The 144,179-nt window shown below is 48.3% G+C and overlaps 1 protein-coding gene across 2 annotated transcripts; it reads left to right on the plus strand.

Moving 5' to 3' along the window:
- The first annotated feature begins 2,981 nt into the window (after positions 1-2,981).
- On the plus strand, positions 2,982-106,326 carry PLPP4 (phospholipid phosphatase 4). Of its 2 annotated transcripts, XM_056120653.1 has the most exons (7): positions 2,982-3,162; positions 48,229-48,337; positions 56,099-56,189; positions 61,443-61,506; positions 63,546-63,670; positions 96,930-97,100; positions 106,096-106,326. In XM_056120653.1, the coding sequence occupies exons 1-7, from the start codon at positions 3,107-3,109 to the stop codon at positions 106,293-106,295; spliced, it is 816 nt and encodes a 271-aa protein (XP_055976628.1). In that variant the 5' UTR covers positions 2,982-3,106; the 3' UTR covers positions 106,296-106,326. The 2 variants fall into 2 exon arrangements, with proteins under 2 accessions (XP_055976628.1, XP_055976629.1); XM_056120654.1 differs by lacking the exons at positions 61,443-61,506; positions 63,546-63,670.
- Positions 106,327-144,179: the final 37,853 nt, after the last annotated feature.

Consider the following 144,179-nt stretch of genomic DNA (forward strand, 5'->3'; position numbering starts at 1 on the left):
ATTGCCAGGATGTTGGTAGGCGCTATGGCAATATATAGTACAATTTGGAGAATGAGATCTTTAGAAATTATTTTTGCAAAGTTGCTTTCTCTAAAGTTGGCTTTGGATTTTGGAAATAGCCACAAGTCCTCAGATGGGACAATAAGGTTGGGCCATTTAAAACAATCCAACAAACAGAAACACAAGTCCAGGAGGATGAAAGGGATTTGCTTCAGCAAGCCTGTAAATGCTACAGGATCGAGAGATTTCTCCCAAGTGGCACTTAGACAATCTGAGCAGCCACAAAAGCATTGGGTGAAGCCACTTTCATCCGAGTGTCCACATTCAAAGCTCTGTCCCACACTCACCAGTTACGATGCTCAAGAAACGAACAAGGGATGGATGAGGGAGAGCATTTCCGGGCTGCAGGAGGTTCTGGCCCATGCTTCTTTCAGTAGGAGGGTTTCACCTTCCATGGCTATCTTTTGGAGACCTAGCCGAAGCTGCATCCTGGGCTACCAGGACACTGCGGGAAGGCTGGGTTGAACCGGACTCTGCTTCCTCACTCTAGGCCGCACTCTGCTCTTTGCTGGAGCAGCAACAAAGCACTTGGAGAGGGCTCTGTGGTTTGTCCACACCCACAGCCCATAGCCATACAGCTGCTGGGCCAGCCCCCTCCTAACTCACCAGAGTGACTGCCTGCTCCGCAGAACTAGGGACAGAAGCATGGCCATCTCGAGTCTTCTAGTATGAGGGGAACGGAGCCCGTCTTCCTTTCAAAGGGGACTTAAATGAGAAATTTTTCTCTGACAACGAGCCCACTGGGTATTAGTGATTCCGGCTAGCATGATTAAGGGGGCTGGAGTTTTTCCTCTTCAACTGTCTCACTGAGTGGGGGAAAAAAAGAGTATAAGGCGGTAAGTTTGCAAAGGAAATGGAGGATGAAAAGTCCAGGAAGCTGAAGACCAGCCTCAGGTGACCTCACAGCTTTGAGAAAAGCAATCCTGTGAGTCTCTGTGCTTCAGATAACTTCTTCATGGCTTCCAGTGTAAGGCTGGAGAAGTTGGGGCTTGCTGGTTGACTTCAAGATGTTTGGGTGGAAGAGAGTGTTATGGTGCTGGCTAGTTTGCTTTGCATCAAGTGTTTTCTCTCTTCCTCTGCCAATTCACCTTTTCCCCATTTGGTGCTCTGGCTGGGGTGGGAGGGGGCGGGGTAGAGAAGGTGGTTCCCTCCACCGCTTAGGGAGCAGCATGAGACCCAGGTCTGAGGCGAGCTATCCATCATGATTGCCTGGACACAGAGATGCACAAGGATGCATGAACCCAAAACATCATTAGTGACACAGGTGCAGGGAGTACGGGGATCAACACAGAAGTCATCGTCGCCAGACTCGACTGAGGGAGGACACAGACTGGAATTTTCACAGCCACCTCGCAAACACTGGGACCCCCCCAAGCCCGGAGTTAGGACCAGGCAGAGCACCAGAGGAGAAAGAACGTGGTCCTGATGCCCTTGCCACTCCTGAATCCAGCAGGACCGGATGCCAAGTTGCTCCTGGACTCTCCGAGTCTTTTTTCTTCCCAATGTTTGGGACTAAAGTCTTGGCAGTGGGGTCCTCAGAGCAATGGGCAGAGATGGGCATCATCCAGACTGAGAGGTGGCCGGTCCCCTCCAGGCTGAGTCCCTCCCCCGGCAGGATATACAACATTCAAGGGTGACACTGGGTGGGCGGGGGGGGGGGGGGGGGGGGGGGGGCGCCAGCAGAATTTCAAACAGGAGGTGGGTGGTTCTTTGGCCAGTTTCTCTGCCACTTCTGAAGGACAGCAACCATGAAGTCAGGTTTCCTTTCAGACTCCCTCTGAGGTATCTCCGGCAGCCAAGAACCAATGTGATGCCAGGATCTTAATGTCACGCTCGTTCTACCATGTGCTGTGATCATGACACATACAACTGGCCTCTGTCATAGAGACCCCCCCAAAGCCAGGGTTGTTCCCTCTCTGCCCACTGCCCTCCCCTATAACCTTTCCTGGGAGTTTTGGAGGAAGATTCTGTATGCCCGTTTCTGACGCCTCCCTCCTAGGGCCTTCTCCAACCATGCCCCCTTTGGTTCAAGACCTTGACCAAATTCCTCCTTGCCGGAAACATCTTCTAAGCCCGGTTCCCTGAGGAGCATCCTAGTGGGGCTGATCAACAGGAGTTTGGCATCTTGAATCCCCACTCGGTGAAGTTCAGATTTCAAAGGAAATAGAATCTGACTGGGGGGGCGGGAAGTCAGGACCCCCGGCCCAAGGGAGGGTGTGGCCTTAGGCGACGCAGCGGGGAGCCTGCGGGTGCGGCTGCTGCTGATCCAGTCTGCGCGTGGCCGCTCCTCTCTTCTCTCCCGTTCCATAAGATGCTGGGGACGCGTGGGGAGAGAGTCAAGGCTCCGTTCCCAGCGGCTCCCCGCCTTTGCCCTTAATCTGGGCATGGGCTCTGGACCCTGGCTGGCACTTCCCAGGGCAAAGCCAAGTCAGCCAGCGAAGGATCTGGGTGGCTGGGGGAGGGGCGGTGGAGAGAGGGGTCGGAGGACTTCTTAGGGGGAAAGGAAGAAAAGAAATTTCGGGTGGCCACGGTGCAGGAAAGGCAGAGGTGCAAAGCAGCGGCCGGGGCGCAGGAGGTGGAGGGAGGAGGAGGAGGAGGAGGAAGAGGAGGAAGAGAGGGAGGAGGAGGAGCGGGTGCCTGGCCGCCTCAGCAGCCAAGACCGCCCCCGAAGCGCCCTGGCACTCGGGGCGCACGTGCGTGCGTGTGCCAGGAGCCCCGAGCCGCGCGCCCCGACGCAGAGGGGCCGCCCCGGGGGTGCGGGGGCAGCCGGGCTGGGCGCGCGGGAGGCGGCGGGGCTTCCCCGGGCTTCCCCCCGGGCTGCAGAGGCGGCTCGGGCTGCCGGGAGCCTGGGGTGGGGGTGGGGGTGGGGGCGCGATCGGCGGCGCGGCGCGAGCTCGGGGTCCGAGGCCGGGGCTGGCTGTGCCCTCCCCGCGCGCCGCCCCCGCCCCGCGCCCGCCTCCCGCCCGCGCCCGCGGCCTGGCGCGCCGCCCCCGCTGCCCGGGCTCTGGGCGCCGCCGAGCCGCCGCGGGAACGCTCCGGCCGCACCATGCGCGAGCTGCTCATCGAGATCGGGGTCCGAGCCTTGCTCTTCGGGGTCTTCGTGTAAGTAGCGGCGCGGTGCGTGCGCCCCAACTTTCTGGGTGGCCCCCTCCCGCGTGGCGCCGGGGCCTGGGTTAGGAGTGGAGGGGGGGGGTCTCTCGCGCTTCACACCCCCACCCCGGGGAGCCGCTTCCTAGGGGGGACCCCGCGGAGACCCTCCGAGTCCCCTTTGCGCAGCGCCGAAGCCGCGACGCCCCCTCGCCCGCCCGGGGGAAGTTTCTCCTCGGCGCGCGCCTTCCAGCCCCCCGCGGCCACTGCTGGCCTCGCCCGGCGTGGACACAACGCGCTCGCCGCCTCCCGTGTCCCCGACTTAGCCGGGGTCCTGGTGTTCCCGGGTGCCTCGGCGGCACCTCCCCCGGCGGAGAAACTGTTGCTGCGGAAGCCCCGGGAACCCGAGAAGGGGGAAGGGGGAAGGGGGGCGCAGAACGGGGAGCGGTGGGCGCAGTCCACCCCGAAGCCCGGGGGAGATAGAGAACCCTGTCCCCCGGCAGCGACAGGGTCGGGGGGTCGGGCGCTGTGAGGGCGGCACTTTCAAGAGCTATCCTGGAAGGAGGAGGGGGTGCTGGTGGTTCCAGGGATGTCTGCGCCCCCAGACGCCCCTCGAGGACCCCCTCACTCCCCTCTTTGCTTCTGGCGCGCCAGCCGCAGGGAGCTGCCTGGCTGCTGTCAACTCACAAACATCCGCACCCACCCCCCAGATCTGTCACCCTGGCAACCCTCCTTGGAGGGGTTGCTCTGACCCCTGGCCCTGGCCCTCGCCCGGGATGTCTCTGACACAGCTTGCATATTAAAGTTGCATGAACTTTCTGGACGCGCCCGTCCTGTCGGTTTTTTCTTGGTTTCTGCGAAATCGACTCCGGCGTTCCAGAGGTAACCCCCGTTCTGGGTGTCTGACCTGCTCCCCAGGGCCCGTGCGCCCAGCCTGGGGTGTCAGGCTGCTGCCGTTCCTGTCCCTGTCCCCGGGTGCACCCATGGAGAGCTGTGCTCTTTCTGGCATGTTTTTCGCTATTAGGTATGAAATTCATTTCGAGGATTGATTCACACCATCCGAATCGTGAGTTTCCCCAGATGCAGGCCCCTTCTCTCAACCTCTGACTAAACACTGGTGTTATTCAGTGGGAAGCAGGAACGGGAAGAACTTTCCTTGGATTCTGAAGCAGTGGGGTGGGTTGAGTGAGGGGAAGACAAAGCTTTCTCCCTTCTGCTAGCTGATTGTTCTGTGATCAGGTGGGGGGATTGGGGAGAGGCATTTCCAAAAGGCCATTTCCAACGGGCAGATAGACTAACACCTCTCTTAAATGATTATGTGCTGGAAATGATGAAATCGGGCCCCACGCACAGCAGAATGCAACATGCATGGGGGGGTGGGGGGAATGTTTGTATTAAGTAATACTGAAATAAAGTGAGGGAGGCAGACTGGCTAATTTGAAGGCTTCTGTGAATTCTCAGACCTGAAAAATGAGGGTTCAATAATTGGTAAATATCTTATCGTTTCCACATTTCCCTTCAAATACTCCTGCAAACATTGCTGAGATGTTTACAGATATACAGTGCTCTGTGCAGTGGATGTGCAAATGGGATAATTAGCGTCTTAGGTGCTCCACTTCCTCTAAGGATGTTATGTAAAAAAAAAATAGCAGACATTAATAGTCTTATCTCCAAACTTCCCCTTTGTCTGAATTATTTAATGAGAGATCATCTGTCCCTGGCCCCAAAGGGAAAGGCTTAAGCTTTTAGGACACTCCTGGACAACTCCCTGTCTTTGGGACCCAACCTGTGACCCCTTTGCCCACAAAGGCCTGCCCAGGAGTCTGTTGGAGATGCCTGGGTGGGGGGAAATATTGACAGCTCAGATGCTCTATCATTAGGCAGATAAGGACTTCCGGGAGGGAGGACCAGCTCAGAGCTGTAGATACAGATGACCCTTTGTTTGCTCAGACAGGCTTCTGGCCAGACAGAGCCTGATTTGGGGGAGGAGTTTTATTCCTCCTTTGGCTAGCACTGGCCCGCTGGCAAGAAGTACATGGTGGCACTTCTGCTCAGGGAGATAGAGCCTCAGAGACAGAATGGCACCCAGGTAGGGTGGGAAAGTCCCTGGTGGGCAAGCTGGACTTAATTTCTCTGCAGGTGGACCCAACTTAGCTAATGTAATCCATCTTCTAGTTCCAACTGGTGTTTCTACCCTATTTGTCAGAGAAGAATATTGTTTGGGGGATGTGTGAGGGATGTCTCCTCACAATTGCACCTCTGGGGGAAACAGTGCAGGTAGGTACCCGGATTCCCTGACTACATCGGCTCTAGATGAGGACAGTGGTTCCCGGGGCTGATGTCTGTAGTCACTACTGACTCCCCGTCATCAGTTTTGATTCCAGCAGCACTAGGAATGACCCAACCTCTTGTTCCTGTAAGCATCTGGGTTTAAGTGTTGAGGTTCAGTGCTCCAGAACTACAAGATGGTGCTTGCAAGCAACCCCCCAACCCCCAGGGACTCAGGATCACTCAGTGCCTTTGTGGGGTATCTGCCTAAGAACTTCAAATCGCTAGAAAGAACATGAGGAATGAGGAATGCAGATTGGAGCTGGCACATGAGGTTCGGTCTACCAGGAAATAAATGAGAGGAAACTGGTGTTTAGGAAAAGTAAAAGGCAGAATGTGGCTTGGAGGCTGCATTGATTCCCGGGACTCTGGTGCTGATCTGGGAGGAGCTGCCAGTGGCTTCACACCACTGGGTTCTGTGCAGCTTCCTGATCAGCCCCAGCATGGTGCCAGCCAGCCCAGTTCCTGAGCAAGCTCACTGGATGTTGAGTCAACAGCCCTAAAGACCAAGGGCACATTCTTCCCAGACAGGTCGTAGGATAGTGTTTCATGATCATAACATTAATGAGAAATAAACAGTCCCTGCTGACAGTTGAACCAAAGGATGTTCATTACACATCTATTTTCTAGCTCTACCCAATCTCTTTTATTTATTGAATCACTGTGAGATACAGTCACATACTTTTATGATTAAGTTTCAGTCATACAATGATCGAGCACCGATCCCTCCACCAGTGCTCATTTTCCACCACCAATGCTCCCAGCATCCCTCCTGCCATCGCCATTCCATCCCACCCCTTGCTTCTGTGGCAGGCACCTTCCTTTTTATGCTCTCTCGACTTTTGGGCATTATGGTTTGCAATACAGATACTAAGAGGCCATTGTGTTTGATCCTTAGTCTACTTTAAGCATGCATCTCCCATCCTGAGAGAACCCTCCAACCATCATTTACTTAGTGGTCCCTTCTCTATCCCAACAGCCTTTTCTCTCACCACATGAGGCCGGCTGCCAAACCGTGGATCCTCCTGGCCCTTGTCTCTACTGTCCTTAGGTGTTAGTCTCATATTATGTTAGTTTACATCCCACAAATGGGTGCAGTGATTCTATGTCTGTCCCTCTCTCTCTGACTCATTTCACTTAGCATGGTACTCTCCATGTCCACTCACTTAAAAGCAAATTTCATGACTTCATCTTTTCTCATAGCTGCATAGTATTCCATTGTGTAAATGTACGAAAGTTTCTTTAACCAGTCATCTGTACTCGGGCGGTCATCTACCCAGTCTCCTAAAGAAAGAACCCATCCATGACAGGACATGGGCTTCAGGTATTAGCCTGCTGTTCCCACTTTTATGACCGTGGATTGTCAAGTACCTAGTATTTAACGAACAATTCCTATGTACCAGGCACAGCCATAGGTCAGCCTGAGACCATCTCACTCCGAAGTGAGTCTGGTGGAGACTGTGCCTTGGTGTTTCTGTCCCTGACTGATGAGACAGAAATTCACAACAGATTCAGGTACCGCCCCCGTCAAAGAACGAAGACGTGCATCCTAAGGCCGAAACTGCGGCAGTATGTCAGCCGTGTGGGTGGATGGCGCACTGGGACCAAAAGTCTCCCAAGCCCTTCATCTCTATACCCAGGGAACGTAAGGCCGATCCTCTTCACGCTCCCACTTCACACAGAAACCCAGGCTAGAAAGAGTCAGTACTTGCCTGAAGATGCTCAGCCCTGCCTCTTGAATCCCCTGCCCTAAGCTAGAGCCAGTGAAAGGTGTCTGCCCAGGTTTTCGAACTGGAGGGAAGGGGATGCCCCTTGTGTGGGGGTGTCCTGTGACCCATCACTCACCTTCTGAAGGGCAGAGTGGGAAGGGAGGGGAAGCTAGTTTTCAGATCAGACTCCAGGGGCCCTTTAGAAAGTGGAGGGTGGCCTTGGGGCCTTTCTTGGGTCTTTGGAAAGCAGAGGACAAGGTGTCAGGGGGTGAGCTGGGGAGGTCTTGAGAGACTTGACCTGCTCTGTCCTCTCACCCCGCTGCCTGTAGCCTTCCAGGACACCAGCCTGGAAAAGCTTTACTTATAGCACAGCTCACAGACCCTGGAGGCTGAGGGAAGGGGGGATTGCTAGTCGACAGGGGGAATCTGAAGATTTCCCTGGGACGTCTCTTTCTGCCACCTGTCTCACCTCCTGCCAGCTCCTGGAGGCTCCCTGTCCTCCATATCCACCAGCTGGGCTCTAACTCCTCCGTGGAGCACCTTCCTGCCTGTACTAGATGCCGGGTGTGAGGACCAGCAGGCGAGGACAAGGGACGCTGACTTGCTGATAGCCAAGCATATCTGGTCGCTTGCTCTTTCCCGAGTAATTGCTTCTTTGTGAGTTTATTTTACTTGGCTCCAGTCAAGAGAGATGCTCTGGGCATTCATTCCTCCAGGTACCTGGTCCAGGTGACTGGCTTGAGGTACTGACCCTCAGGTGGATGTAGACATGTGGAGCTGATTTTTCATGAACCTGAAGAGGCCATCCTAGGACTTGGGGAGGTGTTTAATGCCTAGAGCTGAGTTTTTTCCGAAAGGATCAGCTGGTTCTGGGAGGAGGAAGGAATAGGAAGAGGAGGAAGAGGAGAAGGAAGAGGAGGAGATTTGAGGCAAGGCAGGCTGGGCAAAGTCAACAACTGCCCTGGACCTTGAGCACTGGGTGGAGAGCAGAGGCCTACAGGCCCATTTGGATGGGGAGGGGTGGGATGGAATGTCTCTGGTCTCCTCATGTGGCCTCCACACAGGGTGGGCCTTGATGGAGAACAAGAATGGCATGAAGTGATCTGGGAACAAGAAAGTGGACGGCCACAGTGCTCTGCCAGCCTCAGAGGGACCTGCGTTTATGGGGACTAACGACAGAGCTGCAGGAGGTTGGAAATGGCAGTGACAGTGCCCTGGGGCTCATCGGACATGAGTGATAGCGTGGGGCTTCCTCAACTTCTCTCCCACCTTGCTCCCGCCGTGGGATCCTGGGGGCTCTGACCGTGTCTTCACCGTGCTCCCAGCTGACAGGTGGGACTTCAAAGGGCTCCCCAGATGCACGTTATTTTGAGGATCATTTTCAAGATTCCTGAGTGATCTGCCTACGTCAGGGAGAGGCTTTGCAAAGGGCATCAGAATGACCTCAGGGGCTTGATGCAGCACAGCTGAACCCCCAGTTGGAGCGCAGTCCCCGGAACATGCATTTTCAATGGGTGATGCTCCACCTGCTGAATCGGGTAGCACAGACCTGCCATCTAGGGCTGTTTGAGGGGCCCCCACACCGTGGTGGAGGGAGTGTTCTTCTTCTAGGCCAAATAGGAGAACCCCCTCACCTCCTGCTTTTGGGTAGGGGCCTTGGGAGGGACTCTGGCAAAGGAAAGTGGGTACAGTGACATGTTCGTTCAGGTTGGGGGGTTCCCGAATCCTCTCAGTGTCCTGTCATTGATCATGTCTGGGGGTGACGAGTGTGGGTGTCATCTTGAGAGGATAGGCTCTCCTCCAGTTACCCAGGTGTGCCTTGGTGTAGGAAGAAGCCTTCTGTGTGGACCCAGGATTTGGGACTTGGTGACCTCCTGGAGTGTGGTTCTGTGCCTGATGACTAATCCACCATTGTGGTGATGGTGCTTACCTTCTAGAGACAGAACTACAAGAGGCAAAATGATTTCTCGCAAGGCCGTGGTGCTTGGTAGTTTTCTGTGTGGAGCCTGGTTTGGCTGCCTGTTGCCTGAAATCTCCACAGCTCCACTTCTTCACGTATGAAATGGGAGGGAGCCTTCTGCGAATCAGATGCTTGGGTGCCTTTGATGTCATTAAAACGGGGGGCTCCCTGCCTGTTATGTGGAATGTCTAAGAGTTACAGGGTGTTCACACATCACACTGTGGTCCTGGCCTTGGGTGTCTGGGCTGGATGCTAGCTTTCACCCTGAGCCCTGGTACCTGTCGACCACGTCCTCCTCCTCCTGCTTCTGTCCTTGCTTCTCCATCCGTTCCCCAGGGGGCCAAGCAGTATCCATGAATACAGGCTGCATGCACATTGACCAGGTCACTCCTGGGCTGCTGGTGGGCGCTCGGCATGTGGGGACGCTGTTATTGGGATGGTCTTTCATGAAGACAAGCCTGGGCTGCACATTGAGAAACTGCCTCGTGCATTGAGAAACTGCCTCGTGCTAGCAGTCTCTCATTGCCATTGAGTTACGATGGGGTCTTGACCCCACAGTGTTCTCCGGAACTGCCCCTGATGAGTCCTTTCAGCTCCCAAGTCGAGGTGAGATTCTTGCCTTGAGTTCATTCAGGTGGGTCCCCTCGAGTGACTGAGCAATGGTGGAGGGGAGGGCTTGATGTCTGGTGAAGGGATGCTCGCAGCCCTGCCGTTTCCCATGGGCTATTCATCGCAGTGATTTTAGAACATAGAGCTAAAGTGAAGGCAGCATATCACTGTGAGCGAGAGACAGGAAGCAGGGGGGCTCAGAGCACTGCTTCCGAGACTGTCTCTGGCTTTTGAGTTCCGGTCAAAGGCAGGAACAGGGACCTCATGCATTGATGACCAGCTTGCCCCGGAGGGAATAGTCTGGATCTGCGGACAGGGCTGCTAGCCTCCCTGTGAAGGCGCTGGCAAGCCCCCTGATAAATGCAGTGTTATTCTACAGTAAACTTTATTTGCCACTGTCCAGTGGGTTGGTGGGATAGGGCCATGGAGAACTAGTGCTGTTTTTCCCATAGGGAGAAAAATGCTTTTTGCCTGACAAAGAGAAATCATTAGTTTCATAACCGATGGGTGAAGTTATCTCAATTAGTTATAAAGATGATACCTTTTAGGACCCACTCAAGGCTCATAAAGATGCCAGTATTTCGATTTTTCTTAGAGAGTGTTTTTAAATATGAACATCGACTTAGGAATATCGCTGCTTTGGAAAGAATCTCACAGTTCAGATGATGAATTGGGAACACTGGCTGTCAGGATCCAGCCTGCAGCGGCCTCAGCTGCGAGCCCGGACGTGTGTGGAGCAGGGAGAGTGAGGACCGGGGACAGCCACCTTGCTGCAGTCTTTCCAGAGGGGACTGTGGAAAGTGCCCTGCGGAGGTGAGGGACAGTGTGATTTTATCTGCACTGAAGACAAAAGAGCAAGAAATGGGGAGACCGCAGGGGCCAGGGCCGGTTTGCAGGAAAGCCTGTCAATCAAACCTCTGCCTCCTTCACTGGAAGGTTTCCCAAGCCTTGTTTCACTTCATGGGAACCATCTAGATGCTGATATTTGATTGCTTTGACCTAAGACAGCAGAAATTTTGTGGAGCCCAACCAGACATAACATGCACAAAGAAAAGTCCTTCCCCACCAGACCCCCTTCCATGGCCCAGGGGCCTGTACCGACCTGAACTCCAGTAAACAGAATCATCCAGTGCACCTGCCTGTGCGTACTCCTTTTGGGCAAGATCCTGAGATTCTTCCGCTTGTGCCCAGCTGCAGCTGTGTCAACTTGTAGCTTGTGCCTAGCTCTAACCTGTATCTCCCTGTCGTTTGTGTCAGTCTGCATCTGCCTGTCATTCATGTCTATCTGTCCTTGGTGTCTCCTCATCATCACCATCTCCCGTATTTCTTTCACTTGTTGTGACTGTGGAGGGCTGGAGCTATAGCACAACGGTAGGGCGTTTGCCTTGCACGCAGCCAACCTGGCCGACCCAAGTTCAATTCCTCCACCCCTCTTGGAGAGCCCAGCAAACTACCAAGAGTATCTCGCCTGCATGGCAAAGCCTCGCAAGCTACCCGTGACATATTCAATATGCCAAATACAATAACAAGTCTCACAATGTTACTGGGCCCGCTCAAGCAAATCGACAAACAATGGGGGGACAGTGACAGTGATGCAGGGCCAGGCCCGCATGGGCTCACGTTCTCTTATGGAAATCTAGCTTGGGGTGGTCTTTGATGGCAAGGAGACAAATGCTGCTGTTTGCTGTTGGTCTTTTCTGTTGAGTGTCCAATTCGGAGTGAGCATACAGGTGACTCATCTGAGCATTTTTGAAGGAATATTTTGCTTTTCTGTGTCCAGGGGCACAGAATTAGCTCTTGAGCTAATTCGCCAGCGTGGTTTGGCGCATGCCTCAGGCAACCGCAAGCTAACGTCCGAGCTTGCAAAGCAGTGCAGAGATGCGATCAAGGAAGACCTCAAAGAGAGAAGAGCAGAAGTACTGGTAGATGCGGCAGAAGCCGGGAAAAGTATTCGTAACGCCCGCCTGTCCTTCGCCAACTATAAGACCAAGATGACTGCCCTCCGACGTCCTGATGGATCCATCACATCCTCCAGAACGGCAATGGAGAAGATTATCCATGACTTCTACTCAAATCTCTTCGATAGCCATGTCCACTTGCCGACATACCAAATTCCACAGGATGGGTATGTCGTTCCCAACGTTCTCCCTTCCGAAATCCGACACGCCATTTCGTCAGTAAAGAAGCAAACAGCACCCGGCCCAGATAAGGTCAGACCTGAACACCTGAAGAACCTGCCGTCAGTACTCATCAATACAATGGCTCGGCTCTTCACTCGCTACCTGTCTGAATGCAAGGTTCCATCTCAATGGAAAACCAGCAGGACCGTACTACTGTTCAAGAAGGGAGACATCCATGACATTGGCAACTATCGCCTGATCTGCCTATTGTCTGTCATCTACAAGTTGTTCACTCGAGTCATCCTGAATAGGATTGGCAGAACACTAGATGAAGGACAACCATGTGAGCAAGCAGGGTTCCGCAAAGGATTCAGCACCATCGACCATATCCACACGATAACCAAACTCATTGAGGTTTCTCAGGAGTTCAAGATGCCGCTCTGCTTAACGTTCATTGATTTAAAGAAGGCCTTTGATTCTGTTGAGACGGAAGCGGTCATTGAAGTCCTAGCCAATCAGGGCACTCAAGCCCAATACATCAGGATCCTCCGTGAGCTGTATTGCGGATTCACTACCAGGATCTCACCATTCTACAAAGAAGTGATCGTTGATGTCAAGAGAGGGGTGCGGCAGGGTGATACCATTTCACCAAAACTCTTCAATGCCACCCTCGAGAACATCATGCGACGACTGGAATGGGAAGGAATGGGAGTGAAGATAGATGGTCGGCAACTACACCACCTCCGCTTTGCTGATGACATTGTTTTAATAACACCAAACATCAGCCAAGCGGCACAAATGCTGGCCGACTTTGACCGTGAGTGTGGAAAGGTAGGACTATAGCTGAATCTTACGAAGACAATGTTTATGAGAAACAGCCTTGTTCCTGACGCCCCATTCGCTCTCAATGGAACGACCATCTCCGAATGCAACAGCTATGTGTACCTAGGTCGAGAGGTCAACATGACAAATGACCTGGCACCCGAGCTGCGCAGGAGGAAGAGAGCGGCTTGGAACGCCTTCAAGAACGTCGAAGAAATAGCTAAGAGGACGAAGAACCTCCGGCTCCGGGCACATCTCTTTGATTCCACTGTTCTTCCTGCATTAACATATGCCTCAGAGACCTGGGCCCTACGCAAACAAGATGAGAACGCCATTCAGGTCTCCCAAAGAAGAATAGAAAGAGCTATGCTTGGAATATCACGTTTCACTCAAATGAGAGAACGAATCCGGAGTTCTGACATCCGTCGACGATCAAGGATCAGGGACGCTGTCTCATTTGCCAAGGTGTCGAAAATCAGATGGGCTGGTCACGTAATGAGATTTAAAGACGACCGTTGGACTAGAGCTGTTACTGATTGGATTCCACGGGATGTCAAGAGACCGCGTGGCCGCCCACCTACCAGATGGTCAGACTTCTTTGTCAAGGTCATGAACGATCGGTTTGAGGCCCTCCATGTTCCCGGAGCGAAGAGATGCCATTGGGCTACACTAGCACGCGACAGGGACAAATGGAGACGTTACTGGCGCCCGCTCGAGCAAATCGACGACTAACGGGAAGTTAAGTGATTTAAGTGATTAAGTGTCCAGGGGCAATTCAGAAGGTGAGTTCTTGACTGCAGAAGGTCACCCCACCACCTTGGAACAGCTACTCTGTGTGAAGTATACCCCAGGCTGGGTTTCCTCTTAAGAGGCGGGTAGAAGTGGCAGTGTGGCACAGTAGCATGGCTCGGGCTGTGGCCTCAAGGTGCGCCCTAGTGCCCTAGTGCCCTCATCTGTGATAGAAAGACACTGGTCACCTCAAGGGAGCCTGCTGGGATGAAGAGCTGGGCTGGAGGATAGCACAGGGTTGAGGTAGATGCCTGGCCGGCTCCTGACCTGGGTTCCATTCCTGGGACCACGTGTCCTCCTGAGCATTGCTTTGAGGACCCCAGATTTGGTGGGCCCTGCCGGTCTACAGCCCTGCACAGCTGGATCAGGGACTTAGCATTGCCCATGAGCAAGACTTGAGCAGAACTCACAGCTTTGGGTCAGAGCATTGAGCCTCTGGCCTGGTTTGTTGAGGCCCCCCGAGCACTGTTTGGGAGCCCCCCAAATAAAGTGCTGTGTGAGGCAGTAGAGCTCGTGGTCAGCAAGGAAACCGAATACCTCAATGTGTCATAGCAGCAGTGGTCGAAGTGGCAGCGGTAAAATTAAGTTCAGCTCTTAGCCCCATAGGGTGACTGAATCTAACTAGAACTTAAGTTTCGGGGATGCTCTGAAGAAATGTTCCAGGAGTCATGGGGGAAAGAACCACGCAGTGGGTATGTGTGTGCAGGTGTCTTGATTCTGTCTGTGCCCGGATGGAGGAGGAGGAGATGGGGAGGAAGGAAGGGCAACTGCCCTAAAGCTCTGAGCCAGCTCATAAGGGCACTGGTTCCCCTTAAGAGGTATAAGCTGTGACACCCCCAGGAGGGGCTGCTGGAGGGTGACTCACGCTCTCAGTGGTGCTGTTGCTCCCGTCCAGAGCACTCAGAAGAGATTTTCATGACAATCTGCAGATAAGAACAGGGATGTAAGAACTGCACTCTTTTTTAAAAAAATTTTTATTAGTGAAACACCATGAGGTACAGTTGTAGACTTACAAATTGTTGTGCTTGGGTGTCAGTTATACAATGATCAAGTATCCATCCATCCCTCCACCAGTGCCCATTTTCTACCACCACGGATCCCAGTATCCCTCCCACCCCCCACCCCTCATCCTACCCTGCCTCTGTGGCAGGGCATTCCCTTTTGTTCTCTCTCTCGTTTTGGGTGCTGTGGTTTGCAAAAGAGGCATTGAGTGGCAATCATAGAACTGCACTCTTAATGAATCTGGGATGGCCACAACCAGGCAAGATAGGAATCTCCATAAAAAGCAAGATGCATTGCAACATTGCAGATAGATTAGCACACGCTTCTCCCGTGCGCCGATGCTCTGTAGCTGTGCTCTGTGGCCATTAAAATCAGTTTTGTAGATAACTGTGTGTTGACACAGGAAGATACTCATAAGCTGTTGTGAAGCGCTACAAAGCACACAGACGTGTACATAATCTACTTTAATGTGGGAAGAGAATCGAATCAATTTGTGTCTGTGTCGGTAAGAAAAGCAGCTCTAAAGAGAGACACCAAAATCTTAATGGTGGCTATTTGGGACTGATGGGAATATAGAGTGTTTGTTTATTCTTTTATGGTGTTTATTGCTGAAATTATTTCACAGTGAGCACTTGTAGCTTTCATACATAGTCAGAAGAATCAATATGGCTATTCCCTGTTATGGGGGAAAATACAAATTAATAAAATATCCTTAAACAGGGCACAGGGTGATTCTTCTGTAATGGCTTGAGAAATAGCTACCATGGGAACATCTCAGAAATCCGCATTTCTCTATTTTATGGTGACTGGAATATTTGCAGAAAAAAATCACAAAGAATTAAGACTGGGATATGTGGAATGGTGATGACAGAGGCGTGATAAGGGGCTTTGGGGTGGGAACCCCCCAGAGAGAACCAGGCAGCTAACTCAGCAATTCTGCCCTCTGGCTTTGGTTTTCTAGGAAGCAGAGGCAGAAATTTGAGAAGCACAAAAGTCCTTTTCTATGAAGATGTTCATTACGGTATTTTCTATTTTCCCTAGCACCCCCCTCCCAAGTGAGTGAATGAGTAAGAGAAATACTTGTAAAATAAAAAAAATTAAAAGAAATCAAAATTCAAATGGTCCACATTTAAAGAATGGTTCCAAAAATTGTGGACACAGAATATTATGCAGTGATTAAAAATCAACTTTGAAATTTAAGAAAAATACACAGGGGACATAGGGATGTAATTATTCAATCCTGTGCAGAAGCATTTCTCAGTGGCAACAATGTAAAATGAGTCTGACTTGGGGCAGAATGTAGTGGAAATGAATGTGCTTGCCCTCTTAAATATAATTAAACACTGTCACTGTCCTCCCATTGTTCCATCAATTTTCTCGAGCAGGCCCAGTAACATCTCCATTTTGAGACTTGTTGTTACTGTGTTTGGCAACGTCTCCATTTTGACACTTGTTGTTACGTCTCAGTAGCTTGCCGGCTCTCGAGAGGGGTGGAGGAATTGAACCTGGCTCGGCCAGGCTGGCTGTGCACAAGGCAAATGCCCTTCCGCTGTGCTATATTGACAGTTGTCAAAATTGAAGCGGTACAAAAGTATAGGGCTCCCTGAACTCCATTACTTCTTTCAAAAATTCCATTCCTTCACCTTTGGCCCCTGAGCACAGAGTTAGGAGTAGTCCTTGATTTCTGCTGGGTATGGCCAATAGTCCCCACCCTCCAAATTAAACAATAATCAATCTCTTTGCTGTTTCATGCTGAGCTTTTGTGAACATTAAATGAAATATATATAAAACACTGAGAGAATATTTTGTTGTAGTTTTAGGTTTTTTGAGGGTGTTTTGGAGACTTAAAAGACTTTTAGGCTGCATTGGGTTCTCTTTGCTGATCTGTGGTATTCCAGCGTGTTGGTTCAGGGTCGCCTTTAGGGTGCGTGCTCTCTGCATTGCTGTGGTGAACAACTCTGCAATGATGCCAGCATTTCGTGCACGGGTCAAAGTATTGTTGGCGTCAACTTTGCAAATGAAATGTCGGGATTGAAGGACACACACACACACATACACACACACACACATGCATGCTGGCAAGTACCACCGGCACTTCACTCTGTAATATCATTCGATGAACCCAGATTGCAGCCCCAGAGCCAGAGAGTTAAATTCTGATGACCGTGCAGAGTTGACCATCTAACGGGTTGTGTGTATCCACTTTTGGTGTGCGAGGGTGTGTTTCCACATCCTGCCAATGCTGGGTGTTACTTATGTTTATATTTATCCAAAATACATGGGGGATGGAATATAGCATGTACATCCTTTTGCTTGTGCATTGGCATTTGATTTTCTTCAGTGAAATAACTGTTCATACAATGTTCCAACACCCATCCCTCCACCAGTGTACATTTCCTACCACTAATACCCCCCATATCCCTCCTGCCGCAACCCCCATCACCAGCCTGTGTCTGTGGCAGGCAATTTTCTTCTTTGCCCCCCTCCCCTCTCTTTCTCTCTCCTTCCTCCCTTTTAGACATTATGATTTTCAACACAGATACTGAGAGGCCATCAAGTTTGGTCCTTTACCGTTTTCAGCACTCATCTCCCACCCAGATCGATCCCTTCCAACCATCATTCTCACGATGGTCCCTTCTCTATCCTAACTGCCCTCTCCCTGGACCAATTCTCCTGGCCCTTATTTCTACTGTCCATGGATATTAGTTTCATACTATGTTTTTTTTATATACCACAAATGAGTGTAGTCATTCTATGTCTGTCTCACTCCTTCTGACTTATTTCACTCAGCATGTTACTCTCCATGCCCTTCCATTTGAAAGAAAATTTTGTGACTTCATTTTTTCTTTTTTTATTGAAACACTGTGAGAGACAGTTACAAAGCTTTCATGTTTGAGTTTCAATCATACAATGATCAAACGCCCATCCCTCCACCTGTGCACATTCCCTACCACCAGTGTCCCCAGTATACAGCTCCCCTTTCCAACCTTCCCCCTGCCTCAGTGGCAGACAGTTTCCCCGATACTGTCTCTCTAATATTGGGCATTATGGTTTACAAATACAGATACTGAGAGGTTATCACGTTTGGCCCTTCATCTGCTTTCAGCACACATCTCCCATCCCAAACGATCCTTCTAACCATCACTGTCTTAGTGATCCTTTCTCTATTCCAGCTGCCTTCTCCCCCAACTCATGAGACAGGCTTCCAGTTGTTGGCCAGTATTCATGGCTCTGGTATCCACTGTCCTTGGGTGTCCATCTCATACTATGTTATTTTATATTCCACAAATGAGTGCAGTCCTTCTATGTCTCTCTCTTTCTGACTCATTTCACTTAGCATGATACTCTCCATGGCCATCCACTTATAAGCAAATATGACTCCATCTCTCCTAACAGCTGCATAGTATTCCATTGTGTAGATGTACCAAAGTTTCTTTAACCAGTCATCTATTCTCAGGCACTCGGGTTTTTTCCAGATTCTGGCTATAGTTAAAAGTGCTGCAATGAACATACAGGTGTAGATGTTATTTCTACTGTGCTTTTTTTGCACTCTCGGGATATATTCCCAGAAGTAGTATTGTGGGGTCATATAAAAACTCAGTTTCTAGTTTTTGAAGGATTACCCATATTGTCTTCCAAAAAGACTGGATCAGTGACTCCAGTATTTCTAAAACTTGTATAGTATTCCATGTGTAGACATACCATAGTTTCTTTAACCAGTAATCTGCTCTTGGGCACTCAGGTTGTTTCTAGATTCTGGCCATAGTGAACAGTGCTGCAATGAACATAGAAGTGCAGATGTCATTTCTGCTGTATGTTTTTGCATCCCAGGAGTATATTCCCAGAAGTGGTATTGCTGGGTCATATGGAAGTTCAGCTTCTAGTTTCTTGAGGAATGACCATATTGTTTTTTAAGAAAGGTCAGACCAATCGGCATTCCCACCAACAATGAATGAGAGACCCTTTCTCCTTACATCTGCACCAGTAGTGATTGTTCTTGTTCTTTTTAATGTGTGCCAGTCTTTGTGGTGTAAGATGTAGCTGTCCAATTTTCTCAGCAATACTTGTTGAAGAGGGTTGGAGCAATAGCACAGCAGTAGGGCGTTTGCCTTGCATGCAGCCAGCATGGCCGAGCTGAGTTTGATTCCTCCACCCCTCTCGGAGAGCCCAGCAAGCTACTGAGAGTATCTCGCCCGCACGGCAAAGCCTTGCAAACTCCCCATGACGTATTCGATATGCCAAACACAGTAACAACAAGTCCCGCAAAGGAGATGTTACTGGGCTCGCTCGAGCAAATCGATGAACCATTAATGGGAGGACAGTGACAGTGACAGTGACTTGTTGAGGAGAATTTCCTTGCTCCACATTGTGTGACTGAAACCCAATCATGAACGCTTTGTAGCTGTATTTTATGGTGATTGGATAAAAAAATGTGTGTGTGTGTGTGTGTGTGTGTGTGTGTGTGTGTGTGTGTGTGGTAAAATGGTAAGCTACCGTGACAGGGACAAGAGAGAGAAAATACGGTGGGGAACACGTTTGCCTCGCATTCCACTGATCTGAGTTTGATCCCCAGAACCACATATGGTTCCCCAAGCACCATTAGGACTGATCCCTGAGCACAACCAAGTGTGCCATCACTATACTCCACCTTACACACACACACACACACACACACACACACACACACACACAGACATGATGCTATAAGAACATAATTAGATGGTACCGTAATAAAATACAAGAATGGAATCAGTCCTGACTTTGCTGGAGAGAATTAACTCAATCAAGGATCAATGCCTTTTGGTCAAGGACAAAGTTTATATTGTCCAACAGCTAAAACAATGTCAGGTATACGGAACATCTTCAGTAAATGATTTTTTTTCTTTGTTTTTCCGAATGCTTTGGTGGTACAGGGAATCAAATCCAGGGCCTTATACCTGTATAGCAATGCTCCACCCCTGAGCTACATCCCTGATCCAGTAAATATGCCCTAAATGAATGAATAAACAAATACTAAAATATATCCTGAGATTCTTTTAGAATCCAGCTACAAATTTACAATAAAGTAAACCATGATTAATAAAAAATAACTGTTGTTTCCCTTTGTATTTCTAGTGGATCTTAGAATTGATCTTATGTGAGAGTCCACGATGCCCTATAAATGTTAGTCCTTTCCTTCATCTGTTGCAGTTCTCTCTATGTCCATGGTTGGCTTTTAATTTTCATTGTGATTTCTATTATTGTACACACTTTAATTCTATGAAGTTAAAGATAACAATATTTTCTTTTATGATTTCAAGGTTTCTGATTCCTATTTAGAGAGCACCAAAGTTGAAATACTCTTGTAGATTGTCAAGTATCTTAGACTTAGGTTCTCTAAATTTAATTCTTAAATGTGTTGCAAATGTATTTTGTATTTATGGACTTGGGTAGAAGATTTAACTTTTGTCTTACCTGTGTTTTATCAGTTGTGAAATAGGTATTGATTTCTCTGTGTCACCCTTGTTCAATACAAATTTCTGTACGACCACAAGATTGGAAGTGAATTCTATCTTCATAAGCCATTTGCCTGGTCCTAGATAAACATTTTGATTATTATATTTTGTGACCTTTAGATAATTGGGAGAACATTGCCCTTCCTCCCATAGATATAGCATGATTGACATTTCAGACTGAGATTTAAGACTTAGATTATGGATTCTAGAGTTAGACTGAGATTCTAGATGGATGTTTAGACATATTTCAGACTGAGATTCTGTAGTTAGAGTTCCTGAGTTCAAACTATTCTTTTTACTCTCCTACTAAGCAAGAAGAGGTGGTTTTCTCTCTCTCTACTTCAGTTACCTGTTCTTAAATATGGGAATAATTATAGTAAGTGCTAAAATGGTTTCATTGTCTTGATTGATTAGAGTGATTTATCTATTTCATGATATTTTATGATTGCTTTATATACTCCTAGTCAACTTAAAACATTTATTTAGATTGCACATAATTAACAGTTTCTCTTTACTATTCAAATCTTCTGTTTAAATCCACTCTTTTAAATGTGTTCTTGTAATTTGATCTTTTCAATGTGGAGATGTGTGGCCTCTATCAAACTAGAGTAATTAAAATATCCATTTTTCTTGAGATAACTAATAGTGACTCCTGTTGCTGCCAATTTAATATGTTTTGTTTTACAGTACTTCATTTGTATATATTCTCTTCTTGTTTCTTGATTTTTAGCTGAATATTTGAAGGTTTTTTGGCTATCCTCAATATTTTTCCCTTTTAGTAATTTGGAAGTCTAAATTTCTTTGTCCCCATTTCTAGTTAGTGTTCTGAAAATTTTAACTCCTTAGACTAAATTGAACCTTTTGTCATTATGAAGTTTACATCTTTGTATTCATAGTTTCTGATATCACCATTTACATTTCATTTTTTTATTATTTTGGGGTTACACTTAACTCTGCTCAGGGCATTCTTCTGGCTCTGAGCTCAAAGATAACTCCTGGAAGGGTTTGAGTGATGTTATAGGATTGAATTATATTGAACTGGGTTTGGCCATGTGCAGGGCAAGTGTCTTACCCACTGCCCTATCTCTCCAGTCCCACCATTTACATTTTTAATATGATAGCTAAATTATCTTTCTTCAAATTAGTGTCTGCATACTAATTTATCCATTCTGAAACTTTTAACCTAGAGATGTGTTTTCAGCTTAAGATATGTCTTCTTTGGGGGTGGGAGGGATACTGGGATCCATGGTGGTGGGAAATGGGCACTGGTGGAGGGATGGGTATTTGATCATTGTATAATTGAAACCCAAGCAAAAAATTTGTAAGTCTACAACTGTACCTCATGGTGTCTCACTAATAAAAAAATAACAAATATTTGGTGAATCTGAAAAATAAAAGATATGTCTTCTTTTAATTATATGGTTATTGTTATTTTACCCAGTCTGGCCAATCTTTGCCACTTAGATGGAATGGTTAAGCCATTTACAGTTAATACAATTATTGATGTTTTCCTGCCACAGTATTTGTTTTTGATATCCCTCTCTTTTTTTCACTTATCAAATGCTGCTTAAGTTCCATTTTATATCCTTTGCTGTATGTTTGAATACATCACTTTTTTTTTCACTTTTTTTTTTATTAGTGAAACACCATGAGGTACAGTTGTAGAATTACAATTTTTTTGTGCTTGGGTTTGAGTATACAATGATCAGATACCCATCCCTCCACCAATGCCCATTTTCCACCACCATGGATCATATCCACCCCACCCCCATCCCCCCATCCCCCCTGCCTCTGTGGCAGGGCAATCCCCTGTGTTCTCTCTCTCCTTTTGGGTGTTGTGGTCTGCAAAAGAGCTTTGAGTGGCAAACATGTTCAGTCCATAGTCCACTTTCGACATGCATCTCCCCTCCTGGGAGGATCCTCCAAACACCCTTTATTTGGTGTTCCCTTCTCTATCTGAGCTGCCCTTTCCTCTAGAATGCCCGACTGGCCACTAAGCTATGGAGTAATCCTCCTGGTGCTGATCTCAGTTATTCTTGGGTATTAATCTCATATTTTGTTACTTTATGTCCCCCAGATGAATGCAATCTTTCTATGTCTTTCCCTCTCTTTCTGACTCATTTCGCTTAGCACGATACCTTCCATGTTGTACCACTTGTATGTAAATTTCATGACTTCATCTTTTCTAAGAGCTACATAGTACTCCATTGTGTAGATGTACCAAAGTTTCTTTAACCAGTCATCTGTTCTCGGGCACTCGGGTTTCTTCCAGTTTCTGGCTACTATAAAGAGTGCTGCAATGAACAAACAAGTGCAGATGTCACTTCGACTATACATTTTTGCCTCTCTGGGATATATTCCCAGGAGTGGTATTGCTGGGTCAAATGGGAGCTCAATTTCTAATTTTTTGAGAATCGTCCATACTGTTTTCCAGAAGGGCTGAACCAGTGGACATTCCCACCAACAGTGAAGGAGTGTCCCTTTCTCGCCACATCCACGCCAGCATCGGTTGCTTTTGTTCTTTTGAATGTGGGCCAGTCTCTGAATACATCACTTTTTTAACTTGTCAGTGTTCCAACATTTCACGTGAAATAAAAAGCTTTTTGGGGGCTGGAGCAATAGCACAGTGGATAAGGCCTTTGCCTTGCTCACAGCCAACCTGGGTTTGATTCCCAGCATCCCATATGGTCCCCTGAGAACGCCAGGAGTGATTCCTGAGTGCAGAGCCAGGAGTAACCCCTGTGCATCGCTGGGTGCAACCCAAAAAGCAAAATAAATGAATTAATTTATTAAAAAAATTTCTCAGCTGCATACTTTCACTTCCCTCCTTATGCCTTTGGTGCAGTATCAGAGGTTTTTCTCTTCAGTGAATAAGTCCCATAAAACATTTGAGTATTTTTTGGCCTTACACAATTAACATGCCTTTACAGAAATTAAAGACATTTGTTTACCACTTAAAGGCATATGTTTACCACTGTCAGTACTCAGTTTTAGTGCTCCCAGATTTGGTTTTCCATTTAAGATGATAATCCTTTAGCCTGAATAACTTCTTTCTAACTTGTAGTGAAGATTTATTGCAAATGTATTTTTAACTTTTGTCCTCTTGAAATGATCTTTTCTTTAAAACTGAACACTATTATTGCTGAATATAGGATTCTAGATTGACCATTTTCTTTCAGCGCTTTAAAGAGGGCTATGAACTGCTTGGTGGATTTCATTATTTCCAGAGTATGATAGGGTTTTGTTCTTGTATGCAGTAACTTTACCATTGAGACACCATAATCTTTGGAACCTTGAACAAAGGCTGTGGTTTTGTAAATTGGTTTTGCTGTTGCCTTCATGTCCTTTAGTCCTAGGAAGCATTCCCCCCTCCCCCTCCCCATCATATGGTTTTAGCGGTCTTAGGTTTCCATAGAAAGTCTCACTGGGAGACACTTAACTTCAAGTCCTGTTGTCCATCACTCTGCTTCCACTGGAGTCTTTTCATACACACTCCAATATCTTTCTTTCTCTTTCCCAATGAGTTGCCGTGCTCATGTGCCTATATGTGGTGCTCGCACACTTGGTGGTGGTGTGCAGGAAATCACGCTTTCTGTTTTTGCACCAAGGATTCCAAACTGTAGAGCCACCAGGATCACACTCAGTGATCCTGGGGCAGGCACTCCTGTGGGGGGTCAGACATTCAGTCTCATGCCTGTAAAGTTCACACTGCACCATCTTCATGGCTCTATAAAAATGGTTTTGTGTTTTTCCTGGACATGTTTACATTTTTTTAAATGTATTTGATTATCTTTTTTAAATAAACACCATGAGAGATGGGAAAAATAAAATATCCATTACGTTCACTCATGAATATTTTATGGTACTCAAAATCATTATTCATGTAACCTGTTCTTTATCTCTTTAAGCCCCTACTATTTTTTAGAACTTAGCCCGAATTTACTTTTCCAGGATATCTTGTCAAAAGCATCTCCACCTTGAAGAAATACAATGTGTAACACTAATATCAGAGTTAATAACACTAATACAGAGTCTCCTGCCCCTCGCATCTGGCTGTCCTCACTGGGGCCCCTTGGAGGGGAGCGGGTTGAGTTTCCCTCCTGGCCCCAGACCAGGGCTCCAGCAGCCGAAGACCTCCAGAACCAGCCACCACCATGCTGAGACCAATCTCCACATTCCAATCTCTGCATTCACAGCCATGTGACATCTTATTATCTGATTCTTATTTTGGACAAAATGGCAGGCTACCAAATGTAACCTGCCCACACAGCAGAGTCTGGCAAACTCCCCGTGGTTTACCCAATATGCCAAATACCAGTAACAGTGATGGGTCTCATTTTCCTAACCCTAAAAGAGCCTTTAATATGTTAGTTTTTAAAAAATCTCAGGGCTAGGACGAAGGAGACGTTACTGGGGCCTGCTCGAGGCAATCGACAAACAACAGGATGGTCGTGATCATGAATATCAGTTATATTGAAGTCCCATTATGTTTAATTATGGAAATATGAAGATACTGGAAGTACATTATGCTTTAATTCAGTCCTGTGAAGCAATGAAAAGCTCTTCAGTTATGCATTGAGGACATGTTAGACTCCTAAAAATGTGTTTACCTTATTTATGAAAGCTCTCACAAGGCAGAGATATTTTGCCTTAATTTTCTCCAACCCCTCCCCCCCTGCGCCCCCAACACAAAGATCTTTTGTTTGTTATCAAAAGTAGAAACTTGGGCCAGTTGCAGGAGCAGTAATATTGGTGGTGAATGTTGATGGTCACAATAATATTTACTGAGCACTTAACTACATGCCTTAAATTCTTAAATCTGAAATAAAGCAAAACAAAACAAGAAATCCTGATGAGTTTGTAATCTTAAAATGCTCCATCTTTTTGGATGAAGCTCCTGCGATTTCATGAGGTTGAAGAACTCGCCCAGGGCCACAGTTAGTAGATGAACTAGAAGTGCTTTTCATGGACAGTTTGGATTGGGTACTTAATTAGACATTAGAGTGGTCCACATCAGCCTTTGGGTGGGGGGTGGGGTGGGGGTGGGGGAGGAGGTCTGAGGTGTGGTTTGCTAACTCTGACAGCCTCAGACATCCATCATGCATATTCGAGGACTGATCTCCCCTGAGCCAAGAGAAAGCTGATCTCTGACCAGTTAGAAAGGGATCATATTAACCCCGTCATCATCCTTGGTTTGGTGTTATCCAGCCTCCTCTCCTGTTTCTTCCTTTTTCTTTTTGATTTTTGAGCCATACCTGGTAGGGCTCAAGGGCTTATTCCTGGCTCTGTTGGGCACGAAGGGTCAGCCATGTGCAAGGCAAGTGCTGGTCTTGCATCTCTTTCCCTGTCCCCTCTCCCCTTTCTTATTAACAGAGAGCCTTTCTCTGACCCTCCTTGTGGCTTGGCCACTGTGAGGAGCCTCCAGCCCCAGCCCCCTGAGTCCTGTTCCCTCCAGCCAGCTTCTAAGGCTCCTTCTGTTCCCAGGGAACGGTGGCCCCACCCACTGGGGGAGGGTCCTTTCTCAGCCCCTGGGGATTATTTGCATGCAGCTGTGTTTCCACACAGCCTCTGTCGGGCAGTGAGTAGGAAGCACTGCTTTTTGTCAAAACAGACATTTGAGCCAAGGCAGTCCATGCACCAGCATCTCCTGTTTCCCTCCTGCTTTTGGTTAGAGGAGGAATCTCTTCCCTGGAGGGCGTGCAACCTGGTGATTCTAGTTCGCTGGGCTCTTTGGAGGTTGCTGCTGTGGGAGAGAAAGGAGTGGGATTAGAGAGCTGGTGGGGTTGGAAACCTGACTTCGATGGCTTGTTAACTAGCTCTATCAGAAAAGTCGGCTCACCCGGAAGAAACCTAATGTGTTGGACCCATCGACTGTGAATCGTGCTGGAACATGGACATCACGGTGGTTCCCTTCGCATCTGCCTTCTGTGTGCGAGACACGTTGTCTATAGCTCTGAGACCCCAGGAGGGATGAATGAAGCAGCGTTTGGGGGGCGGGCGGCCTCTCCCCCTTTGGGTCAGCCAGGCTTGAGCTTCCCTGTGGACCTTGTTCTAAGTGTCACCATAGGGGGCAGAGCCAAATTATCAGGAGTGTGGGGTGGGCAGGAGGGGTGTTTGTTCTCTAATGACCTGCTCTCACTCCTGCAGGGCTCCTTCATGCCAGACTCACCCCTGCATCTAGGAACGGTGGTCCCTCACTCTCTGTGTCCACCTCCCCGGGGGCGGACGGGGCCAGCGAGTCCATGCCCAGTAAAAGTGGAAATCCCCTCCTTGCCTGCACCCTAATCGTGTCCTGCTTGACCACAATCATATTGCCTGTGGATAGTAGGGGCTCCTGGGACACAGTCCCAGCCTGGCCAGTCTTTGGGGGACAGGACAGTGTAGTCAGGGAGAAGAGTTTTCGTGGAACAAAGGCTGTCAGACAGCAGGTGTTTGTTTTTTGTTCTTGTTTCCACTATGAGCATCCAACTCAGGGTCTCACAGCTGTGTATGCAGGGAGGGCTTTGCCTGGTGGCCATTTGCTTCTTTGGGAGGAAGCATCTGGGTCCTTCAGCTTCGAAGCTTGCCCCTCAGGCTGCTTTTGCAGATCTGACAAGAGCTTTCTTTCTTCCTGTCACTGAGTATTTGTTTGTGTACTTTGTTAAGGGTCAGGAACTGAGGGATGTGGACCACACTCAGTGGTGCTTGGAGCCCACTTCTGGCTCAGTGCTCAGGGATTACTCCTGGAGGTATTCTAGGGGATTTATGTGGTGCTGGTAATGATGCCAGCATCAGATGCATGCAAGGCAAGTGCTATTTCTCCAGCTCTGTTCTTTTGTTGTTCAGTTTTTATATCAGCACCTTCATTTATCGGGCTGTCGATACTGGAGTTTCAGACACACAGATTTTTTTGCATGCTTCCTCTATACACATTGACTTGCTTGGGCGTTGTGAGCAACTATGCAGTCAGACTCTCACCTTGCCAACCCCAGAGGCATTTTGTTCCATTTTACTGGTAGGTAAGTGGAGGCTGGGAGTGGTGGCACTACCTGGGATCGTGTGCCAGTAGGTAGCAGAGGTGGTGTTGATTATAGGTTCTGAACCCTCTTTATGACCGTTGTTCTCTAGTCAGGGCTGGTGGGGGTATCTTTATCCTGAGCACCCCACATCCTGGAGACCTCCTGACCCCGTTGCCCAGCGTGAACTTGGTGTTAATAAATGGCTGGACCAGACACCAAGGATCCTCAGATCTGGGGCTTCTCTGCTGGGAATCTACAGAAGCCTCCACCTCCACTTTACCTGTCCTTCTTTAGCTTTTCAGTCTGCAAAGTGGGGGTAAAAATGACCCTGACTGGCACTGGAGTGGGGAGAGCGTTTGCCTTGCACCTGGCTGACCTGGCTTCAATCCCCGGCGTTCCATATGGTCCCCCATTCATCTCTAGGAGTGATTCCTGAGTGCAGAGCCAGGAGCAACCCCCGAGCACTGCTGGGTGTGACCCAAAAAGCAAAAAAGATAAATAAATGAAACTTCTATTTTAAAAAAATGACCCAGATCTGAAGTGGCAGGGCCCACAGAACGTGGACTGTTGCAGGGAGCATGCACGGGCCAGGCTCTAGAACTCTCCCCTCCCTGCATTCTGTTCTGTCTGTAGCCTGAATACCTTTGCCCTGGACCCTGCTCCCTGGACACTTTCCCTTGCTCCCCTCTGAAGAGGAGCTGCCTTTCACAGTGGCTACCCACCTTAGCTTAAGCAGCATCTTGCTTTCTTTGGGACTCTCGGGACATCTGCAGATGGCTGGCAAACAACACCTGCTTCCTTTTCACAGAAAAGTTTGCAGAGCCTGGGACAGAGCTTGATGAATTATTCTGGAATTTCAGGCACAATCGGGGTTTTTGCTTTCCTCTCCAGGGCCTGAGTGGCCTGACTCAATCCAGGAGATGTCTCCACACTTTCTCTCCTGCTGTGTGGCCCCAATTTCCACCCAAGGACCACGTGCTCCTTCTTAGGGCCCCAAGGTGCGTGGAATTGCTTTGGGATGAAATCCATGTATTTCCAGTTGGAGATGCTAAACTGAGCTGAGATCTCCCCAAAGAACTCACACGAAGTTGTGATGCAATAAGCAAAGGGTCTTTATTGGCTAGCTTGGCTAGCTCGAGCTAGGCCCCTCATCCTGCTCACCCACACAGTGGCAGCCTTCTCGGAACGAGTGGTTCCAATTCTCAAAAGTGAGGGGCTTTTATACCATAACGTTATATAACAGGGACCTTCCATGGACCACCCTTTTGGCCACAGTCTGAGGGGTTTTCCACGACTTGTACTGAGCTGATTGGTTCTAAGTTGGAGTTACACATTGCAGGCTTCCCTACCTGCATCTGATTGGTAACCCTTAGTTGACCTCACCATAGCTCCCTCACTTTGGGGCAATCATGGCTCAATTCCAGGAATTCTGGAACTGAAACCTAGGCCTAGCTTCTTCTGGCTTCTTTATGAGCCTGTCATGGTGCTGCCTTTGCTTCTCTATCTCTCAGAGAAATGGGAGAGTAAGGACCATGACGGCCATGCACAGGGACGGGCTCGTTAAGGGCTGTTTGTTTCTCCAGGTTTGGGGAGAGCTCTGGGATTTTTCTGTTGGAGGCTTTCCCCCCCCCCAATAGGGATCAGAAAGTGGGGGCTCCTTCTGACTGAGTAGATCCCCACTGAGCAGAGCCAGGGAGCAAGTAGGTTCCCGCTGAGAATCAGGAAGTGCAGGGTTAGTCTCCTGAGAACAGGGTGGTTGGGTGAGCATCTAAGCCTCAGTGCACTGGATAAGCTCTTGAGAACAGCCCCCTGAGCCTTTGTGTCCCCAACAGTGGGCCGGGCAGGGTGAGGATGCTCAGGAAATGCTCATCCCGCTGGAGGTTCTGGGGTCTCCACCCAGCTCCCTGGGAAGTGGAGCCCCTGGCCTGGTCTCCCTGCCCTGTTTTAATATTTGGAGGAATGGGAGCAAGTAGAGAGCTGATGAGGGTTAGGGCGGGCAGGCACGGGGTCAAGGGTCCACCTGAATTCTCTGGGCCAGAATCTTTTCCTTTGATTTTAAAATAAGTGATTTTTTCCCCTTCTGATTATGGAGAAAATAAAGGCTGGATGCAGACAGCTGACATGAGCTAGAGAGCAGAGTGGGGAGAAATACATTTATTTATGATTGCATCGCCCCGGGAAAAGCACAGTTCACAATTTGCTTTGTTTTTGTGGCCTCTTGACTTTTTTTTCCCGCCCTCCCTCTGCTGTAATAGATGAGGTCTTTTCTGCACGCAAGTTATGTCTCATCGGAAATACAACAGTGCCAGCTGCCTTTTCCACTTGGTGCTGTGCCTTCTGCACCTCCCTGTGCTGGTCATGGTTCTTCCCTGACTTGCTTTATCAAAAGGCCATGAAGAGTGGCAGAATCTGCCCCCCAAGGATGCCATGTTGGTCGACAAGTGATCTTGAGTAGAGGGTAATTGAGAAGGGGTACACACAGGAAACTTTGCTTCAAAGGGGGGATCATGCATTTTTCAGGTTTCCCTTCCTCCCCCTCCCCGAATAGGCATGGAGGATTGTAGGATGACATTGCTTTGTCCTTTCTCCCTTGCCACAAGGAGCTTAGGTTTATCAGGTTACACTCATCACGGTGCTCCGGAGTCACTCACTCCCATTCCTTCCTTTATCTGTAACCACTTCTCTATGCTCTCTTCCCCAACCAGTTAAACAGCTTTTCCCCCTAATCAGTATCTGTTCATTCGTAAGGTCAGATCCTTCTAGGACACTGAAATTGTATTGTAAGTTAATATTGCCTTTCTCCTCTCCTTATATCTTTTGAATAGTTTACTTTAAAGCAATGTCCTTTTTGTATAGATACAGGAAGACCATTAATATTATGCTTTGTAACTTAGGATTTAATTGACTTTGAATATTATTCACTCCCAGGCATCTGCTTTCTTGACTTAAGCCTCAGTTGCCCTTGGTTCCTAGCACCCCAAAAGTAGGGTCCTGACGAAGAATTGAATGGACCCAGGGCAAGCGGTGAGCTACCCTGGCATTGAAATGGTCCAGGCCAAAGTGCCACGATTCTTAACTATAAGTTAAGAGCTTGATCATAGACAAATGCTGTCATGATCCAAAAGTAACGACGAGACTAGGACCCTGCTAAGGATAGGAAAGACTATCTGGCATGAGCACAGTAATCTGAGATTGAGATGGCCCTAGGAGAGCAATTCTATAAGTTTAAGGCATTTCTTACTGTATCCATACAAAATGATTTATATTATGTATGCTTATATGTTTGTTGGACAAGGAGAGGAGAAACACACCCAGGGGATTCTGCTCTAGGGTAGGTCGTCCTGCTGAGAGAGTATCTGTCCTAGAAGCGACCTTCCCCAAGGAATAGAACATTACCCCTATTGATTGTGACCACACCTATGTGTAATTGTTACCCCAACCCCTCATGCTTTGGGATTTAACTGTACTGTAAGAGTGGGCTGGGGGATCAGAATTAAGACTCCAGAGAAGGAGGAGAAAGGGGTTCAGGATCCAGACTCCAGAAGAAGAAGGAGAAAGGGGATCCAGATTCCGAGCAAGGAGAATGAAGGGGAATCAAGGAGGAGAATGAAGTAGCATGGGGGAGGAAGAAGCAGGAGGAGAATCAGAGGAGAATGGAGATTGGAATGAAATAAATTGCAACTAAGACCAACCAGCCTGGCCTTCATTTCCTTCCTTCACCTGCGCATCACCATCGACCTCCCCAGGGTGGGGGAACCAGCATAGGACTACCGAACACAGGCAGCGGGAGAGATAAACTGCTGTTGCAGTCTTTTTGAGTTGACACAGAGGATGGTTACTGAGAAGACCTTCGGTCACGGTCACGGTCCTCCCGTTGTTCATCGATTTGCTCGAGCGGGCCCAGTAACGTCTCCATCATGAGACTTATTGTTACTGTGTTTGGCATATCGAGTACCTCACGGGTAGCTTGCCAGGCTCTCCCATGCGGGCAATAGCACAGCAGTAGGGCGTTTGCCTTGCACGCAGCCAACATGGCCGACCCGAGTTCGATTCCTCCGCCCCTCTTGGAGAGACCGGCAAGCTACCGAGAGTATCTCGCCCGCACGGAAGAGCCTGGCAAGCTCCCCCTGACGTATTTGATATGCCAGACACAGTAACAACAAAGTCTCCAATGGAGACGTTACTGGGCCCGCTCGAGCAAATCGAGAAGATCTTAGACACTGCGAAAAGCACAGTGAAATGGACACTCCTAAACAACTTTCCAAGCAACCTCTAGTGCATCCGCTTTCTCCCAAAGATCCCCTCCCCTTGGCCATCCAGCGTGGCTTCTCTGATCCTGTGCTTTCCCTGTGGGTATCACTCTCGAGGGGCTAAGAAGCTCGAAATCAGAGTTCCCTCTTGAGTTACTCACTTTCCCCTGGGTAGTTCCTAGAAGCAGGAGGAATATACGCCAATACACTTCTGTTTGTTTTCCTCCTGTTAATTTGTTTTTTGTTAGAGAGCCAAGAACTCAGAAGGGTAGAGGGAAAATGTTGTTTTCCTCCCTGACAGTTTAACTGCAGGCAAACAGTTTCAGACTTCAACCTGTTGGTATTGGCCGTCCAGAGCCTCCAGCGGGTGTGGGCGATGCTGTGTTGAACGTCCCGACCCATAGCTGCTGTGAACATTTCTGATTCTATGATCATTTGACTTCCCTTTAATCATCGATTTGCTCAAGCGGGCACTAGTAACATCTCCATTTGTCCCTGTCGCGTGCTAGTGTAGCCCAATGGCGTCTGTTCGTTCTAGGAACACGAAGAGCCTCAAACCAATTGTTCATGATCTTGATGAAGAAGTCTGATCATCTGGTAGGTGGGCGGCCACACGGTCTTTTGACATCCTGTGGAATCCAGTTGGTAACAGCTCTAGTCCAGCAGTCGTCTCTAAATCTCATTAAGTGGCCAGCCCATCTGATTTTTGATGCCTTGGCAAACGAGACAGCATCCCTGATTCTTGATCGTCGATGGAGGTCAAAACTCCAGATTCTTTCTCTCATTTGAGTGAAACGTGATACTCCAAGCATAGCTCTTTCAGTTCCTCTTTGGGAGACCCGAATAGTGTTCTCATCCTAATTCTATGCCTAGGCACAATTCTTGGATGACAGATGTCATGATCTAAACCTTTCCCCTCCCTGATTCTACCACATGGCTCTCCAGCAAACCTGTCCCAACTTCCTTTCCACAGAACTAACCTGGCTGGTCTCATCATTCCTACTCAAACGTTTCCTGCCAGAGACTCTGCCACTCTCTGTCCCCTTCAGTGTCTTATTCTCCTGCATTGCCACATCTGGCCGCTGTATCGCTGGCAGCATCTAGGTGCATCTGAGACACAGGTACCTGTTATGACTGTCCAGGTGCCCAGTTCCTGCTCCGGAAGGCTCAGAGTGGTGAGCACAGGGAGGTCACTGTTAGGGTCTCCCCTCTACTGTGGTCACCATCTGTGCACCACTGAGCATGCTGGCATGCTTGATGAGTACTTGTTCACTCCCTGTAGTTTCACTCAGATGATCGTGCATTTCAAAAAGAGCTGTTACCTTGATTCTAAAATAATCTCTGCTTACCCGCGTGGAAGGGGGTGGCCCTCCATTGCTTCCTTTTGTTTAGGGTCACTCCTGGCTGTGCTCAGGGCTTACTCCTAGCTCTGTGCTCAGGGATGACTCCTGGTGGAGCTGGGTATTGAACCTGGGTCATGGGAGGCCAGCGGCGACCCCATTGTACTATCTCATTGGCCCCTGTGATTTCTTCTGTGTTCCGTGGCACAAGACCCTTTGTCCTAGCAGTCACTGGGAATTTTATTTTATTTATTTATTTATTTTGCTTTTTGGGTCACACCCGGCGATGCACAGGGATTACTCCTGGCTCTGCACTCAGGAGTGACTCCTGGCGGTGCTCAGGGGACCATTTGGGATGCTGGGAATCGAACCTGGGTCGTCCGTGTGCAAGGTAAACGCCCTACCCACTGTGCTATCTCTCCAGCCCCGTCACTGGGAATTTTAACTATTATAGAGGTTTCTGTTTGTTTTGTTTGGAAGCCACATTCAGTGATTCTCAGGATCCATTACTCCTGGCTTTGTGCTCAGGGATTTTTCCTGGCAGGGCATTTGCAAGGCAAATGCTTTTAACTGTACTATCACTCTGGCCTCCTGCAATAGGGTTCTTGTAGTTATTCCCCACCCACTTTATTCTGAAAGGATAGAGACCTTTCTTGCTTACCTAGAGCAAGTAATGTCTCCACCTCTGATTTGGCAGCTTGAATGGAGGTGACTTACTCAAACTGTACGTGTAAAAAGTGACAAGGTTTAGTTCTAGGGTGGGATTGTGATTCATTGCCCAGGATTCTGACCACGAGGAATTTTGACTGCATGCAGGTTTTCTTGCAGAAGGAGGGATCATTGATCACAGCATGAAAAACGAGGCATCATGGTTCTTTTTCAATGATTTTGCGTCCCACTGAAGTACAACAGAACGTTGTCTGGCTGCTCTCATAGCCAGGCTGATGTAGTGATGTCGGCTGCAGTGAAGTAGCTGGTGCCTGGTTGGTGGGGGCGCTGTCAGGACCAAGCCTCGGGACTCTGAATCCAACCTCCTCCATCCCAGGCTTTTATCAGTCACTGGGATAGAGACGTAGGAAGCTGACTTATCAGATTTACGAGTGACACAAAACTGGGATGGAAGGCTAAGACGTAGGATAATTGAATCAAGATTCATAAAAATCTGGACAGGAATGATGACTCTGAGACTAACAAGGTAAGGCCTAACAGGATTACTTGTGAAGACTCGCAGCTCACGTGGGCAGGCTCACGGCAGTGCCTGTGGAGGGGGAGGTGGGCTTTAAGCTGCTGGTGTGCAGAAGACAGGCTATGACCTCAGGTCTCATCATGCCACTGAACACCAAACGAGGCATCCTGTGGATCGAAAGGATGCTCTACTGTCTTCACACTTCCTGGAGCCACGTTCCCACCTGTCCCATCTCCCCCCTCCCTTAGTTGTATTTCCAGGTGCCTAAAGCACTTTTCTTCCCCTCCCCAACCCACCCCCATCCTGCCCCCATCCCCTCCAGGAAACTCTTGGAGCCTGTATGGTGGAGGAAGTTATGTTCTCCTCCAACCATTCCATCCCTCCCTCCCTCTGCCCCTCCCTCCCTCCCTCTCCCTCCCTCCCTTCCCTCCCTCTTCTCTCTCTCCCTCCCTCCCTCCTTCCCTCCCTGTCTCCCTCCCTCCATCCCTCTGTCTCCCTTTCTCTCTTCCTCCCTTCCTTCCTCCCCCCTCCCTCCTCCCTCCCTCTCCCTTTCTCCCTCCCTCTCCCTCCTTCCCTCCCTCCATCCTTCTTTCTCCCTTTCTCCCTCCCTCTCTTTTTTCCTTCCTTCCTTCCTTCCTTCCTTCCTTCCTTCCTTCCTTCCCTCCTTCCCTCTCTCCCTCCCTCTCTCTCCTTCCCTCCCTCCATCCCTCTCCCTTTCTCCCTCCCTCTCTCTCCTTCCCTCCCTCCATCCCTCTCCCTTTCTCCCTCCCTCTCTCTCCTTCCCTCCCTCCATCCCTCTCTCCCTTTCTCCCTCCCTCTCCCTCCCTCCCTCCCTCCCTCCCTCCCTCCTTCCTTCCTTCCCTCCCTCCCTCTCTCCCTCCCTCTCTCTCCTTCCCTCCCTCCATCCCTCTCTCTCCCTTTCTCCCTCCCTCTCCCTCCCTCCTTCTTTCCTTCCTTCCTTCCTTCCTTCCTTCCTTCCTTCCTTCCTTCCCTCCCTCCCTCCCTCCCTCCCTCCCTCCCTCCCTCCCTCCCTCCCTCCCTCACACTCTCTCCCTCCCTCCTTCCTCTCTCTCTCCCTCCCTCCTTCCTTCCCTCTCTCCCTCCCTCTCTTCCTCTCCCCTTCCCTCTCCCTTCATCTTCCCACACTGTTGGGGAGAGGGGATGGTTCATCCCTGAATGAACCATCAGTGACCAGCATCTAACCTGCAGGCACCTGACGCTAGAATGTCCGCCCTCTGTAGGGGGTGAGAGGCTGGACCCCACACCAGGGGTTCTTGCCCCGAGGGTAGTGACAGCTTCACAGATCTGTCCTCTGGGAGAACAGGTGATGCAAAGTCAGAAACTTCACTGACTCTGCCAGGTGAGGGTTTCCTGGGAAGAGGTGGCCCTACCTGGGTGTCCTAGAGGACGTGGACACTTTGGCACATCAGAACTGTCCTGTTCTATGAGACAGATAGATTGAGGCTCAGAGGGGCCCCCTAGGAGGAGGCGGGTTTCTGGATCTTTCTTCTGGTGCAGGATCACAGCTGCCTCAGGGATTCACCCCTCCCAGCCCTTCTCGGGCTCCGAGCACCTCGAAGCTCTGAGTCCCCCCGCCGGGTTGCTGGCAGGTAGCTGCCCTTCTCTCCTCCACCTGGGGGTCTTCCAGCTTGGGGCGAGCCTGCGAGGCTCTGGGCGCCTTGTGGAGTCCCTTTCTGCCGCCTCTATCCACCTTTCCTGCTCGGCCGGCCTGCTCCTCCCTTCCTCTGCCCCCCACTCTCACCCCATGTCCAGCCCTGTGGCTCTCCCCTCATACTTAGGAGGGTACCCCATGTGGTGAGTGCAGACAGCTGCCTTCTGGGGAACCCTAGTGGAGGGGATCCACTCTGGGCCCCGGCTGTGGGACTCCCACCGTGTCCTCTTGGCTCCTCTGAATGAGCCCCCCGTTCCACAGTGACCCTGACAGTGCATACCCACATTGGCGGGGTCTGTGCCATGCTCATATGGAGCTGAAGCCCCACAGACACTTGGCAAACCCTTGTGCCAGCCTGGACGCGGCCGACCACCTGTGCTGGGGTGGGGTGGTCTCAGGTCCTCCTGCTTCCCCTGACCCCAAATCCGAGCCTCCTGGTCATCAAGCATTGGCAGCTGTCTCCAGGGACTCCAAGGCCGGGGACCTGCAGCCAGCCCAACCCGTGACAGGGACCTGGTCCTGCTGATACAGCCCTTGGCTGGGGAGGTGGGGTGGGGATGCCACAGTGGTGGGGGGCTCTCCTCTGGGGAATCCCCAGAGAAGAGCGTTCCTGGCAGAGTTCAGACTTGCTCAAGTGTTTGGATGTGGGACTGTGGCCTCCTTGTCCCATTTCGACAAGGTCCTTTATTATTCACTCTGCAGGGAAGTAGCGGAGAAAAAGGCAGAATCAAAGAGAAACTCTCCCCCACCCCAAACCCAGGACAGAATAAGACACGTGAGACTAGCAGCCGGGTCCCCAGACTTCAGAGCAGCCTCCAGCCCATCTCTCTCACTCAGGGTCCCCCCAGGGAGGCCTTAGGGACCCCAATCACGTTGGGTGGGACTCCACCAGGGAGGAGGCATCTCTCAGACTCACAGGGAGGCAAGCCGGCACAGCGCCTCCAGTCCCCCTTTCCAGGAATTCTCTCTCATCCCTCCTCCCAGCAGAAGTGCTGCCCTGCCCTGGACAGGAGTCCTTGGTTCTTCCAGAGCCTTCTAGCTTCTTCCACGTGGAGGATTAGAGTTGCAGGTGCCTCTGCAAGGCTCTTCGATGCTTGGTGATGCAGAGGCCCCTCTGTTTGTCAGCCTGGCATGTCCCTGACCTCCTGCCCCCTCCCCCTCACATCCTGTGTCCCAAACTTCTACCTGTGAAAAGCTTTCTTTGGGCTTCTTTATTTTATTTATTTATTTATTTATTTAATTTTTATTAGTGAGACATCATGAGGTACAGTTGTAGACTTACAAATTTTTGTGCTTGGGTTTCAATTATACAATGATCAAATACCCATCCCTCCACCAGTGCCCATTTTCCACCACCACGGATCCCAGTATCCCTCCTACCCCCCATCCCCTCCCATCCCATCCTGCCTCTGTGGTAGGGCATTCCCTTTTGTTCTTTCTCTCTCTTGTTGGGTGTTGTGGTTTGCAAAAGAGGCAATGGGTGACAATCATGTTTGGTCTATAGTCTACTTTCAGCATGCTTCTCCTATCCTGGGAGGATCCTCCCAACACCCTTTATTTGGTGTTCCCTTCTCTATCTGAGCTCCCTTTTCCCCTAGCATGTGTGGCTGGCCTTCAAGCCATGGAGTAAAATTCCTGGTACTAATCTTAGCCATTCTTGGGTGTTAGTCTTCTATTTTATTACTTTGTGTTCCCCAGATGAATGCAATCTTTCTATGTCTATTCTTTGGGCTTCTTTAAAGGGCTTTTGCTCCTTCTCAAATGCTCCTTTAAAAAAAAGTCAGCTGGAGCCGGAGCAATAATATAGTGGGTAGGGCATTTGCCTTGCATGTGGCCGACCTGGGTTCTATTCCTGGCGTCCCATCTGGTTTCCCGAGCACTGCCAGGAGTAATTCTTAAGTGCAGAGCCATGAGTAACCTCTGAGCATTGCCGGGTGTGACCCAAAAAGAAAAAACAAATTTAAAAATAATAAAACATTTAAAAAATCAGCTGATATTTGGCTGTGACCATGGACCCCTCTGTGTCCAGCTTTCTCTGGGTGGGGTAGGGCCACTTCTAGAGTAAGAGCTTGTCCTGGAGCTGTTCTCTCAAGCCTCTGAAATCTGGCTGCCTGGTGACCTCAGTTGGACTATCTGTAAAATGGGGCTGATACCAGCAACTCCATGGGTGAGGTCAGAAAGACCGAGGGTGCATTTGAAGTGGCTAGGTTAGCCTGTGGACCATGGATGCCAGGCGTTCCCAGTAATGTGGTTTGAATGACTGTTGATAGAGGGCAGGGAATGGGTGTGTAAGAGTCAGGGCCTGTGGTGAGCTTTGGCGAGCATCTGCTTTTCACCTCAGCTCTGCAGTTGGCTCTCAGATACGGTACCTGGTGCTGCTGTGTCCACTGGGTGGGAGAGGAGATGCGAGTCCTCTGCTGGAGAGCCAGTGCTGGGTTCCAAGCGGGCTTGGCTGTGGGCATCTGTCTGCTTTGGAGCAGGGGCTCTGGGTCCCTTCCAGGTCCAGCCTGCCTGTCTTGTGCTCTTGGACCGAGCGGAGCGCTTGTTCCCAGCCAGACTCCAGAGAGCTCCGCTGCCTTCCCTGCATTTCTCCGTTACATAAAAGTCTTCCATGCACGTAATTGCAGAGTGGGGTAACAAGGAGGATAATAGGGGGAGATAATTGTGGATAAATCAGCTTGATTACACTCTTCCCCAAACTTGATTAGCCAGATTTGCAGCGCGTGCACAATCATGAGAGCTGGCTAGGAACTTGCAGCCACCACCCCAGACCTGGGGATGCCTGCTCGGGAGCTGGGGAGCAGACAAGACAGGCTGAGACCGAGAACTCTGCTGCCTGGCGGGTTTTCCTTTTTCTTATATATTTCAAGCCAGCAGGGAGTCTGATGATTGTCTTTAGCGGAAGCAATTAGACCTGCTTGGGGGAAGGAACTGGTTCACGGTGAGATGGTTTAGGTGCACCTTGGTGGGCTACAAAAGTGACCCTTGGCTCATGAAAGCACCCGCTACCACTTAAAGGGAAATGAAAGGACTTGGGGTGAGGCAGACAAGGTGGGGTGCTTTGGTTGGACGCACACTTTATTACTTGGTCTTCATTATATCTTACTTAATTTCACAGTATCACGGTATCATGGTCCTCCTGTTGTTCATCGATTTGCTCGAGCGGGCCCAGTAACGTCTCCATCGTGAGACTTGTTACTGTGTTTGGCATATCGAATACATAATGGGTAGCTTGCCAGGCTTTGCTGTGCGGGCGAGATACTCTCGGTAGCTTGCCGGGCTCTCCGAGAGGGGTGGAGGAATCGAACTCGGGTCGGCCATGTTGGCCGCTTGCAAGGCAAACGCCCTACCGCTGTGCTATTGCTCCAGCCCCTTACTTAATTTATATATATATATATATATATATATATATATATATTTTTATCTCGAGCACTGTGATTGGCAGCATTATTATGATGCACTCCTCCTCCCAGTCGTGCCGACCCTGCTTTGCAAGGGGCAGTTTCCACATCTCTGTGTACAGTGCCACTAGATCGCCAGAACATCATTCTCCTCCACCTCAGTCCACTGAACCCTCCCCTGTGCTCCCATCGCCCAACCTTCTGTTATCTGACCTCTTTTGGTTCAGGGACCACACCTGTCCATGCACAGGGAGCCATGTAAAGTCAGGGATGGACCCCTGCCCTCCTGCATGCAAAGCCTCCACTCAGCCCATGGAGCTCTCTGGGCCTTTGAGTTCATCTTTGGGCTTTCTTTCTTTATTTTTTAATCTTTTTAAGTCATACCCAGCAATGCACAGGGGTTACTCCTGGCATTGCACTCAGGAATTATTCCTGGTGGTGCTCAGGGATGCTGAGAATTGAACCCAGGTCGGCTGCATGCAAGGCAAATGCCCTACCTGCTGTGCTATCGTTCCATCCCCTGAGTTCATCTTTGGGCCCAGTTTCTTTCAGGAACTTTCCCCTGCCCTACAGGGACATAAGAAATGGCCTAAGTGGGCTCAGGGGTGCCAGAGTTGGTGTGAGTCACTCGCGTGTTCTGACATTCTGTTAGCTCACACCGCATCCCGTGGCATCATTCCTATCTTTGGTGTGGTGAGAATAGATAGGATCCCTCCTCCAGCACATTTCAGATATGGCACAGGCAGGGACACCAGCGTCATTTCCCAGCCATGGCCCTGCTCATCTGCCTGCTGTCAGTTTATTCCCCGACCGAGTCTCCTGCTCCCATGTCCTCCAGTGCCTGGAAACCTCCATCCTACTTGCTGTCCCAATATACAGCTTTATTAGGTATTTGAGGGGCTCCAAGTGGTAGTCAAAAGATTCAGGGGCCCTGCTCAATTCTTAACTAGTTGGGTCCGTGGTTCAGTGCAAGGGCTGGAGGATGCAATCTATGTGGACCTTTTGGTGTTGGGGATATGCAGGTCACCATAGTAGTGCTGAGGATCTCCGGACTACACTGGGCAATGCTCGAGGAACCCTGTGGTGCCGTAAATACAACCTGGCTCAAGCACACATGGACATGCACTCCAATCGCTGCCCTGTCTCCTGGCCCCACTATGTTCAACTCTTTTTTTCCTTTTTGGGTCACACCTGGCAGTGCACAGGGGTTTCTCCTGACTCTGTGCTCAGAAATTACTCCTGGAGGTACTCAGGGGACCATATCGAATGCTGGGAATTGAACCTGGGTTGGCCGCATGCAAGGCAAATGCCCTACCCACTGTGCTATCGCTCCATCCCCTATGTTCAACTTTTTAAGGTTCCATGTGTAAGGGGCATGAGGCAGTTTGCCTTTCTTTGACCAACTTACTTCACTTGGTTTAATGACTTGGGGGTCCACCCATGCTGTCCTGAATGCAATATGCTCTTCTCTCTCACAGCTGAATAATAGCCAGGAGATGGAATATTACAGAATATGCATAAAATGTCACAGCATATAGACTACTATTTCCTTGTCTTGGCTTCCCTTTACAGTGCTGCAGGGAATTTAGCTTTTTACCTTCATCTCTACCTTTCCTTTGCACACATAACTGGAGAAGGGGCTGCAGGATTCTACGTGGCTTCCTGGATGATGTTTTTGGGGGTCCCTCAGTGCTTTTCCATGGAGGCTGTCCCAGCTTGCGTTTCTGCCAACAGGACTTGTTCATCACATCCTGCCAGTACTTCCCACCTCTCTTCCTTTTGATGGTGGTTGTGGGGTGAGGGTGCATGCTGGGTTAGCTTTACCCCTAAATTTTGCTTCTTCTCTGGTTAATGTCACCTTGCAGAGTGTTGGGGTGTCTGGAGGAAGCCTCTGCCTGATACATGGCGGGGGGGGGGAGGGGAGTTGGAACCTGAAAGTGCTTCCACCCTGCTGATTGTCCATTATTTGCAGGAAGAATGAATCCCAGCCTCCAAAAAGGGAAAAAGACTCTGAAGCTCCTTGTTCTGTTCAAAAATGGGGTGGAGAGCGAGTAAATGAGTCCTTGCACTAGGTTAGCACTGAGCCAAGGGGAGGTCGCAGGTATTCTGATCCCCAGGTTCACCCAGTAGGGACTTGCTTTCTTCCTGGTGCCCACAAAACACCGCAGCCATCAGCCAACCCCAGGTGGGTTGTGATCACTTGGGTACAGAGTTGGGATTTGGAAAAGCAGAAATCAACTGTGGTCTGGGAAGATCTCACATGGCCTTCTGGGGCTGTGTGTCATATAAAGGGAGTGTGTATTTGGGGGGGGGGGAAGGGGGGACAGAGAGAATAGGTGAAGCATACAAAACAGTGTCCCTGCAGCCAGAGGCACCCTGGTACCCGTGGGACAGGTCACCCAGCGCCTCCTTGGGGCTGTGCTGTTGGTGCCCGATGAATGGAAAGTGAATGAATGAGTGAATGAACTGGGTGAAAGAGGGATGAGTAACCGCTAGTTGTAGGGGCTGCGCGCCATGTACCAGCAGTGACCTCCTGTGATGCCAGAATCATGTGTTTTGGCCAAGGTCACACCCAGGAAAGCCGGTATCACATCTGCTGTGTGTGGCACCCTCTTGTCTCACTGCAAGTGAAGGACGGAGAAGGTGAGTGAATTTCCATCTTACCCGCAAAGCGGGGGCAACCCTGCAGAAGCAGCGGCCTGTGTGTGTGTGTGTATGTGTGTGTTGGTGGGGGTCAGGCTAATTTATTAGCACATGGATTCCTGGTCCACCCCAGTGCCAGCAGTGTCATGGGTTCCACTAGACCCAGTGGGCTCTGAGCCCTTTTGTCGTGACTGAATTGTCTGTGGCCCAGCTCTGGCCTCTTCCACACCTCACTGGGTTGGTACCTGGTGTTTCAGGACCCAGGATAGGGTCTTTACTCCCCCAGCACAGTGGTCAGGAGACCTGAGTGGGACCCCCAGTCTCTCTGCTTCTTCACTAGTGACCTTGGGAAGGTCACGGAACCTTTGTGGAGACCAGAGAGATAACTCAGAGCTAGGGCACATGTCTTCCTCACAGCCAACCCTAGTTGGGGTTTTGGTACCCCAGAAGCTCTCATGAGCCCCACTGGGCATCATGCCTGAGCGCGGAACCAGGAGTAAGTCCTGAGTACCGCTGGGTGTGGCTGGAGTCTCTACCCCATAGAAGCCTTTCTGTACCTCAGTGTATTTCCCTGGAGAGTGGGCTTCACAGTGGCTGCTTGTGTCTTGTGACCCAGATGTGTGGGAGCAGCATCAGGCAGGTGCCCGGGAGGTAGGCAAACGCCATGAGTGACCATCTTGTGTCCCTCCCCCTTCTCTCCCTCCCCTCCTTCCTCCCACCCTCTGCCTTCTGGATGTTTCTGAAGACTCAGTCTCACCACCTGCACAGCTCAGGGGCCATTCAGGCCAGCTGCTGTGTCCTCAGGTGCTGCGGCCAGGGTGGCCCTGTCTGCGAGTCAAGATGAGGAAAGAACAAGGTCCCCAGAATGAGCCTTTGCAGGGTGCTGAGGGAGGGTGTGGCTGAGCCCACACCCCCGTGGCTGATTGGTGCTCGGCTCACAGGCACGGATGCTAACTGTCACCTACCCTAGGAAGCCCTAGGCATGTCCTGTCCTGCGCAAGAGGAAACCTAGAAGACCCACACCCAGTGGGTGCAGCACAGCTTGGACCGGCAGGACCCTGGACAGCTCCCTGCGTGGGCTGAAGGGACAATAGGCTTTAGTTTTTCTTGGGTGAAGGCCACAGAGAGGCAGGTCCAAGGTTCAAAGATGTTTGCAAGTGCTCCTGACGTTTCAGCGTGGGCTGTGATCTATCTGGGACCCGGGATGATGGGCATGTGGAGAAATACCCTCTGGGAGCAGGTGATGGCTGGTCACTTTATTGCCAGATACACACATATTTTATAGAGGGTCTTGGCATTACAGGAAGGTCCAGTCACATAAAGTTAAGCATGATTGGCCTGTCACCTTTCCACCTCTGCTTTGCCCCAGTCCAATCCCAATCTAGGCTAGATGCTGCACTTAGGATGACTTGCTAAGCGTACGTGACAGTTTCTGTGTCTTGGGCTCATGTGACTAGGAGGTTGAGTGAGACTCAAGGCTGGATACCTGGTGCTGATACCCTGTTTATGCCAACTTTGCCCAGATACTCTCTTCTGTGGAGCCTCCCTTGTGGCCGCTTTGCAAGGTCAGGTCTTATCTGTTGCCAGGGCTCGAGTGTAGCATCTTGACTTTGTCTGAGGGGTGTGGGCTTTGCAGGGGCAGGAAGCAGTACAGCGGGTAGGGCACATGCCCAGCATTTGTGGTTGTCCCAGTGCATGCATCACCCCTCTGGCCAGTCCTCCCTGCGGCAGACTGTTCTGGAACTTCTCGGTCTTCCCTCTCTTGGGGGAAAGAACTGGAAGAGAGAGAGAGAGAGAGAGAGAGAGAGAGAGAGAGAGAGAGAGAGAGAGAGAGAGAGAGAGAGAGATCAAGGCTGAATTTTAGGGTGGCGAGGTCAGCTGTGACCTGAGGATGCTGAGGGACACAGGGGAGCTCAGAGGAGGCTGGGAGGGAGGCAGGCTCAGACACCTCACGGGTCAGGAGCGAGTGCTCTGATGGGAGCACTCTCATGACAATGACAGCCTAGAAGCCCTGCAAATTTAGTTCTGTCTTCCTGATGTTTGGCTCCGTGTTGAGTGCCACTCCTGGCTGAGATCCCCCAGATCTCTGCTCCATGGTTGAGAATTGGCTGAGCCTGCTCCAGCTCGGGGCTATAGAATGTTCTGGAGTGCTTTCAGCACTGCCTGAATTCCCCCGAACCCTTGAATTCAGGGATCCATCCCAGCTCAGGTAGAGACTGAGTCTCGTAACAAAGCACTCGCCCTTTCCCCTCCTGCATCCTGTCATCCTTCTGTGGCTCCAAGGTCCCTGTCCCTGCACCCCTGGGGCAATATGCTGCTGGGGACCCGGGGAGGGGCTTCAGCCTGGTTGAGGTGGGGAAGAAGCCTGGCAGCCTGTGGGGAGCAGGTTCCACACGGGTCCCTGAGCCCCACAATCAGGGACCTGGTTGTTCCCCTGTCACTGCCATGGTGGGACTCACAGTCACCCACCCCCACCATGGGTGTCAGATGCAGACCAGAGAGAGGCCTCCTGGCTGCCAGGTCTTGCTCCTCCAGCCCAGGGAGGGCTTAAGAGGCAGCTTGGTTTGCATGAGGATGTGTGTGTGTCTGTATGTGTGTGTCTATGTGTATCTATATCTATGTATGTGTCTGTGTGCAGTCTGTATACGTCTGTGTATGTCTCTGTGTGTGTCTCTGTATGTGTGTGTATGTCTGTGTGCCTCTGTGTGTCTGTGTGTATCTCTGTGTGTGTATCTATATGTGTATATCTGTGTGTCTGTGTGTCTCTGTGTGTGTCTCTATGTGTGTTTCTGTGTGTGTGTCTGTGTGTTGTGTGTCTGTGTATGTATCTGTGTGTCTCTTCTCTGTATGTGTCTCTATGTGTGTGTCTGTATGTGTATGTCTGTGTGTCTGTGTGTCTCTGTGTGTGTGTCTGTGTGTTGGGGGGAAGTGATGGACTATTCTCTCCTTTTGTTTGAGTTTACCCTGCGTTTCTTACCTTCTGAGTTTTCTTATTATTTTTCCTCTTGTCACACTTCACTGAAATCCTGCAGAAGCTAATATTACTTTCCCAGAGTATCAGTGGCTGTGGCCTATCAAACACTTAATACTGTGGCATCTTTCTGGCCAATGAGCAAAATCACCTTAAAACTGCTTTGTGGGGGAAAGATTCCAGCCCCCTCCAGTGGTCCTCCCCCCGCCCCCCGTGTCTTTCACCCCCTTTCATGGTGGAGTTTTTGTTGTTTTGGTTTTGGGCCACACCCATTGGCGCTCAGGGCATACTCCTGGCTCTGTGCTCAGTCAGTGCTCGTCAGACTGAGGTGCTGGAAATTAAACTCGGGTTGGCTGTGTTCAAGGCAAGTGCCCACCCACTTTTCTGCCACTCTGGCACCTGTAATGGGGTCTTTCCAAGCAAATCTCATGCCTAAAAAGGAAACAAGTGAAGAGGAAAAGTGTCTGCCAAGAGGCAGGGGAGCAGGAAGGAGACTGAGCACATTGGTGGAGGGATGTGAACACCGGTGAAGAGAGGGTACGCGGATATTGTGTGACTGAAATTCAATCATGAACAACTTTGTGGCTTTGTGTCTCATGGTGATGTAATAAAACAATTAACAACAACGGAAAAGCAAATTTCAGAGGTGCCTTCCTCTTGTAAGTAAATACTTGAAAAAAATACCTTTGCTGGGAGAGAATTCCAGAAGTCTCAACCTGGGCCCTGCACACCTCCTCACATCACCCCCTAAAGTGAACAATGGAGTCTCTGAGTCAATATTAAAATAAGATGGACACACAGATTGATTTCACAGGAGTACCGGATTGGGGTATAAGAGTGCTGGGAGCCCAGGAACACGCTGGCAGACCTTGGCCTGCTGGTACCAGGTGTGGGACTTGGGTCTCACATATGCAAAAACAGTGGTTAGGGCATAGACCCAGCATGTCCGCGACCCAAGTGTATGTACAGAAGAGGGTGTGGAATATTGGACAGTCCATCAGGGTGCATGGAACTGTGTGTACTTTGTCTTCTGAGCCTTGGTGTCCCGATGTGTACAGTGGGGACAGTCTTTTCTACCAGGTCGATTCTGGAAGAAATGTTGGAAAGCACCAATACGATGCTCAGGTGGATGGTTAGAAACATGAAGACTAATGAAGCATCATTTTTGTCATTACCTGGGCTCGGGTCACTCGGGTCACTGGCTTGCCTCTGTCATCTGTCTGTCCTGACAGTGGCCTCTGCAGCCACCAGCCTTGCTGCTCTCACTGCAGTGTCTATGCTTCGGGCGCAGCTGGAGCGTGTCTGTCCTGCCCAATGATGGTCCATGGGGAGGGCACCCTGGGGCTTCTGTCGAACCCTCTGCTCTAGCCTCACACTGTGTCCTGGCAGGCCATAGTGTTCTCAGAATTGCTGTTGTCTGCAGGGACGGTGGCTGCTGGGGTGGAGGCCTTGGGGCCCCAGGCTCTGACCTGACATTTCTCCCTGTCTTCACTGCCCTGCGTCCAGGGCCGGCTGGCATGGGGAGGGCTGGGAGCTCCCTGGGCCCTCAAGCCGATCACCCAGCAAATGGCCAAGCAGGGTCCTGAGCCAAGAGGAAGGGTTGGGTTGAGATGACCATTCAGTGTTTGGGACCGGGTGAGGGTCTGTGTCTGTAAGGACACGTATCAGCTTGTCTTGTGTGGGATTGATGTGTTGGACCATGGTGAGGACTTGACTGGGGGGAGTTGGGGGAGGGGGTGTCTGGGTGGCCTGTTCCTGCATGTGCACACTGGGACCGGCTGTTCCTGGGCTTGCACCTTCAGGGGTCTTTGTGCTCTTGACCTGAGACTTGCAGACTCTGGGCTGGCTCCTGGTGATCCCGGTTGCCATCACCACAGTAGACCATGCTAAATGCTTCCGGCTCTTGAATCCCCCTCATGGCTTCAGAGTCCCTTGACTGTCACCATCCCGGGAGTGAGGATCATGTGGGTTTTGTTCATGAGGGTCCTTGGGCCATCCCTGGCATGCCCGAGGCCCTCAGTCAGTGAACACGGCTGAAGAAAGGAAAGATGAGTAGAGGGGACAGTCCACTGTGCCCCCCCCCACTCTGCTTCCTGGAGACACCCCCGGGGGGGGGCAGGAAAATAGAGCAGCCAGTTCAAGGAGGGCAGGGTGGGAAGGGAGTGTGTGTGTGTATGTGTGTGTGTGTGTGTGTCTGAGAATGTGTGAATGTGTATGCTCATGAGTCAACATGAGAGTGTGTGAGGTGTATGTGTGCATGACATGTGTGGTGTGTGAGAGATGTATGTGTGTGTAATGTGTGTGAGTTTTATGTGTGCTCTGTGTGTGATGTGGTGGTGGTGTGTGAGATGTATACGGTATATGTGGTATATGAGAGTTATATGTGTGTGATGTGTGTGAGATGTATGCGGTGTGTGTCATGTATGAGGGAGGTGTGTGTTTGTGATGTGTGTGAGGTTTGTAGTGTGTGTGAAAGGTATATGGTGTGTGTGGTATATGAGAGAGGTATGTGTGAGTGATGTGTGTAGGGTGTATGTGTATGATGTATGTGGTGTGTGAAAGGTATATGTGTGTATGATGTGTGCGAGATGTATACAGTATGTGTGGTGTATGAGAGAGGTGTGTGTGATGTGTGTGAGTTGTGTCGTGTGTGTGAGATGTACACGGTGTGTGGGGTGTATGAGGGAGGTGTGTGTGAGGTGTGTGTTCTGTGTGAAAGGTATATGGAGTGTGTGGTGTATGAGAGAGGTGTGTGTGAGTGATGTGTGTAGGTGCATGTTTTTGATGTATGTGGTGTGTGGTGTGTGTGAGATGTATATTATGTATGGGGTGTGTGGAAGGTATATGTGTGTGTGTGATGTTTGTGAGAGATGTATATGGTATGTGCTGTATAAGGGAGGTGTGTGTGTGTGTGATGTGTGTGATATGTGTGGTGTGTGTGAAAGGTATACGGTGTGTGTGGTGTAAGAGGGGTGTGTTGTGTGTGAGATGTAAATGATGTGTGTGGTGTGTGAGAGGTCATGTGAGTGATGTGTGTAGGGTGTATGTGTGTGGTGTGTGAGGTATATGTGTGTGTGAGGTGTCCGGGCACTGAGGGCTTTACCTGGAGGCAGGACAGTGCCCGGCTGGCCTGCTCCCTTCAGCAGCATCTCTGAAGCCAGTGTGAGCCAGACCCCAGTGAGGTCACCCCGGAGAGAGGGATGGGCTGGTCCCCACTGTCTTTCTCCTTCCCTGACCCATTTTCTGCGCCTACCTGCCCACTGGTGTGTGTTTTCTGGGGTGAGGGGCTGGGAAGGGGGGTGTGGAAGTGAGTGCTTGATGCCATCTCCTTCCTTGGCAGCTACCCTCGCCCCTCCCCCTCTCCCTGCTCAGCCTGGCCAGCCTTAGGGCTTCTCATTCTCACTCTGCCCCCTAGTGATAGCCGTGGTGGAATGGCGCTGACAGGGTAACCCTGTGGGAGCAGAACCTGCCACTTCGTCTACTGCTCCCCACTTTACTCCAACCTCCCGCCCTGAGACCACACTGCTGGCTGGCTTGGCCTGTTCTGAGCCCCGTGCCATGCCACCACACCCGGTTGCTTTTGGACCCCAAGATCTCTGCGCCTCTGTGTGGCTTCTCGCCTGGACTCTGGCCCAGCTTCCGTCCTTGTTGGCAGGTGATGGTGGAAGAAGCTCAGTTGCAACAGCTGACGACCCACCACCCCAAGGGTGGGCACAGGCCCCTCTTGGGAAGGCCTGGAAATAGCCCCACGGCCCCCCTCACACGTCTGTCTTTGCTTTATTGCAGTTTTACCGAGTTCTTGGACCCTTTCCAGAGAGTCATCCAGCCGGAAGAGATCTGGCTGTACAAGAACCCGCTGGTGCAGTCCGACAACATCCCCACCCGCCTCATGTTTGTAAGTACCGCAGCCTCCTGCCCGCTAGCTCGCTCCTGAGTGTGAGTCGGGACTTCTCTCTCTGCTCTCTAGGCCCATGGGAGAGAGGGTCAGCTACCCTCTACTGTGATCTCCTGCTTCAGGGAGGAAGGTGGCCTCCCTGGCAGGTTGGGCAGAGAAGGGACGGTTGGCAGGGGCTGTTGGGTGCTTTTCAGCTGCTCACAGCGATAGAGGACTCAGAACTCCTCCTTGAACTTCATTTAGCATAAACCTGGCTATATCCCACTCGGGGAAATAACTGTTAATCCATTTCTGACTCTCTGTGACTCCTGATTGATGCCTGGACCATTACTCTCAGGCCTTGGCATAGCAGAAGAAATACTGATGCTCTCCTCTTGATCTAGAACAAGAACATCTAGATTCTAGGACAAGGATCTCCCTTTTTCAGGGGCAGTCTTAGAGCCTGAACTCCATTCTTATTGACTAGCCTTGTCACATACCTCTGGCAACAGAAACGACCATTTCAGGGGTTTCTTAGAACACATGAGGAATGTTTTTGCACTTTGAAAGAAATCCTTGTCCTCTTAGGGAGGAAACCTTCTTAATTCGGGGTGACTGAAAAGATCCTTCTGTTTATAACCCCCTCCCTCAAAGCCCAGAGACTCTATTAACATGAAAACGTATTATTTCACTTGCATTTTAAGAATTGTTTTCCTGCTTGGAAGTAAATGGAATTTAGCAAACCATGGGGGAGTTAAATGATTTCAGGGTGTTATCTAACACTTTGAGTATGAAAATCAGGGTTTTCTTTTTCTGCTCGCACTTAGATCTTCTCTGAGCTCTCAAAATAAAGGAACCAGTGTGTCTCTAACTAATTTGCTTAGAGACTTTCATAGGAGAATCCCTTTATTTATTGCTTATCTTATTTTTCAAAGATTTTACATTTCACAGGCTCTAAAACCCAATGGTAAGGGAGGATATTGGGAGAAAGTTTGTGCTGCAGTTTAGAGTTGCAAACAATGAATTGTTTTAAAGTCGAGATAGAAATCCACAGATATTCTGGCTCTGGACACAAATGGGATGAAGCCCATTTGCATGTTGGCAGCAATGGAAAAGAGACAAGCAGAGGGTTATTCAGTGCTGATTCTCGGAGAATAGAAGGTTATTCAGCTACAGCTACTGATTCATCCCCTCTAATCTCTCTAATGAGACACGCTCAGCCTTTTGTTTCCTTTATAGTCGTAGTTGATGAATTTCATCTCATCACACAATTTAGTGTAATTTCATAAAAGCATAATGAAGACAGCCAATGCATTTACAGTACCTGCAAGGATGGAAATACTTTGTCATTGTGTAAGTTAGACTTGATCTTCTGGGTTTTTATGAGGAGTTTAGTGTATCATTCCCCTGCTTCCTACTTCAGGTATTTATAAAAGAATTAGTAACAGAAAATATTCTCATTGTGGAAAAAATAGCTTGGTTTCCTTCAAAGGCTCAAAATTCCTTGTTTGAAACCTCAAGGTCTTTGCCTTTGGGTTGGAATGTTTTCATCTAAAGGGGAACTGTTTAACTTTTTAGCCAGAATATGTGTGTGTGTGTGTGTGTGTGTGTGTGTGTGTGCGCGCGCGCGCGCATGTGTGAGTTTATCATTGTATTCATCCACATCTTTCTTGACGGGAAATCAATGTTTCTAGTTTGTATATGCACATATGTTTGTGTATCTGCCCCTGCACATATATGAGGGAAAGAGTATGTGTTTTGGTAGGGTCAATTTGTTAAAAGTCACAAAACCAGTGTCAGAATCCTGGTTAGGGGGTTGAGTGGAGGACAGAGTCAGTGTTGAGGTCACCACAGGAAACCCTCCCTCCTCACACTTCCATTTCAGAATCACTGCGATGCTGTAGTTGGTCTCTTGATTCCCCGATCTTGCCTTTCTGGAATGACTCCAGGCTCCTGTTGACCAGAGAGGCTGACTGGATGCTCTTCAGAGCCCTGAGTCCTGCTTGGTGTTTCCTGGCTATGCCTGGATCACTGGTGGCTTTATAGCAGGTGGCTCCTTCCCAGGAAGAGGCTGTGCTTTCCTCCTGAGCATCTGGGGGTTTGCAGAGCATCTTTGAGTAGATGAGCCACAGTAGTTACTGTCATTTAGTGGCATGAGCTTGGGCACTGTCTCTAGGGTTTGTGTCTTTGTGCATCCAGGAAACACTTCTAGGAGTCTGCTGTGGGTAAGGGAACTCCAAGGGGCTGCAGGTGGCAGGGAGTCAAAACAGGGTCGGGTGCTCCCTCACGGACTCTGCAGGCACTGGGGGACATGGTTGGCTAAAACAAAATGGGAATATGGAAGAGGACAGAGAAAAACTGCATAACCACCACCAGCACAACCACCACCATTACCACCACCACCACTACTACCATTGCCACCACTACCATGACCACCACCACCACCATCACCACAATGACCACTACCATAATCATCACCACCATCATCATCACCACCATCACCATGACCACAACCACCACCATGTCTACCACCACCACCATCAACCTCGTTATCACTCACCACCACTATCATCATCACCACTATCACGAGACCACGATGACCACCACCATCACTGGCACCATTATTACCACCACCATCACCCCTAACCACCATCAGCATCATTATAACTGCCACCATCACCAACATCTCTGCCATCACCACCATCATCACCATCACCAGCTGCCATCACTGCAACCATTATCACCATCAATATAACCACCATCACCATCTACTACTGTCATGACCATCACTCTCATATGACCATTATCGTCTCTACTATTACCACCATCATCACCATTATCAAAAGAGCCACCATCACCACCACTACCACCATCAGTATTACCATCACCACCACCATATTCACCACAATCATCACTGTCCTGGTAGTAACAGCAACCAGCCTCTCTTGAGGACAGGAAGAACGCTTGTCGCCCTTTAAGCATCTCAGTTCGTTCGTCTCAGAATTCCTTTGAGCCTGGCACTTGAGTTGCTTCTTGTTTCTAGTGGAGAATTTGAAATGAAACAGTGCCCATGGTGATGCAACCATCAGTGGCTGGCCCAGGAGTCAGTCCCCGGAGAGCTATGCTGCTGGGATCTGGGATTCTCCCTGGAGACCCAGCTAATAAGAAGTGGTGAGTCACCTGTTACACCCAGAAGGACATGCACAAAGGCACAGACCCAGAAGAACAAGAGCTGTGATAGGGAGGCATGGAAGGAAGAAGTAGACTTGTGGACCAGGCATGCTAGTTCACTGCTGCTGAACTCAGTGACAGTGCAAAGCACCTTCTGTCAGCTGTGCTCTGTGTGGGTAATGCATGCTAAGCTGAGTGTGCATTGGGCTTAATCGTCTAGCCAGGGGACAGGCATGAACACCAGTCAGCTAGCTCAGCATCACAGGGAAGCCCTTGAAGAGCAGGCAAGGCTCCAGTCTGGGACTGAAGGAATAAAAGGTGGGCCCTAAGCTCTTTCCTTGCTTGAAAACAATTTCCCCAGGACTCACGCTTTCCTGATGCCTCTACTGGCACCAGTCAGGAGAGTCCAGAAGCGTAAATACAGTATGCGCCAGACTTTGTCGATTGGGTGCCAGGGCTCCCTATTCCAGAACTGGGTGCTTCTGAGGTCACCGTGGAGCAGAGGACGGAAAGGAAAGAGAACCCGCTGGCTCTGGCGGACTTTAATTTTCAGTCTCTTTGGAAAAGTCCCAGCTGACTTGCTCCTGTCGACAATCTTGATCCATTTACTCCCCACCCACCATTCAGGTATTTTGTGTCTTAACTGTCTTCCGTATCCCTTGCTTCCCTACACCAGAAATCCCAGTTCTTCAGGTGTCTGTTCTGTCTGAGGTGGATACCCAGTGACAGGCTGTTTCCCTTTCTAGCTTCAGCCTCTGCAGCTGTTCGACATGTTCAGCTGCCTCCTATGCACCTGGTGACATGTGGCCCTGAGTTCTCCATTTTCAGGAGCAGCAGATACCCTCCTCCCACCATGAGACCCCATTTTGTATGTAGGATGGTGGTATTTCCTGCATTGGCATCACTGCTGGGTACACAGGGCAGGGGCTGTGGGTCAATGGAGAAGATATCCAGGCCGGATGAGCTCTGCTGTCTTCCAGACTCCTTCTTACATTTTCTTTTCTTTGTTTTTTGGACCACACCTGGCAATACTTGGGGACCACTCTGGGTCTGTGCTTGGGAGTTTCCCCCAGAGGTGGTGGGAGACCAGCCATGCAATGCTGGGGATTGAACGCAGGCCTCTGCTGACAAAGTCTGTGCTCAGATCATTGAGTTTTCTCTTGACTCTGTATTTTCTTTCTTTCTTCTCTTTTTCAATAGATTATCCTCCACCCCCCTTGCATGCTGGGGATCAAAACCAAAACTCATACATGCAAGGCATCTGCTTTGTGTGAGATCCACATCTCTAACCCTCAACCCGGATTCTTGTCTTGTGTGCTTGTTTTTATTTATTTTTATCATAATTATAGTTTAGTCACGTGTTTACCACATGGCTAAGGTTTATGCTTTTGATGGACACAGTAGCTTCACCCCAAGTCCTCTCATCAGTGTTCCTTCCAATCTACTTCTGCATTTTCACCCCATCCTCTCTCCCTCCTCCTGGGTAATCTGAGTTTTGTCATCCGAGATCAGAGGTTTGTCACCATTCCACATTGTCCTCTTTCTTGATTTGTCTCTCTTTATCACAGATGAGTGAGCTCGGCCAGTGTTTGTCCTTTTCTCTTCTGATTTAGTTTGTGTAATATGACGCCCCCTGATTCTAAGTTGTAACAAATTCCAAGATGTCATTTTTTGTGTGACCCCTTTTAGTGTTTCTCTGTATATGTACCACAGCGTCTTTATCTGTTCACCTTTTGGTGGACGTTTGGGTTGTGACCATCCAAGGGCTGTTGTTCTAAGTGCCGCAATGAATATAGGTGTGCATATAGGCTTTGGCATTTGTGCTTTTGTGTTTTAAGAGGAGGTACCCAAAAGAATTGCTGGATCGGGGGGCTGGAACTATAGTACAGCAGGTAGGGTGTTTGCCTTGTATGTGGCCGACCCGGGTTTGATCCCCAGCATCCCATATGGTCCTCTGAGCACCACTAGGAGTAATTCCTTAGTGCAGAGTCAGGAGTAACCCCTGAGCACCACCGGGTGTGACCCCAAAACAAACAGACAAGCAAAAAAGAATTGCAGGGTTCTATGGAAGCCTCTTTGTATTTGAAGAAGGCCACTTCTGAGGCCTTGGAGCCTGGAGCTGAGGGGAAGTGCTTTATTGACATACAACCTGTCACAGGATCCTACTCTGCCCTCATGGTTTGGGCCTTTTGTGAACATTTTCCCTGGGAGATAATAGCCTGGGAGCCACTGGCCAGTGACTCTGCTGCTCACTCTCCACAGGACTCTGTGGCTATAGTACAGCAGGTGGGTGCTTGGCATGGGCTCGAGTGGGCCGCTCAGTCAACCCCTGATTTCCATTTTCTAACTCTGTGGACTGAGGAAATTCCCTCCCCCTCAGGCCTCATTCACTCTGTTAAAGGAGCTTTAACCCACTTCACTCTGGGATGCTGAGAGCATCAATGGAATGAGAGCCTTAGAACCCTGCTTTGGGGTGGGAGAGATAGGACAGCTGCTAAAGTGCTGCCCTTGCATGTGGCTGACCAGGGTTCAGTCTCTGGCATGCACATGATCCCCTCAGCACCTCCAGGTGGTCCCTGAGCACTATTGGGTATAGCCACAAAACCAACCAACCAAACCTAACAAAAAGAAAAATCCCTACTTAGTAAGTACGTGAAACAGAAAATGCTTTCAGGAAAGCTCCCTCACTCCTTTAAATCTGGGCATTAAGACTGCTCTGCCAGGATAATGAACCCAATTTGGGGAGGAGGAAACAGTCTCAGAGGTGAAGAGCTGAAGTGACTTGCTTCAAGTGCCAGAGCTGCTCAGTGTCCAGCCGGGGCTTTGAACCCAGCTCCGCTTCCTCTGAGTCTGTTCCACACATTCCCTTTGACAGACCTCCAACTCCCCCGACTCCCAGTCTGGAGAGGCAGCAGCCCACAAAGCCAGCCATAGCCCGGATCCTGTCTCATGATCCATATCATAGATCTTAGGTTTGTGCTCAGTGGGTGGGTGGGCATTGTAATAAACATTCTCCAGCAGTCCCTTGTGTGTGCAGGTCAGAGCCCCCTTCTCCACATACACCCTTAGCGTGCCCAGACTGTGTACAGGTACCTCATAATCTCTGCAGTATTGTTGGCTGCAGTGGTGTTAGGGACTTCTTGGCCAAGTTCTTCTCCGTGGATGCTGGATAAAAAAAATGAACAATTTACACAATATTCTTTAACACAAGCTCTAGCCCAGCCTCAGCTTCCCAGTCTGTAAAGTGGGGAGGTTAAGTTATGTGCATCTCTGTGACTCAGGACTATAGCCTAGGCAGCCTGGTGTCTGGCATTGGGGGAAACCTGACTGCACTTGCTGTGTGCCTCAGTGTGTTTACTTGGCTCTTTGTCTTATCTACCTGATGGGGTCATGTCTCCATCTTTTAAATGTTTGGGGCCGGGGATGTGGTTTATTGGTCCAAGTGCCAATCTTGCATGCAGGAAGGCTGAATTCCATCTCTAAAACTATGCATGTTAGAGATAAAACAGTGCACTACAGTGAACCTCCATTCGCGCACGCACACACGCGCGCGCGCACACACACACACACTCTTACAGAATTAATAAAGTGTCTTCTAACCATAATTAAGCAGCATATCCTCATTCCTATTAGGAAGGCCTCTCCAAAAATGACTGTGTACTTGAAATCCGGTAGAGGTTGCTAAAAGTGTTAATATTGTTCATCAGTTGTAATTGCCATACCCTGCCCTCAAATCCACTTTGAGACCAGTTGTGGATTTCCGGGGTATCTGGTGCCCTCTGAGAGTGTTATCCCAGGATGTGATGTGAGTAAGGAAGTGACATCAATACCCTTTCCATGGTTGTTAGAATATCGGCAACAGGTGACTAATGAGAGCTTGCTGAATGAAGATGGTATGAGAAGCATTAACCTGACCTCTGAGGCTGGGTCCTCACCAGCTCTGTGTCCACAGGCTCCTCACTGAGTTTCTGAGCCCTGGCAAAGATGGGCACATGGATTGAATCCTCTTGAGCCAAGAGGATTCAAGAGATTGCAGTGCCCGGTGATGTCAAGCATGCTCTTGTTTCCTAGAGGCTTTGTGATAAGTGCTGTGTACATCCAAATCCCACCAGCTTGATTCTTGATTCTACTGCACTGTGCGCTTTGGGCCACGGCAGCAAGTGGGTGGAAGAGAAGAGAAGTTCAGGTGGAAGGAGTCACCCGCGCTTTGCAGGGGAGACAAACATGGAACCAGCCCTCCCGCCAGGGGGGAACGAATGGTGACACTGTGGAGGTACCCGCCCTCTGCCAGGGATGCAACAAGGAAGGAGGTTCCTGACAATGATGAGTCATCATAATTATAGACTCTTCTTTCCTATTTAAAAAAGCCACACTTTCATTGTAGTCCCAGCAATTACAGATCAATTCCAACCCACAGTCATATCTCCAACTTTTCGAGTCTGCGGAGTCTCTTAAGTATAGATGGGAGCTCGCCTTCTTTGTTTGGGGTCAGGAGTGCAGGAAGACCATTCAGCCAGCCAGAGTAAATGAAGCGACTGAAATGAATGCTCATTCAGCCCTCTGAGAGCAGACCACTGTCTTGATAAGGCGTTTTTTTGTTATTTCTTCCAGGCAATTTCTTTCCTCACTCCCTTGGCCGTAATTTGTGTGGTGAAAATTATTCGGCGGACAGACAAGACTGAAATTAAGGAAGCCTTCTTAGGTAGAGTATTTGCTGTTTTTGTGTGAGGGGGTGGCTGAAATTAACCAGATCACTGGATTTAAGATCTCTAGTGTACCTCATCATTTTGCTGCTGGCTGAATAAAATTTGGGAGAAGGTCAACTTTTAAGTTCCCGGCTGGTGAATAGTTTCAGCATGCAAAATAGCTGCTGTCCGTGGTGCTGAATTCGAATTTGCGTACCCTGAGATCCCCACACATAGGTTAGTTCTTGGGAGCTGAAAATTTTGGACCTTAATCTATCCAGATCCCATTTGTGACCAAGAGGTCCACATTACAGAAAATTAAGATGCTGATTAGAGATATTTTGACCAGTCACCATTGACCAGAGGCAAAAAATATGGGCGGAAGCAATAAAAAATAGATTAGAAATTAGAAACCAACCCTGTGGCTCAGCTTCGGTTTGGGATGTTTGGGTTGTTATGCAATGCTGTCAGAGGTGATGTAGGGCTGGAGAGTTGGTTCAAAGGGCTGGAGCATCCCTGGGTTCGATTTCTTGTCTCTCAAGTGCATAGTTCCCCAAACTCTGCCAGGTATGGCTCAGAAAATGAGAATTAAGTCTGCTGCAGTTTTGCCACTGGTTATAACATAGTAGTTGTTTGATTTGGTTTTGAAGCCATACCCAAAGCATTATTTGGGGCTTACTCCTGGCTTTGTGCTCAGGGATCACTCCTGGCAGTTCTTAGGGGATCCATGTGGTGCTGGGGGTTAATTCCAGATTAGCCACATACTAGGCATGTACCCTGTCTGCTGTATTGTCTCTTCACCCCAAGCATGGCCATAACTGCTTGTGATATGGTTTTTTGGGGATGATACGCACAAGAATCAGAGGCTAAGTCAGCAGCAGCAGGAAGAGAGACCACAATGCAGCAACTAAAATGACTGCGGTCATATTTTGAGCTCTTTTATCCTCAGGAAAGTGTGATTTAGTTCATTTGGGTCGGGGGGGGGGGGGGAACAGCTCCCATGCAGGTTATGAAAACCTTACATAACTTTCATTATGCAGATAATTCATTTGGAGTGTAGCTCTCCTTCCCGGAGAAAGGCAGTTCCCCACCGAAGTGTGTGTTTGTGAAGATTAGGCTTTGAAGAGATGAAAAACATAGCAAAAACATAGTCCACCTTCCCTAGACTGGGATGATTCGGGGACAGGAAACATGTCTTATCTAGCCATGTGGTCTGTCTGCTTGGAAAGAATGGAATTTTGCTCCTATTAACTCAAGTACATAACAGGTGTAATCTCTGGGCTGTCTTGTAGATAGCCAAGAGTAATCAGGGAGAAGAGATGGCAGAGTCTGGGGAGACGGCGGGGAATGGGGGCTGGGTTACCAGGACAGAGACCCCTCTGCTTGCTTCTCTCTGGAATCAGCCTTTCTTTCCCCTCCCACTGTCTCCTGCTCACCTGCCTGGAACGTCACCTCTGGTTCACCCTGGGGGCTACTTCTGCTGACCTCGGGGTGATGCTTGTTCTCCAGTGCCTATCACCTCAGTATCCCCATGTCTTCTGTTTAGACCTCTTGGGAGAGATCCTGACCCAGCTACATTTTCATTCTGTGCCCTGGAGTTAGGAGTCTGAGGGCAGCTTGGAGGTCAGAAGCATGTCCCAGATGCTTATGGTGGATTGGGAAGAGACTGTCCCGTGGTCTCCCTCTGGGGGCACAGAAGTTCCCGTTTTCTGAGCAGGCCAGGACTGTCCCTCAGAAAACCTGCATAGCATAGCACAATTATGAGGCTCCCCAAATCCCCACCTTTGGATGCTGATCCTTGATTTTCCTTGCCCTGATCGGCTGGGCATGCAGCCTCATAGTATGTGTCCATGGGGGAGAACTGCTTTCATGGCCATAGAGATAATTGACTGCTGACTTTTGGGGCCAAAGCTGCCGTGGAGACACTAAGACCTTTGCTGTGTCCACTAAATCTCCCTGAGGTAATGTTCCAAGATTGTATACCACAGCTTGCGTCTCACCCTAACGGCGAAGGTGGAGTGGGTGAATGTTCTGTTTGCCTACAGAAATGAGAGTCTGCCCTGTAAAAATGATGAACCGCCTCCCACTGCACTCATTTTTATAAAAACCCACAGCTTTCCAGAAGCTTTGCAGGAGAAGGTGGGTGGGGGTGCATCTCTAAAGGGCTAGGACAGAAAACAAGGTGGAGGTTTTCCATTTTTCCATGGGATCAGGAATTTCAGGATTTCTGATGAGGGGTGGGGGTGAACTCAGGTTTCTGCAGCCAGCCTGGCCCCCAGGGCTGCCCTTGTCTGCAGATCCACGGCAGCTCCCCTGTGCCCTGAGTTAGTGCTGGAGGAACGAGGCTCCCACACAGAGCACGAGGCTGTTAGGGACAGTGGCCGCACTCCCACCAGGTCTGGCAACGAGACCCCTACTTGGGGTGTTCGGTTGTGCTGGGAGCCCCACAGCAGCAGAAGTCACCCCAAAGCTCTCCAGCTCTCCAGCCTTCTAGAAGCATCCGTGGCTGCCATCCAGGCTCGGAAGTTACACACACACACACACACAAACACACACACACACACACACACACACCCCGATTGTCTCTGTGGCCCTTTCTCCGGCCCCCGAGGCCAGGGCAGGCTGTAGGTGGCGCCCTGTGAAGCAGCGTCCCTGAGGCCTTCCTCCACACAACCTACTCTCTGGGGTCAGTCACCCCCCCTGCCCCCACCATTTGTTCCCTGGGGCTTGTGCTATTCAGACGAGAATGATCATTGGTTGTTTTTTTCCTAGAACATGGAGGTGAGTTGCATCTGAAATAGCCTTGCTCCTGATCCCTCCTCTTTTCTTGCTTTTTTATTAAAAAAAAGTATTGGAGGAAGGGGGGCAGGGAAATGCCAACACTGCTCAGGGCTAAATTCTCACTCCATGCTCAGGGATCACTCCTGACAGAACTCAGGGCATCTATGCAGGGCTGGAGATTGAACTGGAGTCGGTTGCATGCAAGACAAGCACCAAGAGCCTGGGTTAGCTCTCCTGCCCTGCCCTGTTACTAGGATTCTTATTTTATGGTGCCTGGAATTAACCCCAGGGCTCTCCCACTGAGCTCCTTCCCCCCCCCCCCCCCCACACACACACACCACGTCCCCTGCTCCCGACTCCTCTGTGCCCTTCAGGCTTTGGGGTCCAAGAGTGAAGGTGGAGATCCCCCACACTGTCTGGTTTTCTAGCTTGGCTGGCTGCTTTGCAGAGAGAAGGGAACAGGGGAGGTGGTTGGGGGGGCTTTAGGAAGCCCCTGGGCAGAAGAGGCAGGTGTGTGTGGTACTCGGGATGGGCGCGGCAGCCTGGAAGGTGCCCAGGGGCTGCCCCATCAGTCAGTGCCTCTGTTCCCGAGAATTCTGCGCTGAGGCTGTACTGGGGGCAGGATGAGAATGAGCCTCCTGGAGCTGCTGACAGGGACAAGCCCTGTCACGGCCACTACTGACAGCTCCGGGGAGAGACAGCCAGGTTCACCCTGGGAATTTTTTCCTCCTGTCTGCGCATAATGCTTTTGGGAGTGTTCCAGGCTTGTGGGAAGCCAGTCTTCGAGACAGGAAAGGGGTCTGTGAAGGTGAAATAAACTCGGGGACTGCCCCAAGGACCATGATCAGCTCCACTAGATACAACCCAGGGGATGGCACACTTGATTGGCAGTGTTTGGGTGCCAGGATTAACACCCTGTGTACCCATGCCCACCTCCCCAACCTTTACTCCCATGCACAGATGCGGCCAGTTGACCCCGCCCACTTTGCGGTGCTTGGTTTCCCTTTGGCTGAGGTCATCAATCAAGTTGGTCCCATCTCATCTCTCTTGTTCACTGCCCATGACTGGTGCTCCTGTGACTGGTCTCCTTGGTGACCTTGGTGAGCTTTCTGTAGATCAAACAGCACTTTAGTCTCCCTTATTGACCATGGACCCCTCCTGACAGCTCCTTCCTGGAAATGAGCCTCCAGGGCGGTTGCCACATCACTCGCAGCTCGCATGGAGCCGCTGGTATGTGACAGTGGGGGCCAGTGGCTCATGCGCTTTACTCTTCAGCAAGAAATGGCCAGGGCCTTGGTGGCTTGTGTGGCCAACAACCTTCCCGCATGCTGGCGTACCTATGCTGCAGCCTTGACAGACACAGGAACAGACAGCGGTCTCTGCAAGAGATATCATGTGGCACATGCCACCGGCACCTTGGGACAGTCTGTGCTTCATCCAGCAAAGTCTCTCCAAGCTGCATGGAGAAAGTTCCCATGCTAAATATTAAAAAAAAAAAACTACACCAAAGGGGCTGGCATGATAGTATAGCGGGTAGGACATTTGCCTTGCACACAGCTGGCCTGAGTTTTATCTCCAGCATGTCACATGGTCCTCTAAGCACCACCAGAAGTGATTTCTGAGTACAGAGTCAGGAGTAGCCCCTGAACATTGTCAGGTATGACCTCCAAACAAACAAACAGACAAACAAAAAAACGGAAAGAAAATTTTTACTAGAGCTGGAGAGATAGTACAAGGGGAAGATGCTTTTCTTGCTTATAGCCAACCCTAATTTCATTCCCAGCGTTGCTTTTGGTCCCCAGAGCATTGCTAGAGTAACTCCTGAGCATGGAGATGAGAATAAGGCCTGGAAACCACTGTGTCTGACCCCCAACCCCCACACTGCTCAATATAAATACCATGTACCAGAAGATCCTGCTGTTTTAAGTGACCAAAAGCACCTCTGGGCAAACTTGTCCCTAACCGGTGACACGAGGGGATTCTTCACCTTCTCGAATTAGGGCTTGGTTTGGCCGCAGCTGGGCAGCTTTTGATGGGCGTTGGATCAATCAGAAAATGTGCCCCAAAGGGTACTTCCATGCCAGGTGAATCCCCGCAGCTGCTTGGGTCAGAATTATGCCTGACAAGAACGCCCTAGAAAATAAGACAAGCTATGGTTCTTGCTACCAATCAGAGAGATTTCTAAAGGGTGTTGTATTAAATCTGTTCCTGCCGGCCAGGAAGTGATCGATGGGCTCCTCTGTGATACTGAAAATCTCAGCTAAGGAGGAGTGATGGATTTCAAGTCACAGGGGCTTGGGATTTTATGAGCCGTTCTCCAAAGTTCAGTCCTAATTATATTTTACTCTAGCTCCCAACAGGCCTTTTGTTTTCTCTGAAGTGTGGGTGATTTCAGTGAATCAGCAGAAACCCCGAGATGGTGGTGAGGACGATGGATCTGATTGGAGAACCGGCTGGTTATTCTTCTGTCTGTTGGTTTTGTCTTGTAGCGGTGTCCTTGGCTCTTGCATTGAACGGCGTCTGCACAAACACTATTAAATTAATAGTGGGAAGGTAAGTTCCAAGAAGAAACTGAAGTGGTTATATCCTGGAGGCCTTCTATGTGTGGGGGTCTTGGCCCCGGGCAGGCTGAGGGCAGGCCTAGATGCCCGTGATCCCTTTCAGTTGCTGCCCCTCTCTGGGTGCTCTGCCCCCCAGGCTCTGTTTTCTTCCCCTTTGATTTCTGATCTCACACTTAGAGAGCGTAGATATGGAGCACAGAAGTGACCCTGAGCATACTCCTGTGGTCCGCAAACTTATGCCTGCTCTAGCCGCTGGTTCCTGGGGTGCACCTGGTAGACATGCTCTTGTTTCATCTCCAAAATTTGTTTTAAGGACCACTTTTGTATCACTCTCTTAAGGATGACAAGTGCGAGCGGGTACTTGAGTTTTTGTACTTGTCCTCTCTCTCACCCCTGGGGAATGATTTCTGCTCGCCAAGCCGCTTGTGTCTTACACTACATTTCTGGGAGTCAGCTTGTCTCTGGCGAGGTCGGAGCTCCTGAATGTGGAACCTGACTTTGGCCCTAACTGCAGGGTGGGTGGGTGGGTGGGTGGGTATGTGTGACAGGACCTTGAACAGTTCTCTCTCCACTTGGAACCTCAATCTTTCCCAACTAGCTCTGCAGTGTGGGAGGCTGCCCATGACCAAGGACACAGAAGATGAGATAGAACAGACAATACATTTCTGGGTCACACTCTCTATCCTGCTTCTAGTCCTGACTGTGGAGGATGCAGTCTGGTCCTGTCTGAGGCTCGGGCTCCGCTGGGGGAACCACTGCATGGGGATTAACCCTATTGGAGTTGGGGGGCTGGAACGATAGCACAGCAGTAGGGCATTTGCTTTGCGTGCAGCCAGCCTGGCCGAGCCAGGTTCGATTCCTCCGCTCCTCTCAGAGAGCCTGGCAAGCCACTGAGAGTATCCCGCCCGCACAGCAAAGCCTGACAAGCTTCCTGTGACGTATTCAATATGCCGAACACAGTAACAAGTCTCAAAATGGAGACGTTACTGGGCCCGCTTGAGCAAATTGATGAACAACGGGAGGGCAGTGTTTGCTTTTGTTTGTTTTGGGAACACAGCACCCAGCCCTCTGATAGGTTCTTGAGGTTGCTTATTGATAGGTTACAGATTCCTGTTGGTGATTTGGGAATTTGGCCTGGATCCCAGAGCTGGTGATCTCAGGCACAGCAAAGGAGCTTCTTGCCTGTGTGGGTGCTTGACCACTGCTCATTGAGCTGCTGAGAGCTGAAGGGCCCTTGTGTATTGACATGCAAATTCTCATGCAAATGAGATGGGAAAGCAAGGCAGGGTGTGGGCTCCTGGCTGATCTGGGTGCTGGGGCTCCAGACTGGTCTTGGCCACTGTGTGTTGGCTGGGTGTGACCTTGGACAGGAATGTCATCTTTCTGGTCCTTCCTTGTCACACCTGCCAAAGGAGAAATTTTCCTGGCTGGCCTCAGAGCTGCTCTAAGCACTGGGGGTACAGTATTTGGTACTCTGTTCCCTGATGGGGCCCCAGAAAATGTTCCCTTGGGCTATGACAAGAAGTAGGGCTTTGGGTCACCTTCCCTGGGGTCTTCTCTGCCACACCTGGAACCAGAGAAGCCTCCTGGGCATCAAAGGCTCTGCCTCAGGGGTCAGAACTGCTATGTTCTGCCTGTGAGGTTGAGACCTGCTCTTTGAGTAGGAGTGAACTCCCCAAATTCAAGATAGAGGGTTGTGAGGAGCCCGGGATGTAGCCTCTGAATTAATGGAGCTGGAGATGGAGGCAGGGACTGCGTTGGACTCTGGAAGCCACATCAGTCCTTGCTCCTGGGTGCCTGGGTGGAACTGAGACTGAGAGGGGCACAGGACCTCAGCAAGGCCACCACAAGGTCATCATGCTCCTGAGCATAGCGCCCAGCTCAGGTCTTTCTGACACCCCCCCCACAAGCCCTGTGTGTCAGTGGCCCAAGGAAGTGGGAGCAGCAGGGAGTGGACGTGGTTGGGGGCAGCGTGGGGCTTGTCTGGGACGTAGCCACTCACAGTGAAAATGTCCATGGTGTCTTTTGTAGACCTCGCCCCGATTTCTTTTACCGCTGCTTTCCAGATGGAGTGATGAACTCAGAAATGCACTGCACGGGGGACCCCGACCTGGTGTCCGAGGGCCGCAAAAGCTTCCCCAGCATCCACTCCTCCTGTAAGTTCAAGGATCACTGGCCTGCTCTCCTGCCCCTTTCTTGGGCACTTCTAGAGGGTCTCTGGGAGGGGAGGGAAACATGCTGGTCCAAGGAAGATGAATGCAATTGGTGGCTGGTTTATCCTTCCCTGGGGGGGGGGGGGTCTTTGCTGAGCACCCCTCAACACCCTGTCTGCAGCCAGCAGCGTGCAGGACGAGCTCTGCAGACAGCTTCACTGGAGAACATGTGACACAGGCTTTGACAGTAACACTGGGGAGTTTACCATGCACCCTGGGGCCCTTCCGCTGTGATCATTTAGGCTAATGCCTTCGGTGGTACTAGTGTGTCTGCAAGCTTGTGCATGTATGTGTGTACCAGATACAGCATATGTGTGTGTGAGTGTGTGTGTGTGTGTGTGTCTGCCTGCCTGGCACACATACCCCAATAGTCTGATTCCAGGACTTTGGCCTGGGACCAGCCTTAAAATAATATAAATCAGGGACTGGGGAGATAATGCCATGGCCTGGGCATGTTCCATATGCACACAGGGCCCAGCCTGGGATCCCTGGCACTATGTGTCACTTTGGCTCTGTGGCAACCCCCAGCACCACTGGCCCAAATGGTGTCACATCCTCAGACCTAGCATTGACCAGTCTGGTTAGCTGAGAGTCACCAGGAATGACCTCGAGTACCTCTGAGAGCTATGTGGGAGCCCGCCCCCATCGTATGAGTCTCATGTTCCATGGTGCAGTAGGAGGGGCATGCATTGGAGGGTGATGGATTCAGAGTCGGCCAGATAGGGATGCTGTGAGATTCTCTCCATCTCCATCCCACAGTGCACACAGGTAGTGATGCCTTAGGTTTGTGGGTGGGTTGAGACCCCAGTGATGTTGGCCACTCTCTTCCTTGCCAGAGTCTTTGGGTGCATTTTGTTGAAGCCACTCAATGTATAGAGAGGCCATAGTATAATTTTCCATGTTGATCCCCCTGGTGAATTATTTCATCCTCATCGGTGCCATCAGTCCTCATTGACAGATGCCAGGCTCTGTGCTGGGTGAGAGGGGCACAGAAGTGGATAAGACTGCCTGTGTCCTGGACACCCAGCATTGGGGGTGGACTGTCTACGTACGCTGGTGATGGGGGTAACTGATGAATAACCATGGCAGTAGGGGAGGTGGAAGGTCTACTTTCATGATCCCAAGTTCTGATTTCCCTCAGTCTGATTATTATTAGCATTTACCTTGGCAAACCTGTCACCTTCCTCTCCCTCACCCCCCACTAACATCTTAGGTATTAATAACCCCTTGATTGTGGCTGGGTCAACACTGTTTTTTTCTGCAAGAGTGATCATTGGACATTCTGCTTAGGGCTCCTAGCAACCAGAGACCCAGACTCCATTCATGAATCTCCACACGAGACCCCTGCTGGGCAGAACTGAGCTCATCTCATGCTAGCGATGGTGACTCGGAGCTTAGGCACATTTATAAGTCTTCAGAGCGAGGGTATTTGGCTGACCTTCACATCAGATTCTCAGACCTTTTGGTGATTGAATACAGTGATGTGTTTGCAAGGCTCATTTACATAAATAATTCCTCCATTTACTGCTCCAGTTTCTTGGGCATGCCAGAGGGCTGAACAGTGCCCCCTTCCCCCAAAGATGGGTCCAAATCTCAGCCCAGGGAATGCTTGATTGTGACTGCATTTGGGAAAAGGGTCTTTGCAGATGCAATTCAGCTAAGCACTTGGAGATGAGGTCGTGCTCCATTTAGGCTGGGCCTAAATCCAATGACAGAGATGCCTGTGGGCAGAGGAGTACTTAAGACACAGAGAGACAAAAGAAGGCCATCTGGGGACAGGAAACCCGGCCCAATGAGCACCTGGAGCCCCCAAAAGCCAAAGGTAGGAGGGATCCTCCTTCTCCTGAGGGCCTTCAGGACCTCACCCTGTATCACCTGGACTTGACTTTGGTCTTCTGGCTCCAGTTAGAGAAGACCATCATTCGTTGTGACTTCTAGGTTTGTGGTCATTGGTAATGGTGGTCCCAAACCCCAAATACAGCACCTTAGACCAAACACTCCCAAGTTAGGGGAGAGGCTTTGACTTTTGAGCCTCAGGAAGACTGAGAGATAAGCACCTGATTGGGCATGAGCCTTGTTCAGCACCTTTGTGGATTAATGAGCACAATGCAGTGAGACATAGGCTCACAGAAAGTCCCAGGCTTCAATCATTCCTGCTGTTTAAACTTCCTCCTGGGGTTTGGCTTTAAGTGAGCATCTGTTTGGGTGGAGCTGTGGGTATGGACTAGAGAAATCACTGCCGCACTGAATTGTGGTCTCTTCCTTGTCAGGGACCCTAGCTGGCATTAGATATGGGAGCCTGAATTGGAGCTCATGGGGGAGTCTGTTCTCTGGTTGTGGCTCTAATGGGTCCCTGACTTCTCTGTGACTTAAAAGAAAAGCAAAATATTGTTGTTTGGGGCCCTGATCTATTTCTCAAAGACTCATGAGCTCTGAGGAGCTTCAAAGAAGAAAACCAGTGAAAAGTCAGAGCCTGTCTGAAAAACTTCCTCCTGACACTTGACAGAGGGCTGCAGTTTAACTGAGTTCTTCCATGGCACTTGAACTCAGGAAAGCCATGGCTCTCCTGGGCAGGACTCAGAGTTGGACACCAGTGGGAGTAATAGCCAGTCGCCCCAAAAGTGTGAAGCACAGATCCCCACCCTCCTGTTCCTGCACTTGCTGTCAGTGGCACATCGCCACCTTGTCAAATGTGTGCTGATGTCAGTCATGCTTGAGAGGCTTCGTGACAGATGCAGTTATGACCATTGACTTCTGAGGCTACTTACCATGTTATAGTCTTGCTGCTTGTCCAGTACAAGCTCCTGTCCTGTCCCGGGCACTGAAGGGGGTGTTCTCATCTCCTCACTCTCACTCTCATGACAGGACAGGGATTTCCTTCATACCCACTTAAGAACACCTCCGTGCTGATGACCAGGTTTCTTATTGTAGCACGAGGAAGCCGTGTGCTTCTCACAGGAGGTGCTGGACCCCAGAGGTGGGACCTCAGCGGACTTCTGTATTGAGACTTATGCTTTTTCCTCCTTCAGTGAAATTTGCTTTATGGGCTGCCAGTGAGTGAGTGCAGACAGGCGTTCCAGATCAGGGCTGTGCTAAGACGCGTTCGCCGGGCTGGCGGAGCATGGGGTTGCCTTTGCTGTTTATCAGCAATGGGTGACCTGGGAGTCGTTCATATTCACATATCTTCCTGCAGAATACTCGGGTGTCTTTGGTTTCTTTGGAAGATGATCTCATTTCAGTCTCCCATCAGCAGCCAGTCAGCACAAACCCCTGGTGCTGGAAACCATCTGCAGATGGACTGACCCCTGGAAACCACAGAGGGGGTCACTCTAAGGCAGCCTAGGCCAGACCTGGATGGAAAGCAGAGATTCCACTCTCAGAAAGCGAGTGGGTGCCTTCAGATTCTGAGAAGCTCAGATTTCACATGGCGAAAGAGCACTGCTTTCCCAGGGTGTTGAGAGCCGGGCTAGTCTGAAAAGGAAACCAAAAATTTTCCCCACATAATCTCAGCATTTGATTGGGTATTGATCCATTGTCTAAAATAGCAAGAGATTAGGTGGTTTGTGCCAAAGCAAACTATGAAGAAACCTCTTTCCTATTAAAATACAAAGAGTGAATAAAAGGTTTTCTGCTCACAGGGGGCCAGCCAAAGTAGCATGTCGGTCGCATCCTGGTTTTGTAACTAAAATTTTGTTGGAATACAGAGATGCCCACTGATTCACTTCCACATGTGGAAGATTTCACTGCATAATGGCAGAATTGACCTTTGTTTTGCAAATCTGTATTTCATATTTTTCAGTTTCAAGAGAGGCTCACAAAATTGAACGTGTGTTGCCTATGCTCCAAATGAAAATTTGAAAGCATAACTATAGGAGTAATAGGATGGATGGTAAGAGCACGGAGGATTTTTAGTGCAAAACTATTCTGTGTGATACAATAATGGTGGACAGATACATTTCACTATGTCTTTGTCCAGACCTATAGATGTTCACTAGCAAGAGTGAAATGTGATGTCAACAGTGAGAATCAGGTGATTAGTACGTCATTAGAAGTTTACCAATTATAACAACTATGAAGAAATATTTCTTAATTGGTGAGCTTCAGTAACTGCTCTTCAGACCTTCAGCCGATTGGTTGAGACTCACCCACTTGACGAGAGCCTTGACTTAAAAGTCAACATAGGTTGAAAGTCAGAAAAAGGCATTAAGTTTATACTTCCAGTGTCAGAAAAGAGACCGTGCCAGTGGCATCGATCAAGTTCATCAAATAGTGGGGCACTCTGATATAGCATAGTGCATAAAATTAGTCATCACACAGTTGCTCCTTTTTTAGCCCTTTAAAAATATCATTATTGTTCTGATGAGTCCAATGCGTTAACTGCATAGGCATCAGCCCTGAGGTGGTCACTGGTCAGTCTTGTTCCAAGGAGCTCACATAGTCCTTGAACAGTCTAAGATCATACATTACTGCATCTTCATAGGCTTAGTGTCTGGGAGCTTTTGCTGAACAAATCTAAATGGGTCTAAACTATGAATTGGGATATTATCACAGGATATTGTTCATGCTTGGGAAGAGCCCCGGCGGGTCTCCCTGTCACCGCCAGGTTCAGTGGAGTTGGGCTGCTTCTGCGCTTGGGACAGTCGATGCCATGGGGCGGACGAAGGAAGAAACGAGGGCCAAGCTGGTTGATGATCAGTTGCTGTTCATTCCATTCTCCTCACGCGCCTGTTTCAGTCTCACTCAACTCCCCATTCTAGTCACACTGCCCCTCATTCCCGTCTCCTCCTGTCTCTCCAGCTCATCTCTCCGTGCTCCATCTCACAGCCGCATCTCTCGTCTCTCCACACACCTGCTCCTGCATCCCCTACACTCTTCTCCCTCCCTGCCCCTTGCTCATCCCTCCACACTCCATCTTGCTACCCAGGTCTCTCTTTCATCTCTCCCCATCTCTCCTGCATTGTGGGTAGCAGAATCAACATAACAAAAGCCCTTCCTGATCGCCAATCAGGCTCGAGGGCGAGGGCGGAAATACCACCCGAGGGGTGTTCCTCCTCTCTAGACCAATAACTTAATTAACATCTTAATTGGCATCTTAATTAACATCTTAATTAGTTATTTTCTATGGACACTGTAAAAGATACATTGAGGCTTGTAGGGCAACTCTCCTGGGGACATCTCGCCACAGACTCAGTCTACAGTGCTCAGGCCAGATTAATCTTTCATAACTCTAGCCGGGTCCGGATCTATTTATTACTTTTTGGATCGTGACAGAATTTGTCCATGGCCATACTCTTAACTTATATAGTTAAGCATTATGGCACTTTGGCCAGGCCCATTTCCATGCCAGGGTAGCACATAACATTAGGACTCACAGCTTGCCCTGGGTCCATCCAGTCCCTCATCGGGGTCCTGCTTTTAGGGTGCTAGGAAGTACGGGCAACTAAGGCTTAAGTCAAGAGAACAGATGCCCAGGGGTGAATTATCATTTGAAGTCAATTAACTCCCAAGTTATAAAAGCATAGCATTAACTGTCTTCTTGTGTCCATACAAAAAGGACATTGCTCTGAATCAACTATGCAAAGGACTTAAGGAGAAGAGAAAAGCAGTATTTACAAGTCAACAGAGCACAAAGACATTACAAATAAACACAGAGGAATGCGGGCACTGTGATGGGAGTAACCCAGTAAACCTAAATTCCCTGTAGCAAGGCAGAAAGGACAAACCAATGTTATCCTACAATAAACCACTGACACTTGTCAGGCAAGTTTCTGTATAAAGAAAGAGGCAACCAGAGAACAGAGAAAGTAGCTGAATCCAATTGTTTCGTATTGCTTAACTCAGTGAAATTGCTCGAAGGGCATTCTGTTGGTAGATGGAGAATCAAAAGTAAAATACTCCCTTTGTTTAAGCTGCTATCAAGAGGCATAAACCACTAAGGTCATTGGTTCAGCTGGAACCAATCACTGGCCATTTGTCTGAGGTCAGTTGAGTTTGTGTGACTTCACTCAACAGAGTAAGTTCCTAGTCCTCTGTCATCCAGGGGGCATCAAACTTGGCAAATAGCCACACAGCTCTTTCCTAACTATATGATCTTACCTGTTAAAGTCTTAGACACATCCAGAGATTCTGGGAGCAGGGCACTGAATTTTCACATCTTTCTTTTCAAATGAAAACCTGAGGTCCCTGAGAAAGCAGACTCTGGGGGTTTCTAAAAGAAACTAATGCTTTAGCACAATTAGATCTCTTCCCAGGACTATGCTTCTTTGTTTTCTTTTATCACCCCCCCTTTTTTTTGTTGAATCACCGTGGATAGAGCACTACAAAATTGTTCATGATGCATTTCAGTCATACAATGTTCCAACACCCATCCCTTCACCAGTGTAATTTCAGCACCAGTGTCCCCAGTTTCCCTCTCACCCCTTCAAGCCAGCCCACACACCAGAACATTTCCCTCTCACCCAGGAGTTCTTAATTGGCACCACGTATAGATCCCTGTACTGCATTGTAATTATATGCATATGTATTATTCATTTCAGGGCTGGAGTTATAGTACAAGGATTAAGTCACTTGCCTTGCATGCAGTTCACCATGGCTCCATCCCTGCAATTCATAAGGTTCCCTGAGCACCACCACAAGGAAACTGAACAGAGCCAGGAGTCACCTTTAATCTGCACCCAAGCAAAATTAAAACATAGCGGTTATGTGGGTCTCAGGTGAAGCATTAAAAGCCAGCATGTGTTGTTCTAGATTTAGTTCGCCACCCAAAGTCCAGTTCTGTCCTTCACTCCACTGTTGTCCCCTTTGGCCGTATTTCTCCCCTCCCTTGTCCCTTCTCTTCTCGTAACCACTGTTGGTTTTATAATCTAAAAGTGTGTGATTTTATAATCTAAAAGCGTGTTTTCATTTTTCTTCATTTACTTGTTTTTATTTCTGTATACCACATATGGGTGAAACCATACTATAAATTTTTGTCCATCTGCTTGTGTCATTGAGCACAATGCCTTCCAAGTTCATGATTAATGTTGTTAATGACTTGGTTTCATCTTTTGTTTTGTTTCTGGGTCACAAAACATCTTTTTTTTTTTTGGTGCTGGTGGTGCTCAGGGCTTACTCCTGGCTCTGTGCTGATTGTTTACTCCTGGTGGGCCCAGGGGACCTTATGGAGTGCTGGGGATTGAACCTGGGCTGGCCATATGCAAGGCAAGTGCCCTACCCGCAGTACTCTCACTCCAGCCCCCAATTTCATCTTTTAAATGACTGATGGCACTGTCCTTCCGTTGTTCATCAATTTTCTCGAGCGGGCCCAGTAATGTCTCCATTGTGAGACTTTGTTGTTACTGTGTTTGGCATATCGAATACATCACGGGTAGCTTGCCAGGACTGAATGATATATTTTAAATGAGTTGTGTATATATACAACATTGTCTTTGTCAAATAATTTTTCAGAGAGCACTCAGATTGTTTTCAAATCTTGACTTTGGGGATGGAGAGATAGTCCAGGAGTTAAGACCCATGCCTTGCTTATGGTAGATCCGGGTTTGATCTCTGGCTCCACATGTAGTCCACTGAGCATGGCCAACGTGATCCCTGAATATAGCATCAAGAATAAGCCCTGGACTTGAATGAAAGGGTCCAGTGGACTGTAGTGGAGGTGGATATGGGTGGTGGATACATAAATAGTAACCCTGAACCCCTAAAACAGACACATTCACACTCTTGTAAACCAAAATTATCTCAATAAAAATATTTTTAAAGTACCTCTAAGAATATAGCTTCACTTATCACTTAATCACTTAATCCCCGTTATTCATCGATTTATTCGAGCGGGTGCCAGTAACGTCTCCATTCATCCCGGTTGCGTGCTAGCGTAGCCCAATGGTATCTGTTCGTTTTAGGAACATGTAGAGCCTCAAACCGATCATTTAGGGTCTTGACGAAGAAGTCTGACCATCTTATAGGTGGGCGTCCACGTGATCTTTTGATGTCTCGTGGAATCCAATCAGTAATGGCTCTAGTCCAGCGGTTGTCTGTAAACCTCATTACATGTCCAGCCCATCTGATTTTTGATGTCTTGGCAAATGAGACAGCGTCTCTGATTCTTGAGCGTTGACGAAGATCAGAACTCCGGATTCTATCTCTCATTTGAGTGAATCGTGATATTCCAAGCATAGTTCTTTCGATTCCTCTTTGAGAGACCCGAATAGTGTTCTCATCCTGTTTTCGTAGGGTCCAGGTCTCTGAGGCATATGTTAATGCAGGAAGAATAGTGGAATCAAAGAGATGTGCTCGTAGTTGGAGGTTCTTTGTCCTTTTAGTTATTTCTTCAATGCTCTTGAAGGCATTCCAAGCCGCTCTCTTCCTCCTGCGTAACTCAGGTGCCAGGTCATTCATCATGTTGATTTCTCGACCTAAGTATATATAACTGTTGCATTCGGAGATGGTGATTCCGTTGAGAGCGAATGGAGCGTCAGGAACAAGGCTGTTTCTCATAAACATTGTCTTCGTAAGATTCAGCTGTAGTCCAACCTTTCCACACTCACGGTCAAAGTCCGCAAGCATTTGTGCCGCTTGGCTGATGTTTGGTGTTATTAGAACTATGTCATCAGCAAAGCGGAGGTGGTGTAGTTGCCGACCATCTATCTTCACTCCCATGTTTTCCCATTCTAGTCGTCGCATGATGTTCTCGAGGGTGGCACTGAAGAGTTTTGGTGAAATGGTATCACCCTGCCGAACCCCTCTCTTGATATGGATGATTACTTCTTTGTAGAATGGTGAGATCTTGGTAGTGAATCCGCAATAGAGCTCACGAAGGATCCTGATGTATTGAGTTTGTACGCCCTGATTGGCTAGGGCTTCCATGACCGCTTCCGTCTCAACAGAATCAAAGGCCTTCTTTAAATCAATGAACGTTAGACAGAGCGGCATCTTGAACTCCCGAGATACCTCAGTGAGCTTGGTTATTGTGTGGATATGGTCGATGGTACTGAATCCTTTTCGGAATCCAGCTTGTTCACATGGTTGTCCTTCATCTAGTGTTCTGCTAATCCTATTCAGGATGACTCGAGTGAATAGTTTGTAGATGACAGACAATAGGCAGATTGGGCGATAGTTGCCAATGTCGTGGATGTCTCCTTTCTTGTATAGTAGTACAGTCTTGCTGGTTTTCCATTGGGATGGAACCTTGCATTCAGACAGGTAGCGTGTGAAGAGTCGAGCTAATGTATTGATGAGTACTGATGGTAAGTTCTTCAGGTGTTCAGGTCTGATCTTGTCTGGGCCAGGTGCTTTTTGTTTCTTTACCGACGAGATGGCATGTTGGATTTCGGAAGGGAGAACATTGGGAACGACATATCCATCATGTGGTATGTGGTATGTGGGCAAGTGGATGTGGCTATTAAAGAGATCTGAGTAGAATTCATGAATAATCTTCTCCATTGCCCTTCTGGAAGATGTGATAGATCCATCATGATGTCGGAGGGCAGTCATCTTGGTTTTGTAGTTGGTGAAGGACAGGCGGGCATTACGAATGTTTTTCCCAGCTTCTGCTGCATCTACCAGTACTGCTGCTCTCCTGTTTTTGAGGTCATCCTTGATGGCTTTTCTGCACTGTTTTGCCAGTTCGGACGTTTGCTTGTGGTTGCCTGAGGCACGTGCCACGCCACGTTGGCGAATAAGTTCAAGAGTGTTCGAAGAAAGACGGTTTTTTGTGGTTATCTCTCTCTTGGCATTCCTTGCACAATCATGGAGGTGCTGAATCATTCGATCGTATTCCTCATCAATGTTGTCAATGACGGCATCTTCCCATGTTGCTGCAACAGAGCCAAAGAGTTCCCAGTTGGTGGTTGTTCTGGGAGTCTTCTTCTTAAACCTTGCATTCTTTTCTCCTCGTTCTGTGAGGTAGAATTTTGCACGAAGAAGACGGTGGTCTGATCCCATTTGGAATTTTGGGACAACAGCAACATCGGTTAGGCAAAACCGCCGATTGAATATGATGTGGTCTATTTCATTGTGGAACCGTCCATCGGGAGACTCCCATGTCCAACGTTTAGATTCAGCCTTTTGGAATTGTGAGTTACCATGGAAGGTTTTGGTTGACATGATGAACTCAGGTCCAGTCCCAAACCATGCAGGCTTAGAGATCTCAGTCCCGGGTCCCACACACCTGGGTTCCTCTGCCAGTTCGGTTATGTCTGAGGCTTATCCAAGTGTGTGGAGAGTGGCTCCAGTAAGGCCTTGGTTGGGGCCTGGAAGTCTTCAGCTGTTGGGCCCTGGCGAGGATAGTCAGACACAGGGTAGGAGACTCTGCCTTGTGCTCTCCCGGGAGCTTGTTGTGATATAGAATATAGCAATAACAACAAAACCATAGGAGTCTGCACTATTGTAAACATGTGACCCAAATGATAACGTGTGATTTTTTAATAATAAAAAAACTTTTAAATGAGTTTTTTTTTAAGGAGAAAGGGTACAGGAAAGCAAAAAACCTTGGGTCATTGGTGAAGGGCCACTGACATTGGTAGTGGTTTGGAGCTGGAACACTGAAAGCCTAAAACTCTACAAAAAGCTTTGTAAATCACATTTCCCATGTTAAAAAAAATGAACAAGCCCTCAGCACAGCCCATTCTTTGGAGAGGTGAAAATATTGACTTTTTTGTCAGTAGTGCTGCAGTAGCACAGAGGTGTATACAGTACGTGTCTTTTAGTTAAATACCTGATGTGAGATGACAATCATAAGAGCTAACGTTCTCATCCTGCCGGAAACCCATGTCACCTGTGAGAGCTATTGTCCTGTTTGAGATTCAAGGGCTGGAGCGATAGCACAGCGGGTAGAACGTTTGCCTTGCATGCAGACAACATGGCCGACCCGAGTTCAATTCCTCTGCCCCTCTCGGAGAGCCTGGCAAGCTACTGAGAGTATTTTGCCCGCACGGCAGAGCCTAGCAAGCTACTCGTGATGTATTCGATATGTCAAACACAGTAACAACAAAGTCTTCAATGGAGACATTACTGGGCCCGCTCGAGCAAATTGATGAACAACGGGAGGACAGTGTGTAACAGTGTGTGAGATTCAAGGTGGGTGTTGTCATCTGGTCAATTTTGCCCTTCCCTTCTCAAATCTAACAATATGGAGGAGACATTTGAATGTAACATATTGGGAGCTGTTGATGTCTAGTGGTGAGGGAACAGGAATTGAGCTAACATCCTGCCTTGCCCTGGACAGCCCCCATTGCAGAGAATGACCAGCCACCAGTGCAGTAATGTCCAGCTAGAAGAAGCTTGCTCTGCGGTAGTTAGGCAGATATGGGAAACATTTATTACTCTTCTCTGGAATCCACCCACTCTCCAAGTTCCTGGTCTAAATAAATAGAATATTTTTGGAGACGGATACTCTTTAATTAATTCAAAATACTTCTCCTCCAAGACTTGGCTCATTATTTGATTTTCATGAAGAAAAGATCAGAGCCAGATTAAAGGTTGTAATTAAAGTCTAATGCCTTTTTATTTCCTTTCTTTTGAATTTTTTATTATAAAAAGTTTCAGACATTTAAAAGACAAAATCTAATGCATCTCCTAGTTCTAGATGGGATTTTCTTGCTTATGATTTCCTACCACCATACAAAACTGATGAGCTTTTTAAAAAGTATTTTCACATTTTAAGGGAAAAATATAACATTGTGATTCATACATGATAGCCATTTAATTCTGACAAGTGGACACACCACATAACTCATAGTTCTATCATAAAATGAAATCTCTCCATAGTTCCAGAAATCTCTCCATAATTCCAGAAATCTCTTTATAATTCCAGAAAGTCTCTTCACATCTGTTTCCAGGCATTTTTCATCCTCTCACTGCTGTCACCATGGAGGTGATTTTTTTCTATAAACCCGCTTTTCCTATTTTAGACTATATGTCAATGGAATTATTGGTGACAGTGTTTGCTCAGTTTAGTACCTTGAAATTCTTCATGTCCTTTTAAGCCTCTGGAATTTCATTGTAATGTGTATCCTACACATATTGATCCTTTTTCTAAACCTCCAGATGTTTCCAGTTTCTTCATTTGCCAGCAAAGCTGTTTGATCATCTGTGTGGCTTTTTCAGCAGACATCTTATCTTGTCCACTTGTCTGTGATGGACTTGAATTTCTGACTCTACCTTGCACTGTGAGCAACAGTCAACTCAAGAAAAGCCCAAATATCAAGCCCAAACGATAACATCTTTGAAAAAATGGAGAATATCCATTTTTCTCCACTTTGAAAAAAGTGGAGAATATCATTATTTAATGTTAGAAGAAACTCCCTAATGTTTTTCTAGAATGTGGGTCCAAATTTCCAGTCACTCTGGCAAGGTGAGCATTCCAATCATTCACATGTGTACCCACACTGGATGCTATCAGATTTTTGAAGATGTGTGTGTGTGCGTGTGTGTGTGTACATGTGTGTGCATGCATGCATGCATGAGTGTGTTGTCTTATTATGGTTTCAGTCTGCATCTACCTGATGACTCCTAACATTTTGTACGTTTCCATTGGCATACTGGCTGCTAACATATCTTCCTTGGGGCATTACTGAAATCCTTTGCACATAATTTCTTTCTATTTGTGATAAAATGATGGCACATTCTCTTTGCAAACCTTTTGTCAAATGTTTTGTGAATATTTTCTCCCATTTGTGGTTTGTCTAGTCATTTTCTTAATGGTGCCATTTGATGAGCAGTAGTTTGAAATTTTGATTAAATCGAATTTATCACTTTTCCCCCCTTTCATGGTTATTGCTTCCTGTGTCCTATTTAAACAGTCATTTTCCATCCATTCTCCACTGACAAAAACATCTTCATTTGTTTTCTTCAAAGATGTTATTGTTTGGGCTTGATATTTGGGCTTTTCTTGAGTTGACTGTTGCTCACAGTGCGAGTCAGAAATTCAATGTTGTCTACATTGATTTCCATTTTTTCAGCTCCATTTATTGCAAAGACTTTTCTTTCCCCAGCGAAGAGCTTGGGTTCCATTGTCAAAGTCAGCAGACTGTTACAGCACAGGTGTCTGCACTGGCCCTCTTGTCCCTTCAACCGGTGCCTGTCTTGATGGCGCAACCACATTCTGTGGGCTTCATGGTTTGATGGTGGGTCTTAAATTCAAGGCCATTTGAATTCTTTGGTTTTGTTCCCTTTCCCTTAAGGTTGCTCTGGCAATGGTAGGTCTCTGGAGTTGGGGTCTGGGACAGTGACAGTGACATTTAGAGAGCTAAATGACACCCCATGCCTTAGGACAGGGGTATGGAGAGGGGACTGCAGAGGTCATCTTTGGGGGTGAAGAATGTCGATCCCCAGGAGCTGCGGGTGTGAGCGGGATCCCCATATCTGCACTGTGATGCTCTCCATTTCAGTCTCGGATGCTTATTGAGCGTGGTTTGGCTGTGAGTGTAACTGTCTGCCAGTGGTTGCTCCACATGTGAGGGTGGGTATTGTGCATGTGTTGGTTGTAACAGTCTGTTACAAGCAAGTTAAGAGGGTGTGAAATCATCAGTTTGGGCTTCTCCACACCCTTTTTGTCTTTATAATCAACCATTTCCTGAGAATTGGGTTTGATGGCCTTTAATTGTGATTATTGGGTGTTCTGTTTCTCGTTTTGGTTCCAATCAATACATCTTGGAACTTTGGTGGACTTAACACTTTCACGGTGGTCGTGTAGTCTTGGTGTTTGATCATTTAGACATGTCTCCTGCTCTCGTTTGCCTTCCTCCAGTCACATAGAAAATGACTTCTGGCTTGAGATCCAAGAGTGAACCACAGTCACAACAAGGCCTTGGTGGGGAGATGGATTTGAATTGTAAAGGGATTTCTGGATCAACAGCTATTTTGTATAGGCTCCTTCTGTTATTGTTTCCAATCATTGGCTTTTAAACAGTCTTCCAAATTTGGGCCTATCTATCACTCATGATGTTCAGTGTGCTCTAAAATAGAAATTCAAATTACTACATGTCCTATGTAATAGATATCTTTGGGGATATGGGTGGATGGAAATGGATGGGGGCGGGGAGTGGAGTGTTACGCTGGTACTGTCCCTCAATTCCCACCAACGGAAATTGTTTCCGATCTGAAGGAGGATGCTATAGAAACTTTCCTTTGGGATCGAGAACCTCTAGGGCCTTTCTGTGCACTTTATGAGATTCAACTGAACTGTGCACGTTCTTGGAACCTGTGAGTTTTATTTTTCACTTTTGAGAGGGCTCATAAAGGAGCTTCAGATATGACCTCGGAGGCTGGAGTCAGCTGCAAATTTTTCCTTCCTAATCCGCCTCTTTGCACCTCCTAGTGGCTTTGCTGCTTCCTCTCCCCTCTCTGCTGCCACCAATTTGGACAGAGCAAAGTCATGTGAAAGTTACCTGGAGCCCATTTAATTAGGAGACTTCAGTCTGCCAAAGGAAAATGAAATGTATCATTTGCCCGCCAAGATGGTGCAGCCTTCAGATGACTCAACCCAATGGTGGCTTTCCTTCCAGCAGCCTCTGGAGTCTGCTAATTAATGCTAAATAGCACCTTCCTTGATGCCAGCAGCAGCCTTAGCCCTGGGGAAATAGATGGAGAAAAGCATTTGAAGATGTTTCTAAAGAGTGATGTTCTAGAATGAAGATGGTCATCTCATTCTACGGCTTCAAACTCATCAGTGACTCTAGAACAAGCATTCAGGGCCTTTGATGAGTGACCTTCTAGAATGACGGTGTCAGCTTGCTCTTCAGCTTCAAGCTCACCAATGATGCCAACATGCCAAAGAACCACCCAGTGCTGGTTGGGCCCTGCCTTGTCTTGCTGCCCCTACATTCCAGCCACTCTCCCTGGAACAGTTATGCAAAATGCTCTCTCGGTTGAACAAGGATGGGACCGAGATTCTGCCTCAGAGCCTCACTGTGTATATGTGAGGTCAGTCTTCTTCCTGGTCTGCCTGTCCAGTGAAGATATGGAGGCTTCAGGAGGAGAAGCATTTGTCCCATTGCCACACAGCCTGGATGTGACAGAGCTGGTATTTATGCCCAGATCACGCTCAGAACCCAAACTCTTGATTTGAGAGCCCAGCTCTTAGCATGAGAGTGATATTTCCTTCCTTGGCATCAGCTTTACAAGCACTGTAGCACTGTCCTCCATTGTTCATCAATTTGCTCGAGCGGGCACCAGTAATGTCTCCATTATGAGACTTGTTGTCTGTTTTTGGCATGTAGAGTATACCACAGGGAGCTGCCATGCGGGTAAGATACTCTCAGTAGCTTGCCGGGCTCTCCAAGAGGGACAGAGGAATCGAACTCAGGTTGGCCACGGGCAAGGCAAAGCCATACCCACTGTGCTATCACTCCAGCCCAGCTTTACAAGAGACTTCAAAATAAACTAGCAAGGGGTTGGAAGGTTGTAGAGAGGGAATGGGAACCTGGTGGCTGCTTTGTGAATCCTGGCAAATGACTGGCAAGACCAAGTTGGGGTTGGGGTTGAAGACCGAGTTGAGTCCTTCCCATCTGGAAACCTGAGCTGACACCTGGGGACTGGGGACTTGTAGGAGAAGGGACAGAGTAGAAGCTTTACTTCCAGGGCTTGGGTTGAGTCCTTATTATTTATTTATTTCTAAGAAGCAGACATTTTTTTTAAATTAATTAATTTATTTATTGAATCACCGTGGGAAAGGTTACAAAGCTTTCAGGTTTAGGTCTCAGTCATGCAAATATCAAACACATTTCCCTTTACCAAAACTTATTTTTTACCATGAAGAACCCCAATAAAACCCCACCCCCCACCCCTCCCAGTCCCTGTGGGGCAGATGAATTCTAGTTAACACTCTATCTGCTTTGATTAGATTCATTGTTTCAATAAAAGATTCACCACTATTATTTAGAGTTTACCCCCCCCCTCAAATCAGACATGCTGAAAAAGCATCGTGAAGTGATTTGCTTTCTACAGCTGGGTTCAAGAATTATATGTTGGTTTTGGATTTCTGCTATTTTACTTATTGACCCTGGAAGTATTTCTACTGAAAGTCAGATAGTTAAGAAATTGGTTTTTGTGCTCTGGAGTCGTGGCCGTGCTGGAGAGCCGCTAGTGGGGGGCAACTGGTGGCCTCAGTAGGGCGTGAAGGGCGGACCGAAACGCCCCCCTTCCCATGAGGTTTTAGTCGCCCCCAGTCCCCCGGCTCATACCTGCTGTCCACAAGGCTCCCATGCGGCCGCCATTTTTCTTTCCAGAGAGGAGAAGGCGACTGGGGCAACACCCTTTCCCCTCTGGACAGACCTGATGGCCTGGATTAACGCATAGTCCGAGAAGCAGACATTTTAAGGAACTGAAAGTGATTTTTAAAATTATTGGGGGTGGGAGTCTAGAGTGACAGTACAGCAGGTAGAGCATTTGCCTTGCATGCAGTTGACCTGGGTTCAATTCCCAGCATCCCTTATGGTCCTCCGAGCACCACCAGGAATAATTCCTGAGCACATGAGCCAGGAGTAACCCCTGTGCAATGCCAGGTATGACCTAAAAAAGCAAAAAAAAGTTGTTGCTTGAGGGACCAGAGGCATAGTACAGTGACTGACCATGGTTCGATCCCCGGCATCCCATATGGTCCCCAGAGCACTGCCAGGAATAATTCCTGAGCACAGAGTCATGAATAACCTCTGGGCATCTCCAGATGTGATTCAAAAAGAAAAAACAATTGTTGCTTACTATTTCATCCACCTTGTTGACCTCCAGTTTCACTGTTCATGTAGAGCGGGAGGTCAGAATTAAATTGGCTTCCTAAGAGAAGAGCATCATGTATAGAGCTGTTCGCTTTCACCTCTGGGTGCATCCATGACAGTTATTCCTAAAAAGTTAGAGTCCAGCCTCCAACCTCTGAGCCTCCTCCCTATGCTTATCAGAGTCAGGAATTAGGAGATAGGGGATCTAGCTTGATTGTAGAGCAATACTTTGTTTATGTTGGAGGCCTTGATTTTGATCCCTGGCATCAAACTGGAAAAAAAACTAGTAAACTAATATCACCTCAATTAAAGAAATAGTAGAGAGGCTGGAGTGATAGCACAGCAGGTAAGGTGTTTTTGCCTTGTACATGGCCGACCCAGACCCAGACCCAGATTTGATTCCCAGCATCCCATATGGTCCCCTGAGCACCACCAGGAGTGATTCCTGAGTTCATGAGCCAGGAGTAACCCCTGTGCATCGCTGGGTATGACCCAAAAGGAAAAAAAGAAGAGTAGAAAACCTGAATGAGGGTGCAAAAAATTAACCTTAATAGTATCCTTGAATACTTATATGGTATACTTGAATTAAAAATAATTCAAGATGAATCACATAATGAAAATAAATCTATAAGCAAAAAAATGGCAGAGATGAATAGATTTGGTGATTTGCCAAGTTAAAGGTTTTTAGGGGAAAAGACAAAGCACCAACAATTTAAAAATGGATAAGTTGAACTACAGAAAAATTACAGTTTTGCTTCTTAAAAGACATTATTGTTAAAGTTAAAAGGCAAATCATGGACTATAATATTTACAAATTTCATATCTTGCAAAGGACTTGTACACACATGTCTAAACTCTATAAAGATCTTCCACAGATAAACAAAGACAGTCCCATTAAAGTAGGCAAAAGAACTAAACAGAGACTGCACTAAAGAAATATTTATAAATGCTTAGTAAATACAGGAAAAGGTGCTCTTTGGAGAAACATCAGTTAAAGCACAATGAAAGAACACTTCACAGCCATTAGGACATACATAGGTAAAATGAGAAAACTGTTATTCAAAGGATAAATGTGGTTTCACATGGACCTCTTCTCTTTTGTGAAGTAAGTATTCATTGGTACAATCATTTTGAAAATTGTTAGATTTTTAAATTAAAATTTAATCATATGTTTATCATATGATTTAGCAGATCCATTCTGGGGTGTTTTACCAAGAAGATAGAAACGCATGTGACAACAAAAGGCTCTGAGCTGTTTGGTTTCTTAATTGGCCCAAATTAGAAAGAACCCAAATGTTTATCACTAGGAAAACTGATAGCATATTATATAGCATATAGCATTATAATAAGTACGGCAGTATATAGATATATGTTTATGTATATATATCATTACAAATGAACCTCAAAAACATTGAGAATAGGAAACCAGACAAATGGACACACATTTGTTAATTTGAAGTCCTAGAATAGTCAAACTACCTTTGGAGCAAAATATCAGTGATTGCTCTGAGCGAGGGTGGGGGAAATCATGGCTAGTGTGGACAGGGGAATGCTGTGAGCTTCTCTCTAAGGGTGCCCTGCTTATGCGAGTGCATTTTTCAGGACTTAAGGTATGGGCAGTTGACTGTAAATAAAATTCATCTCAAAAAAAAAAAAAAACCGTATGCTAAGAGCAACATTTTCAGATCCTCCAGAGGTACTATCTGGTGAGTCCCAGGATATTTGAGGACAGCTTGATCACCGATGGAGGCGTTCACGTGACATTTAGTTCTATTGGCCAGACAAGCAGGCTGCAAGTTGTGATCATGTTTCAGTGGTATTTAATCTGAAGTTTGAGAAATCTCAGTGTGGCCAAACTCTTTTCCTCACACCACTTGTGTCTACCTCTGTCCGTTCGCTCATCTCTTGGCCATTCCCATTGCAGTCCATGGATTTCTTGCAGTTGTTCTCTTTAAAATCTAAGGATAAAGTCATACTGTGACAATAAAGCTTCCCCAAAGCAGTCTAGAAAGCAGTAACACTCCTACTCCTGGAGCCTCTTCTCGGATGGTTCCGGAATTGTGGCGAGCTCTCCTGCCTCCAAATACCCACTTAGATACTCTCCAATGCACTTGTGCACGCTGACTCCTCATCAGATCTCTAATATGGTGCCTGCCCCTTGCAGATATGCCAGTCATTCTAAAAGCTCCTCTGAAAGCCCATTTATTCCTTTCCTAATGCTTTTAAGGTGGAAGTTATTTCTATCTCTAGATTCCATAAGCCAAGAACTAAGTCTGTCTCATGGTTCCCCAGAGCTGAGCGTAATACCCAGCCTAGTGTGAAGCAGGAATGGAATGAGTACATGTTGAATTAAGGGCTCAGTGATAAAACACATGGTGATAATGATAGCCATTGTGTGTGTGTGTGTGTGTGTGTGTGTGTGTGTGTGTGTATCTTGTGAGGCTAGCACATTTTTCCCCCTAAATCTTGGCAGGTCAGATTCTCAGTCATTGATAAAACCTTATATGACAGTAAGGCAAAAACAAAAAAACTTTCTCTAAACCTGGAATTTGCCTGCGTGTACTGAGCTGACCTTTCACTGAATCATAGCTTCAGTATCTCATGGATGAAGCACTGAAGTGGAAATCAGGACACTGCATCCTCCTTCTTCCCTGGGTAGGAAGAGGGAGTCTGATTTGGTTGCAGGTTTTGACATTTTCTCCATCCTCATTCTGTCAGTTTGGGCCATGGAAGACTGCGTTCCTCATGTTTTGCATGCATACACTTTGTTGCTCATGCCCAGGAAAGCAGCCTGACTGGTAGACCAGATGGACCATTTTCCTCCTCTCCCCAACCCCTCCCTGCTTCCCTCCTTCCTGTGACTCCATCCCCCTTTGGTAATTGAATGACTGAATCGTTGACTTGTTTTGGCCTCCCACCAAACTCAACCATCTTTCTGCGCCTGGAGCCTTGTTCCCCCAAATCTGTGGGCTTGCACCAGTGATTATAAAGGCATCTCAAGTCTGCTGATTTTCAAATCTTAAGTTGCTGACATGGATTGAGCTAAAAGAGACAGAAAAAAGTCCGTGAGTTGAGGGGAGTGCGAACTATGCCACTCCAATTCTCCTTGTCTGAGGATGGATGCAGTGTAGACAGAGCTCTGCTGCTATACAGGGAACTGTAGACAGAGGCTGTGTCTGTAGACAGTGTTCCCTGATTCTTTGCAGGAGTGGAATGGTAGCAAGAAATTAAAGGCAGCATGCCAAATTCCATATGTCTCATTAATATTATTTCTAAACTTTTCATTGTCCCTTTTTATTTTTTAATGCATCACCATGAGATACACTTACAGACTTACAAACTTTTGTGATTGTGTTTCAGTCATACAATGATCTTAACTTTTAATTGTTATATATAGTATAGCAATTATAATTGAGCTCTCAAAAGGAACCTGCTCACAAGCATATATTCCTGCTTTGTGGGGAGCCTTTCAACTTGTTGCAGTTGTTAATTATTGAGAGCTTTATCTGTGCAGTGTCACAAAGGCAACTGTGTCAGCAGGGTTCCATGAAGTCTAGTGAACGTTTTGTCTCAGATTGGATCAGGCAGTTAAACCACACGGCACTGAAAAGGGCAGCTAGGTCTAGGGAAGGCCAGGAAAGTGGCTTCAGAAGAAATGAATGTGATTAGCAGATGATAAGATGTCATTGAGGAACACCGAGGAACACCGAAGAATCTGCTAATACCCCAGTAAAAGATTCCCTCGGGTGCTTTTGATGGAGAAAGTGTTGTATTATATTACTGCACACTTTTATCTTCAGAATCTCTTCTAAAATTGAAGTATTTTCCTGTCCCCAAGCTTTTGGTACCTTTCCTATTGTCCATGGTTTTATAAAGATTTTTAGAAATAATGTTTTGATTACAAGGATATGGATTCTCAGTGTCCTTGAGGACACAGAGGACACCTGAGGACTCTCTTTTTTACTCTCTTGCTTGCTGTCATTCTCTCTCTCTCCCTTCCTCCCCCAGCCTCACACATACACACACACACACACACACACACACACACACACACACACACTCGCCCACCCTGCAACTGCCCCATTACAGTTCTTTCTGGCCCAAGCATCTGTTTGTGGGTGCAGGAGGTGGGGGTGTGCCCATATTTTATGGGCAAAATGACACATGGTGGAACCTGGAGTCTAAATGGTAAGTCTGCCTTTGACTCAGGGAGGGACACAGAGTAGATTGTCTTCTTTTGACTGAGCAAGCACAAAGTCTCGGCACAGCGAAGGCTTCCTGAATGTTCAACTGTTCTGGCTTTGCACTGGGCATTCTTCTCATTCAACTCTAGGCAAACCCTACCAGGGACATCATGGACAGCATTTCAGTAAGGCCAGTTTCCAGGTGAAACCCAAATTAACTCTCTTGCTGAAGGCCACACAGCTAGGAACTGGTGGAGCTAGGATTCAGATAAACAGCCTTTAAATGTTACCTTTAGTTCAAGATATTAGGGAAGTCATCTCCAATTGGCGATGCATGCCTGGAGTAGCAGTTTTCTTCTTTGAAAACTTAGAAAACAGAGTATTTTATTTTATGTTCATGCTTTGTTTGCAGGGCATGCTTCATTGCTAATAATTTCAAAGGAAATAGATAATCCAAGTTCTGGTTTAGCATATTTCTGAGCTGGTGCAAATCATGCCAAGCATAACTAATGGTGCAGAGTCACAGGCATGTGTTATAATAAACATGAGAGAGAGAGAAAAGAGATGGGGTTTGTCTTTTTACCCTGAAGAAATTGCTACACCAGAAAAATCAAGTAGCAGGGAAGCTTGAAATACATTTTGGCATAAGATCTGTAACAGACAGACAACCTGGCCAGTTTCATTTATTCTGTATTTATTCCCATTACAAACCTCGAGTGCTCTCTGAGCGCTCTCTTGCTAAATCAATGTTTTCAGATTTCTCTTGGCTTGAGTTTTATAATCTGAGAAATCAATCAAGTGCCTCGGGAGAATGCTATGTCTTATTCTGCTTGGAACCTCCAAATGCCTCTTGTAATTAAGTATTAGTTGGAGTTCATTGCACATGAATAATGAGGTGATGTTCTGGTAAGCTTTCTTGGTTGTTGCTTTGAGGGGGAGTATTGCTTCTGTTTTCTGGTTAAACAAATCACTGCAGTCATAAGTATGCGGTGTAAAGGTTGCAGAATGATACTTAGCCATCTTCTCAGACCCACCCCATCCTTTTTGTTCCTTGCATGCAGGAGCTGGGGCATGTGGCCTGGGAAAGCTCCGCATGTGCTCTCTGACCTGGAACTTTGACAGTGAAAGGGGACTAGGGTGGAAGACATGAACTTGTTTCTTTTTAAAGTGGTCTAATTTGTTGGATGACACAAAGAATGGTTCAGTGTTAGTTTAGTGACCAGCTCTAATTCTGCATTCACTTTGGGACCACACAATTGCTTGGTTTCCTGGTGTGGGTTTACTTTGAGAGTGAGAGCAGTTATATACATGTGTAAATCTTATATAAAACATACTGCATGATAGGCATATTATTATTGTTGCTATAATATATATGTATATTTTATGCAACATAGATTATATACATATATATATACATACATTAGAGCCTCAGATACCCACCACATGAATTGAGAAATAGAATTTGCTAGATCCTTATAAATCCTCTGTCTCTTCTGGTAGCTTATTGTTCACCCTCCCCTGTTATCTTGAAATTTCACTATCTTAAAATTTAAAAAAAAAAACAACAATTTCCATTGTTTTCTAGATAGTTTTGTATGAAGACTCAAAGAGAATTATGTATCCCCGAATAATATTCTTTCACTTTTCCCGGTTTTTAAACTGTCCATCAGTGGAGTCATACAGAATACACTTTTGTAATCTTCTGCTGGTACTAACCATTGATTTTCAGATTCTTTTCTTAAAAACAAAATGGTAGAGTCTGAGAGATGGCGCCTAAGGCTGGATGACATCCTTTGTCTGTGGGAGGCCTAGCTAGGGTCCCTCTGTCAATGCCAGGTGTGATCCAAAACGAACAACAAACAAACCTCCTGCAATGACAGTCCCCAAATGGAGTCCTCACGCTGAACTGCCAAGCTCCCTTAGACTGGCTTCTATTGCATCTCCTTCAACTGTGGACCTTTGAGGGCATCCTTTCCCTTCCCCATCCCGCCCCTAGGAAAAGATCTTCAGCCAAAGATCCTTCGCTTAACCTAAGCCTGAAATCCCCCCTTTTCACTGATTTTCTTTATTAGCTTTAAAAAATCTTCCCAAGACACAGAACGATCTTTCTTCTATGTGGGATACAGAGAAACATAGTAGGGGAATAATAAATGCCCAAAGGCAACAATAATGGAGAATTGGTCTTCAGTAGGAAGCTTATCATAGATAGGAAGAGGGTGGGGGGCGGTGGTGGAGGAAAGTAGATGCTCTGGTGGAGGCTATGGTGTTGGAATGGGTTGTGCATGAAGCCCCATCATGTACAGTTCATAAACCAGGTGCCTACAATAAAAATAAATGGATGGGGTATGGGGAGAGAGAGAGTTCAGTGGGCAGGGTACTTGTTTTTTTTTTCTGTTTGGGTTACACCCAGCGATGCTCAAGGGTTACTCCTGGCTCTGCACTCAGGAGTTACACCTGGTGGTGCTTTGGGGACCATATGGGATTCTGGTCGAACCTGGATTGGCCTTGTGCAAGCAAACATACTACCCGTTATACTATCACCCTGGTCCCCAGGGCACTTGTCTTGCATGTGGCCGGGTTCAATCCCTGGCACCCATATGGTCCCCCAAACCCCAACAGGGACTAAGGCCTGAGCACTGTCAGCTTTTCCCCCTCAAAACAGAACTCCAATAAAACAAAAATAAACAAATAAACATCTTTGCCTTTTTGTTTCCCTCTGGGGTTCCTTTCTCTTGGCTGGAGGGCTGCCATACAGGCATCGTGTATACAAAGGCAACTAGATATTAACATTTACTCTGTCAAACTTTGGGTTTTGGATGTAAGTAGCTGCTCTGTCATTCACTGTCATTGCCCCTCCAAGGTTGGACTGTCCTGCAGTCTTCAGAAACTGTTCTAATGTTAACGGACTCTGGACTCATCTCCCCTCCGGACAGATTAACAGAGCTGCAATGGACCTGGAACAATTATTGCAAAAATGACTCTCAGGTGTATTCTTGTCGGTGGATTTCTAGGGTATTTGCTCATCTTGAACCGGAATGAATTATGCCAAGCTGTTTTTATACTGTCCCCAGCCAGTTATGAGAGTTCTTATTACCCTCAACCTGGACAGCTCTTGGCATTGTCTGAATTTAGTTCTTTACTTGCCTGGAGGGTGCTGTGCTATGTACTTTGTACCTTTCTGCTGACTTATGAGCAACTTTTCCTGCAGGCAGTAGGATTTAGATTTCCTCTGTACATTATATTGTTCATGGTTTTTTTGGTTGCTTTTATCTCATTGACTTACAGGTTGTTTTTCAAAGGAAATTCTGATCTTAGTTCTTTGTTGCTTATAGGCAGCAAGCAACAATTTTCCTGTACTTGCCTTCTTGTTATGTTTTTTCCATCCAAAATTTGTATACTCATTTTTAATTTATTCATTTTAATAGTCCTTGTATTTTTGTTGTTGTAGTTTTTTGTTTGTTTGTTTGTTTGTTTGCCTTTTGGATCATACCCAGCAATGTGGCAATGCTCAGGGGTTACTCCTGGCTCTGTACTAAGAAATTACTCCCGGCGGTGCTTGGGGGACCATATGGGATTTCAGGGATTGAACCCAGGTTGGCCTCATGCAAGGCAAATGCCCTACCTGCTGTACTATCACTCCTGCCCAATAGTTCTTTTAATTATTACAGAAGTAGTACATGTACACTATAGTTAGGAGATACAGAGAAGCAAAATTACCATTATTATTATTTGGTGGGGGGGTCATTTGGATGACACCTAGCATGCTTAGAGCTTACTCCTGGCCCTATGTTCAGGGATCACTCTCAGCGACTGTGTTTGGGGAAACATATGTGGTGTAGAGGATCAACCTGGGGTTGGCGGCATCCAAGGAAAGACCCTTATTCCCCTTACTATTTCTCCCGCCTCAATATGTAAACTGTTTAGTATCTATTGTGTTTTCTTTTTGTTTGGGGACCATGCCCAGTGATGCTCAGATCTTACTTCTGCTCACGGATCATTCCTGGCAGGCTTGAGAGATTATGGGATGCTGGGGGTCAAACCCAGCTCAGTCACATGCGAGGCAAGCACTGTACCCACTGTGTTATCTCTTCAGGCCCCCAAAATGTTTTTTTTAACTTTATCCTAGTGCTTTCTAGAGGTCACTAGCACTAACACCTTACTTAGTACGTGTTTCGCTGAGTTGAACAGCTTTCTCTGTTGCACCTGCATGCATCAAAATGCAGGTACCGTCAACAACTTCCAACTTTCCACTTGAGTCCATTTTCACTTCAGAAAGATTTCCCCATAGACTAGTTCTATGATTGTGTCCTTTAAAATTATGGTCAAACCAGTATCCAGGATTGATTGTTTATTTGGAGGAACCAGGTTTTCAAGCTAAATGCGGCTGGTTTTATAATGTTTTTTGTTTAGTACTTTTTGTAGCTTCTTAAAGGCTGATCTCTCAAACTCAAGACTGTTTTCTAACAGCTCTTAGTTTTGGTCCATTGGAATTTCTGAATATGGTGTACAATACACATTAGCAATTTAATTTTCTTGGGGAGGATTTTGGGCCATACCTGGCTGTGCTTAGGATTTCCTTCTGATCCTGTGCCCAGGGATTATTCTTGGCACTGCTCAGAGCACCATATGTGGTCCCGGAATCCAATCAGTGTTGGCTCCATGAAAGGCAAGGACCTTACCCGCATACTGTCTCTCTAGCCCTAGTAATTCCATTTTCCTGCTAAATTTCCTTCACATATATTTTATTATTTATTTATTTATTTATTGCTTTTTTGGGTCACACCCAGCAATACTCAGGAGTTACTCCTGGCTCATGTACTCAGGAATTACTCCTGGCAGTGCTTGGGGGACCATATGGGATGTCGGGGATCGAACCTGGGTCAGCTGCGTGCAAGGCAAACGCCCTACCCGCTGTACTATCACTCCAGTCCCCATATATATTTTAATCCTACCACAATTTTGATTTATATTTTGTGTATGCACTTAAAAAAAACTCTTTTCTGGGGAGCAGATCTCAATTATATTTGTAACCACCAGTCATATACAAAGGTTTATTTATAATATTCATTATGTGTTAATTTCTCTCCTTCCTATACAGGTTTTAAGTTCTAATTTTGCTTTTCTTGTTTCGTTTGGGAGTTCTACTAAGCCTCCAGTTTAATGCTCATGATCACGATCATGATCATCCTGTTGTTTGTCGATTGCCTCAAACAGGCACCAGTAACATCTCCTTCATCCTAGCCCTGAGATTCTAAGAAGTGCCACATTCAAGACTCTTTCAGGGTTAGAAGAATGAGACCCATAATTGTTACTGGTATTTGGTATATTGGGTACGCCACGGGGAGTTTGCCAGACTCCGTCGTGTGGGCAGGTTACATTCGATAGCCTTCCAGGTTGTCCAAAGCAAGAATGAGATATTAAGATGTCATGCGGCCATGAATGTGGCCACACGCTTCCGGGAGCTGATTTTTATAGTCTCTGGGTTTTGGCCGTTGATGGGATTACAAAGCGCTGCGGGGGGGGGGGGGGGAGCACTTGGTGGGTGTGACCCCCGCCTACTGGAAGATGGAGGATCTGGGTGGAGGATGCTCAGCTCCGATTTGAGCAGACTTGGAGATATCAGCCCCGGGATCTGCATGCCTTTGTTCCTCTGCCGGTACCTTCGTGCGTGTGGGGAGTGGTCTCAGCATGGTTGTGGCTGGTTTAATGCTCACCGTTAACAAAGTCACAGCTTAATCTGTATTTCTTTCTTTTAGGCAGTGTAAGGACATGAAGCATTTCAGTTCTGAGTCTGGCATATTAGCTTCTTTGTTAGAATGGTCATCCCACCGGTGTCATAATTCTCACTTGATGATTTCTTTCTCCTCTTCAACAGTGGAACCATTGCTGTTGAGCCCCCCAGGCATGCCCACACCTTTGTTTGCCGTCCCCTGCTACATCGCTGCCTTGCCACAGGTTTCCTGCTGAAAACATGTCCTTCTGTGTCCAGCTCAGTTATTCTTTTGTAGTCAGTGTTCTGCTGTTGAATTTTTCTAAATTTCCCTTCTTTGACCTCACCCTTAGAAGATAGCTTTACTAAATATGGAATTCTAATTTGGCAGCTCTTACCTGTCTCAACTGTGAGGCTATTATTTAGCTGTCTTCTAGCTTTGATGTTGTGGCATTTTGGCAGTCTGGTTGTATATCCTACTGCTGCCCCTTTGTAAGGATTCTGTCTTTCCTTTATGGAGTCTTTTAGCGTCTTGGCTTTTCTTTTGTGTCGTAAAGTTTTATTAATACGTGTCCTTTACATCTCTTGTTTGTACTGGGCTTTCTAAATCACAGGCCTTCAACATTTGAAGATAGGCTCAGCCATTAGTCAGTGGCCTGCCTCTTCTGCATCTCTCTCTCTTTCTCTATCGCTCTATCTCTATCTATCTATCTATCTATCTCCTCCTCCCTCTCCCTCTCCCTCTCTCAGTTTTGGGGACCACACGTGGTAGTACTCAGGACTTACTCCTGACTATTCATTCAAAGATCACTCCTGGTGGGCTTGGGGGACCATCTGGGGTGTTGGACCTAATCCGAATCAGCTGCATGCAAGGCAAATGCCCTCCCCACTGTCCAGCCTCTTCAGTATCTTTTATCTTCTCCTCTGATTAGGAACTCCAGCTCAACCGCATTTGACTTCTCACCATGTTATCTCACCATGTTATCCTAACTATCCAGTTAGCCTCTTCTGCAAATTTCTGCCACCCACCATACACACATACACACACACATACACATATCAGAATCAAAAGTTTTATGGAATGAGTACATATATATATATATATATATATATATATACACATATATGTATGTGTGTGTATATATAGACTGCCTTCTAATTTATGAGTTCTCTATTCACCTTTGTTTCACATACTATTTAAGTCACCTATTGAAGTTTCAAGTTCATAACTCTATTTTTGCTTTATTGAAATTCTATTTGCTATTTTAAAATGTTTTATTTTTATAATGCTTCCTCTCTGTCCTCCTTTTGATCTCCTTCGACATACGAAAATGTTCTATAGGATGTGCCTTGCACTATTTAAAATTGCTGTGTGTCAGTTTTCTGTAGACTGCCCTGAACTCTTTTGAGTTTGAATGAACTGGGCTGGTCATTGTTCCCAAAATTTTATTGGGGGCACTATTTAGCTTTTTGGGTTGAAGTTGAATTCCTGCAGGGAGCAATTCTTCCAGGAGCTGGGGAGCTGCTTATTCATGACAGGGCACCAGAATTTAATCCCAGTGTTTTCAAGACTGCAGAAGGAGCACGGACTGGCAGCAAAGCTCCACAAGAGTCATCTTGGCTCTATATGTAGCATGTGACCCTTGTGTGTGACATCACACACAGCACAGAGTCAGAAAGTGGGCAAGTGGTCTGGGGAGGGATAGGAACCTTTTCCCTTCCTTTTGAGATGCCTGTGGGACCTCCAACCCATGCAGGATCTTGTCACATACCCAAAATTTCGTCTCTCCACCCCTGTGCCCCATGTGGCATCAAGCTCTGCAGACACACTCCTGACTTAGGGCTGCCTCAGGCTCCTGCTTTTCTTCCATTTGAGGGAAACCCTATTTTCATTCATTCATTCCCAGGGTCATTGTATCGCAGCTTCACAGCATCTCCTGCTGGTCAAGCGCTTTCTGTAGAGGCGAGCATAGTAGCAGCAGTCACTATGACTGAGGGTCTTCTCTTAACCCTCCCCACTTTGTTTTTAGCTGTTTCTCAAATGCATATGTGGCTCTTCAAACCTTGCCTTCAAAGTCACGATCTGCGGGGACTTTGGAGGTCAAAGAAACCATCGGGATCCTTGTCTGAATGCTGCCCACGCTTTTGTTGGCTCCCCTAATGGTACTGTGGGGAAGGTCATGGTTCCCTCTCAAAGGCTCATTCTCCTATTTAAGTTTCCATTCACTGTGGCCAAACTCAAGACGGGATGAGCCACTGTATGGGATGGGCACGCACCCCAGCTCGGTGGGTGATGCTTACGGCTTCTGCTAGTGGAGGAGCATATCAAGCATATCTAGGATTCTTGGTAAGGTTTTCCATCAGGTGGTGTGGGGAGCTTGGGGGGTGGTGTGGGGCTCTTCGGGGAGTCACAGTGGCTGAGTCTTCTTTGGAGGGTTTGAGTTTCCCTGATTGATGTCACTGGTGTGTTTTGATGGAAGGAGATGCAGAAGCTCTTCCCCTTCCCTCACATCAGTTCCTTCCTTCCCACCCAGGCCTTCTTGGCATCTTTTTACGATTCTCGCCTGATTCCTTTCTTTCCTCCCCGAAGAAATCCTTTTCAGAGATACAAACTGGGCTTCTGTGAGAGCTTAACAGTTGACGTTTTTTCTGTTTGCATTTCCTGCCTCTGACATTTGCTTTCAAGCTAATTATGAGCGAGTTCAGTTTCTCTCTCTTTCCCCCCGTTGTTCGTTCTCAAACAAAACTGTGCAACCATTTCCATTCTGCAAGGAAAATCACAGCAACTTTCAGGAGCTGCCTGCTTTCAAGGGGAGGAAGGGTGTGACCTTCTGGCTCCTGACATCTTTTTGGCCTGAGAATCTAGTAGGGTCCCTTATTGTGTTTATGTTCTGGACGTATGTGCCCAATCATTCACGTGTGCTGGTCACTTCTCTTTCCAGGCAGTGTGCTGCTGCCTAGGGCTTCAGGCAGTCCCAACAATGCATATCCTGGGGCTCTCAGAATATTCCTGCTGGGCTGAAGCAATAGTGCAGTGGCTAAGGCTCTTGCCTTGCATGTGGCTGGTCCGGGTTCCCTCCCTAGCACCCCATCTAGGCCTCAAGGAGTGATCCCAGAGCCATGAGTGAGCCCTGAGCATAGCTAGATGAGGCCCCCAAAACAAAGTATAACACCTAAAACACCAGGTGGTTAGCAGGACTATCACTGTTGTGTGCTAATGAATCTGATTTTCTTTTTTCTTTCTCTCTCCTTGAAATCATTCTAATTCTAATTAAAAGGTCGAAACAAACTTTGATGAGTTATTTGCCCTGAGTGTCTGGGTCTCATCCATCCAGCTGGATGCCTGCCTGTGCTGCTGTGTGAGATTCCCCACCAGGTGAAGTCAGGCAGTGCAGGATACGATGGGGCAGATGGGGGGGCGCTCCAGACCTGCTGGCCCACTTCCCTATTCCTCCTGGCCCCAGTGTGTCTCCTCTTTTCTCCCCTAGTGCTCTGCCCAGACTCCACCTGGCCATCCTTTAGCCCCTCTAGAATTCACTATTGTTTTACTTTCTAAGGATACCCATAACCCTGGAGTTTGGTCCAGGTACGTGAGGGAGGCTATCTTGGGAAAATAGAGAGGCTCATGGTCCTAGGGCTACAGGAAGATTCTGGGAGCATTCTTGTTGGAAGAACACAGTGTGTGTGTGTGTGTGTGTGTGTGTGTGTGTGTGTGATGTATCTCTATGGTTTGAGTGGTTTTGGGGTTGTACCTGGCAGTGTCAGACCTTATTCTTTGCTCTTTGTTCAGGAATCACTCCTACCAAGGCTCCAGGGACCCTGTGGGATGCCGGTAATAGAACCGGAGTCCCCCACATGCAGCATCCATCCCTTCTCTGCTGTACTCTCTCCAATCCCCTCCTCTTCCTTCTGTGAGCTTCGCCCTGGGCATCAGCTGTGTATCCCTGCATATGTTTATTGAGTATCTAGAGAGTTCCAGCACACAGACACAGGCTTTTTCCTCTCAGAGCGTAGTACAGTGGGAAGGGCGTTTGCCTTGCACACAGCTGACTCAAGTTCAATCCCCGCCATCCCATATGGTCCCCCGAGCACCACCAGGAGTGATTCCTGAGTGCAGGGCCAGGAGTAACCCCTGAGCATTGCTGCATTTGACTCAAAAAATAAAAAAAAAGAAGAAGAAGAACTGTGCAGAGGTCGAGGGCTGGGGAAGGACCCGTGCTGAGTGCAGGCCAAGCTCATCACCTCCTGGTGAGAACTGGAGGCTTCTGAGAGGGCAGTGAAGTGATACCAGAGCAGCTGAAACTTGCAGAGTGAGGGGGAGTTAGTGAGGCAGGAAAGGGGCTCCCCACCATATCCCTGGGGACCCCTCCCCCATCCTCCCCAGTTTTATGGTCCCTGCCATTGCTTCCTTCCCTGTGTCTTTGTTAGCGGTATCTGTGGAGCCCCTAGGTGGTGCCTGCCGTGTTCATTTGTGGACACAGATCCCACCTCGATCAGGAAACGCCTCTGCAGGCCCATTGGCTCTGCTGCAGGGAGCAGCAGGGTTCTCGGTGAGAACAGAGAATAGCAGAGGGGAGGAGGAAGAGCTTGAATCTGGGGTTGGTCTCCAGTACTGGAGGGCTAAGCTGGTCGCTTTGCAGGAGGCGAACCCCAGCTCAATTTCCGGCACTATCTGGTTTCCCAAGCATAGCTGCACACAGCACCCCGAGGACCCTGGAGAGGCCTGGGTGATCCTGGCACCATGTCCAGGCAGCAGCATGTTCTTGAACCTAAGCACCGAGCATCAGTCAGGTTGGCCCTCAGGCCTCCTGAGCATCACTTAGACCCTAAAAAGAACCCAACCCTTCACCAGAGGCCTAATGTGTACCAGGCACGCTGTCCCACATCTCAGGGGCCATCACTCATTTTTCCATCACTCTTCTGGACACTGTCGCACGTCCCCATGACATACCTAAGCCTGAGTTGTAGGAAGGCAGCTGGCCTCGGTCATACGAAAGGAGGGAGCAGGAGCAGGAGGCGTGTCCAGGTCCACCCAGACCTTCCCAGCTGTGCTTAGCTCCTACTCCACTCCCTCCCCCCCCAAAAGACCCCTCCAGAGGCCTCAGGGAAGTGTCCAGAGATGTTGATGGCCATGACTTCCAGAACCCAGAAACTCAGCCTCTATCATTCCTTTCCCTCCTTCCTCTTCTTCAGAGTAGCTGCCGTCCCTCTGTTCTGAGGAGCTTGCAGTCTGGGTCCCACCTGGGGCAAGAATGCATCTTCCTGATCTCTATAGGATAATCAAGCAGGGGCCCCCACCTCGCTATGGTAGGGTCATGCTGCAAACCCAGACTTCTAGCAGCTTGAAGATGATGATAACCAATTCAGAGAAAAACTGGGAGAGCCAGTGGTTAGGAACATGGACGGAATGGTGTGGACTTGTAGAAGCAGCAGGTAGGACTAGCTGGGTGAGTGGAACCAGCCAAGCAGGCTGGAACATCAAGCATAAGGGACCAGTAGCTCTCCCTGCACCAGGACTTGGTCAGGTGGGTTGGGGTTCATCAAGATAAGAAGCGAAGTGTCAGTAAGGAGCAACCCGGGCAGAGCCCTGAGCAGATCAGGGCACAAAGACGCTGGGCCAGGCACAAACAGCCAGAGCCCCTCCTGTCCTCCAGTTAATGTACCTGTTTGCTCCGAGATGTTCCATTCTCACCCTGGAATGGTCTTTGTGTCAGCTAGGGATGGGGTCAACATCTTTTGTTTCCCCTCCAACTAGTTTGAAGCTTCCCAGGCTTTCAAAGTGGCATCCTTAGTAGCCAGGGCCGACCACCTTTGTTCTCACCTCACTGAAGGCCCACCTTTCATCTCGCTGACCTGCCAACCATGTTTTCAGCCTGTCTGGATGGAAAGCGTGGGGATTATAAATACCACCCGAACCCCAGGCTTTGAACAAGGGATTCAGCCCAGACCCCATTCTCTCTGCGATTCTAAAACTCAGTCACCAAGGAATGGGACACAGGCAAGGTACCTACAGCAATACTTAAAAAAAGAAAAAGAAAGAAAAGAAAAAGAAAAAAACAGCCGCAAGACCCATGTATTCTAAGAGAAAACAAGGCATTTGTCTTGGAGGCATTTCTGTCAACCTCCCTATTCCCTTGTTTTGCTGGTTGCATTTTAATAACCGCCAGCGCACCCCAAATCCCTTCCCTTCCCATCCTTCACATTTAAGCTATCCTGCCTCTTTTCTCTGTAGTCACTTTCCTTCTTGCAGAACTTAACACTTCATATTAAATGCATCACGCAGCCTGGGTGGTCGGCTGTTCTTTCTGTCTGGAGCACAATAGCAGCCCATTATATCTCTGGAGAATGAGAGCGGATGAGTAAATGAAGCAGGAACGGTTTTTCTATCTCGTGCCAACCTGGAAAATCATCCTCATGGTGGGATGTATGATTCCAGCGTGGCTCGAGAGCACAGGTTGTCTGCGTGGCACCTGGCCCTGGGGTGCAGGGTGGCCGACCCGTGTGTGTGTGTGTGTGTGTGTGTGTGTGTGTGTGTGTGTGTGTGTGTCCCTGCTCCTCATCGCCCACCAGAGTAACTCACTTCTGCTGTTTCTCTTTGGTAGTTGCCTTCTCGGGCCTCGGCTTCACCACTTTCTACCTGGCTGGCAAACTGCACTGCTTCACCGAGAGCGGGCGGGGCAAGAGCTGGCGCCTCTGTGCCGCCATCCTGCCCCTGTACTGTGCCATGATGATCGCCCTGTCCCGCATGTGCGACTACAAGCATCACTGGCAAGGTGAGTCCCCTGGCAAGGTGAGTCCGTGCTGGCTCTCGGGTGCCCCCTGCAGGCAGAGGCGGGGGTGGGAGGTGCAGCTTGCAGGGGAGAAGGATGTTCCCAGGGCAGCAGAACAAGGGCAGGCAGCAGGCACAGTTCTCAGGCAGACTGACCCATTCCAGAGAGTTCCAGCCTCCCACCGTCCTGGGTGAGGACATGTTTGAGGCTCCTCCTCCTCCGCAGGGTGCCTGTGACTCTCACTGAGTGGCAGGCTCTCGGCTGCAGCCTGCAGGGTCTCTTGCATCTCTGATGTCTTGTGCAAGGGGTTTGGGGACTCCTTCTGCACTTCACATCCATCTCACCAGGGCTTTGGTGTCTCATCACCACCGAGCAGGCTCCAAGAAGCTGTTGCAAGGCTGGGGGAAGGCTTCCTTACAGGGGTGAGGCCTGAGTGTCTGGAGTTCAAGAAAAGTCAAAAGCAGGGGCGGGGGAGATAGTGTCGGGGGCGCCCCTTGGCATCTCAGTTGCAGCCCTGTGAGTGTGTGCGTGCTCATGCACACACACACACACACACACACACACACACAAACACACATCCCTGGCATGATGGCAGGGCACAGACCACACCCATCTTTGAGCCCTGGCGTTCAACCATCCGGCTCACATGATATGAATTGTGGGAGTGTCCCTCACCCCAGCACTGCTCTGGAGACCTGAAAAGAAAGACATTGCAGACAGAAGCAAAGAGCAAGGGAGGCTCCTTTGGGGAAGGAAACCAGCCCACTCTGCACCCCTTTTATTTTTTATTTATTTTTAATTTTTTTTTAATTTATTGAGAAAGGCCGGGCCTGGGCCCACGCCCCGCGCCCCCTGCGCCTCACCTGCCGCGAGTGGGCCTTAGGTTCGGGCGGCTTGAAGAACGAGTCGGGCAGCTTGCGGAGCCGCATGGGCATGGTCATGGCACGTTGGCCGTCTTGGGATTCATGACGGCGTTGAAGAGCGCCTTCAGTTTTTGGACCACATTTGGCCATGGTACTCAGGGATGACTCCTGGCTCTGCACTCAGAGATCACTGCTGGCGGACTCAGGAGACATAGGGGATGCCGGGATGGAACCTGGATCAACTATGTGCAAGAACACAGTAGTATGTGTGGTATTATGAAGACATGGACAATTTTTTTTCTTTTTGGGTCACAGCTGGTGACACACAGGGGTTACTCCTGGCTCTGCACTCAGGAATCACCCCTGGCAGTGCTCAGGAAACCATATGGGATGCTGGGAATTGAACCTGGGTTGGCCACGTGCAAGGCAAACGCCCTACCCATTGTGCTATTGCTCCAGCCCCTGGACAATTTTTTTTTAATCACTATGCCCTTGTCCACAGTAGCTGACACACTACAGATATTCAAGGAATAACTGTTGAGTGATTAAGTATACTTCAGAATTATTCAACATGTATTGAAAATTAATTAATTTTTTGAAGTATTTTCTCTGTGATATAAATTTTCAAGTATTATCTCTGTGATATAAAAAACAAAACAATTTATTTAAAACAATTTTTTTCATTGAATATCTGTGAGATAGACCCATACAAAGCTGTTCATGATTAGGTTTCAGTCATACAATGTTCCAACACCCACCCCTCCACCAATGTACATTTTCAAGCACCAGTGTCCCTAGTTTCTCTCCCATCACCCCCCACCCCCTAGCCTGCCACTATGACAGGTGCTTTTCCTCTCTCTGTCTCCATCTTTCTGTCTCTGTCTCTGTTTTTCTGTCTCTTTCTGTCTGTTTCTGTGTCTCTGTCTCTCTCTCTCTCCCTTTTGATCATTGTAGACAACAGCTTTGGACATCAGCTCACACTGTCCCGACCTGTCCTGGCCTGTCCCGGCCAGGAGGAAGCACAGACATGTGACCTCCAGGAGCATGGAGTTGAGCGCTGGGCTCCCCACAGGACAGGTCCCCTCTCCTGGCCACTATGAGCTAAGACAAGACTCAGGCCAGGGTAGCACCAGGCATGGTTCTGCACCAGGTAGCTCCTGGTGCCCACCGAGTGGGCAGGGCCCGCTGCGCTCCTGCACACAAGCACCACCATCGCTGTTTTACAACCCGTGCCGCCTTGGCCAGCCTCTTCCCAGCCTCCCCCAGGTCCAGAGGCCCTCCTCCCGCTTTCTGCCTCTGCAGCCATGTGCTTGGGGGCACCCCCTTATCACCCCTCTTCAGTGCCAGTGGCAATGAGGGCGCAGATAAGGTCAGAAGTGAGGGGCACCCCCGGCTAAGGGGGCCATCTTCTCATCTTGTCTAGGGGCTCTATGTCCCTGCCATCCCTGCCTGCCTCCCCCTTCTAGGACTCCCTTGTGATTCCCTCTGTCATCCTGCTGGGGCCATGCTCTGGGGGGCCTAACTCTCTGGAAACAGCTGTGACCCGGGGACTGGCATGTGGTCTGGGCAGCCAACCCAAGGGCTGACTAGATCCTGAGACTGCCCAAAGGGGATTCGTGAAGATCCCAGGCTGGGCCCTGAGTCACCTCATCACAGTGCCTTGGAGGAAGTTCTGGATGATAGGAAACTGTACCCTCAAAAAGAAGCAGGCAGGGGGTCACTGAGTTTGCAGCACAGGGTCACACCCTATCCCTGGGGACACCATTCCCCAGAAGCCCATTTCCCCTGGGGGTACTTCTTGCCCTTGAGCTGGCATTTCTTCATTCGACAAGGGAGCCGGCATCCCATGTTTCACAGAGCTATTTCATCTGCCGTGGAAATAATGAATCCAATGGGCATTGTCCATAAAACTATCCTGTATGTGGAAGCTGGTCTTGTGGTTGCTGGGTGTTTGTTCCTTTTTTTCCATTTCTTTTTGTTTCAAGGCACCGTGATTTATAAAGCTATTCATAATAGAGTTTCGGACATACTCTATTCCAGCGGCAGTCCTGTCACCAATGTCAGCGTCCCTCCAGCCGTGTCCCAGATTCCCTGCCAGTCCAACCTGCCTCCTTGAGAGGCACAATTAAAAGTCTCATTGTTGTGGTTTGGGTGCTTGATTATTATGGTTTGAGTGTTTGATTATTTATAAGTTTGATTATTGTAGTTCAGATGCCTCGCTTACAGTGCTGTTGTCTCTGTGGTTCAGATATAGACACACACCTCACCTCTCCACCACCGAGATGCCCCAGACCCCTGATCCTGGCCTATTGCTTTATGTCCACCTCTGATAGCTCCCTCTTCCCCTGATTTCTTTCCTTCCATGTCGTATTTCTATAATCTACCATCAAAGGTAATCTAGGTTTCCTCCCTCTCGTACCATATGCATCCTCACCCTGTTACTCTACATGTATCATGGATCAATGAGAACATCCAGTTCTTGTCTTTCTTCTGACTTCTTTACCATGATGTCCTCCAGTTTCATCCAAATTGCAGTGGGTCGCACGATCTCGTCTCTCCTTGCAACTGCATTCTATTCCATCATGCGTATATTCTTGGTGTTTGTTTCTAAAGGATGTGTCGTGCTTCCCACGTCTGTCCTGCTTCCCACATCTGTCTGCTTCTCTCAGCCAGACAGATGTGGGTGGGGAGCACCATCTCTTTGGAAGCAAAGAATCTCAGTTTTTCACCCAACCCCAGCTACTTTAAATTTGGAAAATGATGAGGGGTTTTAGAAATGAAAAGATTTTTTTTTTTTTTTGCTTTACTTGGGAAGGCAGGATGGGGCGTTAGGAAGTGATCTCATCTGAAAAGTGGGAGACTCAAAACCGGCCACTCCTCTATGCCTTTAACCCAGATGGGTCCAATTCATCACCCAGTTGAGGCTGGCATACTGTGTCAGCATGAAGAATCTCTGTTCTTGGCTTAGGGTCATCATGGCTGCATGATGCAGCTGGTCCATCCAAGGCCTGTTGATAACTGGACTTCAAAGCCCTCCAGCCCAGCTGGCATGAAAAGGAACTTGGAGCAGCAGCAGAATATTATTAATGTTGCTATGGGCTGTTGGACAAGTGAAGCAAGGAAATGAATATTCCGTGGATTCTAGAGCCACACTTGAGGGTGACCAGACCACAGGCAGAAGTCTGTGGCCCAAACGGAATACGCATCTGTTGGTACCGGTCACTGTGTGCTGCTCCGCTTTCACACGCGCAGCTTGTAACTCAGCCAAGAGAGGAACATAGAGGAACATAGAGCCTCCTCCTGCATCAGGCTTGTGTTACTCCCTTCCCCTACCTCTTCCGAGGCCACCTGTTATTGTCTACACCACCAGGTCTCAGCTGGTGGACCTTCCAGAGGACCTCTAGTTGTGTCTAGGGGCATCTGATTTACCCCACCTGGGGGAAGTGGGGCATAGAGGGAGGAAGTCAGCTAACCACCCAGCAGTGCACAAGAGAGCACTTGCCACATGAGGAAGCGTGTCCTGCCCCATGTCTGCTGCAGCAGCTGAGACAGCAACTGGACATTGGCACTTGGGTCTCCTCCTTTTCTTCATCCTGTTGGGAAGTAGCAATGCTCAAGCAATGGATGGTTCTATTTGTTCAACGTTCACTTAGTAAGGAGGTTGTCAGGGTCTCCAGCTTGGAAAGAGGGTACGTGGGAGAACATTGACATCTGTGTAGATGGGGGTGTAGGATGTCCTCCTGAGATGCACGCGTGGCTGTTTTTCTTTGTGAACCCAACAGCCCAGTGACTGTGGGTGAGACCATCCATCATGGCGTCCATCAGGAGGTTCACATGGAACTCCACAATTATCCACAAAACCCAAGTTGCTCTCATTTAAGACTTAGTGAACAGCCTTCGCATGATGAGATTTTAATGATCCAATTTTGATCCAAGCAGCCGTGCCTCGTGTGGGAGTATATCAGATTATCTGATGACATTTGCATCCAATAAACAACCCAGAACCTCAGATGCCGAGCATGTTTGTTGTCATGATTATTTTCTTTATCCGGGCTCTTCTGATCATTTCTCCTTTCTAGCTCCACTACAAATATGCAAGTCTTGTTTTTAATTCAATTTGCATTATAGGAGGAGCGGGGAGGGCACATCCTTGGCAAGAAAGCACAGGCAAGACATTGAGCAGAACTTCCCAAGATATAGAACCTTCTGGATGGAAACTGACTCTGTGGAGCTGAGGCTCTCCCTGTCTTTGTGACAGGCTGCTGGGTTTTAGCTCAACTAGAAGCTGCAGAGCATGTTGGGAGATGTGAAGTGCAAAGCCCAGTGCGTCACAGAGACGTTTATGATTTATTCTGACTTTTCAAGCTTTCTGACTCGTGGGATTTTTGAGAAAAGACAGATAGAGAAATGAGATGCAAACAAAGGGCACATTCACTCCATCAACCTGCTCCACCTCTTCTTCCAGTCTTGGTCTTCATGGTTTCCAGTTAGTGGAAAGTTCCAGGTGCCAGTGGAAGGGGTGTGTTGTTTGTCCCGAACTCTCTCCACCCCCTCAGATCTCTGTTTCTGGATACAGGTTTTCCTCAGATCTGGCCTTTGAACCAATGATAGCTTAATTATTGATCATCGTAAGACACTTTGAGTACCTGGGTGATGCTTTATTGTAGGAAAGAGCATTTTCCCTCTGAACGTAAAGTAGAAAACTCGCTTTCAGGGGTGGAAACAGTCACATGTTCCCACCCAGACTGAGACTGGGACAGCCACAGGCACCATATTTGACCAAAATGAAGTTTCAAGATGTCTGTCCCAGCCGTCACTGCATTTCCCCAACCAGGCTGTAAAAGGTCTTTATCTTTAGATACCAAGTTTTCATATTGTCCACCCAGCATGGTTCTGGGTCAGGATGTGGGTTGGGGACACGGTGCAGGACCATTCATGCTCCCCATAATACTTCGGCTTTTCAAAGGGCAGCTCTAGCTGGTCTCCTCCCTCTTTCCTCTCGTTCCTCCCTCCATCTACACACACACACACACACACACACACACACACACACACACACACACACAGCTGACCAGCCTCCCTCTCTTGGCCTGCCAGAAGCAAGCTCTACATTTTCTAAATGAAGTAACTTTAAAAAGAATCATTGGAACTCTATTATCATTTCCACCAAAACGCCCAGCCTTGTAGGGAACAAAACCCACAGTGATTTTCCTCTGATTTTCTCAGTTCCAAATCAATGGGTCTCACCTCATTTTCCCTCTCTAGTCATTGCCCCATTCGGTAGGGGCAGAACTTACATCTATAATCAGCTTCCAACACAGCTCAGGGCCTGGGAATCTTAAGTTTGATTGGCTCTGAATCCACTTAGCCCTGCCTTTGCCCCTATGCCTTCTGAAGGGTTTCTGGCAGCCTTGGGTCACCCCTGCCCTCCAGTGAGAACCTGTGTGTGAGCACTTTGCCATCAGGCCTTCTGCCTTTCCTTTCTCTGGTTAGTACTGGCCACTTGTCCCCTACCACCCCCGGGCATTGCTTAGTTTCCAGGGAAGCAGGACCTTGGCTTTTTCCTAATTCCATTGACAATCTGCTCGATTTTCCTCAGGGAATCGTTCCCCCATCTGTTGCCTGTGATTTTTCTCTGCTTTGTCCTCATGGAGCCAACTTGAAAATATTTCCAGTGTCCATCTTCTTACTTCCATTCTAACCCAACCCATCATGGGTTGCCCTATTGCCAGCTCTCATCCCTCCACTTTCTCTCTTCCTCCTCTGCCAGCTTGAGCCTTTGAGATATGGAGTCTGCAGTGGCCTCCTTGCTCATGCCAGCGTTACCCCAGCCCTTGGGTTCTGTGGTTGCTCCCCACACACCCAGACCTCAGGGGCTCAGCGAGCTCTTCCCCATGCCTACAGTGTTCCTCTCCTGGGTGGGCTGGCTCCCTCCCCCACTTCTGGCCTTGGTTCAAGAGTCACTTCCTGTGAGGTGCCTAGCTTGTCATCTTCACTCTGTCACCATCCCCCCCCCCCCCCCACGGCTCCCCGTCACTCTCCCCCTGCTCATTCACCGCCATTTATTGAAGTGATGAATTGCATATTGATTACTTATTTGTGAAAACAAGACCCAGTGAACTTTCTTGGTGAAGAGTTTGATAGTAAATAGCATAGGCTTCACCTCAGGCTGTGCTGGGCACTGGAATATTCTCTGTAGGCAAGTGGAAATTCTGCCTCTTGCTGGCCCCTGTATGAGCTTCCTAGGGTTGCTGCTCCAATGATCCATCCACGGAGTGCTTAGGACAGTAGAACTTCATTGTCTGTGGATTTTGAGGCCTTGTGTCTGAAATGGGCTGGAGCTATAGCACAGCGGTTAGGGCGTTTGCCTTGCACGCAGCCAACATGGCCAACCCGAGTTCGATTCCTCCGTCCCTCTTGGAGAGCCCAGCATGCTACCAAGAGTATCTCACCTGCACGGCAAAGCCTGGCAAGCTACCTGTGATGTATTCGATATGCCAAACACAGTAACAACAAAGTTTCACAATGGAGATGTTACTGGGCCCGCTCGAGCAAATCAATGAACAATGGGAGGACAGTGACAGTGACATGTCCGAAATCTAGGGCAGGACTCTGGGGAGTCCTGGAGGGGCCAGGGCATTCTTGGCTCTTCAGTTCCTTGATGTCCAGCTCAGATTTCCGGTCTCTGCTTCCGTCTTCTTGAGTCTTCTTCCTGTGTTCCTTCACATCATCTTCCCTCTGTGTGTCTGACTCTGAACTCGTGCATCCCCTTCACATAAGAGCGTTTCTTGGACCCATGCCATCCTCCTGGCCTCATTCTCACTCAGTGATCTCTGTACAAACTTGATCTATAAATAAAGTCACATTCTGCGTAAACCAGGAGGGTTGAACTTCAACAAACCTTTCCGGGGGGACACAAATAAATTCGTAGTAGTAGCTCAATAAAACTGTAATAATAAAGAATTAGGACTTTTGGCCCATTGGGGTTTCTTGCTGCCTGGTCTCCTCCAATTTCTCCCACATGCATTTTTAGTTCACTGGGAATTTATCTGAAATGCGATGGAAGTTGGGCCATGCTGGAGAGAGAACTCCACACAAGTCAGTGGTGACGTGAGGAAGAGGGGGGAAGAGTCAGGAGGTTCTGGTGGTCTCCTACAGGAACAGACCAGGGTACCAGTCGGAGAAGCTCTTCCCTAGACTCTGCATCTTCAGGCCTCCCTCGGCAGCTTGCTCTGGGCCTGAGCTCCATACACAAGCCCTCCTGACACTTCCCATTGCTCCTCGAGGTGGATTTTAGGATCTGCCCTTGGGAATGAGGGAAACTCAGGTTCCATGAGGCACTGATTTGCTCAGGTGTCAGCTGGGGCGTTCTCATGGGGGACCCCCACTGTGGAGGGCTCCGGAATGCAGGGGTGAGAGGGGGTGCTGGGCCCTTCCCTGTATTGCTGGGGATTATCAAGCCACAGGTGGTGCTGAGGGAATGGAATGTGGGTTGGCCTCTTCCGTACCATGTGCTTTAACCCCGGGACTATCGCTCCGACCCCAGAAAGGATCTCCAAAGGAGATGTCTGGGCCAAAAGCAGAGCTGGGATTTGTCTCTGGGATGTGTCTCTGCTGGAACTGGGTAGGACTGGGAGAAAGCCCGCTGGGATTCCTCTCCCGGAATTCAAAATCGATTTCCAGAGTCAAGAACACCTACCTGGCTTGCAAAGCTAGTCCAGCAGGGAAGGTTTGCCTTGCACGTGGCCAACCCAGGTTCCATCCTTGGCACTGCCAAGGGCCCCCTGAGCATCACCAGGAGTGATCGCTAAGCACAGAGCCAGGGCTCAGCCCTGAGCACCGATGCTGGATGTGGTCCCAAAACAAAAAATAAATAAAGGAGGATTTGCTCCAGGAAGTCTCCAGGGTGTAAGAAAAAAGACCCCCAAAATTTAAAAAAAAAATTGGGTCAAATCGTCTCCTTTGAGCAGGGAAGTGAATTTGCAGGAACCTCCAAGACTGAGACCCTCCCCCACACCCTCCAGGGGTTTCCCTTCCCTCCAGTCACTGGAGCAGCGAGGTGCCCCCTCCCCCGCCTCCCACGGGCTGCACTGGAACGCCCCTAACGCTTCCCACGGTCTGCTCTTTCCTGCTAGATTCTTTCGTGGGCGGCGTCATCGGCCTCATTTTCGCCTACATTTGCTACCGACAGCACTACCCGCCTCTGGCCAACACGGCCTGCCACAAGCCCTACGTCAGCCTGCGGGTGCCCCCGGCCCTGAAGAAGGAGGAGCGGCCGGCGGCGGACAGCGCGCCCAGCCTGCCCCTGGAGGGCATCACCGAGGGCCCCGTGTGACGCTCTGCGCGCCTGGACCCTGTGCATCCGCGCGCCCCTGCGCCACACCTCCCAACTTCCACTCCGCTATTCCACATCTCTCTCCATCCCACCGTTGGGACTCGGCCCAGGCAGGAGCCAGGAACCGCCTCGGGAAGACTGTGGGGCTGGGGGCTGGGGCCGGCGAGGGAGGGGCGGGCGCTCCCCCTCCCCCGGTCCCCCCACTCCAGCTGCTGCCTCCCTGGGTTCTCATGGTTGTGAAATGTAATAAAAGTCCACCTGGAAGTTGTGGTGTGGACCGTGCTGGGCCATGCGGGCAGCGCAGCCAAAGCCTTTGGACCGCGCAGGAGTAACAGGGTGCTGCAGTGGCAGGCTAGGGGGCCAAGATTGGTCCAGGTGGCTGAGATAATCCAGGTGGCCGAGATTGGTCCAGGTGGCCGAGATAATCCAGGTGGCCGAGATTGGTCCAGGTGGCCGAGATAATCCAGGTGGTCGAGATAATCCAGATGGCCGAGATTGGTCCAGGTGGCCGAGATAATCCAGGTAGCCAAGATTGGTCCAGGTGGCCTAGATAATCCAGGTGGCCGACATCCGTCCAGGAGGCTGTGATGTTTCCAAGTGACCCAGACCATGGCAGGTCGCCAAAGTATGTCCTGGGAGCTTTTGAGCACTCAGTATCTCAGCTCTGGTCTGAGCAGCAGCTGTCGGGCTTCAGGGGTTTGTAAAGGATTAAAATCAGAAGGGGTCAGGAGGAATACTGGCACATGCTTCTGCAGAGTACAGCAGAAACGAAGCCCCTCCCTCGACCCCCAACAACCTCTGCCCGCCCCTCCCCCAAGCCAGTCTGGGAGCAGGTGACTATCGAGGGCTGGGGGTACTCCATCTTTCTCTGGGGAGGGGTAAACCTTAGGGAGCCACTTCTAGGCAGGCAGTGGTACTCCCCTCCAGGATTAAGTGTGAGGGCTGGATTTACAGATTCTCCAGCAGCTGTTTCTTCCTTACTGTAGCAGGAAGCCCTCAACTCCCAGGATGAGCAAGACCCTTTGCCTGGTGGAAATGTGACGGGGTGGGGGTGGGGGGGAATCTTGTAGTATTGGGATTCATGGAATGACTCCAAGGGCTGCAGCGTGTGCTGGCCCTGGGCTCCAAGCACTGCAGGTGTTTTCTGAGTATCCCCAATCTTTTGTCTGCAAACAGAGCAGGCAGCTTCCTGGCTGGCTTGCTCCTTACAAGACAGCAAATGTCTCCGCCATCCCATTCTGATCTGGGTTCCTGGGCCCCGCCGCTGCGCCGGCTGCAGCTTTGATATCCAGAGGCTGCCACTGGGCGCTGGGTCGAGAAGCCGGCTGCATCGAAGAGACTCATAGAGACGGTTGCTGAGCAACTGCGGGCGGGAAGCGGTGGAACCTCCAGGCCACCTGATGGGCCATCTCTGCACTGGTCTGTTCTGAACCACCTTGTAAAGACTTTGCCAAACGAGCTCCTCCAGCTGCTGCGCTTTCAAACCCAGGTTGGCACAAAGCCCCCCAGAGCCTCCCGAGGTGATGGGAGAAACGAAAGATTTGAATCTATTTCCACCCAAAGTTAGGCTACAGAGTTTCCAAATGAGAACCCCTGCAGACAGTTTTGGAAATGTGAAATACGTCCCATGCTAAACCATCCGTCAGTTTAGAGGACAGGGTTTTAAATCCCAAGCTAAAATCCATTGAAAATGAGAAAAACCAAACAGTGTGCTGATTTAACTCAAAATTTTTTAATTTTCAGAAACAAAGTTAAAAAAATTTTTTTTAAAGGGAAGGGGAAACTGCTGTAAAAACCAAACAAGCCAGACATGGGCAGAGAAGGCTCTTGCCTTGCACACACCCAACCCAGGTTCTTTCAAGCACTGTGTGTGATTCCCCAAGCATAGCCAGGAGGAACCCTTGAGTGCAGAGTAAGGAGTGAGCCCTGCTTACCTTACTCCCTTGTGTGACCCAGAAACAAACAAAAAAAATGGGATTGGGGGAGAAAAGGAGAGAAAGAGAGAAAGAGAGAGTGCGCAGTGCACAACAACAAAACTCCAACCTGCTGGTCCCTGTTGTTTTTTTCATTCTCTCCCACCTCCGAATTTCAGATCCCCAATTTCAGAGACCAAGTCTACACAGGATAATGCAAAAGCAAAGGAAATTTATTACTAGCTTGAGCTAGGGCCCAAGTCTCATCCAACACAGTGGAGTCTTGACAAGGACCCTGACTCCAAATCACAGTTTATATAGATTTTCAGAGTTTCAAAGTTAAGCAAGCCTCTGGTAACAGTGATCAGGCAATAGTTACACAACAGTTTCCAATAACAGTCATAGTTCTATGATTACATAGCCTGGCAAGCTCCCCGTGACGTATTCGATATGCCAAACACAGTAACAACAAAGTCTCCAATGGAGATGTTACTGGGCCCGCTGGAGCAAATCGATGAACAACGGGAGGACAGTGACAGTGACAGTGACCCATTCCTTACGGTTAACAAAAGATAGTTTCTGGGGCATTATAACTGAGGCATAGTGATTGATTGAGCATTTATTGGGCCCAGGAACTTCCCAGGTGGGTTCAGTTTGCTAGTTACACGTTGCAACTAGCTGGGAAACGAAATCGGTTTCAGTTCCAGGAACTGAATCTGAGGCCTACCTGATTTTTCTCATTTCCGCCATCTGTCATGGTTGCACTCTGGCTTGATCTGGGCCTCACACGCCACCCTCATCCCTGTGCTGTGCAGGGGCGAGCAGGAAGCAAGTGAGCGCCTTCCACTTTCATTAAGTTCAACTTGATCTCATAAAATTCTGCACCATGAAATGTACACTTAATACAAATACTTGCTTTTAAAGATAAATGGACAGAATCTAAAAGGTAACAAAGAGGAGAGTGCTGTGAATGCAGATAATTAAATTGGAAGTCCAAAGGTAGGACATGTAAAAGCTTTCATTAAACTGTAATTAAAATTACAAAGGACCTAATCACATGTAGCATATGGCGGCAGTCTGCCGAGCAGTAATTAACAGGATAAGCAGTTCACGAGGCAGGCGTTTTCTGGATTCGTGGGTTACGTTCATGCTCTGTTCTATGAAGGAATCCACACTTCTGTGTCGGCTGTGGATGCAGGCCTTGGTCCTGATGTGGGCCGGGAGGGGCGGCTGATTCAGTCTGTCTGGCGGAAGCGGCAGGTTGCAAATGGAGCCGATTGCCCGTCTCCTCCTGGAGCTGTGGTCCGCAAGACTTTACTACCCTCACCAAGACTCCCTGCCCAGATCTACCGAGAAAGCCACTGCCACCAGAGGAGCTGCCTGGAGGGACCAGGATGGGATGCCGTGAATGAGGCTGGTCAGGGCCCACGGGGGGTGGATGGACATGGCAGAGCTCACACCCTCTGCCCTGCTTTAGCATCAGATGCTCCAGGACCACTAGGCTTTCTGGTTTTTCAAGGTAAGTCGAAAATCTGTATTTTTTATGTAAAATTGATTGATTTTATTAGTAAGCGACTATTCCGTTAAGATGTAAGTTTAAAAGCCCCTGAATGAAAGCACCTGGACTGATAGGAATCTCTATATAAATAGCACTGTAGCACTGTCCTGGAGCTGTGGTCCGCAAGACTTTAATTGATGAATCGTTCATCGATTTGCTTGAGCGGGCACCAGTAACATCTCCATTGTGAGACTTGTTGTTACTGTTTTGGGCATATCAAATATGCCACGGGGGACTTGCCAGGCTCTGCCATGCGGGCAAAATACTCTTGGTAGCTTGCCGGGCTCTCCGAGAGGGGTGGAGGAATCGAACCCAGGTCAGCCACGTGCAAGGCAAACGCCCTTTCCACTGTGCTATCGCTCCAGCCCTCCTATATAAGTAAATGGTGTAAAACTGAGACTGAGGTAACCTCAAAAACAGGCTCCCCATCAGCCCTCTCTACCCTCCTGTTCCACCATCCACACCTGCCAGTGGTCCCCTCCTCGTGTTTACAAGGTGGCTGCCATATTCCCTTCACAGCCTCCTCCCGTCATTCCCCAATGCAGGAAGAAAGGAGTACAATCCCATGACAAGTTGGTTAGATTTGTGCGTTTCTCTCTACCAAGGAAAAGTTTGCCTCCTGGCCCATAGACTATGGCAATGACAATGATGGAATGGAGCTTAGGAAAGAGACATCCCAAAGTTCCATTCTTTGTCGTGAGTGGATTCTGCTGGAAGAGGTCAGAAGGATGGCAGTTGGGTTGGCCTTCCACAGAGTCTTGATAGCACTTAATTAAAACACAGATAACAATGTATCCCAGCTGGAATAAGAACATACCAGCTGATTCCAGCCTCCTCCATCATCGGTCTCATGGCTTTTCTTGGTGAGAAGCTGCACACGAGGGCCAACTCCTGTTCTCTGCCATTGGCAATGGCACAAGTGGCTTCATTCCGGAACTCACGGATTCTTGAAAACTGTATGGACAGATCTGCGCACAAGATGCAGATAATTAAGAAGTTACAGTTTATTATATGGTGTAAGCAGATGGTAGCGGGTTCTTACCTTTCAATGTCAATCATTCCGTCCTGCAATGCTCGATCCAGATGACAACATCCTGGTCCTGCCCTACGCTTTTCTCTGTCCAGTGTGGGACTGATCTGACACCAACAACCTGTGCCCCTTTGGGACCTGCTGCTCTGACCTGTGTAGGGCCATATCCAGGTGGCTCCCTGTCCCCTCCACTTCCCTTAGTCTCCTCCATGGCCAGGTGTGCATGGGACAGGTCCCACTGTCTTGTTGTCTTCTGAGTGTAACGGAGGGCACAGAGAGAGAGGCTGGCTAGGGGCCTCCTTTATTTTATTTTTTTTTATTAGTGAGACACCATGAGGTACAGTTGAAGACTTACAAATTTTTGTGCTTGGGTTTCAGTTATACAGTGATCAAATATCCATCCCTCCACCGGCACCCATTTCCCACCACCACGGATCCCCATATCCCTCCCACCCCCCACCCCCCATACCACCCTGCCTCTGTGGCAGGGCATTCCCTTTTGTTCTCTCTCTCTGTTTGGGTGTTGTGGTTCGCAAAAGAGGCAATGGCCAAGATTAGGAGCTTCCTTTAATCTCCGGCTTTTTCCTCCTTCTGCACCTGTTCCCTATCATGTCTGGAGACAGTTCCCATGTGTAAGATTTTAAAAAACAATTAAATCAATGCGTTTACCTGGCATCCTTCTCTGCCCCTCCCCTGGGAGTCACAACTCATTTGAACTATCTGCCCCTGTGACAATGCAGTGTCCCCGTTTTGCAGCACCCCTGAATTCTGTCTCGCCTATTAGACAGCACTGGAAGCTGTGGGTGGGGCCGCAGCCCCGAACCAGTCTCCTGCACCCCAACAGTGACCAGCATGTGGCTATGGTGGGTGACCCCTGCCTGCTTTCCCCAACTTCTGCCCTGGCACCTGTGGGCTGGCCGAATACCATCCTACTGGATGCTTTGGGCTATTTAGAACGTGAGCTTGTTCGAGAAAGCAGGAAGGATGCTGTTCCTTCGCCATCTGCAGGCTTCTGGAAGGAGTGGGGTGATTAGCTCCAAGCCAGGGGTACCCTGAGGGTAAGGCCTGAGGACATGGCTTCTCTCCATGCCCAGAGAGGGGCTCCCCAGAGCCCAGAAAGAAAAGAGCAGCAGTCAAAGCTCCCTCAAACTCCCAAGAGTGTGCCCCAACGGTGCTCCTCTGCAGAGCCTCCCCTGTCCTCTCTGTCACTCAGACCAGTGTTGGGACAAAGGCGCTGTTGCTGCTTCCTATGAGCCAGGTCATGGGGCACAGGGGACAGAGAGGATCGGAAATATGACACATGTGGCACAATGAGTCGGAAGGACCAGGGTTTAAACCCGCTCCAGTGTGCACGGCTGGTGGTGATTCTGCTGCCTGCATACCTCCTACCCGCAACCACCGGTTCCCACCGCCTCCCCCTGTAGAGAGCAGTGGCATGCAGAAGGACAGTGGGCGTGGTCGTCTATCTGTACTTTTATCTCCATGCACATCTGGACGAAGCCTCCCCCCATGCTGTCCTTCCCAGAGCTGCAGCCCTGAGGGATGACTGTGACAGACTCAGGCTTAGCTGCCTTCTGCCACTGCCACTGCGCTTGGCATCTCCTTTCCTGAGTGGCACCTGGTCAGTCCACCCTCTGGGTGCTGAAAGGTTCACTCTACCACCTACCAGCCATCTCCCCTCCCACTACCACCACCAGCAGCAGCCGCCCACCACTAGAGCAGCAGAACTGTCCTAGGGACCAGTGTTTGGTGGATGAATGAACGCCCAGAAGGTGGGACTGGTGCTTCGTGCCTTCACTCTATCCTCACTCTCTGCCCTTTCTCGAATAGTCATCCCCGCAGCCCTTTCTTCCCATCACAGCTACTCTGAAGTGGTCTCTAACCTTCACCAGGGTTTCATCTAGACTGAGAACTACAGCAGCCACTGAGTAAGCCTGCCTGGACACGATGGTCCAGGGGCAGAGCTGCTATTGCAATGCACCGTTAGTGGTGTTTGGGGGATGACAAAAACAGCTCATTTGCAGTTTGATACTGGCCTGCACTCATTCAGTTTCCTTTTGGGGACTCCCACTGCTAGGTCTCTGCCCCTTAGAATGACTCTCTGTGCCAGTATTGAGTGTCCGTTATCTCAGCACCCAGGCACCAGCCAGCAACAAGTTTCTCCTGTGTCTCCTCTCTCTCCCTCTCTCTTCATCTTCCTCGGCTTCTCATTTTCCCTCTCCCTCTCTCTCTTGCTCTCTCCCTATCACTTTCCTCCTCTCCCCCTTCCTTTCTCTCTCACTTTCCCTCTCTCCCCTCTCTCTTTTCCTCACTCCCTCTCTCTTTCCTTTTCTCCCCTCTCTCCCTCTTACACTCTCTCCCTCCCTCCTCCACTGTCTCCTGTGCTGAGTCCAACCACCAGAGAATTTCCCTTCCTCCCCCATGCAGAAAGTTGAGCTCTTTAGTGGAACAAAGGAGTGCCTCAGAGTGAATAACCCCTTTCAGTGTGTGAATGAGATCTCATTATCCTGGAACAGAAGAGAGGAACCTCTCGAATTTTGTCATTTCATAAGAAAGACCTTTGAAATCCTTACAGTTAGTTACCTTCACACTCTGGTCTTTTATCCCTGGCAGAGAAGAGATGGGTAGATGTTGCTGCATGCCCATTGGCTGCTCCGTGAGAGGTCAGGTAATTGATTGGTATATTATTTGGGCTCCTTTTCTCTATTGCTGATGGAGAATCAAAAGGTAAAGAGTCTTCATAGCCCCTTCTTTGGGGTTGTCTCTCTCCCCCAGACCCTGAGAATCTGCTTTTCTTAAAGACCCATCATAGTCATGATGAGTGGGGGAGGTGTCAGGTGTCTGGAGGGGGAGGGGAGTTGGGAGAACAGAAGGAGCCCTGAGAGTCAAAGTCGATCGAATTTCCAGCAAAAAAGGTGAACCTGATTTAGTCTTTTTTGTTATTTAGCTGCAATGCCCAGGCTTCAAGGGACTGCACTGCGTGAGGAGAGGAGTGGGAAGTCTGGAGGCCAGATATGGGGGTACAAGGGACCCCTTTGGCAATGCCACCCGGGAACATGCCCAGCAGCCCAACCCTATGGCTGTCTTTCTGTCCATGAGAGAGCCATGTGCACTGTCGTGTGGGACTCAGGCTGGCATTGTGCAGGGAACCCTACTGCTCCCCTGGGTCATGCCCCTTTTGCCTCGTGGTCTAAGTTCCATCTTGTGTTGGGTTGGAAGGTGTAGCTCGGAGAGGAGGAATGGGAGTGCGAGAGTGAATGAGATGTGAGCTCACTCAAGGATTCGTACCCATCCGTTTCCTCTCTCTACCTTGTGGGCTAATGACATTGACCCTGCTACCCTGAATAGAGGGTACTAATGACAAAGTTTCCATCTGACAGATAGTAGGAAAGTGAAATCAATCAGTGCATGGAAAGCACCAAGGAAAAAGTGCTTAGCCCCTGACAAGCTGAAAACTCCTGGCTCATAATTTCACCATTTTGAATCCTGGCGATTCATCTCAGAGAAAGGAAAGGTGAGCGTCAGCTGTCAGGGAGCTTTGAACTGGATGACTTCTGAAGTTGAAGCCTGCCCTAAATCCTGTCCTGGCTTTCACCGGCTTTCTCTTGTCTCTCCTCGCCTCTGAGCTCACCATGCACAGAACCTATGCATACAAATCGGATGGTACAGCGGCTCTGCTTTTCAAAACAGGATGTCAGATTCACAGAGAGCAAAGTTCTAAGATGTGTCAGGGAAAAGCAGGGCAAAGACTGGGCTGTGTCCAGTCTTCGGCGGCCCTACACACACACACACACACACACACACACACACACACACACACACACATCTTTCCTCCTTGAAATAAGGGTAAGTGACTGGTTTGACATTGAAACTTAAAAGAAAGATAAAGCTGGAGAAGATATGGAAACTAAAGTTGGCTCCTCTCATGCGTATGAGAATCATTGGGGGTCAAAGCTCCTCTTTATGTTTCCCACCTTGAGTAGGAGGCAAGGAGGTCATGTGACCAGGGAGATCAAAGGACCCCTTCTGGAGAGATAAAGGAACTTATCTTGTTTGTAACTAACCCTGATTTGATTCCTTAGCACCATGTACAGTCTCCTGAGCAGTGCCAGGAAGGATCCCTGAGCACAGAGCCAGGTAGCTCCTAAGCACAGATGGTTGTGACCCCAAACACTGCCCCTAGTAAATGAAAGGACCCCTTTCCCTTGCCTATGAACAATGGAAGTAGCTGCAGTGGCTGGGGCAGAGGCACAGACTGAACAAGTGACAAGGGTTTTCCAAAGATATCAATATGTTTAACAAAATCGATCATATAACAAACTGGTGGTGACACTAACAATAAAAGACAATAAGTGGGAAAGCTCAGCGATAGCACAGTGGGTAGGGTGTTTGCCTTGCAAGCGGCCAACATGGCCGACCCGAGTTCAATTCCTCCGCCCCTCTCGGAGAGCCCGGCAAGCTACAGAGAGTATCGCGCCCACACAGTAAAGCCTGGCAAGCTACCCGTGATGTATTCGATTATCACAATTGTCACAATGGAGACATTACTGGGCCTGCTCGAGCAAATCGATGAACAACGGGGTGACAGTGACAGTGAGTAGGAAAGCCCAGGAACCCATGCAGAACAGATTCTTCTGGTCTCGGATACCGGATGGGGCTTCCGTGGAATGATTGGCTAGGTTAGGAGAGGAGAGGGTAGTCAAGGAGCCAGATGTGGGGGTTCAAGGGGCCCCCTTGGCAATGCCATCCAGGAACGTGCCCAGTAGCCCAGCCCTACAGCTACCTTTCTGCCTGGGAGTCATTCCCTCTGCTTTGTAAACACCCTCAGCTGAAATTGTGTTTTTGTTAGGAACTTGCCTTCAGGGACTTTCTGCTCTGAGAGAAAATCACTCCAGTTGAGAGAATTGGCCCACAGAGACTCCAGAGAGAAGATGTGACCAGGTGTGTCCTCTTAAAAGCATTCACCAAACAGAAGGCTCTTACCCACTTTCTCTGACTTCCAGAGAATCTTTCCCTGTTGTCTCACATGATGCACGATGGGTTGGTAGAGGGACATCTGTCTCATTAAAAGACTTAAAAGGATCATCTCAGACACTTCTAATAGGATTTAAAAAAAGCTGAGACATATCCACAACTTTGGCATACATTGACATCGGAAATTTTTAAAAAAATTTTTATTAGTGAAACACCATGAGGTACTGTTGTGGACATTACAGGTTTTTGTGCTTGGATTTCAGTTATACAATTATCGAGTACCCTCCACCGGTGCCCATTCTCCACCACCAATGATCCCAGTATCTCTCCCACCCTCCCATCCCCCCCCATCCCACCCCGTCTCTGTGGCAGGGCATTCCCTTTTTTTCTGATATCGGAAATTTCCCTCGTGAATTTCATGCTAAATAAAACAAACAATAAAACAAACAACCAAAACAAACAAAATGTCAATAAAACAAACAAAAACCCATAGAAGCTTACATGCTGTCAAGAATAAATAAAGGCAGGGCTGGCTTCATAGTATAGCAGCTAGGGCAACTGCCTTGCATGCGGCCAACCCTGGTTCAATCCCTGACATCCCATATGGTCCCTCAAGCTTTCTAGGAGTGATCCCTGAATGCATAATGAGAGGTGACCTCTGAGCACTGCTAATATGGCCCCCAAACCAAACCACCATAACAAAACAAGCAAAAGAAACCCAAGAATAAAAAAAGGCAACATTGTGCATTTCAAACCTGACGTGTCCTTAAAACATGCCACCTAAAGAGATTCATTTCTAACAGTCCTGGTTAAGCTCCTGCTTCCACCCTCACATGAGATCAAGTTGGAAGCTGAGGTTGTTCTCTAGGGACTATGATCAATGTGATGCCTGGACAAACAAACCCTCGCCAGGTACAGAATTCCCAGCACAAGGGTTTTCAATTGGGATGAGGGGCAATGAAGTACCAGTAAGTGTTGAACACAGGAACTCTGCCCTAGCGCCAGTTGCGTCACTCAGAGATGGCAACCTAATTTGTTTGCTGTCCTTCCCTCATTCACCCTTGATAACATTCAGCTTTAAGAGGGAACTAGTCCCTCCCCCATCCAAGTGGGTTTCTCTGGGGCTGGCTTGTCCTTCATTTCAGAAATGAAGGACCTCGCCTGTCCAATCCAAATATCACATCGCTCTGAGTTCAGGGATCATTGCAGGAAAGATGTGTGGTCCACAGGGAACTAGCCAGAGATGCTGAGATTTGATTCCATGATATTTTGGGGAACTCACTGAAAACAGAGAGTCTCTTTTGCAAGAGGATTTCTATGAGGGTGGCAGAGACCCACCCAACAGTCACAGTTTTCCTACCAGCAGAAGAAGGTCAGGTGTGTGGAACCAGAACCCACACCGAGGAAATGAGCCCCAAAGATGGAGTACACCGGCTGGCATCTCTGGTCCTCAGATTCCAGCCCTCCTACTGGCTTTTCAGTTGCTGGAACCTCAAATTTCCTCTTCCTCCTCTGCCAACTTCAGTTCTATCTTTCCTTCCATAGGACCAGACAAGTTGGTCCCCTGCTCCTGGGAAGGTAATCAAGCGTCAAACTGCACGGCCTCCTTTCCCAGGGGATTCTCGAGAGGGAGCTGCTCTGAATTTTACTTTTCTTACATTTTTGACTTTCCTTTGCTCCCAGCTGCCTTGTTTGCTCAATGTTGGCCCTGAATCAACCCCAGCACCAATTCACCAGCTGATCCCAGAACCTGCCTCATGGAACTTTGGGTGATTCAACTCTCCCCCTCATTAGCACACTGTTTTTCTGTCTCAAGCGATGCAGGCTGAATGCAGAGCATTGCAGTGTGCTGCTCTGAATGCCGCTGCCTTCCCTTGTCGGCCTGAATGTGGTTCCCAGCTGGGCTCTAGCTTCCATTTCTGTCTGATGGCTGAGAGCGACTGTCTCACCCTATTATTGATGACCATTATGTCACTTTGGAAAATGGAAGGGATGGAGCTGCCCAATTTCTCCAAATATGTGAATATAAATAAACACACACTCAGATCCACTCTTATTTGGATGTGATCTGCAGGGACAATGGGGTTCCTTGCAGTTTGTTTCCCATGGAACAAACAAGAAGGCAGTGGGTCAATACGTCATCTATCTCATGGTCAGTAATGAGGCACTTTCAATACCACTTGTCAATGACTTTCACAATCAGGATGTGAGTTTTCACCAAGGGTCAAAGTGGCTACCTTGTCTCATGAATGACACATATGGCTCTGTAAGCAATGGGGGAGTTTCTAGGATCTTGGTTTCTGTCTATGAAAGGAAAAACACTAAAATTAGTGATGAGGGAGTCACCGAGGAAGACAAGGGAGTCTTGTCTTCACATTGAGTGTTTGGGTGGAGGTTTAGAACACATATCAGAAAGTCCTTTCACAAAATACCTTTCATCCCATTCTCTGCTGCATCAAACCAACAAATATGTCATCTGAACTGAACCAAGTAATTGCTATAATAGGCAGTTCCATTTTGCACAGTAAAATGGAAAGGTGGGGCCCGAGTCTCATCAACACTGACATTCTGGAGGGATATTAGGTCCAAGAGCAAGCTTTTAGCCAAGATTTCTTGTGTAAATTGGACTGAAGATTTGCTTTTTATGGAGTAAGAGAGCTATCCCTATTGGGAGCAGATTAGAGTCAAGGTCTCCACGGAGACCATGGCAAGGAATGGACACACTTGATGGTGTTCTTTCTTCCTCTCTCCTTTCCTTCCTTCCTTCCTTCCTTCCTTCCTTCCTTCCTTCCTTCCTTCCTTTCTTTCTTTCTCCTTCTCTCTTTCTAGAGTATTATGGAACCCTTCAGGACAAGTAACAATTATTTCAGATGAGATAACAACTATGGCAACCACAATGAGACCCAACAAGAAATGCTGCGGGAATGGAGAGGTGATTGCTTCCCTTTGTGGGGCATGAGGCAGATACCAGTAAACTCATAGGCCTCCATAACATTTGCTGGTAAATCACTTGAGCTGCTTTTCTAATTATGCCTTTGTGGTCACCTCTGGGTAACTCTCTGAACCAGATGAGAGGGTTATATAAGTCACTCGGTTCCACATTGTGCTTGGTCATTGTTGACCAGCACCAGCCACCCACACAGTGATGTAAGAGGTGCCACAGTAGCCACTTAAGCTCCAGGACGTAGCCTGTAATCTTATGCAACTGTAGCTTGCCCCTGCAGCTTAGTGATTTCCGGCATCCTTCAGAATGGACAAACATCCTCCTTGTGTCTAGAAACTAGCATTCTAGCCCTAGCTACACACCCAACGTGCTGTATTATGTGTGGGATGCTGGGGTAAATTTCAGGCTGGAGATTTATATTTGAATCCACTGTTTTTTAATGAAGCTTTGTAAAACCTTAAGTTCCTAAACTACCACATAGAAGTCCTGATGAAAAAATGTCCTTCTCCCATTTGTTGTTGGATGTTCCCTTCTCTGGATATGGTAGCTGCCACTTTCTGCAAGCTCTGCTAGGTAAATTATAGTTACTGAATACTGGATCACTTTTTACTGTGCTTAGTAAAGAAAAGATGAAATTTGGAGTCATTTCTGAAGGATGGAAGGGGGAAAAACAAAGTATCAAATAGAACCTCAATACATTCCCTCCTTTCATTTTCTGGGAGTTGGGCAAGGGACTAAGTAGGATCTCAGTGGCTTTTGAAATCCCTCTTGGCATAAAGATGGGATGCAGGTCTGGGAGAGTCTGAGATGTTGGGACAGAGATGGGCACATGAACTCCCAGGGAGTTCCTATCACTCACTAGTCTCAAGTGGAGTGAGGTCTTAGTCTCATCCAAGGAAGTCCAACCTTTGCCTTTTTCAAAGCCAAGGCTGTCGGCTGGCTTCTGAGGACCTTTCATGATTGTTTAGCTATCGGATATCAGCCACAACAGATGGAAAATTAACAGGAGTCACTTCAGATTCAAAGAACTCAACAGGAATAGCAATCAATAGCTAATTATAAGAATTTAAGACAGAAAGAGTGTATTTAGGGCCTCAGGTTCTACTCTCTGTGTTCTGGGATAATTGTTATTGTGGCTACAGGCATGGTTTCTTGGCAGTTATGGTATTTAACTGTAGCCAAACACTGTAAATTTTACCTGCGAAGAGCCAGCTGTTCCTTGGCAGTTCAAAGGAGTCATGCTTGTATTGTGTCTACTAAGCACCCTGCATGTTCAGTGTGACCTCTCCGTTCTGGCTGTTTGGCACTGCACTGTTTCCCCACCCTGGGTGAGCGAGCCCTTCACATCGTTCTACTCATGCACATAGGCTGCAGGTCCTTTCCTGATGCTATGTCCTTTCATAGCATTAGAAACATTAGAAACTCATCTACTCCCCAAACATGAAAACATTCATTCAGAAGTCTCTGTGGACTCCTATGTTCATCACAGTGCTTGGAACAATGGCCAGGGTATGAAAACAACCCAATTGCCCAACTACAGATGAACGGATCATCTATAAATAATTATTATGCAGCTCTAAGAAAGAATTAAATCATGCAATTTGCCACAACAAGGATGGAACTAGAGGATAACACGATGAGTGAGGTCAGTTAGAAGGAAAGGAAGAGATCTTTTTAACATATGCAGCTTAAAGATACACAGCAAAGTAGCCACAAAGGGTCAAAGACAGCACAACAGTAGGGTTGATCCACAGAACCCTACTCTTGTGGGAGGAAACAGTTTAAAGAGGAGGAACATCAGGGGCTGTTGGGAAGGGGTGGGCTTATACAGTGGTAGTTGGTGAAGTGTTGGAATTATGTACGTGGGAAACCATCATTAACAGTTTTGTAAATCAAAGAACCTCATTCAATTAACGATGTACAGCCTTGGACTTATCCAGATACACCTCTGCAGATTTCCACAACCCTTGCTTTGCACAGCTCCTTCACAATGGCTATTCTACCCTACAAAACTGTTGGATTCTGAGTACCGATCTCTGGTCTCTTGTGCTGTGCTTTTCTTGGAATCTCTCCTGCCCGGAGACTGTCAAGTGCCACCAGGTACCAGGCAGAAAGCCCAGTGATGGCAGAGCTCAGTTTGTTCAGTTTTCTCTAAGGATCATGGTCGGATGCTGCCAGTTGCCCAACAACTGAGAACAGCTGTTTCACATAGTCGGCTGCATTTTTGATAGGAATAATCAGGAGGGAGATTTGGTACTAGTCATTGTCAAGGGCTGAAGTGGAAATTTTCCCTTTCCTAAGTCTCTGCATGTATTCGTTGTGCTGTTTTTGCCACTAGCCGTTTATAAGACAAAACACAGTTAAAAGGTAGACTGGATCATAAGGCTGGCAATGTGGTGAGATTGTAACTCAGTGGGAAGCCGTCATGTTCTCAGTGACCCATGTGGGGAAAATAGTGGAGAAGCCCAGATGACCTCTGTCCAGGAACCCCACAATATGACCCATCTAAACCTGGCTTAGAAAATTCTCTCCTTTTAATGTTGATCCCCTCTAATCCCAGTCATCCTTTTCTGTGGAAAGAGGGCTGGTACTTATCTTGATCTGCGCGCTATTCTTGTTCTCACGATCCTGGTATTATCTTGGTCCCCAAGGTCCTTCATCCTTAGCCCAGATAGGAGACACATGAAAGATGTTGTCATATGCAGCAGGGAAGGTCAACAAGGTTGGTGTTTTCTGGGCTTTTCTCAAGCTGGACTCCTGCCCCAGCCTTCCAATCAGGAGAACTTTAATGCTATGTTCTGATCCCAGCCATCCAATCAGGAAGACTTCCAGGTTATAGTCCTACCCCCGCCCTACAACCAAGAAAGCCTCCAGGCTGTATTCTCACCTCAACCTTCCCATCAGAAGGCCACTAGGCTATGTTCCAGCCCTTTACCCAAGAATACCCCTGTGTCTCCTCATCCTCCCCCACCCCCATCCTTAGACTATTGTGCACAGCCACCTGGGCAAAGGGGTAAGAAGAGACTGACATCAAACCTGGATTCTCTGACAACTTCAACTCAGGAGTTCTGGAATAGGGTTCTGTCTGGGAGAAAGGTCTCTCTAGAATACACGTATAGAACTTTTAGGCCTTCTGGACTGGCTTTCTATGAACAAACTTTTAAAAGGGATAATAAGGCTAGAAAGTCAGAAGCTGAAATCATGTAGTCGAACTGGTTTGATCTTTTAGGTTAAAAGATCCCAACGGAGACCCAGGGAGTTCTGGCAGAATAATTGGGAGGAAATCATTCAGCTATAACTTTGACAGAAGACTTGGGGTGAGAACGGAAGAGTTTATTGCACTTTTGGGGACTGGACCATCAAACAGAGCCAAATGCAACCCACACGTTGGATAAATACCTGTTTGAGGTAGAAGGAGGCAAAAAACACAACTCAATTTGCAAGAAGGTCCAAGACAGAGAAAAGGAAGTATTTCCTACTTTTCGTAGGAAAGATGACCTGGGTGGGAGGAATGGAATGCATTGCACCAGGAGGGCGTGTCCCTGGGGGAGGATGTGCTGCTATGCACAGCTAGTCCAAGATTAAATCTGGGGGCTGTGGGGGCTTCATCTTCATGACTTTGGGGTGTCTGTCAGACCTGTGTTGGTCTGGAGCAGAAATACGGCAAAACCCAATCCTGGAAAAACACTTCCTAGTAGGAATGACTAAGTGGAAATAAGGAATCTTGGCAGACAGATTCAACTGCCTGCAGGGAGAGTGTCAGGAAGTTACTGCCTCCATTTCCTCACTGCCAGAGACTTTTCTCCCTCTCTCTTTCTATATATATATATATATATATATATATATATATATATATATCAGGTAGGTAAAGGTAAAGGCCCTCCCGTTGATCGTCGATTTGCTCGAGCGGGCCCAGTAACGTCTCCATTGGAGACTTTGTTGTTACTGTGTCTGGCATATCGAATACTCTCGGTAGCTTGCCGGGCTCTCCGAGAGGGGCGGAGGAATCGAACTCGGGTCACCATGTTGGCCGCTTGTAAGGCGAACGCCCTACCGCTGTGCTATCGCTCCAGCCCCTATGTATTATAGGAGAATGTATATATATACACACATATATAACAGATATAATAGATATATTTCTCTCTATATATATTATATAATTATATAATACATAATGATATATAATCTCTCTATATAATATATAGTGCTATATATATATATATATATATACATATATCTATCACTATAGCACTGTCCTCCCATTGTTCACTGATTTGCTCGAGTGGGCACCAGTTACGTCACCAGCTAAGTCACAAGTTACATTGTGAGACTTGTTACTATGTTCGGCATCTCCAATACACCACAGGGAGCTTGCCAGGCTTTCCTATGCAGGCGAGATACACTCAGCAGCTTGCCAGGTTCTCCGAGAGGGGCAGAGGAATCAAACCCAGGTTGGCTGGATAGGCCATGTGCAAGGCAAATGCTCTACCTGCTGAGATATTGCATATATATATACAAATATATATAAATATATATATGGCTAAATAGGGTCCCCCTCCTCTGGAAGTTGTATTTTGCCTGTCTTGCTGAGCCCAGCTGCACTCACCCCATCCCTCCATGTCCCAGACTGGAACACATCCCATCCAAAGACAAGCAAGGCACCAGGTCTTTGGAACTGCAGCTCCTGTTCCAGATTCGCTCTGCTCTCCTTACCTTGCACGGTGACTTAGCCAGTGGCTTAGCCCCTATCTTGCATTCTGCAATAAGAATCCTAGTGGAAATCCTGATATAGTGACAAAAGCTTCAGTAAATGGCACAGGGACTCCGAAACTGCTGATAACATTCATCCTTCCTAGGCTTCTGATCAGTGCCCTTCCTTCCAGCTGGGAGAGCTCAGAAGCACTCATTGGGTCCTTCCTTTTTATGCAGGGTGTGGAGGAGGAGGATGTTAAAGTATTTTGGAAGCTGCCGGCCAATGCACCAACCAAGAAGAATAAGAACCTGGTGTAAACCTTCTTGCTTCTGGATTGCACGTACATATATAGGTGCAAAATGTCCCAGGACATTTCTCCCACTGGTAATGGAATATCTAATTCTGGTTGCCTGTGACCAGTGGTTATCCCTCCCAAATCTTTTCCTTCTTGGAAGAGCTCTACCTGGCTCCTACTAACCATGGAGGTTTCTCTGGCTTTCTGGATTCCTTTAGGACACTTCTGGGCAGTCCAAAAACCTACTGTTCCCAGGAGGTGACAACAGGTAGGGCGTTTGAGAACTGCATCAACATTCACCCACATCGCCCTTGCTCTGGAACACCAGCTGCAGCACCATTTCAACAAGTAACTCACAGCACAGCCCACGCAGAGTTGCCCAGTGTCCCAGAGTTTCTGCAATTGCTGACAATCCACTGGGCACTAATGATCATTGGAATGAAATGGTACAAAATCACTGAGCCACAGCACACAGCTGAAGAGGGTTCAGCTCCTGTTCTTTGCCTTCCAAAGGGTTCAGACCCTTTCTGGCTGCATGGCAGGTGGCAGCAGGCACAGAACACATGGTCGAGGCTCAGAGTATTCTGCCAATAGCACAGAGACCTGGGGAGCACGTCCAAGTGGTCTTCTGGGCAGGGCCTTGGGAATTAGTCTTTGGAACTGCAGTGACGAAGGCATGGGAAAAACCAACCACGGGCTCCACATCACTAAGATGAAAGATGTTAAAGGGAACATCAGAACTCTGCAGGGAAGGGCTGGATCTGAGGTCAGGAAGGACCTTGTCAGGGATTGGGGTGCAATTGGGCACAGAGGTTGGAGGGCCAGGGATGATGGGAAAGGAAGAAAGAGATCCAGGTCAAAGAGGAGACAGAATTCCTTCCCTTCACAGGCATTTCAAGGGTGGGGATTAAACCAAATATAGAGGGTAGCCAACTGAAATAATCTAATGTAACTTCTTGACATGTAAAAACTGCTATGAATTTGCTTAAGCTAAGTGTGTGTGTATGTGTGCTCACATACATATGTGTTTGTTTAGGAATTAAAGCAAATTTTGTTTGCAAAGGCTCTTTTCCTTATCCTCAGAAAGTTCTGGAATCTCCTTGGATGTGTTTTCTCTACTGCCAAGACTGAAAGGAACCAGTGACAAAGCATCTATGGACTAGTCCATGACTTGAGCGATGGCCTTCCCCATCGCCACCCAGGAGGAAACCCACTCACATCCTATGATGTGTTCACACTTGAGAGAAGGTTTTCAAAAAGTAATTTCGTCAACAGTCACAAGAGAGGAGTGTCCTGGACTGGGGAGCAGGAACCCTAGGTCCAGCAACAAGGCTATTTTTGAGAAAAGAGAATGGGAGAGAAAACAGAGGCAGAGAGAAGAATAATGGGTTCCCAGCCCAAGTCCCCAGGGGATGAGGCAGTGGGGGAGAAGGAGGGATGCAAAGGACAGCCTGAGTGACGGTGCATTGCTTGGTCCTGGCATCTCAGCTGACCCAAGAAACTCTTCAACTCCAGACTTGTGACCTCCAAACTGTGGGACAATCAGATATTGTCATTTCCATGAGCCAGTTCATGGGAGTTTATTGAGGCGGTCACACAGGAGAGAAACACGTGTGTGTGTGTGTATGTGTGTGTGTGTCTGGTGCTGGAGAGTGTGGCATGGATGGCTGACCTTGATGTCAGCATCCTCCTGAGTCTGGGCTAGAATCACGTCTCTGCCATTTTCTTCCTGCATGACTTTGCACTTCTGATCCTAAGGTTCCTTCCACACAACAGGAAGAGCAAATGCTTCTTCCTCCCTGTGGCCAGGTGAATGCAACAAGATGCCACTTTGGGGCCACCAGTTTAGGGCAGGTGCTGGGGACCCGTTAGCTTGTTCTGATATGCTATCGTTAGAGGTGGGTTGACTACCTAAGCTAAAGATAAGTGAACCGGAGGCACAAGATACGTTTTGTTGTTATTGTTTGTTTTATTGCTTTGCAACTTTTTTGAAAAATTGAATCACCATAAGATACACAGTTACAGAGTTGTTCATGGTTGGTTTTCAGCCATACAGTGTTCCAACACTTTGAAGTGGGAAGTCCAGAAAGTGACAAAGGGTCCTCTTCTGTGACGTAAGGAGCAAGGACACTGGAGAGAAACACGAGAGCCCATCGGCTGTATTTGAAGAGGAGACAGGAGAAGACAGAGCGGTGGGCTGGGAAAGACTCCGGGAGGATTGGTTTTAAAATATACCAAGTATTTCTATTTTGGAAGATGAATGGGGGGGAGTTGCTCTATGTTTGGGAGGAGGGTGGAAATGGAAGACTATTATTTTAGAGGACATAGGGAGAAAGGCTGTAATTAGGAAGGGGGTGTACAGATCTCACGCACTGGGTAATGACATGAAGATGCTTTAAGGAGAGAATGGATAGCACAGGCCGGGGAGGATGTGCTTCTTCCTCAGCCTGCCTCCTTCAGGGAACAGAAGGGGATCCTGATCTTCCTGATCGTCCTGATCCACCCCCTAGGCTGGGGTGGACTTGGCCACAGAGACATTTCCAGGCACTAGGTCAGCCACCAGAAGGGGTGATGCTAAGAACTAGTAAGCAGAAATTAAAACATAAAAATGATATCAAAAATGACCTCTGGGTCCCGTTAAGATTGAGTTGGTCTTGGAGGACAGCTTCTAGCCGTAAAGAGGGAGTCAAGAATGCCTTGGAAGAGAGAGGGGGTGCACCCTCAGAGAAAGGGATGTAGGAGGAGGGGACAGACTATGTGAGTCTAATCATTCTAAGTTTTAGCACTGGCAAACTAAAGTATGGAGGTAGACATTGAAACCTGCAGGTCAGAGATGGATGCATTTGTGGGGGGGGGGGGGTCACACTCGGTGATGCACAGGGATTACTCCTGGTTCTGCACTCAGGAATTACTTCTGGTGGTGCTCAAGGGACCCTGTGGGATGCTGAGAATTGAACCCAGGTTGGCCGTGTGCAAGACAAATGCCCTGCCTGCTGTGCTATCACTCCAGCCCCCCAGAGATAGATGCTTAAGAGGTGACAAGTGATTTGCTGGATACTGAAATGTTATTTTTTTGTCATTGGGGTTATCAGGTGAATAAACACATTTGTCAAAACCCATAAATTGTATACTAATATTCATGCATTATATTAGCATGAATTAAGTTGTTTCAATAAACGTCTCTCCTGCTGGACTAGTCTATGGCAAAGGTGTTTTTATTTTTTTGCCAAAGAAAAGACAGGTCCATTCGTGTCAAGCTGGATCACCAGAGTACAGAGAGCTGCTTCAGTCATGCTTCTTATCTAGCACCAGACACTCTGTGCCCTGTGGAACATGCTAGAGGGGGAGCCTTCCTTCCAAAGATACAAAGCCACTCAAACTTGGCTTTCAGGAGTAACCAAGGTGCTGGGAGATAGCTCACAGGGTTGGAGTCTGAGTCTGAACCCCAGCACTGTATGGATTCCCACGTGCTCCTGGGTATAGCTTTGAGTGGCCCCAATAGCATCAAATCATTGGGGCTAAGACTTGAAACTCTGGCCTGGAAGCCACGTGTCACCTGGAGTGACCCCCCAGACTTGGGAATCCCCTAAACAGTGTGTATGGTTTGAGCAACAGCCCAACTTCACAAGCCCTATGCTAAGGAAAGAAAGGAATCTTTTTATAGGGGTGCAGGAATGCGGAATAATGGTATGGTGCTTGGGGGTTCACTCTTCTGGTGTGTGTGGAGACTGTGTGTGTAAAAATAGTTCAGCACGTGCCAAAAACTGAGAAAATTTATTACTGGTATTTTGGGCATGGAGGTGAGGGTGGTGGTGACGGAGATGACGATGTGGGTAGCAGTTTCTAAGAGAGAAAAACCCACAATCAGAAATCCTAGTTCACAGGAGTCTGCTTAGACATCTAGGCATCTAAGTGCTGCTCTGCCTCCAGCTCTTCCCGAGGGTGAGTCCGAGCAGTCTGCTGGGACCTTCATGGCATCTTTAGCAAAGAGCCAAGGCTGTGGGTGGAGCATAGGAGTGTAGCCCACCAGGCTGATTACCTCAAGATGTCGAGAAACCCGTGCTGCTGCCAGTTCCACTCCACTGGGCTTTGTTCTTTCTGGAGGGAACATAGGACGAAAGGGGAGCAAGGGGAGCTGGTCTGTTTCTTCTCTGCTTCCAAACTCGTATCATTTCAAAACATATCTAGGAGCCACACTGGCTGGACACCAGGACTTGTCTCAATGCAGGCGTCCACCCAGGGAGCTTATCCCTAGAGAAAGACTTCAGGGGAGTCTCTCAACATCCCAAGGTGTCACCTGGCTTTTGACGATTTACACAATGGAGTACTATGTAGCTGTTAGAAAAGACGAAGTCGTGAAGTTTACATACAAGTGATACTACATGGAAAGTATCACGCTAAGTGAAATGACTCAGAAAGAAAGGGATAGACATAGAAAGATTGCATTCATCTGGGGAACATAAAGTAATGAAATAGGAAACTAACACCCAAGTATGGCAGAGATTAGTACCAGGAATTTTACTCAATGACCGGGAGGACAACCACACATGTTAGGGGAAGGGGGAGCTCAGAAAGAGAAGGGAACACCAAATAAAGGGTGTTGGGAGGATCTGCCCACAATGGGAGAGCATGCTGAGGGTAGACTGTCGACCAAGCATGATTGCCACTCAATGCCTCTTTTGCAGACCATGGCACTCAAAAGGAGGGAGAGGGAAATGCCTTGCCACAGAGGCAGGGTGGGATGGGGGCTGGGGGGGGGATGCTGGGGTCCATGGTGGTGGGAAATGCGCACTGGTGGAGGGATGGGTGTTTGATCATTGTATAATTGAAACCCAAGCACAAAAATGTGTAAGTCTACAACTGTACCTCATGGTGCCTCACTATTAAAAAATAGATAAATAAATAAATAAATAAATAAATAAATAAATAAAAAGTATTCAGGAATATTCAGAAACATAAAAAAAAATAAAAGTTGAAAGGAATTAAACTTCAGGCCAGAGAACTTGCACAGCAGGTAGGGCACTTACCTTGCTCACAGCTGAGCCGGGTTTGATCCCTGGTACCACACAGGGGCCACTGAACCCCATCAGCAGTGATCCCTGAGCACAGAGTCAAATCCCAACTCTTGGAGCTGAAACTGTGAGTAACGACTAGTCATCATGCAATTCCACTTGACTGTTGCTAACATTTGTTATTCGTATTGCTCAGCAGCAATTCCTCAGATATATTTTCACCCTTTGAGCAAATTTATTTTCCCCCCACCAAAGAGATTCCACATGTTTGTCTCGGCTTTTGTACGTCACATAGTGACACTCGAGTGATCTACTCTCGGACTTGCCTAGGAATTAGTCATAGGAGCAAAATATATGGTGCCAAGAAGTTAGATAGCCCAGCAAGGCATGTGATGTGACAAAATTAGAACAGGGATGTCTGAAGTTGTGCAAGTCTACCCTGCAGTCTTGCTTCCCAGGTACTGGCAGGAGATGCATGCCAAAGGAACACACAGAAATGAATTGTCTTCTCCCTCTAGGAGTGCTTAGCAGTATCTGGAGACCTGTCCAGTGGTTACAAAGGAAGAATGAACCCAGAGGGTCATGTATAAAAGCCAGGGCTGCTTATGGTTCCAAACTGTATAAGATCATCCCACAACAAAAAATTTATCCATCCCTAAATAGCACTGGTGCTGAACCCGAGAAAGCCTGGTTTAGAAAACAGTCACAATACTAAGTAGACATTGCCCAAACAAGAATAAAGTTCAACAGCACCCAGCGGGAGATATTGTAGGTTCAGTTCCAGACCTACATAATGCAGCAAGTATGGCAATAAAGCAATCACACAGCGCATTGTTTCCCAGTGTGTATAAAATTTGTACTTACATTACACTGTAGTCTATTGAGTGTGAAATGGCATTGTGTCTAAAAATGTACATACCTTAATTAAAATCTACTTTATTGCTGAAAAATGCTAACCATCGTCTGGGCCTTGGGTGAGTCATAATTTTATGCTGGTGGAAGATCTCGCATTGGTGTGGATGATGCTGATGGTTGGAGGGTGTTGCTGAAAGTTGACGGTTTCTTAAAAATCAGACAAGAATAGGGTCTATTGCACTTCTTACTCTTCTTTCAGGAAAGATTTCTCTGCAGCAAGCCAGGCCATGGGATAGCATTCATCCACAGAACTTCTTTCAAAATTGGAGTCAGTCTTCTTATACCCAGTCACTGCACTATGAACTACGTTTGTGGAATCATCTGACTCCTTTGTTGTCAGTTCAACAATTTTCACTGCATTTTTGGCAGGAAGAAATTGCAGCTCAAGAAAACCACTTCCTTTGCTTGTCTGTTGCAAGTGACTCCTCATCCTTCCAGTTTGATCCGAGCTACACTCAACTCCAGCCATCCCTTCTGCTTGACTTGAAGAAATATAATCATGTAATTTGCTGCTGCGTGGATGGGTCTGGAGAGTACCTTATTGAGAGAAGTTAGAAGGAGAGGGATAGGCACAGAATGATCTTTCTCTATGTGGGATATGAAGAAACAAAGTAGGATTATAACAGATACCCAAAGGCAATAGAAACTCGGAACAGGTCCTTCCTAGGAAGCTCAGCACAGGGAAAGGAAAGGGAGGGAAGGGGAATAGAAGAGGAGGGGAGGAAGGGGAAATGAAGAGGGATGGGGGTGAACATTGAGACAATGACAGAAGGAAATGAACACTGGTGGAGGGTGTTGAAATGTGTTATTCATGAAACCCTACCTTTAACAATACACCACAGTGCCAAAAATAATTTTTTCAAAAAGATATTAAGTCAACCCATGTTGTAAACCCAGATGCTAACCCCATAGCTTCGTTTTAATAATTTGCTTTTAATGATTGTCAGTAAAGTAGGCTGGCAGTTCAGTGAGGGGACCTGAGGAGGTGTGTTGCTCTTGCCCTGTATGCCAGTGATCACCCAGGCCATGCCAGGCACCTCTAGAGCTGCACCCAGTAATAGTCGGGGAAACATGTCGTGTCAAAAATTGAACCAGGGTCAGCCACATGCAATACATGTGTCTTAACCCCTTTGTTATCTCCCCGGCCTCAAAACCAAAGCTTTCAGTTTTTCATTTTGGGATTTGAATAAAAAGCCCAAAGATAATGGCATCTAAAAGTGACATTTGGAGCTGGAACAATAGTACAGCAGGTAGGTGCTTGCCTTGCATGTGACCAACCTGGGTTCGATCCCTAGCACTCCACATGGTTCTCCAAGCCTGCCGGGAGTGATCCTTGAGTACAGAGCCAGGAGTAAGCCCTGAGCACTGCCAGGTGTGACCCAACCCCACCTCCCATCCAAAATATAAATAAATAAATAAAATGAGCTTTGGGTTCTTCTATCTTTTATTTCCAAGCCTGTCGAAACCCCTTGCTAAATTGCCAGTTCAAAACTACAATGGAACAAAAAAGAAGTTTCAAATTAATACTTAGGTCTTGTGCTGTGAACCCAGTTATAAGTTTGCCAACAACTGACTCTGCAATTTGAGTATTCACTGTACACAAAAGCACTAGGTAAAATGTTTTCAATCTTTATAAAAGTCTTTCACTTGAAGAGTAATTAAAATGTTAATGACCTTTCAAAGTTACTGAAGAATGGCAGGATGGAGTGCTTTATTATTGAAATTGCATGCTTACACACACAAACTGAGATTCGGAAGGAATTCCAATTGTGAAATGGAAATCAGGCTGACTCTCTTTGCTCTGTCCCCCTGGGTCTTGAAAGAATTTACTTAGGATGTAGGAAAATGCACCCAAATAAAGAGAAAAAGACAGACCAGACAGACCGTGCTGGTAAATGGTTTTCAACCTTTCACACCTGCCCCATGTGAAAAGGGGTGAAACCTTTCACCCCCTCCCCAGGCTGCTGGTCAGAAACCTCTGGCGCCCCCTACCTGCAGGCAGAACTTCAGTTCTGTTCACTGTTAACAGCTTTGACGCCTGGACTCACCTGCCACGTGTTCCCATTGGGGAAATGACCAAGTGGATTAAACAATGGATCAATCGTTATTTTTTAGATCGTTACTTTAGATAGTTACTTTTTAGATAGTTATTTTTTAGATAGTTATTTTTTAGGTAGTAACAGGTTGCGCCTCCCACATCTTGAATTATAATGCTAGGAGAATGACTTCATCTTTATTTGTGCCCAGAGCTGGTGTGTTGAGTCTGTGGCTCCCGAGGCTCATGACATGGCTTGACAGGAAGAGGGAGAATTCTGCGTGGGACACAAATGGCATTGTGTTGCCTGGTGGAGACCAAAGACCAAGGATCCTTCTTCACCTGTCCCGTTCTGGGAAGCTCCGCATAGTCTCCCCTCAACGCTGACACTCTAGGTAATTCTCTGGTTGTCCATGCCACCCCCAAAGGAAACCTGGGTTTCCTGGTCCCCCACATCCCTGGGTATAGCCAACCCCATGCACATCAGATGTATAGCTGGGTCGTGATGGGTCCTGGTCCATTGTTCACAGGCACCATTGTGGCTTGAGACTGTGTGGATGAAAAACTACCAAAAGGAATTATCTTTGTGGGAACAGCTGATACATAGAATTACCAACAGAGTTGGTAATTAACACCAGGAGTGCCTTCAAGTGAGGGGAGGTGGGACTGAAAGAGGAAGGGGCGTGGTTTAGAGAAGACCCACCCCCCCAGGTCTCCAGCTCCACTCCCTCTGGGAATAAGGTTGGTGAGGAAAAGACAGATTCAGCTCTAGGGGACACCTGTCAAGGTCTCTTTACATCCTAGGCACTTAATCCTGGAGAGTGAGGCTTCTGTATAGCCATATTGGGAGGGTCACAGTTCCCCAGTCCTCACACCTTGTTCAGAGAGTCTACCCGCCTACTTTCATATAAGTAGACTCCTGGGATGAAGGAGGGAGAGTCACAGAAGATAGAATTACAAACCAAACCAAACCAAATTGGAAGGAAAAGGTTTTGCAGTTTTGCAGAGAAAGGCAAATTTCAGAAAAGCTATCTTTCATATCCCCAGAGATACAAACAAAACATTGGAACCATAAAACAAGAATAAACTGGTGTTCCATGGAACACTCAGTACCATCAAACAAGAGCAAGATGAGAAGCACAAAAATGTGCTAGAATGCGTAAAAGCTAGGGACCCTAAAAAGTAGAGTGAAAAGAATTTACAACGGGAGGGGGGCGGGCGGGACCAGAGACCACTTGCTCAGAAAGATAAACTTGAAAGAGCAGTGAATGGGTCTGGATTTCTTGGGGGGGGATATTTAGAATCATTGTTTATGAGCTTGCTTTTACATGTGTGATAAGAACATCGCAAATTATGCAAATGTTTTAAAGAGAGATAATATGATACCAAATCTGGGGAAAAATAAAAGTTCTGGGGGCTGGAGTGATATAGCACAGTGGGTAGGGTGTTTGCCTTGCATACGGCCAACCTGGGTTCGATTCCTATCATCCTATTTGGTCCCCTGAGCACCACCAGGAGTAATTCCTGAGTGCAGGAGCAAAAAAAAAAATAATAATAACAATAATACAAGCAAATAGATAATAATAATAATAATAATAAAATTTCTGAGTTGGTTATGTCATGCTCGAGCGGGGCCCAGTAACGTCTCCATTGGAGACTTTGTTGTTACTGTGTTTGGCATATCGAATACATCACGGGGAGCTTGCCAGGCTCTGCCATGCGGGCGAGATACTCTCGGTAGCTTGCCAGGCTCTCCGAGAGGGGTGGAGGAATCGAACTCGGGTCGGCCATGTTGGCTGCGTGCAAGGCAAATGCCCTACCGCTGTGCTATCGCTCCGGGCGTTTGCCTTACAAGCGGCCAACATGGCTGACCCGAGTTCAATTCCTCTGCCCCTCTCGGAGAGCCCGGCAAGCTACCGAGAGTATTCGATATGCCAGACACAGTAACAACAAAGTCTCCAATGGAGACGTTACTGGGCCCGCTCGAGGTTATGTCATAAAGCCCAATATTGTAAACATTTGATTCTATTCAAACTCTCCCGTGAGCGTGGTGGATGAGGAAAGTTGGGAGAAGAGGAACTAATTTCTTAGCTCTTCCAGTGTGAAATTCATTTAAAATAAAACAAAACAAAAAAATAAGGCCAGTAGCTGAAAAATTAAAAACAGCAGTTCAGGAATGATATTTAAAGACGTGGAGGTAAAAATGGAAATACTTAGCTAAAGGGGGTGGGTGCTATGGACACGATTATCTCCAGAGGAGCCAGAACCGGAGGAGGTGGCCATGGGGGATGTACAGCTTCTCACAAGGCATCCTGGGAACAGTTCCACTCTCTAGTATGCAAGTGTGGCCGTGATGAAAACAAACAGAACCAAACTTGCATCTCAGCAGAAGATTTGACTTTTCTGAAAGGAAAGTCTGGCTTCAAAGTGTGTCTCAGTACTTCTCTGTGTCCGTGGGTGAGAGAGGGGAAGGCTGTGAACCCTCTGGCTGCCCCAACAGACACTGGCGTCTGTGCCCCTGGAGTTGGTGCATTGCTCTGAGTGGTCTGCAAGCCCCTGTAGGGGTTGGCACTTACTTGGTGCTCTGGTGAAGTCATTGAGTGCATGCACACAGGATGTCCCACTAGGGAACATGCCAAGACAGTGGGGACACAGAGGTGCATGACTCTGAGCGCTGGAACAGGTCCAGGAGACTTTGCCAAGGATGTGATGCTCTTTTTTGGGGGGGGAGTCACACCCAGCGATGCTCAGGGTTTGCTCCTGGTTCTGCACTCAGGAATCACTCAGGGGACCATACGCGATGCCGAGGACTGAACCCGGGTGGGCCAAGAGCAAGGCAAACACCCGACCTGCTATACTATTGCTCCAGCACAAGACTTGATGCTTATCAAGTATCCATGGAAGAACTTAATGGGTTGAAGAGCACGATGGAAAGGGGAACTCCAGGCTGAAGGAGAAGGCCTGGGGGTGAGAGCAGGGACAGTGGTGTGTGTGTGTGTGTGTGTGTTAGAGAGAGAGTGTGTTCATGTGAGAGTGTGTGTATAGGTATATGTGTGCCTACCCGTGTGCACATGCAATCATCAGCCTAGAGACAGTCAAGTATTCCAAAATGAGGCTGGATGGTGGACAGAGGTCAGCAGAGCCTCCCCAGCTTCCTCTGAGAGGCCACATGACCTCCTCATGTCAGAAGATCAGGGATCCCCGAGCCGGTTCCACATCAGAATCACCAGGGTGAACCTGGAGTTGCGCATCCCTGGGTCCCACACTGGAAGATCATCCCTCAGAGCTCAAGGATCAGACCTAGGAAACCATAGTTGTCAAAAGGGTCCTGGATGGCAGAGGATGAGCCGGGCTTGGACACAGAGGGAGGGCTGGAGGACAGTCTGGAGGCTAGGACATACTTATTGTGTGGCTCACCAACAGACATTTATTCCTCATGGTGCTGGAGGCAGAGAAGCCCAAGTGTCATGGGTCGGGCAAACCCCATGTCTGCTGAGAATTCTGCTTTACCAAGAGCCTCCTGTCCTTACCTGGCACTGGGCAGGGGGAAGCAAGCACCTGCCCTCTCTTTCGAAGATTTAAAGGGCACTGGTTTCATTCATGAGGGCACCTGTCTTGTTCTAATCACCTCCCAAAGGTGCCACCTCTGCACTTTGGCACCATAAAGGGTATGATTATTGTTTTCTTTTTGGGTCACACCTGGCGATGCACAGGGGTTACTCCTGGCTCTGTACTCAGGGATTATTCCTGGCAGTGCTCAGGGACCATATGGGTTATTGGGAATCAAACCCGTGTTGACCGTATACAAGGCAAATGCCCTACCCGCTGTGCTATCACTCCAGCCCCTGTAGTGTATAAATTTTGACAGAAGAAGTAAAGGGTCTAATGTGACCATCAAGAGCCTCACTGATGGGGGTGGGGCAGGGAGATAGTACTGTGGGGAGGGAGCTTGCCTTGCACGCAACTGACCTCGGTTCAATCCCTGGCATTTGATACGGTCATTCAAGTCTATCAGAAGTGATTCCTGAGTTCAAAGAGAGGAGTAACCCCTGAACATCACCAGATGTGGCCCCAAAACAAACAAAAAGAACCTCACTGGAGACTTTGCCTGAAATCCAGAGCAGCTAGAGCTTAGCCTGTTTTAATCAGAACAAAATCTGTAACAACTTTGCGCTGTTAAAAAAAATAAATAAATAACACAGTACAAAGAGTTATTCAGTGAGCCCTTGATCGTAACTAAATCTACCATGTTGTTGCTGAAATGAGGTAGTTTAAATATGGAAAATTAAGATTGATTTCCAGGTGACCTACTTTCAGCCCCAGAACGTAACAGCTTCTTTCTTTCTTCTGTAAATTAGTAACAGAGAAATAAGTCCTCAGGTACCCTCATGTATTTCACATCTAATGTGGCATGTAGATGCTAGGAAAATGTTATTAAAATACCCCAAGGAAATGCCATTCCCTAAACAGGCATCGCTTGACTTCTCTTCTGATGTTCATTTATTTGAGCCTGATCTTACTTTAATATCAGCCAGTTTCCATTAAGTTCCTACCCTATATGAAGGCCTTCCTCGTGGACTTGAATTTCCTTGCAGGAAGAGCATGAGTCACTGTGCTCAGGACATTTGAGCAGAGAGCAGAACTGAGTCACCTGGGGCACACGCAGACTTCACACTCCTTCCCTGAGAATGTGCCTAGGTTTTCTCTCTCTCATGTCTTTGCAGACCTCAGAGAGAGACCAAGGGATGAGAAGGGAATTCACTCTTGATTTCAATTTAATTTTTCATTTTTATAAAGTTGTTCACAAGAATTCATTACATTTAATATTCAAACACCAATCCCACCACCATGCACCTTCCCACCGAGAATTCACTCTTGAACCCATACCCTGTAACCGAACTTTGGGAGAGCCAAAAGTTACTCAAGGTCACTGGGTTCAGACTTTGAGTTTTCTGACCCTTGAGTCCTTTCCATGTCAGCAACCTGAGGAGAAAGATGACACCTCGGACAACCTCTTTGTCATTTCAGGAACAGAGAGTGACAGAGAGCCCAGGCTTAGAATTCACAGAGCAAAGGGCTTGCTGTGTACCATGCTAGGTTGGAAGCTACAAGCATGCAAACTCTAGAAAGTTTATTTGTTTCTGGGGGGAAGGAGGGATAGGGAGTCACACCCACAGGTGCTCAGGCTTACTCCTGCTTCTGTACTCAGAGATCACTCCTGGTGGATCACTCCTGGGACCATATGGGGTGTTGGGAATTAAACTCAGGTTGGCTGTGTGCAAGGAAAATGCCCTCCTTGCTCTACTATCACTCCCCTGACCTCCAGGCTCCGTTATGCTCCTTATAGTAGCCTCTCTCACCCCCATGGTCTTTGTTCTGTCCCTCAGTCCCCGGGAGATGCTCTGTGATTGATACTGAACTAGGTCCATGATGGCTGGAGACCGGGAGCAGAAACAACAGGCCTGTGAGAACTGTGGGAGTTCACCCCGCTCAGCCCACGACTCCTCTCTCCTGCTGGAGAAGCAACAGCCCTGGGGAAGGACTCCCCATAGCGGCCGCGCTGACCCTGGAGGGAGAGGATTGTGGGGTCCTGCTCCCGGGTCCTTTAACCACAGCCACTGCCCTCACCACAGAACTCCCTGCTCTGCCCATGAGTGAAAATTCTTTTTTTTTTTTTAATGAATCACCGTGAGATACAATTATAGACTTACAAACTTTTGTGATTACATTTGAGTCATACAACGATCAAGAACCCATCCCTCCACCAGTGCCCATTCTCCACAACCAATGTTCCTAGTATCCATCCTGCCACTCCCTCAAACCCCTTCCTCTTTTACTCTCTCCTTTTGGGTGTTATGGGTATGCAGTATGGGTACTAAGTGGCCATCATGTTCGGTTCATGTTCTACTTTCAGCATGCATCTCCCATCGCGAGCGAGCCCTCCAAACATCATTTACTTGGTGGTCCCTTCTCTATCTCAGCTGTCTTTTCCCCCAGCATGTGAGGCCAGCTTCCAAGCCATGGAGCAATCCTCCTGACCCTTATCGCTATCAGTTAGTCTTCCATTATGTTACTTTATATTCTACAAATGAGTGCAGTCCTTTTATGTCTGTCCCTCTCTCTCTGACTCATTTCACTTAGCATGATACTCTCAATGTCCAACCACTTATATGCAAATTAATAATTTCATCTTTTTTAACAGTTGCATAGTATTTCATTGTGTAGATGTACCAAAGTTTCTTTAACTAGTCATCTGGTCTTGGACACTTGGGTTTTTTCCAGATTCTGGCTATTGTAAATCGTGCTGCAATAAATATGCAAGTCATGAGCGAAAATTCTTTTAACTACTTTCCCCAACCAGTCCGCTCTAAGTGCTGACCCCAACCTGAGACTAAGATGGGTTTGGGGAAGGGCAGAAGCCTGCCGTTTTCTGGGTGGCTAGCCCCCCAATACGTGTGTTTCTCAAATCAGCATTTCTCAAATCAGCTCTTGTCTCTTTAATAAAGGTCTTCAGTCAGTAAGGCCTGGGCCCCCCTCCCTTGCAGCCTTGTGGTGAATTCAGCCCCTTCTCTCCTCACCCCCCGCCCGCCAGCTCCATCTGCTTTTGCAGCCCACAGGACACCATCAGGCATCTGGGTGGTTTCAAAACAGTTTGCAGGATGCAGAGACTGGGAGTTCCTGCTGTGTGTGGTCCTGAGCATCCCGGGGGAGGGAAGTATTCCTGCAGTCCTGGCCATGTCAGGGGGCCCATCTCTCTATCTGCCCAACTCCCTGCAGAGAGTTTAGAGATCCCGGACCCCCATCCATAAACTAGGTATCACTAGATACATTGAGATTCGCCAAAGCCACTGCCTCTGGGCCCCCTCCGGTAGGCGGCACAGGAAATGGACATGTCTGAGTCCACAGTCCAGAGAATAATAGGAAAAGCTAGGTACCCAGGAGGGTACCCAAAATCAGGGGGGTAGAGACCTAGATGACACTGCATCCCAGGCTATGGAACTGAGAAGAGGGAAGAAGAGAAACTGAATGGGGGAAGCAAGGGTCACAGGGGCCGGGAACAGGGCTCCAGGCACCCAGGTGGTGGAGAGGTTTAATGGAACTCTTGGTCTGTGTCAGAGACCCAAAACAGCTGAAAGCCCGAGATCCAGGCTACAGGAACCAAACTTTAAAATACACCTTCAAGGAGGTGGGCCAAGAAGGTAGACTGATGGAGGGAAGTTGAAAGGGGGAAAGGTGGAGGGAAGTTGGAGTTGGTGACAATGTAGGTGGTGGAACACTGTATGCCTGAAGGTCAACGAAAAGAGTTTTGTAAACCTCGGGTCCTACAGAAGAAGCCTACAAGACTTCGAATGGGTGAAGATGGCCAGCTCAGTAGCAAACCGCATGGGACCCCCGCAACCGCATCACCACACAGCTCTCACCCCACCCTCAAGAACTGCAGTGCTGGATTGGGGGCCTGTCCTCCCACCCTCAGCCAAGACTTCAGTTTCCCACCACCCCTAACTGGCTCCCCAAACACAGCTGAGATTGTAACCCGGGAATGCTGGCAGTCGGATTGGGGTTGCGAGATCCCACATCTTCTCATACTGAAGTTGCCTCAGTATGAGAAGAAGGAGGGAGGAAGGCCAAGGAGGGTGCTGCTAGGGTGGGGGAGGGGCGGCGTGGGTGCTGGTGAGGGAGGTATGACGACTCTGGGCGCCCCCTGCAGGCCGACTAGCAGAGTGCAAAACCCGGGAGGCAGGCTCTCTGGATTCTGTATCCTCTGGGGATTCTGTCTCCCTGTGGGAGCAGAGCCCAGCTTGGCAAAGAGATAGATTACTTCTATTATTTTTCCAACCAAATATATTAAGAAGAAACAATTTCCAACCAAAACAACTATGTAGTTCCTTAAATCATTTGAGAAACACTTGTAATCAAGATCTTTATAGCAAATATTTGCTTCCTACCAGCACACAGTTTGAAACCTCACTTTAAATAAAACAATTTGTCTACGATGATGCAGCCTGCTAATGGGAAGGCCTTGGCCACCCAGCAAGGAGCTTCCATTACTGCTCTCCAAGAGAACCACTTCCTCTCTGCAGAGGAAGCCCTGAAAGTGCCCCCCGGGGGAGAAGGTCATTTCCTTCTCCCTACCCCCTCCTGACCTTAGGGCGCCAATTTAGTCCATCCAGCAGCAATTCTGCCACTCCCTCAACCTGAGTTGAATCTCCCAGCTCTGCCCTTCTAACCCTCTTCAGCTTCCTATCTTTGTGCACTCTTGGATGAAATGACATTTAGGTGATGCCATCCCGTGTGAAGTGGGGAGAAGAGAGGCAGGCACCTCTAGAAGGAAGTCTAGGAGTTGCTGCTTTCTCGCTATCCGCCTCTGCTACCCTAGAACAGCTGGGGAAATCTAGGATTAATAAGAGCCTGCTGGGAGCCTTGCTCCTTGCAGGAAAGGAGAGTCCCCATCGGAACTTAGGATCCAGCGCCTTTGCCTCTCAGAAAAGGATTTCAGGAGGAGACAAACAGTGAAGTACAACAGGTTTTATCTAAAAATTCTGAGGAAGGTGAGAAATAGTAAGCGCGCACATGTGGTGTGTGTGTGTGTGTGTGTGTGTGTGAGAGAGAGAGAGAGAGAGAGTGAGCGTGCGCGCTCGAGAGAGAGAACGAGAGAGAGAGAGAGAGAGAGAGAGAGAGGAATATACTCACGAGAGAAGATGATGTTCTCCAGAGTGGAGAGAGAGCCCTAGTAGACATTGCCCTGTTGGAATATGAAAGTGGATAACACGTGTTCAGGCAGTGTATGCGCACACTGCCTTTGTCCTAAGTTGGCTTTTTTAGGGTTTCTCCCAACCTGCCCCATGTGGGGGCCTGCCACCAGGTAAGAGTTTATTGCTAGGTCAGTTGCCAAGGGGATAGAGTTGGAAGTAGTTGATGGTCTCCTTTGCGATTTCTTTTCTGGCCTTTGTTCCTGCTTCAGTTTCTCTCTGAGGGGGGTCCCAGCCTTCTCTGGGTCTGTGCTAGTGCCAAGTAAAAGTCTTATCTAGGCCTTAGTTTCTCTGTCCACAAGGTGGGCCTGGTAGCCTTAGGGCTGCTGGTTTTATTACTTCCCAATCAGTGCTCAGGGCTTACTCCTGGATCTGTGCTCAAAGATCACTCCTGGAAGTTCTCAGTGGACCATAAAGGACACTGGTGGTCATATCCAGGTCAGCTGCATGCAGGACAAGTGCCCTACTGACTATGCTATCACTCTGGTCTCCAGATTTCAGACACCTTTTGGATTTCATGCCAGTGCCCTTCAAACGGTCTCCTTTGAGGGTCCCAGGGCCCTGGAGTTGAGGTCAGAAGTCTCTTGCTCCTAGTGAATGGCAGCTGCAAGGAGCTCTCCAGAACCCTCTGTTCTTGTCAGTGATGCTCTCTGCCCCTCCCATGTCCCTTCACTGCTAACTGAACATGGGCTCTGATTGTTGTGATCATAATTAAATGATAATAATGCAGCTGGCTTGAACCTACCCCAGTGAAGGTGGCAGTTGGCACTCTTAAGAGCTGAGCCATCTCTCACCCCTTCTCACTGTCATCCACAGTCCATAGACACTGAAAGTCACTGGAGTCTGGTAACTAAACCCAATGGGGAGGCTATCATGGGTTTGACCCTAGTTACATATAGGCACCCCTGGCTTGTCTAGACCTCTCCAGATAGCTCCTAGAATAATCAGAATCAATAACCACCCACAGCAAAACACCCAGGATTGAAATTCCAAGAATCACCAATCTACCAGAACTACATGAACTTAAAATCTCATTTGAAGACAACAGGCCATGGTGTGAACAAGTTTGCCCCTTTTTTTGGAGAGGGGTGGAGGTGAGGGACACATCTGGCAGTGCTCAGGACTTATTCCTGGTGGGCTCAGGGGACCACGTGGGATTCCAGAGATTTGAACCTGGGTCAACCAAGTGCAGGGCGAGAGCCCTACCCACTGTACTACCTATCACTCCAGCTCCTAGCCTATCTTTTTCATGCACATGTAACTCTAGCATGCACTTCAGTTTCTCTTTGGTCCAGGTTCTCTAGGCCTAAAGATCTAAGCCTCTAAGAATTTTTTGTTGTTGTTCCTCTAACTCACTCAGGCTTCAATTTCTTGGTTGGAATAATTTAATAAGCAAGGGTTGGCAAACACTTTCTGAAAGGATCGATCGGTAAGCATTTTAGAGTTTGTAGACCATATCATCCCCATCATAAACCTAGCAGCCTCGTATGAAAGCAGCATGGACAATAAATAAGCGGAGAATGTTCCATGAAACTTAAATTTGCAAAAGCAGACAGCTGTCAGGTTAAGGCACCTGCAGACCAGGTCTTGCCTTGGAGGATGAAAGTCTTGAAGGAAAGATGGGGTCTGGTCCACCCAGCTGTTATATCACCCCAGCAGTAGCTTCAAGCTATGGACTGTGACCAGTGCAGATTCTCTAGCCCTGAGAGCTGTCTCAAGTGAGGGGGTGACACAGAGATGGTCAGGCTGCCCCCTTGACACCACCTTAGGATCCTCACCCATAGACCCAGAAGCAATAATAGGAATGTTGGGGCACTAAGCTTGTTGTGTTTGCTGTTGTTGCTTTGCCTTCATCACCTCAAAACAGGCTTAGTTCCTGAGTATGTGGGTCCTTGAGGAATGTATATAAGATTTGCCTCCTCACCTCTGATACCATTATCTGTTGAATGACTTTAAGAAGGTAGTTTGGAATCCCTGGAGCTCTATGTCCAGGTACGTTCATGCCAGCGTGTCTGTCTCCTCACTGCATGACATCCTCGGCTTTCACTGTCTCTCTGGCCCCACAACTGCTGGTTTCTCAGTGGTAAGACCACCACTGCCCATCCTCCCTGCCCCCACTTGTCACCGATGCCCTAGAGTCTGCTGCTGGAACTCAGCCACTTGTCGTCCAATGCTAAGTAGCTCATCAGCTCTCTGTCCTTCTGGCCTTTCTTTGTTCTCTGAGCACACCCTCCTGGGCAACAAACACTGCTTTCCTGCCATCCACTGAGGCACAGGTAAAGGGACAAAGAGAGGAAGTGACTTGGCTGGTCCCCTTTTTGGTTTCTTATTTTTCCCTCCCTCCCCAAAGTTACCTGTCGGGCTACCTCTCACATGCCTGATATTTGAAGGGACCCGTTAAATGAACTAGATGGCCTGTCCCCCTCCCCACTCCACTTCCACCACAACTGCTTGCTTTGCTTTGTAACTTCAGTAAACGGTAAGCGACAATCTTCACTTGGAACATTATACTCAAAAGCCCAGATTTCTGACACTGGTTCAGGGAACTGGATGCTGGTGATGGGATTAGTCTCGGAACATTGTATGCCTGAAACTTAATAATAAATCACTTTGTAACTGTAATTCACTATGATCCAATTTTTAAAAGCCCAGATTTCTAGTTTTTCTTTTAAAGAAATCAAATGGGTGGTCCATGGGCCCCTATTTCCACAGACCAGCAACTCCTTAGGCTGGACCTCTCCACATGAGTGACCGTCTATCAGGTACTCTGGGGTCCCCTCAGTGGAAACACTGCCTCTCTCTGCTGAGATTTTTTTTTTTTGCTTTCTCCTGGCTGACTCAGTCATTTCATGTGCCCCTAACTTTTCCCTCCAGGCATTTGAGTTTGTCCCTCTCTGCAGAGGTCAGTGGCCTTCTGCGGGTCGGGGGATCTCTCTGAGTTTTGTGTGTGATTTGAAGCTCCAGACGCTGGGCTTGGCATGATGGCAGAGACAGAGACCTGCATCAGAACACACCATGTCCCCTCTGCCTCCCCCACAGCGAAGCTCCTATCCCAGGCTTCCTGCTGTACAGCTTGGCCTCAGTCTACACTGAATTTGCTCCTGTGGCACTTTCAGAAGCAGCTTTCCACCGGCCCTTCATAAGGACATTTCCCATCATTCCTTTCTTCATGTAGTGTCAGGCCTGGTTCTTTGTGGCCTGGGCAGGAAGGCAGAGGTAGTTCAGAGACACTCGGGGTTCTTATCCCACACCCCCATACAGCCCCCCCATTGACTTCAGCTGACCAGTCTCTACTTGGAGAAGTCAGGGAAGAATTGGAGCCATCTGGGACCGAGCTGATGAATCAGGACTGATTCAGCACTTCCTCTGCATGACTGCACTGAGTTGTCACTGGAAGCCCATAGGAGTAAGGGTTCTCTTTCTCTGTGTGTCTCTATCTCTGTCTGTCTGTCTTCTGTCTGTCTGTCTCTGTTTCTCTGCCTCTCTCTGTCACTGTCTGTCTCTCTCTGTTTCTCTCTGTCTCTGACTTTCTGTCTTTGTCTGTCTATCTTGTGTCTGTCTGTCTCTCCTTCTCTTTCTCCATCTCCCTCTCTCTCAGCTGAGGTGTCCATGGGGCTATGCAATTTGCCCTGGCTGGAGTGGATTTATGTGGAACTCGTAAAGCAAAGCCTCCTGCACATCCTGCTTCCAAAGATTTGGAATGTGCTCAGGGAGTTATGTCATTTTTTTTTAATGTGGGAAAGTCAGGTATTCTGTTTGCAGTCA

Source organism: Sorex fumeus, unplaced genomic scaffold (assembly GCF_029834395.1).
Source record: "Sorex fumeus unplaced genomic scaffold, SorFum_2.1 ptg000043l, whole genome shotgun sequence".
In the NCBI taxonomy this organism is placed as follows: domain Eukaryota; kingdom Metazoa; phylum Chordata; class Mammalia; order Eulipotyphla; family Soricidae; genus Sorex; species Sorex fumeus.

What these genes read in the sequence shown, in the direction of transcription:
- PLPP4 (XM_056120653.1), top strand. Translation starts at nt 3,107, where the DNA reads ATGCGCGAGCTGCTCATCGAGATCGGGGTCCGAGCCTTGCTCTTCGGG. An exon ending in TTGCTCTTCGGGGTCTTCGT is followed by an intron (nt 3,163 to 48,228) that starts GTAAGTAGCGGC and finishes GCTTTATTGCAG; the next exon opens with TTTTACCGAGTTCTTGGACC. An exon ending in ATTAAATTAATAGTGGGAAG is followed by an intron (nt 61,507 to 63,545) that starts GTAAGTTCCAAG and finishes TGTCTTTTGTAG; the next exon opens with ACCTCGCCCCGATTTCTTTT.